The 144,179-nt window shown below is 32.4% G+C and overlaps 6 protein-coding genes, 1 long non-coding RNA gene and 7 other non-coding genes across 16 annotated transcripts in view; 3 read left to right on the top strand and 11 right to left on the bottom strand.

Moving 5' to 3' along the window:
* Window positions 1-9,294: 9,294 nt before the first annotated feature.
* LOC143047292 (uncharacterized) lies at window positions 9,295-14,944 on the bottom strand. Its single transcript, XR_012969481.1, has 3 exons — window positions 14,439-14,944; window positions 13,022-13,091; window positions 9,295-11,225 (listed from the first exon to the last, which is right to left on the bottom strand). It is a non-coding gene; the product is annotated as an uncharacterized LOC143047292 (long non-coding RNA).
* Window positions 14,945-22,526: 7,582 nt separating this feature from the next.
* LOC143048906 (uncharacterized) lies at window positions 22,527-26,393 on the top strand. The gene has a single exon (XM_076222771.1). It carries the CDS (start codon window positions 22,527-22,529, stop codon window positions 26,391-26,393), a length of 3,867 nt encoding a protein of 1,288 aa, XP_076078886.1.
* A 39,628-nt stretch (window positions 26,394-66,021) lies between these two features.
* On the bottom strand, window positions 66,022-69,829 carry LOC143049062 (meiosis-specific protein MEI4-like). The gene is made up of 4 exons (XM_076222851.1): window positions 69,726-69,829; window positions 68,718-68,954; window positions 67,394-67,773; window positions 66,022-66,407 (listed from the first exon to the last, which is right to left on the bottom strand). The coding sequence occupies exons 1-4, from the start codon at window positions 69,748-69,750 to the stop codon at window positions 66,039-66,041; spliced, it is 1,011 nt and encodes a 336-aa protein (XP_076078966.1). The 5' UTR covers window positions 69,751-69,829; the 3' UTR covers window positions 66,022-66,038.
* Window positions 69,830-72,409: 2,580 nt separating this feature from the next.
* Window positions 72,410-84,833, top strand: LOC143047290 (uncharacterized). Of its 2 annotated transcripts, XM_076220331.1 has the most exons (9): window positions 72,414-72,588; window positions 75,031-75,289; window positions 76,380-76,591; window positions 79,561-79,819; window positions 80,795-81,006; window positions 81,539-81,619; window positions 82,286-82,357; window positions 83,191-83,259; window positions 84,102-84,833. In XM_076220331.1, exons 1-9 carry the CDS (start codon window positions 72,558-72,560, stop codon window positions 84,368-84,370), a joined length of 1,464 nt encoding a protein of 487 aa, XP_076076446.1. In that variant the 5' UTR covers window positions 72,414-72,557; the 3' UTR covers window positions 84,371-84,833. The 2 variants fall into 2 exon arrangements, with proteins under 2 accessions (XP_076076447.1, XP_076076446.1); XM_076220332.1 differs by lacking the exons at window positions 79,561-79,819; window positions 80,795-81,006 and having other exon boundaries at window positions 72,410-72,588.
* An 8,675-nt stretch (window positions 84,834-93,508) lies between these two features.
* Window positions 93,509-115,975, bottom strand: LOC143047289 (small ribosomal subunit protein eS4-like). The gene is made up of 7 exons (XM_076220330.1): window positions 115,925-115,975; window positions 115,168-115,248; window positions 106,107-106,287; window positions 100,486-100,583; window positions 99,916-100,087; window positions 94,565-94,694; window positions 93,509-93,665 (listed from the first exon to the last, which is right to left on the bottom strand). Exons 1-7 carry the CDS (start codon window positions 115,925-115,927, stop codon window positions 93,548-93,550), a joined length of 783 nt encoding a protein of 260 aa, XP_076076445.1. The 5' UTR covers window positions 115,928-115,975; the 3' UTR covers window positions 93,509-93,547.
* Window positions 93,902-94,135, bottom strand: LOC143050052 (small nucleolar RNA SNORA73 family). The gene has a single exon (XR_012970438.1). It is a non-coding gene; the product is annotated as a small nucleolar RNA SNORA73 family (small nucleolar RNA).
* On the bottom strand, window positions 94,799-95,019 carry LOC143050054 (small nucleolar RNA SNORA73 family). The gene has a single exon (XR_012970440.1). It is a non-coding gene; the product is annotated as a small nucleolar RNA SNORA73 family (small nucleolar RNA).
* LOC143050055 (small nucleolar RNA SNORA73 family) lies at window positions 97,503-97,722 on the bottom strand. Its single transcript, XR_012970441.1, has one exon. It is a non-coding gene; the product is annotated as a small nucleolar RNA SNORA73 family (small nucleolar RNA).
* LOC143050056 (small nucleolar RNA SNORA73 family) lies at window positions 98,323-98,543 on the bottom strand. Its single transcript, XR_012970442.1, has one exon. It is a non-coding gene; the product is annotated as a small nucleolar RNA SNORA73 family (small nucleolar RNA).
* On the bottom strand, window positions 99,612-99,846 carry LOC143050053 (small nucleolar RNA SNORA73 family). Its single transcript, XR_012970439.1, has one exon. It is a non-coding gene; the product is annotated as a small nucleolar RNA SNORA73 family (small nucleolar RNA).
* Window positions 102,555-102,684, bottom strand: LOC143050059 (small nucleolar RNA SNORA16B/SNORA16A family). The gene has a single exon (XR_012970445.1). It is a non-coding gene; the product is annotated as a small nucleolar RNA SNORA16B/SNORA16A family (small nucleolar RNA).
* On the bottom strand, window positions 103,419-103,547 carry LOC143050060 (small nucleolar RNA SNORA16B/SNORA16A family). Its single transcript, XR_012970446.1, has one exon. It is a non-coding gene; the product is annotated as a small nucleolar RNA SNORA16B/SNORA16A family (small nucleolar RNA).
* A 65-nt stretch (window positions 115,976-116,040) lies between the features above and the next one.
* Window positions 116,041-135,732, top strand: LOC143047288 (uncharacterized). Of its 2 annotated transcripts, XM_076220328.1 has the most exons (10): window positions 116,041-116,363; window positions 118,080-118,220; window positions 120,211-120,290; window positions 122,286-122,436; window positions 123,185-123,316; window positions 126,310-126,383; window positions 127,422-127,525; window positions 128,239-128,305; window positions 129,599-129,664; window positions 130,693-135,732. In XM_076220328.1, exons 1-10 carry the CDS (start codon window positions 116,092-116,094, stop codon window positions 131,760-131,762), a joined length of 2,157 nt encoding a protein of 718 aa, XP_076076443.1. In that variant the 5' UTR covers window positions 116,041-116,091; the 3' UTR covers window positions 131,763-135,732. The 2 variants fall into 2 exon arrangements, with proteins under 2 accessions (XP_076076443.1, XP_076076444.1); XM_076220329.1 differs by lacking the exon at window positions 129,599-129,664 and having other exon boundaries at window positions 116,043-116,363.
* A 3,218-nt stretch (window positions 135,733-138,950) lies between these two features.
* LOC143049061 (uncharacterized) overlaps window positions 138,951-144,179 on the bottom strand; it is a 7,465-nt gene continuing 2,236 nt past the window's right edge. Inside the window, exons 5-6 of the mRNA XM_076222850.1 lie at window positions 139,892-139,984; window positions 138,951-139,056 (exon numbers count right to left, since the gene is read on the bottom strand). Of these exons, the coding sequence (XP_076078965.1) occupies window positions 139,049-139,056; window positions 139,892-139,984 (101 nt within the window). The 3' untranslated portion in view covers window positions 138,951-139,048. The remainder of the gene's footprint in view (window positions 139,057-139,891; window positions 139,985-144,179) is intronic.

Here is a 144,179-nt window from a genome sequence, read left to right as displayed (position 1 = left end):
CATTAGAATATCAGAACCCTTCGATATCGTTGAAAATATGCCGAGGCGATGTGGTCGACAGGCTACCAGAGCCAATCACCCTGCAAACACGCCAAAACAGTATTGGAAAGTCTCATTATTTTTTGAGTATGTTGAAAACAAATGTACGATCAACAATGAACGACGACAGTTACTAGCATTACTGCATATTCATCGGCATTTCAGTGTGAATATTGACAATTAAAGTAATAGAGAAGTTTGTTTCTGCCTAGACCCGAACAGCAGATTTTGGACAATTTTGAGTAAATTCTGTATCACAAATATGTGTTGTTTATGTATTACTCTATTCAGAAGATTTATTAATAGTTTTACATTCATAATTTTTTTATATTATAAGTCCTATCTACATATAGCTCCTCTTTTAACCGTCCTATGACCGAAAACCGGAAAAGAAAACATTTATCTGCATAAAGGGGTCCTAAATTTTTTTCCGGTAGTTGCTTGCACATTGTTTCTTTCTAGCTACGCCCCTGAATCATAATTAACTATGTCCAAAAGTGCCCGTTTAAAATAGATTTTAACACGCCAAGTTTACTTTACAATAAATATATATTTAAAATCTCGAAAGACAATGTTCAGATCCGTGCCAAAGTTTCTTTTCATAAATTGTTTGTTAAAAAAAAAACAAAAAAAAACCGGGTGATATATATAGACGAAACCGGGTGATTGTGTAGTAACAACATTGACGAAACCGGTTTATTTTAATTTGGCATGACCCTTTTCTTTCGTTCCATACACAGAAATACAATTATTGAGATGCTCATAATAACTCAATTTGCAATCTCCGTGTCAATATCTATCTTCCCGTACCTTTCTTTCCGTACAATGTGATCAATTTAACGAGAAATTAAACAATTTCGAGGCAAGGTTCACTCAATTCGTCATTTTGACATGCATTTTTACTCATTTCTCCGTTAATATAGAACGGTTGTAGAAAATATTGCATCTCACAATAGAAAATAGTTGTATATGTATATATATTCTTCGATATCATAAAAAAAAATAAAAAAATAAGGAGAAACCTACCTTTCTTTTGTCTATTGGTGTTCCGTCTTGTGCCGGATGTTAGATACCATCGAGTCCGAGCAAATTTTGCCGGTGTGGTTTAGACACAGTGGTATAGAACAGGTCTACTATATTTGGTGTATGAAATGATTGTAAGGTGTACCAGTCTGGCTGGCAGGTGTCATCTGACCTTGACCTCATTTTCATGGTTCAGTGGTCAAAGTTAAGTTTTTGAGTTGGTTTTTTTTTCCTATTTTTAATTGCAATAGGTCAACTATATTTGGTGTATTAAAATATTTTATGATCTATGTGTCAGTCGACCAGGTTTTATTTGACCTTGACCTCATTTTCACGGTTCATTGCTCAGTGTTATGTTTTTGTTTTTTAGTATGTTTTTCTTAAACTATAAGCAATAGGTCAACTCTATTTGTTCAATGGAAGAATTGTTAGCTGTACATGCCTGTCTGGCATGGTTCATCTGACCTTGACCTCATTTTCATGGTTCATTGGTTAATGTTTAGTTGGGGTTTTTTTTGTTAAGTTTATGTGACAGTTGTCATAAAGCTTCATATTTAGGACTATCAGAATAATATCAATGATTAGTAAAGAAGGCAAGACATTTCAGCGTGTGCACTCTTGTTTTATATTGAGTAGACCGTGAAATGGGATACAATTTCTGATTTGGCGTTAGAATTAGAAAGATCATACCATAGGGAACATGTTTTCTTAGTTTCAAGTTGATTGGACTTCCAACTTCATCAAGAACTACCTCGAACAAAAACTTTAACCTTAAGCTGGACAGACGGACGAACGGACGGACGGACGAACGGACGGACGGACGGACGGACGAGAAGGATAAGGGTACAACAATCGCCCAACAAATAAGATGATCGAGGATGTGAGATAAACATTTATTACAGTTTTTCAAATAAAACAATCAAAGAGTGAAACAACGGATATTAGTAAATACACGTACTGTGATTTTAAGACATAAGAAAATGTATATGCAATCTATGATAATCTGTATGAAAAGAACTTAATGTACAAGTATTATATATTATCTTTTATCATATACTTGTATACAATATTACTAAAATTTTACAGTTCAATAACATTTGGCTATGAAAGGATGTACTAGGTATATTGACCAGATTCCTAAGAACTTCCAAAGCGGGCTGATAAAGGTACCTTTATTGACTGCTTCCGGAATGTTATCACATGCCTTTCCGTTAATTTCCGTGACGTTTATCACATGCAACTTCGTGCATTTCCGGAAATTTGATTAAAATCGATAACAAAACGCGGAAAACGACAAGTGATACGACTTTTCACGAAATGGTTGAGGAGCAAATTTAATTAAGTTAAACATGTTTTAAAGACATAAATGAGGTAACAATATAATCGAAGAACATATGATAATTGTTGTGACAAGATAAATAAAATGCTTGTAATATCAATAAAAACAATTAAAGTTAAATTTTTTTGGCTGTCTGTAAATATTATCTGAGAGTGCAAAGACAAACAAAATTAAACTTAAGTTGTTCTTGTCTGTATTTCTTCTGCTGAAGTATATGATAAAAAGATAAGTACATGTCATTGTTCATATCAGACCCTTTATCGAGGGGGGGGGGGCAAGGGGTTTAACTGTTATGCTGTTATGGGGCAATTTAATTCTTTGTTATCTGTTATTTTGAAAATATATTTGCTGTTAACTGTTATTGTCTTATTCTTTGTTAGCTGTTATTGGGCTATTAGTTTTTTTGTTATCTGTTATTGTGATAATGTATTTGCTGTTAACTGTTATTGAAAATTGGAATGTTAGCATTTTTTTTTTTGACAGTCAATATTCGGTATAAATTGAAGATCATTGGACATTGGGGTCTACCACTACTAATGTGTTTGTCCCGTATTCAGAGAAGGATTCCATTAACATTTACCCATCCCAGAAGTGAGGTCCAGGACAATTCAAGTATATCTTATGATTATACTTTGTAATAAATTCCATTTTTTTATGAATGTGTATTTAGAATTATCTTAATTTTTTGTATGAGAATAATGTTTCTTGTTTCCCGTACGAACATATTAAATTAAAACAATTCTTAAAATGACAAAAAGGAAAACATATGGCCAGGAATATATGACAAGGATCTCAATTAAGGACTAGGTCCTAACAACCAGTTAACCTTTTATATAATATGGTACATAGACTCAGCTCTGTGATTCTTTTCAAACAGAACCAAATGCATTGTACAATGAAAGTTCCAACCATGTACTTGGGTCCGAAGCTGCACATGTACTTGGGTCCAAAGCTGCACATAACTCATTACAAACAAATATTTCTTTTGTTTCAAGCCATTGTTTCCCTTCTAAACTATGTATTCTACTTACCAGTACACTTGGTACAATCAAAAACCTCAGCTGATAAAAAAAATTCAAATAAGGCCTTTGAAAGTAGTGGAATAAATTGCTTTTGGAGTGTCAAAATTCATTCGAAGTACTTGATAAATTGCATGCTTATAATTGGTGCTTTTAATTTTGCTACCTTTATATACCACTTTGCCTCATAGTCTTATTAATAAAAATTCACACAGCTCAAGAAATGGTCATGTAGAAAAAGTCAGAATATTCAAACTCTTTTGGGTCTTTTTTTTATTAGTAACAAAGGGAGCTTCAGTCAATATATATTAACAATACACCAACGAAACATGAGAACTGCTGAAAGCATTTTTCAGTTATTTTTGAAGACTAGAAAATACCAACCTTTTCTAATAAATAATATCCCTTTACTCAATAACATAAAATCTAAAATTAATAAAAATCGAAAGGGATTTTACAACAATAGATATACATTTCAGAAAAGTTTCATGAGAACTGCTGAAAACATTTTTGTGTTAATGTCTGAAAACTGGAAAATCCCCCCTTTTTAATTAATAAAACCGTTAACTCGGAAACGTAAAATCTAAAATTTATAAAAATTGAAAGTGACCTCATGTTAATAGATATAAACAATTCACCAAAATTTCTTGCTTTGTGAAAGCATTTTTGAGATATTATCAGAAAAATGAAAAAACCACCAATTTTATTGAATAAAAACCCATTACCCAGAAACTTAAAATCTAAAACAAAAACAAAAATGGAGCTCACGTCAATAGATATAAACAATTTCCCAAAGTTTAATGCAAATTGGTTAAAGAGTTTTTGAGTTAATGTCCGACATGTTGACAACAGACGGACAACAGTATACCATAATACGTTCTGTAAACGAGCGTATAAAAAATATTATAATATATTGAGTAGTAATTTAAACACAGTCTAGATACATAAATTAATACTAAAAACATAGTCATAGAAAATGAAATGCATTACAAAGGATTATATCCGTAATAAGAAATACCGATTTATCAAAGACCGAATTATTTTAATATTTCATTTACTGTTATCTGTTTTTGTCCATTTTAATTCCTTGTTATCTGTTATGAGCCGAATCAATTTGCTGTTTTGCTGTTATTGGGACCCCCCTTGCCCCCCCTCTTTATCGGCCCTCGTTCATGATATTAGCCCTCGAGCCTTCGGCTCTTGGGCTGATATCATAACCTTGGATCGATAAGGGGTCTGATATGAAAAATGCCATGTAATAATCTATACATATTTATGCGTAATGTTAAAGAAACAGAACGCGTTCTATTACTTTCAAGGCTTTCCATATACGTTATTCTTAATAAAAATTCTAACAGAGCAGATTTTTCTCCATAAATTATTAGAATATGAGTCAATGATTTAAAAAAAAAAACTGTTTTATCTAACAAAAAAAGGTTCAATGACGTCATAATTGGGAAAATAAGCAAAAATACTGAAATTTGGATGGTTTTTCTAAATTTTGACCACCTCACCATGCTTGCACCAATTAGAAATTATAACATTTTGACAAGTTCATACATTTTTCATAACCAAGCAGAGCAATAAAAAGCTGAAATTTGCCGTCCAAATTGGACCTTTTCATCTGACAAAGTTTAGTTTATATATATTCTTATGCCTATAGAAACTTATTTTTTTGTTTATGAATGTAACGTGTATTCCTAATATTATTTCTGTAAGTATATCTAGTTAAATTTCTTTAAAAAAAACGAAAGCAATAAACTTCATGTGTAAAGGAGTCAATAATAACTTGGAGGACATTTTTTTTATTATTATGAAATTTTAGATAGACCTTCAATATAAGAAAATCTGTACATTTCTTATATTTTTGCTAATTATCAATTCAAAATATGGTGTTTGACTGGTGGCAATCTCCTCTCTCTGATATTAGGATCGGATCCAGGATTTATGTTAGGAAAAAGGGGGGGGATTTAAAAGATTATTTTGCTTAAATTTCCATAATTGGCGAGAGACACGAATTTTATTTTGAAAATGAACTACCGGTACCTATATTCCAATTGGATGTGTCTTTGTTGGTAATGAGCATAGAGAACAAGTTCTATAAAATTAGATGGCAAGAGAACGGAAACGCCGGGCATAAGATAGACTATCCATATGTATATATATATGAGAACGTCTGAACTCTACAACAGATTTATCCATAGGATCACCAGCAGTGATGGTGATACATGGTTGTGTACATTATGTATTATACTTGTACGTGTACTTCAATGCTTGATTGATAGGGGTCTAGAGGGGTGGATGGGGTGTACTGCAATACTTAATTGATAGGGGGTGCCACTGTTTTGTTACCTCACCCTGTTTTACATTTTAAAAATATATACATTTTCATATATTGCGTAGGAAAAATTAAAAGTTACCTTTCCCATATTGATTTGATTTCATGCGGTTTTATGTAAAAGAGTAATTATACTTAAGTGTCAAAAGAGAAAAATTGGTTGATAAAGACACAGCGGGAACACCAAACAAGTTGACAGTCAAAGAAGTTATGAGAACTTTATTGTACTTATCATATAATATATCTGATAGTTTTCTTAACTTTTCACTTATTTTAAGCTTTAAAAGGTGAACTATTCCAGAGGCACGTCCTATCACCTTGTAAATAGAGTTGCCCCCTTCAACCTCAACCCCTTCCTGAAGCATAACAACTGTAATGGAAATACACTGACATTTGAAAAAATCCTTAAATGCATGTGTCTGTATCAATTTATTTAAGATAATTGATTTTAAGATTTCTTATGCATTCTTGTCTTTATATTATTATTCTTGTCGCTGATAAGTGAGACCCCACTCAGCACTAGATGCACTATCTGTGTACATCAGCAATACCCGGTGTTTTGTTTTGTTTGTTGATGTTTCAATATTGCTTTCTTCCTTAATATTTACCTTGGAGTTTCTTTCTTTTTACAATTTCCATCTTAAATTGACGTTCTGTTGCAACATATTTAAAATTAAATCTTATAAAATAGAAAACAAATTGCGGTTGCCATGGGCACAGATGTGTTGCTAGGGAGAAACAACAGTGAATTTGGCAAATAGTGTACAAGTGTAAAGTTCACTACATACTAAACAGGTTTAATTTCAAATATAGATATATTAAAGCTGTATAATAATCATATTTGATGAGTTTACCTCCGCCATTATATTGGTTGCTAGGCAACAGAATAAACGAGCTAGACTCAAAATTTAAATATTTTAGAAGGTCTATGGTATAGACTTACAACATGACAAATTAAATGAAATTTAGGGGTGGGCCAAAAATGGCCCTTATAGTCCTTTATAGTCCTTTGTCTTACATCATCTTTTTAATTCAGATTCTTGTTGTATTGTGCAATTACACATACATTTTCGCCCAAATGTGACAACACTGGACCAAATTCAAAGAAAATTGTTGTAAAAGGAAAGATATGTAGTATGAATGCCAATGAGGCAATTATTATAGAACGCCATGACTGCCTTATGTTGATGATCATCATTATATGCAGTGGATAGAGCATTATATGCGGTGGTTAGAACATTATATGCAGTGGTCAGAACATTATACGAGGTGATGATCAGTGATTGATGTCGTGCAATTAATGTAAATCGATTGAAAACTTTATCAGAAAAAAAAACCGCCTGCAATTGTCTGCAAATTGGACAGACATAATGTAAGAGCCGATTATGGCCTCAAATTTCAGGTTCATCTAAAGAAAGATTTTGGACATTTTTTAAACACTTAAGTGTCTATTGCAATTGATTTGATTAGTTTTTGTGAAAGATTTTAACTGATTTAGTCATTAAAAACGCTCCGATTCAAGCTTAAATATGAAACATCTATCTAATATGCAAAACAAATGTCACTTTTCAAATAGTTTTTGTCAAAAATGAAAGTGGCCGCATCCGTGTTCATCCTCAACCTTTATATATGTTATGTATTATCGTCAAATACAACTTACATTTCAGTATTATAAATGATCATTTAGGACGGAAACCATCTAAAATTTAACTAAAATGCTAAAATTGTGAAGATTTCAGTAATTTAGCATGACTTTATGATGCTAGTACCCGATATATGTGCATTATATTGTCAAAAACAGACCATATTTAAGTAGCAGAAGCATTATACTTTCCAATGAATAGCTATAAGATTTCAATTTCACAATTTTGTAAAACTGTAATATTTTGGGGCCAAAAAGGGGTCTTACTGAACATACTCCTTTATGGGAAGTTCATTCCGAACGCATGGCATAATGTAAGTAAAATGGAGATAAATAATAATGAAATATCAAAGGACAATTTGTATACTTCAATCCTCGAGTTCATTTCCTACTGAAGAACTATAGTTATTTATAATCTATATTCAGTTTAAAAAGAATAAAATAAATTTTGAATGAAATAGTCAGCCGTCGATAATTAGGATCTAAGTCCCATATCTCGCTTATATATGTCATGATAGAGCCATTATTTGGGTTCGATTTTCAGAAATACGCATTTTTACATCATTTTTAGTATCTATATAACAGATATGCAGTTTAATTGTAGGTTCCATCCATTTTATCCAACTTTTACAATCTTTTTAGCACGAATAAAGCCTTTTTTTTAATGAGCAGCAGCCTTATATCAAAATACATGTATAAACTTTCATTAAGAGATTTACCCGTTTCCAGACCCATTTCAACATTTTTATTGATAGTTATCATCTCTTTATCAATCCATCGGAAAATGGGAGTTTGGAAGAGGATAAAGTGTTAACTACGTTTGTATGTCAGTCTGTCACAGTTAAGTGTTGCAGTAAGGTCAAGGTCGAAACACACTTTGATTCAAAGAAGAATGATTTACTATTAGTGCAGACATCTTGGATACTAGTAGTAACGAATGTCCATGTAAAGATGGATCATCTCGACCTGATTTAAGTCTGGTTAAGTTTGCGCACATATTTGATAAAAACAAAGGACCTTGATAAAAAGTTGGTCGCCTCGACCTATATTTTACACATGAATGATTAAAATTTGTGTTAAGGTCCAGATGAAAGCAAAACAAGAAATTAAAGGAGAAATAGTGTTTGTTACTGAGCACTCCTTTTAAAATCCGCATACAAATTTTGTCACCTCAACACACAAAAAAAGCACTCGCCACTCGTTATTATGTCTCTTAATGGAGAACTATTGTTTTAATGTGAATTTTCTTGATGTTATTGCTGTTCTAATTCTTCTCTAACACCAGCTTGTCTTGTTGCTATAGTTTTTTTATACTCATATTTTCCGTATCCTATGATAGGATCCATGTTAGAAGTTGAAAATTTCATATCTGAATATTTTTTGTTATCTGGAAACTTTACTTTTGATGGTGGCTTGTGATTGTTTCTGTTGGGCTTCATTCTCCTGTTTAAGTTTCACTGACGGAGTAAAAAGAGGAAAATTGTCGAAACTTTTTGCATTTTTATATATTGCTTAGTCCGAATTATATAGTTACGCTCGATGTTGGTGTCGTTTTCTGATTTCATGTATCTCTGACCAATAATCGGCTTAAAATCAGAAAAATACCGGGAATATCAAATGTTTTTTTGTGTTAAAATCTTCGGAGCACTTAAATGGACATCTATGAGAAAACCATGCAGATGGTGCTCCATGCAAAGTTGTTTGATTTTGATGAAACTTTGCTGACATGTTCAGGTTGACCTCATATGAAAGTCATGCAAGTTTGAAGCCCTTACATTGCTGGTAACCATGGCAACGATATGGATTTAGGGTATTTTCGAGTTTATTTATAGATGCATTTACTGAAATGCATAGATTTCATAAATTTCTCAAATAGAAATAAATACTATAATACTTCTGAGTGTTTAAATACTTTAATAGCACAGATAGGATGTGTATGAAGTATAAATCACACAATTTTATTAAACATAATGATATATATAGAAAATAAGGGTGTGGCAAAACACATAAAATGATAAAAAATATGGCCTTTTCATCAAATAACACTAAAACAGACAATACAGCCCAAAAGTCGCTTTAATTTACCCTAAATTTCAGAAATGCTTTGCATTTTCTTTGGTTCAAAATATTTTGAAGGGATTTCGGTTGCAAATTAATTTTACAGATTTTATTGATAATTTAGATAGCCTCTTCCCCTTTTTTGTATTTTCGCAATAAATTGAGGAAAGTCTCATATTTTAATGAAACCAAGCATTCAAAAATAAATACTTGAATTATACAGATTGTAACATGCAATATAGGTAAATCAAATAGAAAATTCAAAGTGAAATGGATTTTTGTGTCACAAACAATAGTAAGTATAGGCTTAAAAAAAGGGGGGGGGGGGGGAAGCTGCCAAACACAATTTTTTTTGGTATTTTTTTTTATTCCAAATTCCTTTAGTACACTTGTCCCTATTACTTTAAAGAGTAAAATCCATTCATTTCTTCCTAGTAATCCAATTTTTGGTTATTGCAGCTTGCTAATTACAAAAGTTGTATTCTGGTTACTGAAAAATGATATGAAATTCAATGTCAAGTTCATCATATTGAAAAATCTTAAGTATTGACATTCAGAAGTTGTGTCTGACAGGTAAACAAAATTAAGAGACGTTGCAACCTTTTACTTGCATGCTGGTTACCATATAAGTCATTTTGATCATGAGTACCTGAGACAGTGTGGATAAAATCTGAATTTCTATTGTACAAAGGGAGATAATCCAATAAAAATGCTGATTTTTAAAACCTTAAAATTGCATATACATATTAATTTAAACTAACATACACTTCATCAATTTAATAAAATATAAACTAATCTCTCCTTGGTTATCTGGAGAAAGAGTTAATAGTGCATTTGAGCATATACTATTGGTTTGCTTTTGTTGTAGTACTTTCTAAAATTCTCCTAAAAAAATGTCTAAATTTATAAATTCTCTTTTAGCATTGATAAATTTTTAAATATTTTAATCTGTATAAATGATCATAAATGTTATTATTTTTTTATAGCAGTAGTATTATATTTAACAATCAATGAAGATGATACAATAACACTAAATGGTGCTTACATGCAAGAATAAGATTATTATAAACATACATAAAAGTTGATTCGAATTGACTTAAAAGTTAATTTCGAATTGACTTAGCAGCACAAGACAATTATTGCATTAGGTATGGAATTTAGGGAAGTATTAAATTGTTTCCATACTATCTTATAAGAATTTACATACATGTAACTACATGAACTATGAAAGGTAATTTACTAATAATTCAGTCAATAAAACTAGTTAGTCAATCTAAGAAACAATTTCTGACAAATGAAAATATTATTATGTTTATCAAATGGCCAAGTAGATTCGTAATCTTCTTGAGTGTCTTCAATACTGATGACCTTTTATTACAGAAGTAATTTTAGACTTCTTATTCGCTGATGAGAAAGCCTTGCTGATGGTGAGACAGTGAGAACATTCTATTTCCTAGCAAATATCTCTCTCTTCTCATTTGTGTTGCAACTGTGTGTTGACTTGGTGGTTTTCAAGACTTCAGCGAGATTCACATTGCCGTTTTTTTCCTTTTTTCAAAGCATATGAGTTCCATTTCAATTTATTTTTATTTGAGCTTGCAATTTTTTAACAACAACAGGAAAAATCAAAGACAGATCAGAGCCTTATTCAAGTATCAGTAATATTATCTAAGTTTTTCTTTATCATAAACATGTTTATCAACAAAAATGTGTCTCAGTAATCAGTCTTCTTTCATGAACTCCACTTATTTTTGGATCACCAAATGTCTGTAAAAAATAATAAGAAAACAATTGTTATCCATTAAATGATTGAAATTTCCTAAAAAGAAATTACTTATTAACTTTGTCTTAGTGTAAAATGTGTTTCGATTATCACAACTCTGACATTCCAGTACATAGAATAAGAAATAAAGTATACTAGCTAAAAATGGACCTAAATTAGATTTTTTTCTTATTCCAAGCTGCAGCAAACTTAATTTTAATGAAGTTAATTTTACAGATTTCATCTTGTATTTATGACGTTATGACAATACAAAAATAGGGAGATGAGTATTGATTGCAAATGAGACAAATATCCACAAAAGTTCAAATGAAATGAATGCCTCTGTACAACCTTCAACAATGAGAATAAAACAGCTCAAGGGTACATTCTATTACAAATGCAGAGATTGCATCTTCATCAGGTGTGGGGGGGGGAACACTATATAGACACTACATTCAAACTTGATTCACATGATACAGTTCAGAATTTGGATTGTGATGAATTATTAGACACATCATACATGTAGGTTTCTGACACAGAATAAATCTGGTAAAAGAACTGATGATTTTGAAATTGGACTTGTGTCAATATCCAAAATCTAAAGTCTAAAAGACATGATTAGATTTATCATATCAAAGAACCCCATATATGCAATCTTTAAACAAAGTTTAAGTTTGGACCCCAATTTGAATCAACTTGAAAACTGAGCCCAAATCATAAATCTAAACATGCTAAATGCATGATAACATTTAGCATAGAAAAAAAAACTTCAATAATATTTTAATAAACTAACAAAGGTTTTTTTTTTTTTTTTTTTTTATCTTTTTTGCAATTTGAAAACGAATATTAAAAATCTAAACATATAAGAAGTATTTAACCCAAAAAAGTACAATACACCATTTAATTTTGCATAATATCAAAGAACACCAATTATTCAATTGTTTTATGAAATCAAGTTTAACTTTGGACCCTTTTGACCCTATAGCTGATATAGACCAATTTAAAAACAAGCCAAAACATTTGAAATTGGTAAAACAATAAGCATTGGAAACAAATATATAATTAATTTTACAGCTAATTTCCTAAGGCATGTAAATCTAAGACTTCAGTTAGCTTGCATGATTTGTTTGTATATTGTACAATTGCAATTGACAATAACGTCTAATCAAAGTTAAAAGTACTCCATAAAGGTTCCAATATGCCTATATTTATTGTTTGAAGATATCAACCTTAATTACAAAGCTTGAATCAATATTTATACAAACAGAGCAAGCAAACCTACCAAAGTTTTACTCTACACGCATTAGGAAAATAGCTGTAATAATGGTAAAAGTGTTTTTTTCAAAAATGAAAAATACAAATGTAGTCTTCATGTTTACCATAAATGCATGTATACTATAAATGAGGATCTCAGTGTCAAGCTGACAAGAACACATATTTTTTTCTAGGTTTAATTCTCATAAAGAGAACAATTCCAATGTTGAGTAATGAAAATATTGTTGTGTAAATTGTACTGATATGACCCTTAATTGATCATAAAATAATAATTTGAGTGTTCTTAGTGTTAATTTTACTTTTTGTTTACCAGATTGAACTTTTAAAATTGAACGGTTAATCTAATTTATTGATTATTTATCATGTTTTTACAATAATAAATGTAACTGGTCAATTTCCAATTTCTATATATATGATTATATTTCACAAATAATGCCACAACACAGGTCTTATTTGCTGTCTATTTAGTAGTCTCTTGTTATGACTTGTTTGATTCATTTTTTTATCAACTATATCATATATTTACCTATATGATCTCTATCATATCTGCTTTCATTTTAACATTATTTTTGTGCTTTTCCATCTTCAACATTAACCTGTTGATAAGAAATAAAATATTGTATATTTGTACATTTGCATGATCAGTACAGTGAGTTACATCTACATGTACATTGTACATTAAGTTGGCTTAACATAATGCATTGGTTCATTAAAAAAAAAGTTTTGTAGATATGATAATTAATTTGTGTAAATGTCATAAATGCTATGATATCAAGTAATTCATTTCTTCAGTATTGTTATTTTGTATTTGTTTTATCTGAGTAATCTGTAATGTTATAATCTCATGTTGCCCGTTCTGGGCCCTTTAATTTGGAATACATTTGTAAGCATATTCTATTCAGATTCTATTTTATTAACGATAGAAGTAAAGACATGTACAAGTTCTCTAAATTCCATGTTTATAACTGTGATACATGACCTGCACTAAGGAAATGTAAAGAAAAAGTCTCACAGTAACCAATTTTTAGAGAGAAAAAAACCCAGCTCATAGTCTGCAAAACATTTTTTTGAGTTTGAGAACCATATATTGTATCAATCTAGCTGCATTGTACAATGTACATGTAGTAAAGGAATGAATAAAGACAGCAAATTCACAACTCTTTGGGAGCTATATTGTGACTTTAACAGTGCTTAGTCAAAACCTGTCATGTAATTTATACTTGTTTCTGGTTTCTCCTTTTTTTATATAGATTAGACCATTGATTTTCCTGTTCGAAGGGTTTTACACTAGTAATTTAGGGATCCTTTATCATGTTTATAGCTTGTTGTTCCGTGTGAGCCAAGGCTCTGTGTTGAAGGCCATACATTGACCTATAACGGTTTACTTTTATAAATTGTTATTTGGGAGGATAGTTGTCTCATTGGCACTCATACCACATCTTCCTATATCTATCTACTGAATGTTTTCTATTTCAATGGGTTGTATTTTAAAAAAAAAAGGGATTTGAAGCAACCATTATTTTTAAATTAGGAGAGAAAAAAACAGAGTCAATGGACTCTATTGACAATTTGGCAAACAAACTCAGGGCGAACAGACCTGATACCGGAGGGCTTTGTAATAGAATATATATTTTATCATGATTATTATAGATTTCTTGAGAGACTGAGAGAGAAAAAAGTTTTTCTATTAAAATTTAGAAGGTAAACACATAAATCTTTTAGTTTCAGAAGAATTTTAAATCATTATAAATGTATGTCAATGAAAATTAAATCAGTATTTGCTTCAAGAAAATTAAGTAAATTCCCCCCCCCTTTTTTCCCCCAAAGAGAAATGGTCTATGCTCTTCTTCCTATATTTATGTGTTGATGAGATGTTTCTACAGTAGGTCTTTTTATGGTGTCAAATTGCTTTTTCTAACCACAAAAAAAATTAACAAACTTACCAGAACCAACTGAAACTGTAAGTTTTGCATTGGAATTTCCGTTGCTAGATTTGGAAGGGTCATGAAAGGATGGCAGCAACTCATTTTGTCTTCTTGTCTACTGCAATCCAACTCCTGTCCATGTTTGCAGCATATGTATTTTAAAATGTGAGTCTGAAACCTAGACATGATAGTGATAGTCTAGCCTCATGTCATGAGTCATGTCTAGACTATCTGATCAGGATCAGACTTATCCCAGTGGCAGTGAGAATGTCTTTGCCACATGGTTTCCTATGTCTTTGTTAATACACTCTTTCAATAAAAATAAGTTTTTGGCTACACCATATTCATCAAAAATAACATTATTTCCTATCCTTCTGCACATTTGTTGATTTCCCTCCTTCTGTTATTGACACTGAATCTACCTTTTATTGTGAAGAGTTTTACAAAGGGAGATAATTTTAGCTATATTTTTCAGTTTTTCATCTTTTAATCAAATAAGCTTATATCAATTTGCAACCAAAATCCCGTTAAGGAATACTAGTTTGTAGTGAACCATAACATTTAACCAATTTTTTTTTCAATTTGAGTGACTTTTGAGGTTTTATGGACATTTTCAGTATAGGCTGAATTCAAATTTAAAAAAAAAACACAATTATGTCAATAAAAATAAAAACAAAAATAAAGGTTGAAATAAGATCCAAATTACAGTTTATTTTAGTAGAAAGTCTGAATTTTAAGGCGAAACAATTTTTTTTGTCATATAATACTTTGAACTATTCAATAATAAAAAAAAAAAAATGTCCATTTTTTAACAATATTTTCCAGCAAATTTGGTACTAAACTAGAATTGCCCTGTATTCACATAATTTGAGATAAATTGTCATTTTTTAACCATAGAACTATTAGATGTCCTTAATACTTTACTAGGAACCCAAAATCAGCTGAAAATTCCACAACCCCTTTCATAATTTTTTTTTGATTTTGCATGGTTTTCTCGTATACATCCATTTAAAACATTATTTTTACGGTGGCTTATTAGTAATTATTAACTTTTGTCAATAAGCTTTCCAAATACAAACGAGACAAATCATATGTTTTTGCGTGTAGACGGGTAACATACTAATATTGTTGTTGAGGGTTCCTCCAATTTCGGATACCCACAAGTAAATAAAATATAAAAATTGGTAAGCAGGTCACGGTTTGACCAGTGGGTTTGACCCCAAGTTTATCAGCAACAATAGAGTCACGTGACCGTTAAAATTCAGTAAAAAAACGGATGAGACAAACCTCATTTTAACTTACTGAATACTATTGTCGTAATAAAAACTTATTGACCTAACTAATCTTGAGTATCCATAGTTTATTCTCGTCAAAGCTCACACATCAAATCAAAGTCCTTTATTCTTTATTTTATCTCCTGAACGAAAAATCTAAATATTTACGAGGAAACTAAAAATGATGGGCTGAATTTAAATTAAATAAAGCATCTCATTAAGACAAACACTCGATATGAATATCTCGGCAATAGAATGTTGGATACGCAAACGTCAAATTGATTTCAAACCGAAGCGGTGGTTTTTATGCCGATTTGTGCAAGTGGTTATCTCCCCTTAATAGAATAGAATAGAATAGAATAGAATATTTTATTTACCAAATTAGGGCCCCAGGAGGGCATATGATACAGACAATATTATTATAAACAATAACATATGCAATACACACACAGTAAAGATATGTAACAAGTGTTATAAAAATAATAAAATAAAATAATATAACACAGAAAATACACTCAACGAAATAGTAGCAATGTATTATTATTCAATGAATACTATGTTGAAAATGACTCAAGTGCACCCGGTAAGTGTATCTTCACTTTGAGAAGACAAACATGAGGCATTAGTAGTTTGTGCGGAGAAATGTCAATATATAAAAATACAAAAAAATACAAAAAGAACCCAATAAAAAACAAAGCAATTAAGCACTCCCACATTTGACTATGAGGTATACTGCAAATAACAAAGTTTATTTAATAAAGGATATTTAATATGACTTATCTGCAGAAAGCACCAAGAGTCGGTGCTTAAAGGGGAGTCCCTACTTGTACTTAATGCAGATGAGTCAAGCTCCTTAATTATTGAAAATATATTTTTAAAACATATTTCTAAGATTATAGATTCTGTGTCCAGCCAGCAAAGATCATCAAGGGACGGTGCCAAAGAATTTGAAATTCTTCTTATGATCTGTGCAGGCTTAACAGGGTATCCAAATTCATATTAAAGAGTTATAATGAATTAGTTATTGCAGATTAAGTTGTACTTTAATTCTTAAGTATCTTCTATATATTTGTAAAATGCAAATAGTACATTAGGATCCTCATTATTCATTATCCAAATTAATTTGTTATCAATATTTAAATTTTGAAAGTTTGGACATGATTTTAATATATTTTGCATCATTTCCTCTCTTTTTAATAAATGAGTGTCACATTTAAATAAAAAATGAACTTCATCCTCAACCTCACCTGAGGTGCACCTGAGACAAATTCGGTTTTGTCGAAGAGTACCCTGGTATCTACCAGATTCAATTTGCAATTTGTGAGCAGATATTCTTAATCTAGTAATACATTTCCTTTGCTCAAAATGTCGAATTATTGACAAATAATTTTCAAAACCATAGTTGCACTTGAATGTTACATAAGTTCGTAGTTTACCATCTTTATGTTTGTCTAGCTGTTTTTTCCACAATGCAGTATAGTATCCCTTAATATCACCAGTCAAAAATAAAAACCCAGCAAAATGCATAAAAATTAAAAAAGGAGTTTACTTTACAAAAATTAGAAAGAAAATAAACGAAACTCGATTTATAACTATGTTATGATAATATAAAGAAGAGATACTTCCCCCTATTTTTCAGAGAAGGACTAATTAAATGTAAATATTAAAAGACAAAATATTACTGCAGTATTAAAAAAAAAAAACAATTCAGAAATGTGGATAATGACACCTACATGTAAAATTAAAAACCTAGCTATATTGAAAGAAATTAGATCTGGCGGATGAAATATACTACATGCAGAATTTTTTTTAAACACTTCTGATTATATTTAATGCAATAAAACATAGTTTATACAATTTCAATAATCTTTCTGAAAATTGATATAATTATTAAATAAATAGTACTGATCATATATATTTTATATTCTATAAAGTGTGACCAAGAGTCTCAACAAATTTCTTCAAATTAAGAGAGCCTTTAAACTCAAGCCTATGTTTCTTAGTTGAACAGTAAAATACAAAAAAGGGATTTATAAGTTTTATACCAAAAATATTGACAGAAATTCTGTAAAAAAAATATATGCTTTAAATTATAAGTGAAAGTGACACAATTTTGAATTTCAGAATCATTATTATTGTAAAATTAAACTATTAGATTAGCTTGCACAGTAGCCCTTTGTCTTATTTCTCAGGGTATTTTATAGATTATGAAAGTAAACTTTTTGGAAAAAATGGGGCTTCTTCTCTTGAACAGGTTGCTGTATCAGCTTCTTTAAATAATTACATATTTATAAACAAAGTATTGTATATATACTTTACCTGAATACTAGTAATAGGAAATGAAATGAAACTGGTGGGACAAATTTTGTGCATTTACTTCAATAAATGATCAAAGATGCTTAAATTTGACAAGAATTTGCCATTTGAATAAATTCAATTTTGTAAGACGACATCTCTATGAATAAACTTCTTGTTTGGCTGACTTGGCTTGATAAGCTAGTTTTTGCTCTTATTACTATAAAATTGAGAATGGAAATATAGCTTACTAAGTAAAGAGATAATAATATAAGCAAGATTTTATTAACTGACCTTCATTTTCTTTTTTCATATATGTTTTTTTCCTACAGAATTTTCATTGCAATGCATTTTCTATTGCTATTTTTGTGCTTTTGTCCATCCATACAGTAGGCTATCAATAGTTTGTCAAATCTGTCAGAAATTTCCAAGACGTTTAGCTTTAAACGCAATAAAGAAGATCTTTGTTTGTTGTTTCACTTTTCCAATGTGTAAATTTTTACTATGCACATGACCCTGACACATATTTTGTTATAAACGTTACATGACGTATGTTGAAAAAAGAAAACAATGTCACCGTCAATTTGTGTAGGGGATCAAAAGGGGTTTTAGTTACTTTAAAATACAAGTATCGTATGGAATTGTGAAAATCCACAACTTTTAATCAAAATTTTTATTCATGTCTTTAATAAAATCAGTATTTTAGAGCACTTTGAAACAGGTACAATGAAAAGAAGCTAAACTTTACTGTTTTGAAGTAGACACGTAGCTAAAACCAGATAAAAATTGACATGGCTGGTGGTCACTAAAATTGATGTATAAAAGTAAAAAATGATGGCTTCAAAACAGTGCATAAATTTGAAATAGGTTTCCCGGTTTCATTTAAGATTATAACCGTTCTTTTCTGTATTTGGATACGCAAACGTCAAATTAGGAAAAATCGATTTTTTTGGCGAACAAAAAAGATGGCTATTTTTTTTTAGAACTGACAGGATAAAGGAATAGCAATAACAAGCTATTTTTTGTAATGTTTGTATGTCGTAAAGAAATTATATTGGTCACAAAACCTACAAATTTTAAAATTTAATTGAAATAAAAGCATGACAAGTTGCAAAAAATACTTTAAACGTCAATCTTTTAGCCGATTGATTTGGCGGACTTTTTGACGTTACGGACGACTGTAGCGCCACCTAATTAATTCCCCCTGCTATTGTTGCTGATAAAGCTTGACGACAACGGACGTTTCCAAGGACTTGCTTTCCAACTGTACCATTTGGAATAGGAACGTTAGTGCTTTGTGATGTCATATTTGTATGACGCAATCGACACCATTTTCGAATCGAGTAGACCTTGGAAAAAACCATTTCAGTTGGAAAGCAGGTCACGGTTTGACCCCAAGTTTATCAGCAACAATAGAGTCACGTGACCGTGAAAATTCAGTAAAAAAACGGATGAGACAAACCTCATTTTAACTCACTGAATACTATTGTCGCAATAAAAACTTATTGACCTAACTAATCTTGAGTATCCAAAGTTTATTCTCGTCAAAGCTCACACATCAAATCAAAGTCCTTTATTCTTTATTTTATCTGCAAACTTGGAGTTTGGGTGAAAATTGTCAAGTCTCCTGAACGAAAAATCTAAATATTTACGAGGAAACTAAAAATGATGGGCTGAATTTAAATTTAATAAAGCATCTCATTAAGACAAACACTCGATATGAATATCTCGGCAATAGAATGTTGGATACGCAAACGTCAAATTGATTTCAAACCGAAGCGGTGGTTTTTATGCCGATTTGTGCAAGTGGTTATCTCCCCTTAATATCACCAGTCAAAAATAAAAACCCAGCAAAATGCATAAAAATTAAAAAAAGGAGTTTACTTTACAAAAATTAGAAAGAAAATAAACGAAACTCGATTTATAACTATGTTATGATAATATAAAGAAGAGATACTTCCCCCTATTTTTCAGAGAAGGACTAAATGTAAATATTAAAAGACAAAATATTACTAAAAAAAACAATTCAGAAATGTGGATAATGACACCTATACATGTAAAATTAAAAACCTAGCTATATTGAAAGAAATTAGATCAGGCGGATGAAATATACTACATGTAATTTTTATATGTGGGATCATTCCTAGCAGAATTTTTTTATAAACACTTCTGATTATATTTAATGCAATAACACATAGTTTATACAATTTCAATAATCTTTCTGAAAATTGATATATTATAAAAATAGATAGTACTGATCATATATATTTTATATTCTATAAAATGTGACCAAGAGTCACAACAAATTTCTTCAAATTAAGTGAGCCTTTAAACTCAAGCCTATGTTTCTTAGTTGAACAGTAAAATACAAAAAAGGGATTTATAAGTTTTATACCAAAATATTGACAGAAATTCTGTAAATAAATATGCTTTAAATTATAAGTAAAAGTGACACAATTTTGAATTTCAGAATCATTATTATTGTAAAATTAAACTATTAGATTAGCTTGCACAGTAGCCCTTTGTCTTATTTCTCAGGGTATTTTATAGATTATGAAAGTAAACTTTTTGGAAAAAATGGGGCTTCTTCTCTTGAACAGGTTACTGTATCAGCTTCTTTAAATAATTACATATTTATAAACAAAGTTTTGTGTATATATTATACTTTACCTGAATACTAGTAATAGGAAATGAAATGAAACTGGTGTGACAAATTTTGTGCATTTTACTTCAATAATGATCAAAGATGCTTAAATTTGACAAGAATTTGCCATTTGAATAAATTCAATTTTGTAAGAATACATCTCTATGAATAAACTTCTTGTTTGGCTGACTTGGCTTGATAAGCTAGTTATTGACGGTAGGTGGCGCTGCTATCAGTTTGTTGTGAATTTTTACTCTCATAAAAAATAGTGTTTTTGGATGATTCCAGAGCTCAAAAAGGACGGAAAATTGTTGGATTTACCTATTATTCACAACTAATGACACGTTGGATTTTTGTATGGATTGAATTTTATTCTGAGATCGGTATTTACGTTCCATTCAACATTTGATCTAGCGGGGACCCTTGACGACGGAATAACAACAATTTTATCCTATTCTATGAATTCCATCATTATTTTGTAGACATATTTGTGAATTTTGTGTGATTTTATTTTAAGAATCAGATGGTATGAAAATGAAATAGACTTCAAGTTAGTTTTAACGATAAATCAGTGGAAAACTCCACTTGGACGATTTGTTTATATTAGTGACGTCATCAATTTATGTGCTCCTTTAATATGGCTGCCAAAAGACAAAATGTTGAGAAGAAGTAATCGAAATAGGAAAAGTAAGGATAGTTACAGTCCAGAATCTACTAAACAGGTAATACACACCCATAAAAACACAAATCAATGTAAAATATCCCTGTCCAATTCTTTTAATACTACATCAGACAGTGAAGAAGAAAAGTCGTATGCAATTTGCATCGGATGTGGTGAGGAAGAAAGTAAAGGCAAACGAAACTGGATTGAATGTGATAGGTGCCAGACTTGGTGGCATCTTAAATGTGCTGGAATAAATGAAAAAGACTCAATTAAATTTACCAAATATGACATTAGATTTACATGTGCCTTCTGTGTGATCAAAAATCAAAGAGTGATTAAAAGAGCAAAAAACATTATAGAAAATTCACTTGGTACAATATCTGAAAACAATAACAGTTTATGTAATAATTTATCACTTTCTGCATTGAATAGTCAAGACAGTATTTGTGAAAAAAAGGTGGACAAAAGTAAAACAGGTTTAGATGAAAACATAGTTATTATTGATAAAATTGAAAGTCCAAAAGACTTCTCAGATAGTAGAGAAATAAGAAAGGAAATATCAAAATACCCTAATCTTGATAAAAAAGTAAATTTTGCATATAGTCTTTCTAAAGGAGGGATTGCTCTACATTTTAAGGAAGAACACAAAGTAGTACAGGAAAATATCAATCACATTATACCAAATAATATCTTTGGTGGAAAAACAAACAATCACGTACCAGAATCTCATGCCAGAAATAGAGAAACAGTTGGATACATAAGAAACATACCCTTAAATTGTGATATATCTTCAATCAGACAGAAAATAAGTGATTTAACACAAGTTAAAATTGTTAAATTACAACAACTGAGATACTGGGACACAAAAAAGTGTATGCCTATAATTAAAATACAAGTTAATGTGCCAGAAGATTTAGAGACACTTATTAAATTTGGATACTTTAATCTAGCTCATGGGAAAAAAGATTCATTCGTGGAAAGAAGAAGAATCAACAAAGTCACCAGGTGTTTTAATTGTCATCGCTTTGGTCATAGTTCTAATAAGTGTACTTTTCAAAATAGATGCATCAATTGTGGACAAGAAGAATGTTCAAATCATAATAACTGTTCCAGCAAAACATTCTGTGCAAATTGTAAAGGAGACCATAAAGCTTCATCGTCTAAATGCCCAGTGTATTTACAGATTGTCAACAAGACAAAATTTCGCTCAGCTATATAAATATTACAACATGAAATTATTATTTATAAATGCTCAATCTTTTCGGACTGCTTTTGGGATTCATGATGTAATTGAAAAATATAATATAGATATTCTGTGTTTGAATGAAACATTTGAAACTGCTTCAACACCGGTAACTTACAAAGACTGGAAAGTATATTCCACCCCTCGAAAAGGCCAAGCCAGAGGTGGTTCAGCAATTTTAATTAAACCAAATCTAAATTTTGTTTGCAAGAGGAAATCAGAATATGAACTTGATACAATTGAAATGGTCTGTTTGGAAATTCAAGACAGATCTAATAAAATCTTTAATTTGTGGGTGCCGTATGTACCTCCAGAAAAAGCTGTTCTAATGAAAAGTTTATGTGATGCTGTGAAATTATCAAAATTAAAAAACTTGATCTTGCTAGGTGATTTCAATGCAAAGAGCCTTGAATGGAATAATGTCAAAGATAATAGTCATGGGCTAATACTAGAAGAATGCATGACAGAAAATTATTTAATTTGTGTAAATGATGGACAATATACAAGAAGAAACAGTCAAAGTGTAATTGACCTAGCAATTATTTCAGAAAACATATATAATGAAGTTAAAGATTGTATAACATTGACACATGAATCAGTTAAATCTGACCATATTGCTGTATATTTAGATGTAAAATCGGAGGAAAAGATTGAGGACAATCAAACAACAGAAGAAATCTGGAATTTAAAGAAAATTGATTGGAATAAATGGAAAAATACAACAAAGCAAATTTTTTCATCATTTGAATATGTCAATCGTGAAAAAACAGACGACTTATATAGACGGTTTGAAATTGAATTTGAAAAATGTATGGAAGATACAATACCTAAGATTGCTAAAAGAAAACTGATCTCCCATAGACATCCAGTTTGGTGGAATGAGGAAGTTAAGGATTTTAAAAGAAAACTTAATCAAGCCCAAAGACGATTTAAGTCTAGAAGTACCCCGGAAAATTTTCAAATTTTGAAAAATGCTGAATCAGAGTTTCAAGAGATTACAGAAAAGGCCCAAGAAGAATGGGGGGAACATTTAGGTGAAAAATTAACAAATGCTCGTACAGCCAAAGACAGATGGAATGCCTTCAAAAAAATGACAAAGAAAACAACAAATAATATTGTTTTACCCTTTATAGATTGTGATGGAAAGGTGCTGTTCAATGAACAATTGAAATGTGAAGAACTTGAGAAAACATACTTTAAAGGAAATCATCTGAAAACAAGCAGCTTTGATCAAACCCATTATGAAGAGATCATGAAGAAGTATAAGAACATCAGTGAAGAAATGTTTGACCAGGAAATGGAAGAAAAAGAATACAATGAACCAATAGATCCAGATGAACTAATAGGTGCCATTCAACGTTTAAAAAATGACACAGCACCTGGACCTGATCAAATTTTTTCAGAATTATTAATGAAGGCAGATGAAAGCTTATACAATGTGTTGTCATATGTGTTTAACAAATCTTGGGAAGAAGGAAAACTTCCAAAACCTTGGAAACTAGCAAATGTAAAATTTATAAGGAAAATGGGAAAGTCAACATATAATAACCCTTCTTCATATCGTCCAATTAGTCTCACAAGTATACTGGGTAAAGTTATGGAAAGAGTAGTAACATCTAGACTAGAAGGTTATATAGAGACCAACTCCATATTGGATCCAGAACAAGAAGGGTTTCGCCACTATCGCTCTACTGAAAATGCCTTGTTAAGTTTAACTCAAAACATCTTTAATGCCTTCAATAACAACGAATTTATATTAGCAGTCTTTATTGATCTTGAAAAAGCATACGACAGTGTTTGGAGGGAAGGACTTCTCACAAAACTTTATGATAACGGTGTTAAAGGTAACATCTGGAATTGGATTAACAATTTTTTAAAGGAAAGACAAGCAAGGTGTGTGATTAACAACCATAAAGGAAGCTGGTTTGAAACCAAAATAGGTCTCCCACAAGGATCAGTTATAGCTCCACTTCTTTTTAATATCTTTATCAAAGACATTTTTGCTAACCTATCATGTAAAAAGTGTAAATTTGCTGATGATGGTACTGTATGGATAAATGGAAAGAACTTGAATGACATGGAGAAACAGGTACAAAAGGATCTTAACATAATCCAGGATTGGACCAAAAAATGGAGAATTAATTTGAGTATTGAGAAAACAGAATATTGTATCTTTTCAAGGAATGGTCCAATAAAGAAAATGAATTTACAACTAGAAGGTAAATTGTTAAAATATAACTGTAATCCAAAAATATTAGGAGTCACGTTAGATGAAAAACTATCATTTCTCAAACACATCGAAAATGTGGAACAAAAGGCACATAAAGCAATTAGCCTACTTAGAATGATCAAAGGAGTTGCAAAAGTTTCTACAAAAATTCTACTTCAAATTTACCAAAGTATTGTCCTTTCCACCTTAGAATATGCAAGTAGTGTTTGGCAGACCTGTGAAACCAATATAACAGACAAACTGAACAAAATTCAACGAAAGGGATTAGCTATATGCCTTAATGTTACTCCAACATCAAGTGTAGAGACTTTGGAAGTAGTTTCTGGAATCCTACCAATACATCTGCGTAGAGAAGAAATTGCAACTCGTACACTTGCAAAAATTAATTCGTATGATATCTCCATTCCAATAAAACAAATCCTGGATGACTGGAAAACAATTGACATTCCTGAAAAATATGTATCTCCAGTGGGAAAAATGATTCTTCAGGCAGAAGACATGAAGGTATGTACAGGTGTTGATGTAAATGGTATAGAAGCAGAATTTGAGTTTAATGGGATACGAAGATATAAATCTCCTCCAGATTATTGGAAAAACCTTGGAAATTCCAAATCAAGATCAACAGACCAAAAAAATGTTGGAAAACTCATTATAATGGAAAAACTAAGTCATCTTCCTGCAAATTCATGTATAGCATTTACTGATGGGTCCTGTCTTGGTAGTCCTGGCCCTGTAGGAGCAGGTGCTGTCATCTTTCCATCAAATAATCAACCACAAATTGAAATTAGTAAAGCTGTATCCAAGAAAGGATCAATACTACTCGGAGAACTGATCGCCATTAAACTTGTTGTTGACCACTTTTTAATATCAGAAAACAGACAAAACACAGACTCAATTACACTTTTTTCAGATAGTCAGACCTCAATTGGAATTTTAACTTTAAACTGGAAATCAGAGAATTACATCAAAGTCATAAGAGAAATTAAGAAAAACATGAAAGTATTAAAGATGAATGGAATTCCATTAAATTTTGAATGGACACCTGGTCATGCTGATATCCAAGGAAATGACATTGCTGATTCACTGGCCAAAAAAGGAGCTAAAGAAGCTGAAAAAATAGAAGAACCATCAGAAGTAACCAGGCAGGATATAAAACGTGCAGCAAGAGAAAGTGTTTTAAGAAAATGGCAGAACCAATGGGAATCAAGTCAACGTGGCAGAAATTATTACAATTATCATCAAAATGTCTGTCAGAAAATACCAAAAGATTTACCATCCAAATGGTCGTTTTCAATTACTACTAGTTTGAGAACAGGTTATTGTGATCTAAATGATTATAAATCCAAAATTATACCATCATCAGACAAAAACTGTTCCTGTGGAGAGCCAGAAACTGTAGAACACTATCTTTTACATTGTTCTAACTATGAGGAGGCTAGAGAGAGAATGAGAACATCTATTTACTTTTTTACAGGAAATATACACATGGATTTAGACACCTTATTAGGAATCGATGAAGAAGACATTAATAGAGACAATCGAAATGAGATATTGTGCCATCTGGAAAATTATTTAACGGAGTCTGGTAGATTCAAAAACACTATACAGCAAAAAACACTATAAATCTATATCAAAATTAAGTCAAAATTTTTTAAGCAGCAGCCACAATTTCAATTAAGTACATGAGTGAACATTACATATATGTGAAGAAACTACAAAAGAGGAAACGTACACAAGTGTTTACAGTGTCATTTGGGACACTTACTAAAGACTAAAGTCTTATTACCATAAAATTGAGAATAGAAATATAGCTTACTATGTAAAGAGATAATAATATAAGCAAGATTTTATTAACTGACCTTCATTTTCTTTTTTCATATGTTTTTTTCCTACAGAATTTTCTTTGCAATGCATTTTCTATTGCTATTTTTGTGCTTTTGTCCATCCATACAGTAGGCTATCAATAATTTGTCAGATCTGTCAGAATTTTCCAAGACGTTTAGCTTTAAACGCAATAAAGAAGATCTTTGTTTGTTGTTTCACTTTTCCAATGTGTAAATTTTTACTATGCACATGACCCTGACACATATTTTGTTATAAACGTTACATGACGTATGTTGAAAAAAGAAAACAATGTCACCGTCAATTTGTGTAGGGGATCAAAAGGGGTTTTAGTTACTTTAAAATACAAGTATCGTATGGAATTGTGAAAATCCACAACTTTTAATCAAAATTTCATTCATGTCTTTAATAAAATCAGTATTTTAGAGCACTTTGAAACAGGTACAATGGAAAGAAGCTAAACTTTACTGTTTTGAAGTAGAAACGTAGATAAAACCAGATAAAAATTGACATGGCTGGTGGTCACTAAAATTGATGTATAAAAGTAAAAAATGATGGCTTCAAAACAGTGTATAAATTTGAAATAGGTTTCCCGGTTTCATTTAAGATTATAACCGTTCTTTTCTGTATTTGGATACGCAAACGTCAAATTAGGAAAAATCGATTTTTTTGGCGAACAAAAAAGATGGCTATATTTTTTTTAGAACGGACAGGATAAAGGAATAGCAATAACAAGCTATTTTTTGTAATGTTTTTATGTCGTAAAGAAATTATATTGGTCACAAAACCTACAAATTTTAAAATTTAATTGTAATAAAAGCATGACAAGTTGCAAAAAATACTTTAAACGTCAATCTTTTAGCCGATTGATTTGGCGGACTTTTTGACGTTACGGACGACTGTAGCGCCACCTAATTAATTCCCCCTGCTATTGTTGCTGATAAAGCTTGACGACAACGGACGTTTCCAAGGACTTGCTTTCCAACTGATTTCAGCTTGTAGACACTGAAGGAAAAATATAAGCCCCTTGCGGCATAACAAGTGAGAATCGATCGATAGCGAGATTATTTGTCATCAAAGTCTTTATATCAAATATCATTATGTAAAACAAACTTGGAAAATGCTTTAAAAACATTAATTCCCAATTTAAAAGAACGAATTCAATGAGAACTTCGACATCATAATCAAAATCAAAGCCCCGAAAAACACTGTCACAACAACTTTTAAAAAAACATGCTGTACTTGAAATTATCAATACCGAGTAAAAATATGTAAAGCATGTTATCTGGTCAGAAAATACTACATGTCCGGTAATCTACAACATCTGAACGGCTTTTATTCATATCGCAGTCTCTTTTTTAGCATTACATAAAATCATATTTTGTATACGAGTCCCCACAGGGCTCCCGTCACAAAACTTTTAACTAACGTTTAACGTTAGTAATTTCGATGGTTTTTAAAGAAAACGAAGGAAAAAAAAGGATTGTGCATTTTAAAACGGAGAAATGAAGCCAAAATGATAAATTCCTAATAAAAAAAGAAACGGTTGTATGCATTCGTTTATATTTTTGTCAATTTATTTCGATTACTAATGCGTTGGAAGGGTGTCTACCAAAATGTCACAAAAATGGCATCTTCATTTTTTTTCTTAAATACTAAAAACAAGTTGTTACAATAGAAATAAGTGAAAACTGTATAATTAAGAAAAAATTAAGCGATAATCGGAAATTCTCAAACCGAAGGAACATTTCAATATAAATAGGATGAATATTAATGTACAAATAATCAAAATACAGTGGTCACATGGTGGTCTACCGAAATGTCACAGCGTCGCTTATTTGACGTTTTTGACGTTCACCAATGTTACATGCAACCGTTTTTTGCATTATGGCGTTTTTGAAACGTATTTATTTGGTTATAAAAACATCTAAAACTTAAATTCGGAATATAAATTTTCTTTCAAATGTTTTTTTCTTTCATGTCAGTTTTTTTTTAAAGCTAATGAAACAGAAACCCAACAACAACTAAATTATACATGATTATACAAAATTAATATCTTCAGTGAAGAACATTATTATCGTCTCAAATACAACTAGCATATCATACATAATGGATATTCGTATCAATTAAAGTATTGAATAAGAAAGTTGAATGTTGTGTATACATTATTGTGCTGTTACATACATGTATACGAATACGGACACATATTGATATGTATACAACCAAATACGGAGATATGTTATACGTACAGCTAATTGGATATTAATATCTGCAAACATAGGTGGAAATGTTTCCGTTTTTAATATGATTAATATTTTAAAAGTATATATGTATCAAATAAAAATCATCGATACTTTATGTTGCCTTACATAGATATTTACAAAGAAAGTTTTGGACATTAAAAATCAACATGTTGGATATTTAGGTTGGCATGTCAAATATTCACCTCAACATGTCTGATATTTTTAATTTGACTTGTTAGATAATTATAATGACTTGTCAGATGTTAGGTCGACGTGTTAGATATTGAAGTCGATATAGTACATTAGATAATTGTGTCACCATACTAAACAATGTAACCGCAACGCAAGTTCTTTAACGCCATATACTTAATAGTAGAACAAAAATGCTACTGGAAATAATCTGTATACTGTCAAAATGTATAAATAAGGAGATGTGGTGTGGTTGCCAATGAGACATCTATCCACCAGTAAGACTTAAATTCTAATGACGAAGACAAATTCAATTATAATAGGTCATTGCATTGGTAGCCTAGTAGAATCTGTAGCCGAATTTGAATATAAACAAATAATTATGAATTATTTTGAAAGTTGTCATAGAAATGGTCCACAGTATGTCACAGGTGGACTTTTGAAAAATCAAGCAGATATTGCCGTTTAATTACGCGGACAATTTTAGATATGTTCGGCTGTATCACGCAGTCACGATTAACAACACCATGGTCATATGCTTGCAAACGAAGAATTTCAAAATATGTAGAAGAAATTTCTAGAGATAGAAAATCGTTTAAACCAATAAAGGGTATACGGACCATACATCGAATTGAAACAAAAAATCTACAAACGGTACTAGTTCGAACCGTGTCGTGTTATTGCGACGGGTGCCTTGAGCGTGACTATTGTTTGTTTGCTGAGTCTAGTTGGCATTTCGTTGGAAGTCAAAGTAGACCGGTCAAATTTTTGCAGTTTTATGTGATGATGAGGAAAATTGTCTCTTCCTCCTTAAAGCTACATCGGGGAGTCATAATTATGTTATCAAGAGAAGAAACTGATTAGTTGGGGTCAAATTTCACCCTTCTGTTACTTTAGAGGTCCCAGCATTTATAGAGCATTACGTACCTATTTTAAACCCCAAATCTTTCCTTAACCCATACCTAACCGTAACACTCGCCCAGTAACTATAAAACCTAACCCTAACCTAAAACATCCTGTTACCTAACAATTACCATGAATGAACCCTACCTCTAAAGTATAGGGACCCTTAAAGTAAAAGAAGGCCCAACTTTCCCTGAAGGAACATCTGTAATTAATAGACATTATTTCATAAAGAATAAACATCACGGTTTACAGGACAGTCTTTTGAAAAATCAAAAAGCAATTGTCCCAAGCGCTTCCGTGTTGTACATGTATGTATGCCAAGACAATATTTTGAAAAGAAACACTCGTTTTAACCGAAGAAGAGAATAAAAATATTTTGGAATGTGTTAATTTATGTTAACTGCTTCATTGATTTACATTGTGTCACGGCTTCATAATGTGTCACGGCACAGGATGAGAGCACTACATAGAACTTTCTCAATATTGATCCAATATTGTCCAAAGCAATAATATCTATTACATTTAAGAATTTTTTTTATTTTTTTTTTTTATTTCTCCAATTGATATTAAAAGAAGTGATTTAGAAATGCATGACGCGTAATTTATCTTTTTCTCGCGTTAGATACATCTTGTATTAAACAATGAGTACTTTGTTTGTGATATTTTTAAGAAATGCAAAATTGAAAACTTTACTCGGGAGAAAATCACATGACACTAAAGTACATCTTTACTTAAATTGTATTCTAAGGAACAAAAAATCATTTCGTTGAGAATAAAGAATGCGCCAAATGAGAACATTTAAAATAAGATACCATCAACGACAAATGACAGGTAAATGAGAGAGAGAAAAAATAACAGCAAAACAAATACAGAACAAAGTAAAGCATAAAATATAAAATTGAGAATGGAAACGGGAAATATGTCAAAGAGACAACAACCCGACCAAATTAAGGAGCAGACAGTAGCCGAAGTCCACCAATGCAGCGAGAAATTCCTGCAACCGGAGTCGAGCCTTTTATAACCACCCCATTCCCCAAAAAATCAAACTTGACAATCAAATACTGTTATCGTAGAATTTTGACAGACATTAAAGTCTTACAATCATTGAAAATATGCAAAAGTTAATTTGTTGAACTACTTTAAGGTTGATATAAAAAAAAAATATATACCGGGCCTCCCTACAACCATATTTTTAGTTAAAACAAAAAGATCAAATATTAAAAAAACTGAAATTGTAAAGCGTTTCTCCTCTTCAGCACGATTTTCATAATAAAAAAAAATCTTGTTTTTTTAACCGGGAAACATTATTTTAAAACAAATTGTGCATGAAAGCCGCATACGCGTGGATTTGAATGTAGCGTAAATCCCACAATTTCCGTCCTTTTCACAAAACACCATACGCATTTATCTTATATTTCCTTTGTCTAGAGGTCACCTGGCATACACCCATATCTCCTTTCATTAACAGAAAACCACTTGTTTAACGACTAGACTGGACGTCAATATTACTAAACGTCTATATAATATGATTTTGAACATACGACGTTACCAAAAGTGACACCAACATCGAGCGTAACGTTATAAAAAAAAAAATCGTTAATCAGTTATTTTGCACTAAAAATTCCTGTTCCATGCCTTTATAATCATATTGCACATCGTTTATTATGGAACGCCACGACTGCCTTATGTTAATAATCAGCATTATACGCAGTGTTCACAGCATTATATGAAGTGGTCACAGCATTATATGTAGTGCTCACAACATTATATGAAGTGATCACAGCATTATATGCAGTGCTCGCAGCATTATATGCAGTGTTCACAACATTATATGAAGTGCTCACAACATTATATTAAGTGCTCACAACATTATATTAAGTGCTCACAACATTATATTAAGTGTTCACAACATTATACGTTTTTTGTTGTATGATGAGATTGATGTATGATGAGATTTATGAATGATGAGATCATTCGGTAAACTTCGTTTTTTTTAGCGGAAATTACCGAAAACATAATTGGTAAATTACGGTAAATTAATGCCCAGCAAACAAAGTAAAACAGTTATTATTATATATGTGATCATTAAGGCAGTATACAATATTTAAAACGGATTGAAATAAGTAAATTAAGAAGTATGATCAATTTAACCCAAGTTTATTCCACACCATGCACACTGTGTATCATCGGCACCGGAAATTGGGTACTAACGAAGCGGAGAGAAATAGAAAAAAAGTAAACAAGTTAAGAATTCATTCAAATTAAAGCATTTCCACTCATTTGATGAGGGTGCCGCTTAAGAAATGGTTTTCGAATATATAATTCTTTAAATTATTAGGCCGATTAGTACAAAATTAATACAAGATTTTGTGTAATACTCCAAAACTTGCCTCTTAGTACCGGAAAATTTCGAGGTCGATCGTCCTCTATCGCCCCATTCTCAAGATATTGAACTGTTTTTCATTATTTTTCTAGACACGTTTTTAGATTATTATAGTGTGGCATCATATTTACTGAAATTTGTTGTCAAAAAGATGTATTTTAAAGAATATAGACCATAAAAATTAAAGTCTAGGGTACGGCAACTTGCTCGTGTTGACTAATTTACTGTATGGCAACTTGTTTTCAACTGTATGGCAACTTTCTAATTTTAGAATATTCATTTACCGTCCTTTCAAAGAAAATAAAGTATTAAGTTCAAATATCTAAGGTGGGGGGTGTACCTTTTTATGTTAAACTGTTTTTGTCCTTTTCAAGGTTTTGTGTAAAACTGTTATTTGAGATAAATTTAAACGTACTGTTAACTGTTTTCGACCCACTGTCTGTAATTTGTTCTGTTAAAATTTGCAATGTTGTTAACTGTTTATTTGAAATTGGGGTTCCTGTTATCTGTTGCTTAATACCTAAAGTGTTCACTGTTTTTGACATCATTTTCTCTGTAAACTGATCTTAACTGTTATTTACAAGAATCACATTAAAATTTGCTGTCCATCTTTTTCTTTACGTTGCTTCCGCAAAGGAAAGACATAAACAGCATATATGTAACTGTCTTTAAAAGTCTTTGAGTATAGTAAATCCTTGATAAAAATGAGAATGGAAATGAGGAAAATGTTAAAGAATCAGAAGCCCGACCAAATAGAAGAAAACAACCCAACGCAGAGAGAAAATTGTGCACTATGGTAGGGTGGCAATACACAGATAGGAAAAAAAACCTTAAAATTGACACTCATAATCTTTAAACACCCTCCTTCCCTTCCTTCCTAACAAATAATGCTTAATATTTGAGTTATGCATGTGTATATTTATGGAAAGAGAATCGTCCATAGATTTGATTTCCAATAGTTATAATGGTGAAATATAATCTCTTTTTTTGTGTGTAACCATGGCAACAATCAGCATTTATTTAATACCAAATATTGCAAAATAGGGGGTTGAACATGTCACACAAAGGTCTCAAAAATTTGGTCCAAAGGAAAATTTCAATGTAGTTATTTCGGGCTTCTATTTGTAATGTATCCAAAACTTTAAAAGGAAGGGCCACTTCTTACCCAGCTAAAACCCTGGTCAGTCCTATGATGAAAATAATTCAGATGTATATGGAATGTTTGATAAGTTACATTGACCCAGAGTACCTGAATGGAATGGTGAAAAATGAAGTACCTTTTCAATTTTCAATCCGTAAAATAACTGAACAGTGTTGCCTGGTAGAAGAGGCCGAAAAATGAGGACTTGGTTCTCAAATTGATGTCAAATTTGCTAGTCTAAGACTTCGGAAATGTAAAGATGGACCAAGGCTTTTTTTATATCACCTCAATAAATAAAATCATGTAAGCAAAGAGTCGTATGAATACCCTGAGATGTTACCACAAATTATGAGAGCCCCCGCCATAAAAAAAATAATGTTCGCGCCCTATAGTATTCACTTATTCTATCTGTTTGTTACACTTTCCTACGTCATGACGATAACCCAAGTTTGCTACGACTGATTGACATAAAACATTTACTCAACAATATACATAACCAGAAGAAGCCTCCCTTTTGCTGTTTGAAGCATTTTCAATTCTTCATGATAAAGTCATTTTTCTTGGAGTCAATCACTCCGTCTGCTTTTCCATCCGTTCAATTGTCTGTCCATGTGTCAATAAAAAAAATATGGTACCTGCGTGTGTATTCTGAAAATAAGTCAGCTTTATAAAAGATTCCTTATAAAGCTTGGCATTTCTGCGACTTTGTACAGTGGTTTTCAAACTTTTGAATACATTGAAGATATGCACTTCAGAGGCGGATTTAGGGGGGCAGGGGGCCCGGCCCCCCCCTTTTTGGGAAAAAAATTGGTTGCTTATATAGGGAATCACTGAAGCGTGACTGGAGCGGGCCCCCTCTTAGGCAGTCAGTGGGCCCTCACTTATGAAAATTTCTGGATCCGCCAGTGCACTTCCCCTTTTCATTGCTTTTGGGTTCGTTTGGAAAAAAGGGTAAATTAAAGTTGCTGTTAACTGTTATCAGTATTTAAAATTTGTTGTTAACTGTTTTTGCCAAAATCGAGGTGTTGTTAACATGTTAACGGACCCCCTATTGCGCCCCGCAATCCCCCCATATAATTATGCATTAGATAAAATGCATTAGATAGAAATATCGTTCGCTTGACAGCATTTAAGATGTATACACATTATATATTTTCAAAAAGAAACTGACAAGAAAATTAATTCGAAATGCATTTCACGATTTATTTTTCCTTACTTTTACAAATGAATCATTTCAGAAATTAAATAATCAAACAGTATATTTAACCCAGCATAATACTTTATGTGTCTGTCCAAATTCTCGATCCTGTGGTTCGGTGCACGTTGTCGTTGGTTCATCTTTATCATATTTGTTGTTTTTCATAAATTGTTTTGTTATGAGTTAGGCCGTTAGTTTTCTTGTTGAATCCTTCCACATTTTTCGGTCGGTGCTTTTTAAAGCCGACTATAAGGTACGAGTTTTCGTTGTTGAAGGCCGTACGATAGCATATAATTGCTTACATACACTTTATTTGATCCTGATGGATAGTTATCTTATTTGCTATCATACCACATCTCCACTGCCTGGTTTTATCTAAAAAAAAACAACTAGCACCAACAAAAGATGAATGGGCGGTTTATTTTATTGAACTTACAAAATTTCACCCTAACAACAAATAAGACAACAGTCGTTAGTAGTATAACGATATATGAATGTATTTAGGATAATATGGTTGAAAAAAAACCTTTTTGTACAAAGTCGAATAGCGGGACGCAACGACGACTTATGAACGGTTAACGGCATATATTTAATAATGTTTGATAAGTAAGTCATTTAAAATTTGTATATTTGTAAGCCTGTAAATCTTTGATATCAACAAAATATCGTCACTCGATATTATCTAAACAGTGATTAATTTCCTCTTAAAATTATAATATATTGCAAGACGCCGTACAGACAAAAGTTGTTATTTTGCAATTCGCCGTACAACGGCCTGCAATTCGCCGTACAATAAACAAACAATGTTTTTGTCCGTATTCTTTAAAAAACATCTTTTTGACAACAAATTTCAGTAAATATGATGCCAAACTATTATAATAATAATCTAAAAACGTGTCTGGAAAAATAATGAATAACAGTTCAATATCGTGAGAATAGGGCGACAGAGGACGATCGACCTCAAAATTTTCCGGTACTAAGTGGCAAGTTTTGGAGTATAACACAAAATCTTGTACTAATTTTGTACTAATCGGCCTAATAATCTAAAGAATTATATATCAGAAAATCAATTCTTATGCGGCACCCTCATCAAATGAGTGGAAGAGCTTTAAATTGAATGAATTCTTAACTTGTTTACTTTTTTTTCTATTTCTCTCCGCTTCGTTAGTACCCAATTTCCGGTGGCGATGATACACAGTGATGCAGGGCATTTTAAACTTATTTTGAGGATTAGTTTCACCATATTCACAACTTAATATGTATATATATTTACTAGAACACATCCGTGATATCGCGGGTCTGTGACTGAATTAAAGAATATAACTATGCGTAAGCCTTATTTTAGTATTGGTATTGTCATCTGATAAAGTCATGCCGATTATAAGATGAAGTTTTCTCTGCTTTTAACATCTTTCTGTTTGAACCCGTCGACCTGGAACTTGTCAATTTAATATTGGTATTATTGATTTTGTTTGGAAAACAAAAGTCTCTGGAAAGGAGTATTTTTTAATCAACAGTTTTGTCCTTTATGAGTTATGAATAAAATTGAATCTTTGATTCGCTGTTTTACGTCTAACAAATTGAAAACTGTACATGCTGTACCTATACGCCTTATTTTAAGTCCAGATTTTTATTATTCGTATTGCCATCTTAGAAAGTCATACTGATTAAAGTACTACAATCGGGAACAATGTGAAAATGATTGAATTAAGTAGTTTCAACCCTGTGATTACGACCCGTGTCTATAGCAAAATCTTAAATACAGCATTTCGTGGTACTCCTGTCAGATGCGGAACGTACAGATAATGTAATAGTTAACAGGTGAATATATTATTGGTATCGATTCGACCCGGAACTTCTTAATTATTGGCAATATTAATTATGTGGAAAACAAAAGGGTCTGGAGTGATGTAATTTTTAATCAACAGCATGGTACTATATTAGTTATATATACTCTCAGATCAGTACTTATAGTGTCTTTTTATTGTTGGGATATACAAGTACCCGCCCACATGCACGTTCACTATATTTTCTTGTTAGATCATATGTATTTATATTTGTACCCATCTAATGAGTTAATATAAAAAAGAAGATGTGGTATGATTGCCAATGAGACAACTATCCACAAAATACCAAAATGACACACACATTAACAACTATAGGTCACCGTACGGCCTTCAACAATGAGCAAAGCCCATACCGCATAGTCAGCTATAAAAGGCCCCGATACGACCATGTAAAACAATTCAAATGAGAAAACTAACAAGCCTTTTACAACTGATTTTCATAGTTCGTTCTTATGTTGTTCTGTTACGCCACTGTCCCAGGTTAGAGGGAGGATACCAACATCCCGCTAACATGTTAAAACCCGCCACATTTTGCATATATGTGGCCGTCCCAAGTCAGGAGGAGCCTTTATTTCAGTGGTTGCCGTTTGTTAATTAATGTGTTATATACATGTTAATTTTTCGATCGTTTGTTTGTACATAAATTAGGAATATTTTTCGTTTATCATTTCGGGGCCTTCTATAGCTGACTATCCGGTATGGGCTTTCCTCATTGTTGAAGGTCGTACTGTGGCCGTTTAACTGTTTAAAATTTCTGTGATGTCATTTTGTCTCTTGTGGAAAGTTGTTTCATTGGCAAGCACACCACTTTTATATATATATGTACCGTGCAAACTGACGAACAAACGTAGTAAACGTTTTATTCATCCCCACAAACTCAATTTTCATAAGAGATGATAACTTTAAATGAAAATGTTAAACAGGGTCTTGAAAGGGTAAATTTTTCTATGAAAGTTTAAATTTCTATATAAGACTGCTGATCATATTTAGAAGACAATCTTAGTACTTGCCGTGCTAAAAAGCTTGTAAAAAAATGGAATAATTGATGTAAAGTTATGTTTAACACCTACAGTGAAATGCTTTAAACTGCATTTTCCATATCTGTTAGATACTTATTCATGTAAAAATGCCAAATTCTGAAAATCGATGCCAAAAATGACTCTATCATGACATATATAAGCTAGCGTAATATGGCACCTATGTGTTATAGAAAGCTGACTGTTTTATTTAAAAGGTTATTAAGCTTTTTAAAACTGAGTACGGACTATAAAGTGGCACCTTGCTAAATTTCTTCAGTAGGAAATGAACTCGAGAATATATCATACAAATTTTCCTACGATATTTCATTAAATAAACTTTTTATTATTTAACTTACATTTTGCCATTCGTATTTCTTACGACGAACAGAACTACTTCAATCATTCACCTCTCAGTTTCATCTTTTCCTTACTTATTTCAATCAGTTTTAAATATTGTATGCTACCTTATGATAACATGATTTTAATAACTTTTTAAATTTGTTTGCTGGGCATTACCGTAATTTACCAATTATGGATTCGGTAATTTCCGCTAAAAAACGAAGTTTACCGAATGATCTCATCATTCATAAATCTCATCATACATCAATCTCATCATACAACAAAAAACGTATAATGTTGTGAACACTTAATATAATGTTGTGAGCACTTAATATAATGTTGTGAGCACTTAATATAATGTTGTGAGCACTTCATATAATGTTGTGAACACTGCATATAATGCTGTGAACACTGCACATAATGCTGTGAGCACTGCATATAATGCTGTGATCACTTCATATAATGTTGTGAGCACTACATATAATGCTGTGATCACTTCATATAATGCTGTGAACACTGCGTATAATGCTGATTATTAACATAAGGCAGTCGTGGCGTTCCATAGTTTATGTTTCAGTAAAATTGTATTCCCAATGACATCGCTGACCAACATAAATTAATTTATTTCAAAAATGCAATAACATTGAGAATGGAAAATCATCTTTTTGGTAGCATTTGCAAACGGAGTTCATTATGATGGAAAGAATGACATTTAAAGTATAAAATTGTTTTTATGGTCCTGGATTATAAATAGATGTAATTTGTTCACGTTAAAATCTGAAATTGTAAAGATGTGTTCATTGCGGGAAATTTTCTGTATCATTTCCTTAAAAAAATGTTTTTAACTTTTTATACATTGTGACTTGGATGTGTCTCATTACCATATCTTCTAATCTATATTATCATACAATTATAGCCTTTGTATGAGGTCGATACAAGGATATATTGATCTGAAAGACGTATATTGACTGAGGACGAAGTCCAAGGTCGATATACTTCTTTGGGTCGATATATTCTGTATTGACCTAATACATAGGCTATTATGTTCTAATTCGTAACCTCAACCGAACATAAAACATTTATCAATTAAATACAAAACTCTCATATGGGAGTAGCCACTTGCAAAAGTCAAGTGCATTTTCGACTGTAAATATTTTCATTCTAGCCAAGCGGCCACCTGTAAATATTGTCATTCTAGCCAAGCGGCAACCTGTAAATATTTCCATTCTAGCCAAGCGGCAATCTGTAATATTGTTCTAGCCAAGCGGCTATATATCTGTAATGTTATTTTGACCAAGCGACAATCTATATTGTTATTTTAGCCAAGCGGCCAACCGTAAATATTGTCATTCCAGCCAAGCGGCATGTTTATATTGTTATTCTAGCCAAGCGGCATATCTTACGCGTTACTCTAGCCAAGCGGCATATCTATAATGTTATACTAGACAATAATGTTGAGTAGAAAATACATAAACCATAACAAACTACACAAATTTAAGAAGATTTATCATTATTCAAAACCAATCAATTATATCAATATTAGATCACAATGGGTACACCAATTACAGTGCTTTCAAATCATTTGAACCAGACAGTGATTTATTTTAAGAACCATGAATAAAAATGTCTTTAGTATCATTGAATTCAAGCATCAATGTCACACAATGTTGGCATAACAAATTATTCTAATATAACAAGGCCTAAAATGGCGAATATAATGTTTAATAACTATACATACTAAATGTATAGGGGGGAACAACCAAGTGTTGTCATCCTTTCAGTTGAAGCAAAACGCAATCACACCTGATGAACCTGGTGTATAACATCTAGAATAAAATAATTCAATTTTCTTGTCATCACTGTCAGCAAATCTATCAACTGAATGAGGTCCATACATATAATCTATAAATTCAAAAAGAAAACTAAACACTGACGCCCCAATCGTCAAAATCAAAAACCTTGCTTATAGCATCTGCTTTATCATTTTTATCTCTTGGTATCCATTCAATATCTAAATTACACAGGCACTTGTCTCAGAAAAAAATTTCCTCTATACCTTAATATAACATTATATTAAGGTATATAGGAAATTTATTTTCTGAGACAAGTGCCTGTGCTAAATTAATAGAATTCTTTGCACAACTAGAAAATACTGACATCACCAACTATGTAGTTGTGTTTTTACCACTACCTGACTCCACTTTACCCACACAATTCTGACTGTCCGTAAACCACTTCAAAACATTCCCGCATGGATAACTGACCTTGAATAGTATCTATACATAATTCTATAGCCTTCTTTTCTCTCCATATCAAACTTAATCCTGTCCCTCAACCAGTCCACATTTTATAAAAAAAAATTAAAAAAAAATCTGATTCAATAAGATCCTTAAGCAAAACTGCTAGCATCCGAATACACAATTATAGTTGGAACCTTATACTAGAAAAATTATCTCCCCTTGACCACTGACCCTTTCCTCATGCATTTGAACTATTATTTTATATTTCTTTAATCACTCTGTAATGTTTATGTGATGACGTTATTAATGATATGCTCTTATTGGGCCCTTTAGTTTTAAAATAAAATATTGTATTGTATACTCTGAAAAACATTTCGAATTTAAAGCAAAATTTTATGTTTCCAAAACTGTAACTCACATATGACCTCTTGTACCCTCAGTCAAGATAAAACTATAGTCCCATGAAACACGTGACTCAATCAATCTATCTATACAAATTTCTGGTTATCAATCTGGTTACATTACCTATGACAAGCGACATAGTAATTACTCAGGCTAAAAGCATGCACTAATAAAAGGGAAAGCTTATATCGAAATTGTTAACGGATTTATAACATGAGGTCTGGTTTTAACTTCTTCAATACAATCATTAACCAAAAGATCGTCAATAGATCGTGATCATGACAATAATGATTTTTTGCATTATCAATAGCAGATTTATTGTTTTTACTAAAAGGAATAGCATATCCGTTTAAAATAATGTCTAACACATATGAATTTGCTTCTGACGTTGCGCACGATATTGGTGTCACTTTGGAAATATGGGTTAGAAGGCGGGTTATTCAAATTCAAGCTCTTATCCTATACAATAAATATCCATGTTATGCATATCATTCGAAAGGAAATAAACCACAGAAATCAATAACATAGATGATTTTGTGCTTATCTATTTTTTAATGAAAAACTTTGCTCATTTCGATGCCTATAACGTCATTTCAAGGGTGTCCCGCTGTTACAATTTTGTTTTATGTGAGTCTTTAAAATCCCAGAGCGGATTCATTAGTAAGTAGAATGGTTAAAAATTTTGCAATTGTTTTGTATACATTTAACCTAAAATGAAGTAACAGACGTTTTTAACTTTAAGAGAAGGAAGATCGTCAAAAGAGTTTAAATAAAAAAGAGAAAAAATGTCCCAATTAGCTGCTCAACCCGTAAATTTTTTTTCTGTCTTCACTTTCATAAGATATAACGGACGAAAATGGATTTTAATAATATCAGAAAAATTATACATGTCCCGAAGAAGCTATCTGAAGTTATCATTAAGTAACTGCGGTCTTATTTTAAAAACATCGTCATTTTTCCCGTGTCCAATAAAATGTCCCGATGGACAAAATAACACAAAGAATAATTCAGAGGCTTTTTATCAAACGAAATTCTGCTATATCTCAATTTTTTAACACCTGCTAACTGATATGAATGGAAAATACATTTAATTTCCTTTAAAATGATATGATATGTATTTTTGTTTGAGTTGCAGTTAGAAAATCCGAAACGATCTAAGATGTCCAATGAAATGTCCCCGTAACCGTAATTTGACGTTCGCGTTATAATAACGTTAAACTGTATACGAATTTTCTTGCATATTTGGCATAACATAATTTCATGATATGGTCTGATCTATATAAAATAAAGTTCTCGTTTAATATGCATTAAAATACAGTTCTGCATTAATTCATGCATATAAGATGTCGAAATATTTAACTCGGATATTTCATAAAGACAAGGCCACGGAGGTATAACAAATAGATAACTTACTAATAACCACACTCCCACTTTATAAAAGCAAGATACATTGAAAGAGAAAATACGATCAAAAGTGAGATCTTCTTAATTATCCTCCTAAGCCAGATAGTATCTGTAATTCCTAGCGTTGCTATTAAAAGATTCGAAGCTATACACATGAATAAAAATTCTCACAAAAAAATTATGAGAAAAAGTACACCTTAGTCGTGAACATTTCAGTAACACGTGCAATCATATTTTTTGCCACATCGACTCATTTAACAAAACGTTTTATGAGAGAAATATGTATGTCATAAACATTTCAGTATAGCTAACGATCATTTTTTATCTTCTGTGAGTAGAACAATTCCTAGTCATGCATCTACCTAGCAATATGTGTTTGAAAAATAAGGTTAATAATTACATTTAGAAGTAGTGTGGCAGAATGAAGATTATTTTCTCGAATCTCCAACAGAATTGCATGGTACATAGGCATGTGATGAAACTAGTATATTGAAATTGAAACTTTTCTTTTACCATAGTTTGAAAAAGAACGAAAGAGAGAGAGTGAGAGAGTAGTTATCCGACATATATGATGGATGGCACACAAACATGTAGCAGCTAGCTCCAAGGTATTAATTTACAGACACTCCCAACTCATTCTAGAAAAAAAATCAACCAATCAATCTGCGGCGTAAAGTAGATCTTTTTTTTTTATCTTCGCAGAACGCCACAAAACATAGCTTGATTTTAATTTTTACATCGCGATGACCGTGAGGGCATTCCGATGTATTGTTGCCATAGAGATTTGACTTTCGTTTTTGACTGGTAACCGATCGTATAAATACGCGGATATCATCGAGTGCAAAATAACATTTCTTATCGCTTGTTATAAATTCACTTCTTCAATGAATACTCATAAGAACAGAAATTTATAATACGAAAATATTATGTCGTTACAAATACATGTATTTATATGCATTAAAAAATGCACACGTACAAAAAAATTTGTTAACGCATGCGGAAGAATATCACAAGAAAGTTTTTTTGGGGAAAATATGAATGTCTACTCAAATCCAATCTATTGGAAAAATCGAATTGTTATAGAAGAGTGTCCACCATGCACTTGTACTGCACTTTTATTAGAATCGTAGAATAGAATGATATACAATTGGATGAAAATTATACATACATGTAACTGCTATATACAATTATAAATATAATATATAACAACAAACTAGAGTATACGTATTTGTATCACCACAATATAATAGATATTAAAGCAGTGAAGTTGAATTCCTTGTCATTTATTCATCATCCACGCACGAACTTGTCTCAGAAAAAATATATCTCTGTACATAAACCTCAGTTTTCCGGTATAAAATGTGATTTTTTTTTCTGAGACAAGTGCTTGTGACCATCCACAAGAACTTGCGGTCATCCGAGGTTCAGTACTTCAGTACTTTGATTATACTTTGAAAACAATGTAAAAAGGAAAGCAAAAAGATTGAAACCGATTGAAAAACATAAAAATAATCAGATGAATGTCAAAGAAGATTTTGTGTAAACCGATACTCAGTTATATGTTGAAAATGGAAGCGCGGAACCAAAAATATTGTATAGTATAAAAAATGCATGAAATGCATTCCTGACGGTCCATAGTTGTTCGCTTTAGAAACACTGAACTATGTAAACATGCACATATATAGCAGTTACTTAAAAAAATCACATCTAGTAAAAAAAAAAGTTGTATTATTCAAAATCGGATTTTCGACCTGCTGGTAATCTGTGATGTAGGTATTGGTCTGTGTAAAAGTTTTCCATGTGATGTTCCGAATGGACGTTGTATAGCAGCACGAAGTTTTTGCACAGATCACAGATCCAAATACGGAGAGTTTATAAGTCTTTATTTGCACTTGTTTCCTCACATTTAAATCTTATAGGTCACTATACCTTGTTTAGATAATTATTTCAGGCATTTTTGTATATTGCACGGTGTTTTTGAACTAATATAATTTGCTGGCCTTGCTGGACGGCCATCAAAATTTTCAGCGCCATTTTTGAATTCTGAATTTTGAGTAATAAATTTTATTTTTTCATACAGTAAGTCAAAGTCTTTCCGTGACTTATAAATAAATAGATTAAATAAATTCATACTTTTGTACAATCATCTTGATTATTTAAATAAACTTTTCCATTCCATATTCGACAACTTTGACCCCTCCTCCTTTATTTTCTAAATAAATTGTTCATACTTTTGGATAATCATTTCGATTATTTAAATAAATTTTTGCTTTCCATTTTCTACCTTAAATTTCGCCAATAAAGTCTTTTGTTTAAGACCCCTCCCCCTTTTATCTTTAAATTTTTTGTACTGCATAGATAAATACTTAAAATAGTTAAAATTAAATTTTTTTCTTAAACACACTGTACTTGTGTTTCAACTAATATCCTGTTTTGAGCTGATAGAAAACCTAGTATTCTGTTCCTCAAAAGATTGATACATGTCTGAGAATAAAATTATAAAGTCAAGCAGATACTTCAGAGTAAATAAGAGAGATATTCAGGATAAAACAGCCCAAAGCCAACCCATTATTATATCGGATAGTAAAGGAAACTACATAAAAAGAGCTATAACAACTGAAGATTTCCTAAACATCAAATTCATCACAAAAAAAGGACAAAAAGTACAGCAAGCTATTGATTGGGCTGAAAAAGAATTACCATCAATCTGCCATCAACACAAAAACATCACTTTTTATATTTGGCTAGGAACTTGTAATTTAACCGAACTTAACAGAACTACCAGATACATCTCTCTTGTGAACCAAAACGATTCAAACGTCAGATATCTAAGAAGAAAATTCATCGAACTTAAGGAACTCATCACCAAAATAAAACCAAATTCAAAAATCATCTTCTTAGAAATTCCGCCATACTCTATTCAGCGTTGGAACAGATCTCAAGGCCACAAAAACCCGGACATTTTCAGTGACGACGACCAAACACTTCAAAACCAGTTATATCTCTTAAATACCTTCATCCAAGAAATAAATCAATCTACAGAAAAATCACCTAAATTTGATCTTGACATTCGAAAAACATCTAAAAGAAAAGGCGGTACTGACGAATACTACAACTTTAATCTATACAGAACTGACGGCGTACATCCAAATTCATTACTAGCAAAGCTCTGGATGAGAAGAATAGCAACCAAAATTCTCCATCAATGTTATAGATAGAGTAGAATAGAACACTATACATATATAAACTTCATATCAACCATATTTATCCATTCCATATACAATAACATTCATATATAGAAATATAAGCAGCTTTTATATAACACCAGTCTATATTGTATAACCTGCAAATATAGAGATATCTATCTACATACTCATTAAACCCGGATATCGGAAGATATAAAAGTTAACTGGAAAATTCTAATCTAAGCTAGCTTTCAGTGGGGACGCCCCGCTGATTGCACATTAACTTACATAGAACTTCTTTGTTAAAAGAAAACAACAATATATATAAAGTGAAAAATGAGTATCCAGACTAGAACATCAGCAAGAACCAAGAGCAAACCTCAGCCCTATACACCAGCTAAATATGAAAACTTTAGTATCAATAAAACCAGGGCCCTGGACAAAAAACTAGAAGCATGTAATAGAGCAATGGACATGAAAATTGAGCAGAAACATCAAAACTACATCCTAGAGCTATCAGCAGCTGCTTATGAAGTCTTAAAGGGGGAAATAGACATATACTTCGAACAACACTCTACATACAAGCTCTTGCCCAAACACCAGCATGATAATCAAGGGCTATGCATCAGAACTTCACATTCGGTCAGAAATAGAAGTAATAACAGACAACTCTATCGCATCAATCTATTCCATACTACATCAAAGGTAGAGGTTAATGGCCAAGGTATGGAACTCTTCTTGACACACATTGAAGATATAAAAGAAAGAATGAAATCAAGAGGGAACTATAAGATTTACAACAAACAGATAGAGGAACAAATAAACATAATCAAGAGAAATGAAGTTGATATAGAAATAAGAGGAACAGTGAATGAATCATTCACAACAAATAATCAACCTAAAATCAACCACATAAATAGAATACAAGTATCCAAAGGGACAGAATGTATACAAAATACAGACACAGAATTATTAAGTGACTGGAATAGAGCCATTGAATGGTCAGAAGATGAAACAACACCCAGTCAGGACACAAGTACAGTCAACATGTCTACTATACATAACTACTGTGCCATATGCAATCAGACAGCACAACCAGAAACATCCATAGATTGTATTGCATGCAGTCAACTGTTTCACTATGCATGTGAAAACATTGATCCTGCAAGAATAAGCCAAACTGAAGAAGAACAATATTCATGTAGGAGTTGCTCTATCATGGACATGGACGTGGTAAATATATCAACAAGAAGCAATAACTCAATTATAGATACAGAAGAAACAATACCAAAGTTACTTCTAGATGAACAAAGCGTGACAGAGGATTATAGCGAAATAGGCCATATAGTTAAAAATATGCCAGAATATACATCTAAAAACAGTCCAACTAGAACGCAGATCACGAAGGAAGAAACAAGAAATTCTAACACAGAAGTACCAGACATGGTAGAAATGAACAAAACGGCTTCATACAAACAACAAAACCAAATGGTTAAGCACAGCAGGAATGAACAAATAGAAAATGTAGATGAGACAAAAAACATCAAGGCAAAACCGAAAAGGCAATATAAGTGCAAAAATGTAAATGAAACTACCCAACAGCTTGAAGATCAATTAGCACAATGCAGAGCAAGACTAGTCATAATGGAAGATACCAATAGAGACTATAGAAACACAATCAATCTACTTAGGATGCAATCAGAAGAAAGCACTATTGACAAAAGTAACTTAAATACCTACCAGCCAAAGTGTGACTGTAGCAACAACTTGCAGGAACAGACTATAAACAAAGTCGATATGATGCTGAACAACTTCAGGTTAGAAATGGAAAATAGAGACCTAAGAATAAAACATCAAATGGAGATGAACGAATTAAGAAACAAACTGCAAATAATGGAATTACAGAAAGAAGTAGGAATGTGGCAAAGAACAGGAAGTCATGAATATTATCCTTATAATCAGAATATTGACAATACTAGGAACTCAAACCAACATCAAATGAGTGATCAGCACTCTGGTGCACAGCTTATAAATCAGCAATCCAGGATTCCTAACCAAGCCAATCCACTATTCATGACACCTATGGCACCTCCACACTATAGCCAAATACCAACAGAGCAGAGCAGAATAAATCCTGGCCATATTCAAGCGCCAATGTACTATAATAACAGAATACAGGCTATACCTGTAAATAGCCAAAGTAGCCACCATTATCCTGGCTATAGAAGTATACATGTACCAACTGGCAGTATCAACACTAACATGATACAAAATGCACATTTATACAGACAGCAATATAGGATGACTCCACAACCTATACCACAAAATATAGATCAACACCAAGGATATAGTCAGCAACAGACAAACAGAAAGGAACAAAGTCAAAGAAACATCAATAAAAGAGTTTATGACCAAAGAACAAGCATGCCAGTAATAGCTAAACAAAGTCATGCAGAAGAACTTGAAAGACAAAATCAATTGCAACAACTAACAAATCAGGATGATAATACTAACCAAATAGACAAAGAACCAACAAAAGAAGCTAGAATGACCATCAATCTGACAAATTCAGCTGCCGCCAAAAATAATGAAGCCAAAGCACATACAGAAGTAAGCCATCAAGTAGATGTCATGCCCAGAACTGGTCTTATAACAACGGCTTCTAGTGGGGACGCCCCGCTGGAAGCGGACTGCCATCAGAAGTTCCCCTCTCAAAGGGGGGCCAATGTTGGTGGTCCTAAGCATCTAAAGGGACTAGTTCAGGCGGACAATCTAGAAGCAAAAGAAGATGGGAATAGAAAGAAACCAAACCATTTTTTAGGCAGTGGCCGATCAAACAAGATAAAAGGGAGGATATCATTATAGGTACACTCAATGTACAAAATGTGAAATCAAATGCCCTCTATATCAAAAACTTGTTAAGGGATGTACATGTGCTATGCATTCAAGAACACTGGCTTTTCAATGCGGAAAAGAAAATCATAGCTGAAATTACTGAAAATAGCGGATACATAGCTAAAAGTGTTGATGATAATGATGATCCTGATTTCAACATATCAATGAAAAGGGGATATGGTGGAGTAGCCATAATCTGGAAAAAAGAAATTAATGAAAATATAAAGGAACTGATAGACGGTGGAAATAGAATACAAGCCATACATATTCAACAAGGAGACAAACCAATATGTCTTATAAATGTATATATGCCATCAGATAGCAAAAATGCAGACATCGAATACAAAGACACATTGGCTCAAATTGATGAAATGATAGAGAAATATAAAGACACACACGAAATTATAGTATGTGGAGACATGAACGGGTCCCTGGATAGAAGCTCGACACCTCATGATAAAATCCTAAAGACTTTCTGCAAGGAAAAATGTATAGGAAATACTGAGAAATGCCCAGTAAAAGAGACATTTTATCACCAGAATGGTATGTCGAAAGGACAAATTGATTACTTCCTCTTCAAAAGTAACTCAGAAATTATTAACAAAATCAGACAAATTGATGTCCTTGATACTGACCCAGAGAATACCTCGGACCATGTACCTGTTATCTTGACACTGAACAGCCAACTGAAAAAAAGTCAGGGAAAAAGCAACAACTATCATAGCAAAACCTAAATGGACTGACTGCGACCATCAAATTTATAAGGAAGTCATCAATAAAGAACTACCAAAACTCATGCAAAAATCAAAAGGAATTATTGAGAAAGATATAAAAAATCTAGAAAAACTGCTACATAAAGCCGGAGAAGCAGCAATCCCAAAGTATAGAAGAAAAATCAAAATCAAATCAAAGGGAAAGGCGATATGGAATGAACAAATAGATAAGGCATCAAAGCAATCAAAAAATGCATTTAAAGTTTGGAGGCAACATGGAGCACCTCAAGAAAGAAGTAATGAGCTCAAAATCAAAATGACAGCTGCAAAGAGAATACTTCGAAAAGCACAAAGACAAGCTTATGCCTCGCAGAGAGAATCAACAGCGGGAAAAATTATGAAAGCTTCAAACTCAGATACAAAACTTTTTTACAAGCTTATCAACATGCAAAGAAAAACACCACTTATTAATACCAAGATACTGAAACTAAACGAAAAGACTGCAGAAGATGGACCAAGCATAATGAACATCTGGCAAGAACATTTCCAACAACTAGCTACTCCAACAATAGAGGAAAATTTTGACACTGAAAAACTAGAGCTAGTAGAGATACAAAACAATATAATAGAATCCATAGAAAGGGAAAAAGGTCAAGGCATAGATCTTGTTAATGTAAAGGAAGTAAATAAAGCTATAGAAAAACTTAAAGCAGGAAAAGCACCCGATGAAGATGGAATTTCGGCAGAACACTACAAACATGGGATGGAAGAGTTAACTCCCTTTATAGTACATTTGCTAAATTTAATCTTAACCTATTTGGATGTACCAATCTTCCTAAAGACAGGGATTCTAACACCAATCTTAAAGAAAGAAAAAGACAAAACATTACCATCTAGTTATAGAGGAATAACTGTAACTAAAACCTTTGCAAAAATATTACAAAGTATATTGAAGGATAGAGTTGACTCTGTATTTAACAACATACAAAACTCCCTGCAAAGAGGCTTTACAGAAGGAGTATCATCACTATGTGCAGCATTCCTCACATCAGAAGCAATCGAAGAAAGTAAGAAATTAAAGATACTGCTGATCTTAGTAACTCTTGACGCAGAAAAGGCATTTGACAAGCTAAACCATGAAATACTATTCAACAAACTGTACCATTATGGAATAAAAGGAAAACTATGGATATTACTGAGAAACTTGTATAAAGGAATGAGCATCAAGGTTAAATGGGAAGGGCAATGTACAGAAGATGTCATGGTTCTACAAGGAATTCAACAAGGTGCAAAACTATCTACGACGCTATATAAATGCTACAACAACGTCATACTTGATAGCATATTAAAAAGTGGACTTGGAGCATGTATTGGTGATATACAAGTCCCTGCGCCAACATGTGCCGATGACATTGCTGTCCTGGCAAATAGTACTGCAGATGCACAAGGAATATTAGACATCGTACAACACCATACGAGCAGAGATCTAGTCAAAATCAATCCAACTAAATCTGAAGCGGTTCTATACAATGCAAAAGGCTCAAACATATCAACGTTGAAATTTGAAGACAATGACATCAATATAACCAATGAAACCAAACATCTAGGTATCAAAAGAAACGAGCAAAACCGTGCAAATATCTCAGAAAGAATAAGAACCGGAAGGGCAACAATATACAGCCTTCTTGGAGCTGGGTTACATGTCAGAAGGGGATTCTCACCCATGGTTGCATACAAGCTATGGAGAACATATGCAGTACCAAGAAGCATATACGGACTTGAGGTGATGAACTTACTTGCAAAAGAAAAGGATATGCTAGAACTGGCAGAGAGAAAAATCCTCCGACAAATTCAAGGACTTCCAAATAATACAGTAAATATGGCTGTATATACCCTGGTAGGAGCAGAACCTATTGCCATCACATTAGACAAAAATGTACTTACCTTCTTCATGAATATTGTTCGAAATCCAGGAACCATAGAATGTGAAATTCTGCGCCGACAAATAGTATTCTCAGACCAAAGAGGAAAAGACTTTATCAACAGAGTAGAAAAAACTCTATCAAAATACAATTTGAAATCCAGTAGCTACTACATAGAAAATCCACTGAATAAAATGGAATGGAAAAGACTAGTAGGAATAAAGATCAAGGAATACTGGAAAAATGAATGTCATAATGAAAAAATGGAAAAAACATCACTTAAATACATAGAGATACAGAACAATCCATTAAATGAAGCTCACAATATATGGAAAAGTGTAAAAAACAATAGTAAAGATGTAAAGGCAGGAGAAATAAAAGCAAGAATAAGTACTCAAACGTACATATTCCAAGCCAAAAGAGCTAAGTTCGATCCAAAAGTTAACCCTTTGTGTACAATTTGCGAACAGGAAAATGAAGATCTAGAACATTTTATTCTACACTGCAAAGAACTAGAGCAAATAAGATCTAAATACTGCTCAAAAATCGAACAGACAATGGATGAAATTGATACGTCAACATACAAGAAGATCAAACAACAAGGGAATTTACTGCAGCTCATAATAGACTGTACTAGCAAGGACATAAACTGTTACCCAACTGTGTATGAAAACATTGAAACTCTGGCTAGAAATATGTGTTATGAGATGCACTTGCTGCGCACAAAAAGGATAAAAAACCTGATCACAAGTACAGTATAAGTAAACTTCTTAAAATTGTTACTTACAAATAGTATACCATCCAACTATTTTACGGCTTATAAGTTTTTAAAAATAAATCTTCCCTTTAAAATTGTAAGATATCAGGTATAATTTAAAAAGAGTAATGACAAGATCTCCATATAGAAATGAAACTGTAAAGAAAATTTCTGTATATATTATACCTTAAATTTATGTCCAAACCCCAACAACTTTACATAAGTCTTACAGGAAATTTTCATTATTATTCCTGATATATGTATAGCACCCTCAGCTATGATTACAAGTAATTTTAAACTTTTGACAATTTTAATTCTTGTAAATACATGTATATGCAGTTGTTTTTTAACATTTTCCTACACCCTAGCACATATAAATCATTATATATTTTTTAAAAACTTTATGATGACAATCCTATGAATTAATTATGATATCTATTATTTAGTGATCATTATAACCAAATTCAGTCATCTGTATATAATATAATAAATTGTTTCCCTATGTTTTAAGGTGTAAATAGTTGCTCAAACTATACCCTTTGGGTAGTGCTCCACATTTAATGGAGGAATATACAAGAAACTGAACTGAACTGAACCATACTTTGCCAAATTCTATAATTTCAAATATTTAAAAAAAAAAAAGTATTGATTGCCGACCCTTTTTTGAAGCTTGAGTTTGTGAAAAAATATCAGATGAAAGGATAGCTTGCAAAATATGTTTTCGAAAGCAAAAACAAAACAATACAGAATCACGGTTCTCATTTTCACAATAAAGTAGAAGATGCGGCCGTATAAGACCAATTAATAATTTCTATATGCAAAACAACAATGAGCAAAACCCTTACCTTATATTCAGCTATGAAAAGCCCCGAAATGACAAATGTAAAACAATTCAAACGAGAAAACTAACGGCCTGATTTATGTGCAAAATATGTAAATTCCTACATAACATGAATTTTCTTAATTATTTGCCTGGTAAAACAATCATGATTTATAAAAAAATTAATCAATGAAAACGTTTTCTTTTAAAAAAAATAATTTAGACCCCGACCAACTTTAAATTATTGAAAGTTGGCAACGGCAGCATAAGAGCACGTATTTATACTGCCTACATCTTTCACATAATCAAAGACAAATCAAGAAGCATTTAAATATTAATTGAGGGAGCGAAATTACCAAATTACAACAAACATATATAAACGTGTAATTGGGGAAAAGAGACAGAAACAAGAAACGAAATATTTACAATTTCACTAGCAAAGATAGGAAACGTCTTCTGGCAGAGAGAGCATTGCTCAATTTTAAGAAATAGAACAAACTGATTGTTGAAGGCCGTACAGTGACCTATAGTTGTTAATTTCTGTGTCATTTTAATCTCTTGTGGAGAGTTGTCTCATTGGCAATCATACCACATCTTCTTTTTATATATTTAAATCATTGTACAAGACATCAAATTGTCATTTTGTGCTATTGTTGCAGACAATTCTTCGCAAAAATTAAAAATTGTTCATGTATCTAAAATTTTGTTTTAACTCAATGGAATTTTGCATTTGCACCGGCTTGAAAAAAATAAAACCATATAAAGAAGCAACTTCGAACATCTCTTTACTTTAAGCGGCATTTTCACATGAGTAGAATATAAGGTCAACGTTTGAAACTTTCCGTGGAACAACGTCAGGAACGTCGTGTAACACTGAGTGGCACCAATACCGTGCGTAACGTCTCTATCATTTTCAATAATCGAGATATTTTTTCCGTCTACCTTTAACAGATTGTAGTACACTAAATGATTGCTCATATTCATACGAATCCAGTTGTAAAGTATTTAACTGCTCTTTTAAATGACGTTTATCACTGACAACAAAATCAAAAATAATACTTATCATTTATATCTTCGTCCGCAACTTGTTGGGTTGTTAAACTTTGAACAGTTTCGTCTCCAGTGACCCATCGTCTGGCAACCAAAGCAGATTTCTGTGGATTCAGGTCCAGTGTTGTTTTTCTAGTAGACACAAAAACTACGATCAGTAACAATAGTAACAGTTCAATTGGTATTCTCTACGGGTATTAGGAATAGTCTCTTCATTTTCAGTATTTCCCATACTTAGTTGAATGTATCAAATTGTAAGAATTCGAAAAAAGCATCTAGAGCACTTGACTACAATGACTCGAATGACTTAACTACTATCAAACCACCCGTGCATGAAATTCTTCCCGCATACTTTATATATCAAATCAAACAGACCTTTCTATAAATAGCATAAACAAATGTTCCTTACCAAACAAAACAAACTAGCATCGATATATGTAAAACTTTGATAAATATAATAATTGTTATATTATTAATTTCCGACCATACTGGTATCAAAATCGTGATTTTGTTGGAATTTTATAGATATCATATTGTCTCTAAGACAATAACACCATATTAGTTGTTATTTCATTTACTTTTTTTTTCATGTTATGTATATAAAGATTTGTTTTCTTCAAATAATCTATCATAGATATTTTTTATAAAACTTTTGACAATATCATGAAATTCATTACATGACGTCACAGAGTATATCGGTTTTTAGATATTCTAAAAATAACCGTGCAATATGCTTTTTGCTATCCGCCGTTTTTACTCTACCTTCGGAAATTAAGTTTAACATGTGACTATCCCTGAACGAATGAAATTAGTTAAAATATACGAATTAATAATATCAAGGAAGATCAAACAGTTTTAACTTCTACCAAATGGGAAGTACATGGTGGCGTTGCGTTTTTTATTGCCACTCACTGAAACTGAAAGGAACAATACTGGAAAAACTATATGAGGGGGAGGATAGGGGGGTACCCTTCTCCCTTCTCCCACCTGTCTTCTCCTTTCTCCTACCCCCGTTCTCCTTTCTCCCATTAGAATAAAACATCTCCATTTGAGATATTTTTTCTTGAAATATTAGAAAAAAATTTAAAAGGAGAGATATTTTATTTTTTCTCCTTTCTCCAACTTTTTCTCCTTTTTCCCAGCCTTCCCCTTTTTTCTCCTACCCCCTTTCTCCTTTCTCCCACCCCCTTTCTCCTTTCTCCTACCCCCTTTCTCCCTGTCTCCCTTACCCCTGTCCTCCCCCTCCTATATGATACGGGTTATTCTCGTATATCTTTTGATGGTATGATACAAAACCCCCAACGGGAGGGATTGTCCTTGATTTTCAATTGATGAAAAAAATATCTTTCACTCAGTTTAATTGAGGTCTGGAGCTGGCATGTCAGTAACTGATAGTAGTCCTTTGTTAATTTATGTATCATTGTCATTTTGCTTAGTTTATATTGTTACCTATTCTGACAAAGGACTCTGACTACTTTTAAATTGAGTTTTACTGTGCATATTGCTGTGTGTTTCTTTAATCTACATTGGCTAGAGGTATAGAGAGAAGGTTGAATTAATATCACAAAACATGCTTTACCCCGCCGCATTTTTGCTCCTGTTCCAAGTTCTGTAACCTTTGTTAGTCCTGTATGTATTTTTATTTTTACTTCATTTATATGTTTTGGAGTTCAGTATGAATTCCATTTTCCCTGTCATACTAGTACATATTATTTTAGGGCCAGCTTAGGCCAACCTCCGGGGGCGGGATGGTCTCGCTGCGTTGAAGTGCCGTTGGTGGCCTTCGGCTGTTATCTTCTCTTTTGTCGGGTTGTTGTCTCTTTGACATATTTCCCATTTCCATTCTCAATTGTATTAGACTAATCTATTTTCCGAATATTTTCCAAAACTCGTTAAACCTCCTCGTGTAGTTTGAAAAGTATATCAAACTACGATCAGAACTTTTGATTTGTTTTGAAACAACTTTGAAACCCAACAATGGAAAAACCGATATAATGATCGAATTAAAATGGTTTGACTGCTACAAATGTATTGCTCTAAATTGATCTTAAAAATTTACTCAAAACAGTCACATGTATAGATTTTAATTACTTTAAACATAATTTCTTAACACATTCTTAATAAGCGAATAAGAGGATCTTATATGATTATCATAAGCACTACTGCTTTGTGATACTAGCCCTGGTATACCTTAAAAAAACAAAACCCAAAGCATATGAAATATCTATCAATGACACAAAGTGAGGGCCCTCATGGGGTTTTTGATTATGTGATTACTTGGCCGTTTTTTTAATGATTATTTGATTATTAAGCCAAATATTTCATGATTATTTGATTACCTAGGACTGTATTTTTAGTTTATGATTATTTGATTACTAAAGATAAGCAAATATTTAATGATTATGTGATTATATTGGCAAAAAAATGGTGATTATGTGATTACTAGGACCCCCCATGAGGGGCCTCCAAAGTCAGTACATGCACAACAAAAACACACAAAAAGCACAGGAACAGCGCTTGTAATGCAGTTCTTCATCTCAAAGTCATAATGCGGCCTTCAAAATGGAACAAAAATTATCTTGTCTCTTGCAAGTTTAAGACGACCCTAGCACAAGCTTGAATGGAATTCTTTGCACAAATAATTTGGATAGACTTTGTAAGATGCAACACCACACAAATCGCACCGGATCAAAAAAATGCATTCTTACTAGAAAGAAGTACATATTAAACAAAATAGTTCCTACGCATATGTGTAAATATAAAACTATGTAGAATTTATTATAGTAATGTGAAGGTATCACTTTCAAGGTGAAGGACTGGCAGTCCTGTTAGAACACATATTGACTGATAGTTTTGAATAATGCAGAATGTACGCATGAATTCTAGAATTGAGGGCATGTATATTTTGTCCGTTTCTTATATATGAGGTACCTGCTTCCTGTAACCAGTACACTCTAATTTATAAATAACTGTAGTTTAGTTTTATTTTCAAGACGATAACTTTGTATAAATGTTGTCTGAAATTTTAGGTTGAAGTTTATTTTGTCAGGTATAACACGTGTTAAGTAGTACAAAATCATATTGTAATAGTATTTGAATTCATGAGTTTTTTAAATTCGATACTTAAATTCGGTTAAGACAAACTAAATTTAGAATGCGAAACGAAAATTGGACGAACGGAAATCCAGACGGACGGAAGGACGATCGGACGGTCAAGGGTTACACCTAATGGCCTCCTACCAGTTATTAGTCCTTCCTCGATAAATTTGCATGCGAGATTGGGCCCCTGCGCCTAAGGCGGGGACATAAAAATAGTCAAGCGGTCAGGAACGGACTAAATCGGCTAAGAATAAGAGAAATATAAATAAATACTACGTATGACTGAAAATGTATTTCAATTTGATAAATACGGGCATATACGGTATATGGCAGTCATTAATAATCAACAATATAGTTTGAACGGGGTGCTTAAAAGATTCTTATCACAATCAGCTTCGGTGCAACTAAATAAGTTGTAATATGTTTGTTCTCAAAAATTGATATAGTATGACGGCATCATATGGATCATTCAGTTTTTCTAAAGAACTTTCCTCCATTAGTACATTGCATAATTTGAAGACTTCGCGGTTGCAAGGTTCGACAGGCACATTAATTTCTTCTTCACAAACTGACACATCTACTGGGTCTGCATCACACAATTTGTCTTCGTATCCATACAAATGAGGAAGTGAATACAAAACAGCAGGTTTTCCGCTAGGAAGTGGTGCGTTTGATGATTTTCTTATCCTATGCTTGTTCCAAACAGATACAACACTGTCAAGATCAGCCTGGAAATATAAATGTGGTTTTTTTTCATAATAAATGGTCGTTTTATCTACTTTTATATTTAAACGTCCGTGGCTTGTACTTGTTTTACATTTGTCGTTAAGGGTTCTTTCTAACTGACTTTAAATTTTTGATATGGGAGTTTAATTAAAGATTAAAATAATTTAAGAAATATTGTGTGGAATAAAGCAGGCCGCATATGGTAACGGTTTTGCTCATTATTGAAGGTTGTACGGTTACCTTTAGATGCTAATACCAACGTTGTTTTACAGCTGAGTTGTCTCATAGGCAATCATTCCGCAACTCCTAATACTAAATAATTCAAGAAATCTTATGTGGAATCAAATCGGCCGCAGGAAAAAAAACAGTAAACGAGGCCTGGCAAGACGATACAAACCGCCGGCATTTTTAATATTGGCAAGTAGGTGTTCTTCTGGTAACAGAAGTAACAAAAGTTCCTCTAAGCAAAATTAGAGTGAACGAGGAGCACGACCCCACACTGACGCTAGGCCAATACTTGAATAACGCTTCCTCGGTACTCGGAGGATAAAATTCAAAACTGGTAACAGTGATGAACCGGCCGCTCTGGTAAACAAGAGAAAGCCGTTTATAAAAAAACACAACTTCCCTGTGGTACCACAGTAGAATATTTTAGCATATGGTCTAACGTAGAATTATAGGGTCATGACCCCCCTGTCATCTTGCCAGATCCCGCCAAAATGAGAAGGTCTATACACTCTCATCCCCAACGAAACGAGTTTACTACACCGTACTGAAATATAGTTTATAGTCTCGTCAATTAGGAAATACTCGACGGTCCGAACTTGCAAACAACTCTAAAGCTCCCTGAACATTATTTAAGAAAACATCATTACGGTCAACTGACAAGTGCACTCCGTCAAGCCTGAAATAAACCTCTATCTTGAGTTTTTATATTTGTATGGCAAATTACAAGGCCATGATTTAATTCTTCTTAAATATATTGAACAATTGCCTTCACTCGTTTACGAGTCGAATTGATAGCCACCTGATTGTCTGACAAGTGTCAGTATCTACGAGGCAAAATTTCACTCCACACCAAGGAGAGATTTTGCAATAACACATGTGATTGCACAATGTCCAACTTTATTTGCTCAATAAGCTTTTTTCTTTTGATTAAACCCAAAACTTAGAACCCAAATGGATGATCAAAATTTGTGGAGGTGGATAACATCTCCACTTCTGATCGCCCAATATACAAAAGATGATCCCATGACCAAAACTTGACGGGATTTTACAATGACAAAATTCTTAATGTTCTGTTAAAACCTTTACAAAACATATTAAAATACACTTCGAAGATCTTCGTATCTATAAATCTATCAAATCCAAATGTAACTAGTGTATGCATCAACCTAAACCAAACTTCCCGTCCCCACTTCTTAATTTCTGAATCCGAAGCCCCCATTCTGCTATACTGGGATGCTCCGCCTATTCTAAACAATTTTGAATGAATGCGGTCTTTAACGCCACAAAATAAAGAGGGTTTCTTAAGTATAGAAATAATCTGAAAACGAGTCAATGGAGACCAATTAAAATGTTAAAACAAGGGTTTGTCAGAAACAGGGTATATTATTCCCCAAAAGGCACGCAACAGCTCACAGGACAAAGATTTGCTTCCCTTTGAGGAATAACCAAAGTCGTTGAAGTACCTCTCTGATCAGCTTTCGAACTGCAAATCTTCAAATGCAATTCATATTTATTATTTGAAAATTTCAATGACAGATTATTAAAGAAAATTGGTGGGCTCCGATATATGTACTCGTATCGGCCGTGATCTCACCTATTCTAAATAAAGCAAAAAATGCAAGACTAAATGCAGAAGCGAACAGACAAGATTCATGATAGGAGCAAACGAATGGTAGTGATCGTATAATTTTGTGCAAAATTTCTAAAGTAACAGGAGCGCGAATACCTGATAATTTGGGACTCTTCCTTCGAACTCCCTCTGACATTTAGAAACTATGAAAGTACATGTAATGTCAGTTATTATTAATACCTAAAAAATTTATGATTTATGGCTAATCCCGGATAAGTATCATGTATGTATTGATTGTAGATGATGTTAATCCAGAATACGATAAGTAAGCTATAAAACATGTGAACACAACAATTTGTATAGGCCATGATATATTTAAGTCATATTCCTTGCTGATTGGTAATTCGAGGAGGGATGAGAATTATTGCTCATGACTACAGACGATTACTGATTGACATTCCCCGTCACCACGCACAAAACCCACAATTCCTGATCAATGACTCCCCAGGAAGATGATGGAAAGCGCTCTTTTTTTGGTCGGTACTGATCATCGTACACGGCCCAACCATGATTGGTACCAATAGACGACGCTAATCGAATGCTTTGCATATATATATTTCCAATACTCTTGGGCTTTCATAGGCCATTTTTCTAATAGAATTGCCATATAAATCATAAAGACCGAAGATGCGCTTACAGGGTTTTTTTTCACCTCAGAGAACACATAATTACCGCAAGAGACATGAAAACACTCGATAATCAATTTATTTCAAGGTGTAACGTATACCACGCGTATTATAAGCGAATAAGGAACGAATAAGTAGCAGGGTATCAGTGTAGCGCTGAAACGGGTACATATGCGCTAATAGGTTTTTTTCACCTCAGAGAACACATAATTACCGCAAGAGACATGAAAACACTCGATAATCAATTTATTTTAAGGTGCAACGTATACCACGCGTATTATAAGCGAATAAGGAACGAATAAGTAACAGGGTATCAGTGTAGCGCTGAAACGGGTACATATGCGCTAATAGGTTTTTTTCACCTCAGAGAACACATTATTACCGCCAGAGACATGAAAAAAAATGATAATCGATTTATTTCAAGGTGCAACGTTTGACACGCGTATAAAAAATGAATAAGGAACGAATAAGTAACAGGGTATCAGCGTAGCGGTGAAACGGGTACAAATGCGCTAATAGTTTTTTTTCACCTCATAGAACACATACTTACCGCGAGAGACATGAAAACACTCGATAATCGATTTATTTCAAGTTGCAACGTATACCACGCGAATTATAAGGGAATAAGGAACGAATAAGTAACAGGGTATTAGTCGAGCGCTGAAACGGGTACATATGTTCTATTAGGGTTATTTCACCTCTAAGAACCGACAGTTACCACCAGAGACACAAAAATATTCCTTTTTTAAAGTGCAACACATAACACACGTTTTATAAGCGAATAAGGAACGAATAAGTAACAGGGTATCAGTGTAGCGCTGAAATGGGTACATATGCGCTAATAGGGTTTTTTCAACTCAGAGAACATATAATTACCGCCAGAGACATGAAAACAATTGATTATCGATTTATTTCAAGGTGCAACATATACCACGCGTATTATAAGCGAATAAGGAACGAATAAGTAACAGGGTATCAGTCGAGCGCTGAAACGGGTACATATGTTCTATTAGGGTTATTTCACCTCTAAGAACCGACAGTTACCACCAGAGACACAAAAATATTTCTTTTTTAAAGTGCAACACATAACACACGTTTTATAAGCGAATAAGGAACGAATAAGTAACAGGGTATCAGTGTAGCGCTGAAACGGGTACATATGCGCTAATAGGGTTTTTTCAACTCAGAGAACATATGATTACCGCCAGAGACATGAAAACAAGTGATTATCGATTTATTTCAAGGTGCAACATATACCACGCGTACTATAAGCGAATAAGGAACGAATAAGTAACAGGGTATCAGTCGAGCGCTGAAACGGGTACATGTGTTCTATTAGGGTTATTTCACCTCTAAGAACCGACAGTTACCGCCAGAGACACAAAAATATTTATTTTTTAAAGTGCAACGCATAACACACGTTTTATAAGCGAATAAGGAACGAATAAGTAACAGGGTATCAGTGTAGCGCTGAAATGGGTACATATGCGCTAATAGGGTTTTTCAACTCAGAGAACATATGATTACCGCCAGAGACATGAAAACAATTGATTATCGATTTATTTCAAGGTGCAACATATACCACGCGTACTATAGGCGAATAAGGAACGAATAAGTAACAGGGTTTCAGTCGAGCGCTGAAACGGGTACATGTGTTCTATTAGGGTTATTTCACCTCTAAGAACCGACAGTTACCGCCAGAGACACAAAAATATTAATTTTTTAAAGTGCAACGCATAACACACGTTTTATAAGCGAATAAGGAACGAATAAGTAACAGTGTATCAGTGTAGCGCTGAAATGGGTACATATGCGCTAATAGGGTTTTTCAACTCAGAGAACATATAATTACCGCCAGAGACATGAAAACAATTGATTATCGATTTGTTTCAAGGTGCAACATATACCACGCGTATTATAAGCGAATAAGGAACGAATAAGTAACAGGGTATCAGTCGAGCGCTGAAACGGGTACATATATTCTATTAGGGTTATTTCACCTCTAAGAACCGACAGTTACCACCAGAGACACAAAAATATTTCTTTTTTAAAGTGCAACACATAACACACGTTTTATTAGCGAATAAGGAACGAATAAGTAACAGGGTATCAATGTAGCGCTGAAACGGGTACATATGCGCTAATAGGGTTTTTTTCAACTCAGAGAACACATAATTACCGCCAGAGACATGAAAACAATTGATTATCGATTTATTTCAAGGCGCAACGAACACCACGCGTATTAAAAGCGAAAAAGGAACGAATAAGTAACAGGGTATCAGTGTAGCGGTGAAACGGGTACATATTTGCTGATAGGATATTTTCACCTCAGAGAACACATAATTACCACCAGAGATATGAAAACAATCGATAATCGATTTTTTTCAAGGTGCAACGTATACCACGCGTATTAAAAGTGAATAAGGAACGAATAAGTAACAGGGTATCAGTCGAGCGCTGAAACGGGTACATATGTTCTATTAGGGTTATTTATCCTCTAAGAACCGGCAGTAACCACCAAAATATTTCTTTTTAAAAATGGAACGTATAACACACGTTTTATAAGCGAATAAGGAACGAATAAGTAACAGGATAATAGTGTAGCGTTGAAACGGGTACATATGCGCTAATAGGTTTTTTTCCCCTCTTAGAACACATAGGTACCACCAGAGACAAGAAAACAATTGAAAATCATTTTCTAAAAGGTGCAACGTATAACAAACGAGTAAGTTACAGGGTAACAGTCGAAACGGGTACATACGCGCTTATAGGGTTAAATCACCTCTTAGAACCCAAATTTACCACCATTGACAAGACAACAATTGAAAATCATTTTTTTTTAATGTGCAAAGTATTACACACGTATTATACGCGAATCAGGAACGAATAAGTAAGGCAGCAACCATTTGATTTTCTGGGGGGGGGCTATGGTTTTTTTTGGAAAAAAAAGTTTGTTTCCAGTTTTTGGAGAAAAAAATAATTTGTTTTTGATTCTGAGAAAAAAAAATTGTTTGTTTCACCCCCAGCTGCCACTATATGTAATGCTAAAATTGAAAGAAAAAAATTGTTTTCGATTTGTCGTGAAAAAAATAGATTGTTTTTCGCCGCAGGCGAAAAAAAAAGTTTGTACAGAAAAAAAAACCATAGCCCCCCCAGAAAATCAAATGGTTGCTGCCTAACAGGGTATCAGTCGAGCGCTGAAACTGCTACATACGGGCAGATAGGGTTATATCACCTCTTAGAAACGCACTACTGAGAAACAGGAAAACAATTTAAAATCTTTTTTTAAAAGATGCAACGTATACCACGCGTATTAAAAACGATTAAACAACGAATAAGTAACAGGTTATAAACCGAGCGCAAGAACGGGTACATACGCGCTAATAGGGTGATTTCATCTCTAAGAACACATAGTTACCGCCAGGGACAAGAACACAATTGAAAATCATTTTCTAAAAGGTGCAACGTATAATACGCGTGTTATAAACAAGGTATTAGTCAAGCTCCGAAACGATGTACACCCCGCTAGCATGTTTTATAGCTGACCATGCGGTATGGGCTTTGCTTATTGTTGAAGGCCGTATCGTGACCTGTAGTTGTTAATTTCTGTGTCATTTTGGTCTATTGTGGGGAGTTATCTCATTGGCGATCATACCACATCTTCATTTTTATACAAGCGCTAAAAGGTGAGTTCACCTCTTCGAACCAAGAACCAGATCTTCAAACAAACGAAATATAAAACATTTAAAAGGTAGAACGCAAACAAATCAAATAAGAAACAAATAAGTATCGAACATAAAGCAACAGGATCGGTTGAGCACAAACACTTATAAATAGGTCATAAAAAGTTCATTTTACCTCAACAAATTTAGAACTATAACTAGTAACGAATAGGTAACGAATAGGTAATAAGGAATAAGTAACGAATAGGTAACAAATAGGGAATAAGGAATAAGTAACGAATAAGGAATAGGGAATAAGTAACGAATAAGTAACGAATATGTAGGGAATAGGGAATAATTAAGTAACGAATAAGGAATAGGGAATAAGTAACGAATAAGGAATAAGGAATAAGTAACCAACTTGACGTCCATGGTTTATGCTTATCCCCCTTTTTATATGCTGGTGCGACTCTAGCGTGTTTCCAGTCGTTAGGAATGCCTCATGATACGAACTTTCCGTCGGTCACATGTCCAATGCCCTTGACCTCATTTTCATGGTTCAGCGACTACTTGAAAAAAAAGTTCAGATTTTTTGTAATGTTAAATTCTCTCTTCTTTCAAGTAATAGGATAATTATATTTGGTATGTGCGTACCTTGCTATGTCCTCATGCCCGTCAGACAGTTTTCATGGCACCTCGACCTCATTTCATGGATCAGTGAACAAAGTTAGGTTTTGGTGATCAAGTCCATATCTCAGATACTATAAGCAGTAGGTCTAGTATATTCGGTGTATGGAAGGACTGATAGGTGTACATATCCAACTGGCAGGTGTCATCTGACCTTGGCCTCATTTTCATGGTTCAGTGGTTATAGCAAGGATTTACTATACAAATCCTTGGTTATAGTTAAGTTTTTGTGTTTTGGTCTGTTTTTCTTATACTATATGCAATAGGTCTACTATATTTGGTGTATGCAATGATTGTAAGGTGTAGAGTGGGGTGCTCATTTTCGCCACATCTTTCCATGTTTTCTACAGTTTATGTTCAGGTCTAAATGTTTTTGAAGTATACTGATATTTCTATATGAAGATAACTTCAAATGCAAAATATACTTAAGCTTGAAAACCGGTTTGTTTTAAGAAAATCATCTGAAAAGTTAGATTAAAGGGTGTTTGAAATTTCCCGATGTTTTGTCAATGGCGGACATATATTCGCCGTTGTTACACATCTATTTAAAACCAAATAACCGCAGCTTTGACAATTTTTATCAAATCAATTGCATTAAAGATGAATAGCAGACATGTCAAAGGTATAAAGAATTCAAAATTAGGGCATTCAGTCAAAAATTTACTTAGAAATACTTCTTTGAAAACGTGTCTAGCTGACAGGTATCATCTGACCTTGACCTCATTTTCATGGTTCAGTGGTCAAAGTTAAGTTTTTGAGTTTTGGTCCTTTTTCTTAAACTATATATGCAATAGTTCAACTATATTTGGTGTATGGAAATATTTTATAATCTATATGTCAGTCGCGCATATTTTATTTGACCTTGACCTCATTTTGACGGTTCATTGCAAAGTGCGTAAAGTATTTGTGTTTTGGTCTGATTTTGTAAATTATAAGCAATAGATCAACTTTATTTGTTGTATGGAAGAATTGTTAGCTGTACATGTCTGCCTAGCATGGTTCATCTGACCTTGACCTCATTTTCATGGTTCATTGATCAATATTTTTTTTTCTTGGTTAATGTTGAGTTTATGTGACAGTTATAATAAAGCTTTATATTTAGGACTATCAACATGATATCAATGATAAGCAAAGAAGGCGAGACATTTCAGCGTGTGCACTCTTGTTATTAGTTGTTATTGGCTTTGAACCAGCTGTCCATAACTGTAAATAGTCTCAGATCTGTACTTTGTGTTTTTGTTGTTGTGAGGGATGTGTCACGTAAGTGTTAAATATTTGTGTGATTCGCATCGATCTGATGAGTTTAATAAGACCTTTTAGAATAATTTTTAACCCCGCCACATTTTTAATGTGCCTGTCCAAAGTCAGTAGCTGGTATTTTAGTGGTTAATTGTCGTTGGTTCGTGTTTGATATTTGATTTACGTATATAGATTTGTGGTAATTCATCAGCTTGCCCCTCTCGAACCATCATGAAAGAGGCCTAATTTTCTAGATTTTAAAATAAGCTCAGGATATAAAATCAGTACTTATTCAAATATATTGAGTGTCATCTCTCAGACTATATGTCTGATCAATCGTTATTGGGAGTGCTGTGTATTTCTTTGTGTTTCATGGATTCATATGAATTCCAAAACATGATATTCATAAAATCACACAGGTGGATGTCTTGGTAGAAGTTGGAATTACTCATCTTTTCGGGGCACATATTTCATCTACTTGTTATCTTATTTTTTGGCTGTCGGATTAAATGGGCTGTCGGAATATTGGGCTGTCGGAATAATGGTTGTCGGACTAATGGGATATCACCCCCCCCCCCCACTCAGCCCCTTGTTACAGACTTATTTTCTGTATATTTGTATGACACTGATTTTATTGCACAACATATGTTCCATGTACTAGTATTAATTTTCACAAATTTGCTCAGGATGAAAAGGTCAAAAGTCAAATGTATGAAATATCTGGGAGAATCATAACCACCAAAACCTTACAGAACCAACAAACAACTAATATAGGTTTATACAAAAACCCAAAATAAAATTCAGTCCAGACAAAAAAACACTTGATAATATTATAACAGATGACAAAAACACAAAAACACAAAATCATAAAAGATTTTATGGTTGACTTTCTGAAACAATTTGATTTAAAATTCCTTGAATTTTCCACACAGCATGCGCAAACAGAGGAAAAGGGTCTGTCAAATGAAGCAATGTCTCGTCAAGTCTTTCATTTATCTTGTCCACGAAATCTGATGACATCATTAAACTATGTTCTCTATGCTTGTGAAAAATATTTTCCAGAATTTTGAAGACGTTGTATAAATTCCAGTATTTCAAAAGATCAATATCTTCCTTCTTTTGTTGTACATTTCGTAGGTGATTTGAAAATTCTTCAATTACTGTTAGTGTCATTTTTACTATTCTTTCAAATAATTTGACATGACAAAAGGACGTAACAAGTGTCACTAGACATTCTGCTTCCTCCTGAAAAAATACAAATAATTAGACCTTTTTATGATACATTATCATGTTAAATTATATTTATCATTGTTACAAACAATGACCATAACATAAATACCATAGTAGCAACTTCATTAGCTTGTAATTCAGTGGTTGTTGTTTTTTGTTGTGTAACATGCTTTTATTTCATTTTATTTTACATTAAGGATGTTCTTAGGTGAGGTTAGGTGAAAATTAATAAATTAAGGAGTTAAAATTGATACTATAAGCTGGTAGAGGTTCAATTAAGGATAAAAATAAGCTAAAAATATTGATAGGTCATGGACCTCCTTTTTCGAGATATTTGAGATTCAAAATATGGCGGGAAAAGGCTGACTCGGACTTTTACCTTATATTTGCATTGACATTATTAGGTCTCAAAACAAAAGAAAGAAAATTAAGAATCTTCTAAAATTTTGGTAAATGACTTTTCATGAGCTATTATTAAAGTCTTGTATGAAAAAATAAATGGGTGTTATGGGGCAAAATATTTTACATTGTATTGTATGGAAAAACACCAAGGAGTCTGAATATTTGACACAAATTCCCAAACTTCACCTAAGTACATCCTTAATTAGACTGTTAGTTTTCTTGTTTAAATTGTTTTATTCTATCATTTTGTGCCTTTTATAGCAGACTATGTTGTGTGGGCCCTTGTACATTGTTGAAGGCCATATAGTGACCTATAGATGTTAATTTCTGTATCATTTGGTCACTTTTTGTGGAGAGTTGTCTCATTTGCAATCATACCACATCTTTTTTTTTATATTGCATGCTTTTTGTGTGTAAAATGAAATCATGCTTTTTAAACTGTTTACATGTAATTTTCCTTTCACTTGTTGTAATCATGCGTTCAACATCTTCATACAAAATAGATTTTTACGGAAAATGTTTTAGTAACTACTGAGCAGCTATGAATATTTCAATATTTTTAAAGCATTTAAACTGTTCGTAAATTATATATTACCTACCATACTTTCAAGTTCTTTAAACAGCAACATATTCAGTATACACATCACAATATCTATAATACAGTCAACAACTTGTACCAAGTCAACAATCTTTTCTGAGTCCAACACTCCCATAATAACCTGCACATTTTTCTGGATTGACGATAGAGGAATATTAGCCTCATTTTCAATACAGTATTTAACCATGGTCAAACTGTTCTTGAGTGTTGTATAAGTAACTGAGGTTAATTGAGGTGTTCTGGTGATCGATTGTAGGTTCAAAATGCTCTGTAAAAAGGCAGTGTTTTGAATTAGTTTGCTGTTGTCTGTTGTGGATTGTACTGTACATGTTGTCGTCCCAGATGACGGCGGTGTCAGGCATTGTGGTTCTTCTGCTTGTACTGAAACAAATTATAAGATAAAAATATATAAATCTATAAATGAGGGGATAAAAAACTATCTTTGAATGTGATACTAAGTAAAAAGAATAAAAATGACATAGAACAATTTTTTTTTTAACATGTACTAAAATTTTCATTAGATCAAATTTAGATATATCGGTAATTAAATTTTTTAAAGCTTAAACAAACAAACACATATTTGTGAGCACACACCCCACAAAACAAAAGCTCTTTTTCTGGGTTTTTTTTCATACCTAAGTCTTTGAGGATGAGTTATACAGACCTATAATTTGTAATTTTGGGTGTTTTTATTTGTAAAACATTCTAGTTTAAATCCATTGATTCCAAACCAACTGAGCAATATTTAATTTCAAACTTTAATTTCTTAAGTTGCATTTTAAGATTTTTTTATTGCTAAGTATGAAAATTATTGATTACAAAAAATATGTCATTGATTTCATGAAATTGATTTTTGACTTATGTTTGTATACTTTAAACTGCTAAAATTTCATAACATCCAGTTTTATCATCACATCCATGTGACAATTACTCCACATGGATTTTGATAAATTGGAAATCAATTATATTAAACCATTTTGAAACTAGGCCTCATGAATAAGATAAACAAAAGATATAGAAATTACAGCTATTATGTCACCGATATGTATGATGTATCTATATACATGCATATCAAAAGCTATTACAACTTTACCTGTTAATTGAAACTAGTGCTTGTGATGAGATAAGTTAAAGCTTATGTGAAAAAAAACCATCACCTGAAATATGCAAAATATTTGGTGTTCAGGAAGTTTTTGAGTATCAATTGTTCCCTACAGAGCTCCTCTTAATGATCAACATGATATAAACTCAAAATGTCATTCATAATACACTTTACAAATAAATTAGCCAAATTTATATATGTAAATTTTTAAATTGACAAATACCTGTGTTTCTCAAAGGTAAAAATGCATTTTGTCCAAGTGTAGACTGTAGAACTAATTGCTGTCGCAGCTGAAGGATTTCATTTTCTGCTGATTTCAGTTTATCCTGGCATTCTTGCTGTTTCTGTAAATAGTTCTGACAAAGTTGTTCTGTGTATTCTTTAGCAGTCAAGCCTTCTGGTTTACTTCTTATACAGGCCATTGCTATTGCCATTTTCATGGTTTTTATATAGGTTTCATCTAATAAATTAAAAGAAATCTTCTTTTGATTATGAACCAAATACTTTATCGGTATGTCATCTTTATGAACATTATAATTTATTAAAAACACTTGTTTGGAGAGTGTCAAGTTATCTGCATGCAATATTTAATTTCATCCTATTATAGTACCAGCCTTCAACACTCGAGCTTCAACCTTAACTTTTGAGTCCACAATTTGATTCTGTTGCCAGTGTTGGTTTGTAGAGAAGAAATATATAATATTCAATCCTGAAATCAATTTTACAAGCCAATGATGTAGCCTTGTAGTTAAGCGTGAAGATTTTAAAACTGAAAGTTGCACATATACCATGTATACCTTAAATAGAAAATGACTGTCTTTCAAATAGAACTGCTTGCACTCTTTATTATGACTTGAAGTCGACTTCAATGAACCTTATTCACTGGCGGATATAGAAATTTTCATAAGTGAGGGCCCACTGACTGCGCTAAGAGGGGGCCCGCTCCAGTCACGCTTCAGTGATTCCCTATATAAGCAACCAATTTTTTTTCCCAAAAAGGGGGGGGGCCCGGGCCCCCTGGCCCCCCTCTAAATCCGCCTCTGTTATTTTCTTATTATAGTCGAGTTAAATTTTTAGAATAAGATAAGTTTCCAAATGGAAAAATTTACAAAACCATGCAAGTATTTTCGGCTTGTCACGTTAGTGAATTATCACAGATGTGCATGTTAATATAATATTCCTATTCATATGAATTGTTTGTGAATGCATAAGATCATAAAATGAAATTTACCAGTTTCAGTTGTTGCCATTTTCATTTATAAAGTTGAAAGGCGGGATGGATTTGAAAAAGTTATCCGGAAATTTCGAGTTATCTCCCATTTCGTAACAGGTGTGCTGTACAAGTGTAAGTCCATCACCGATTTTCAAAAGTTAGAGAATAGAAGACACACGTTGGCGTGTTTCTCAATCCCACCAGTTTGGACTGTGCAAGGCAATCATTTTTTTTATAAATAATAAATAAATATAAGCTATACATAAGCTAAGCTGCTTTATTTAGAGTCAAACTGCATAGTATACAAACAAGGAAACATAAGCTCTAAATGAGCTTTTAAACGACATAATACTTATCTTTGATTAATATTGTCTTTGAACAAAATATTGACTATAACTTAATAGCTTTACACCCTGAAACATCATGTATAATCTGGGCCTTTTACACATAATAGACCCCCTTATATATTATACGTCTAGTTCTAGATATAATACATTTTTATTGTTAATGGTTAATCATACATGTTGTAAATAAAAAATACCCTGAAAAACAACTCCACCGTCAGCACTAGAGATATATTTCAACTAACAAACACAAAACCCCAAACAAATCGCGGCAAGTTAAACAAATGGGCGGATTTATAAACTGGTTTGTTTTGTTTTTGTTATTTGTTTGGTCAGTTCTTTTGGGTTTTTTTGGGGGGAAGGAGGGGGTCTCCTCCTTCCCATTTTATCTCAGTCAATGGATTTACAGGCTGGCCTGACATATATAGATAACAAAAAGAAGATGTGGTATGATAGTCAATGAGACGGCAACTCTCCACAAGAGACCAATTCAAATGACACAGAAATTAACCTCTTTATGTCACCGTACGGCCTTCAACAGTGAGCAAAGCCCAACCCGCATAGTCAGCTATAAAAGGCCTCGAAATGACAAATGTATCAAAACAATTCGAATAAGAAAATTAAGGGCCTTATTTATGCACAAAAAATGAATAAAAAACAAACGACATCCACTGAATTACAGGCTTCTTGTCTTGGGACATGCACATATATACAGAATGGCGGGGTTAAAAATATATGTTAGCGGGATCCCAATCCTTCCCCTAACCTGGAACAGTGGTGTAACAGTACAACATATGAACGAATTATAAAAATCAGTTGAAAAAGGCTGAACTCATCAGAAGGATTCAAATAGAAATACATCTTACAAAAACACAGAGTGGGCGCATGTTTTTGACTCGGGGGGGCCACTTGCTATATAATAAGTGGTAGGGATGAGCCGCTGGAATAGGTCACTTTTTCATGCTCTATGATATATGAAAAGGGTGAGAAATTCAGATTAAATATATCAATAGGTTGGTATTATCACTTGCTTGATTATATCATAAGTATCTGAAACTAATCAGATGTCCGTATTTATTCTTGATGCGGTTAAACCACAGTCGTAAATGCTTCAGTTATTTGTCAAACCAATTATACTCTATTTATTCTGATGTGGTATTTCCACTGATGCCAGTGATAGATGCAATAAATCCAACTATTTTGACATTTGCACCTAATTAACATTCAAGGGTTTGTATACATAAAACATGATAACAATTATTTAAAGAAATTCCATTGTGACAGCGTCCTTTAAGAGGGAACGGCAATGACACTTTTTATCAGTTTTTAATTAATATTTAAACATGTTAAAATCAGTGAAGGTGTTACACTCTGGGGTGATATTACATTTATCTGACCACAGATGTAATACCATCTATGATCTGACCAAACGTCTTTTATATGTATTGTATTTTGGAATTGAAATATCTTCATAATGAAAGATGTAAAATGGGCAATAAGAAAAAAGTGTTTAAGATGTGACGAATTTATTGGAAAAGAAGGTGATATTATTGCGACTATTTTGCTTCTTAACAAGATGATGAGCGGGGAAAATATTGAAATATATCTATGGGTCTGTTTTTTGTTGATTAATATATGACAAGGTATATATTTTTGATTAACAAAATATATGAAAAGGGTGGGGTACTTGATGTCTCAGCTGCTCACCCCTACCAAAAAAAGTTTGAAGTGGCCCCCCCCCCCCGAGGTTTTTGAACAAGCCTTGTTCAAGACCAGAGACATATATGATATATTATAACCGTCAGTAGATATAAGAAGATGTGGTATGAGTTCTAATGAGACAACTCTCGTAAAAGACTCCATCCAAGTAACAATTTATAAAAGTAAATCATTATATGATAAGGTACGGCCTTCAACACCGAGCTTTAGCTTACACCGAACAGCAAACTTTAAAGCCCCCCCCCCCCTAAATTACTACTGTAAAACCATTCCAAGCCTGTAATATGACCTTTGTTGTCTTTGGTTAATTATTTGTTGCTAAATAAGAAATCAGCAGTTGTATGGCACATCATCTACTAGTTTTCTTCATCATAGATTCGATACGGCAAAATTGCAAAATTTACGGTACACGATATTGCAATTCCTCCGAACATAAAATTTAATTTTTCTAAATTTCTAGAACAACGATTGGACAGCATCATAACTAATTATAACCTTTTTGATATCAGTAAGTCTAGGAAGCATGTATGTAAGTATTAAATCAATTTTACCTAATCAAAATTATTCGATTGTTTCTTTATAGTCAAAAACTAATACTGTGTCATGACAGTTTTATTTAACGACCAGGGAATTTTACTTCCTGAATTTAAATGCCTTGGTCTTCAGAGTTTTATATCTGTTTTTGAAAAATACTTCGATTGGCAAAGGTCCATGTAGCTCATAAAAATTTGTCCTACTTCGGAATTGCTGTGTAAAATGGTTATCCGATGAAATTTATATATACGAGATGAGGAGTTTATTGCACTACTATCTTTTCTGTAGGTATCATTTTTTTACCCAAATTTACTAGTTTTCACATTTAAATCTATTTTGTTTATTTATTAATTTTTATTTATTATATGTTTTTTTTACTATCATTGGTATATTTCATCATCATCATTATTTTTTTATACCTGATTTTTTTAAATTACATATTTTGTTTTTTCTATTCCCAATATACCTTGTATATTTGATCGGATATTTGAGTATCATAATACCAAATTGGTGCTTAGTTGCTTTTTAAATTACTGCTTCGGTTGTGTACAATGAATGGAAAAAGATTTCCGCGCATCAAACCACAAGTGTATCTTTGAAATCATCTTGTATGTCCGGCTAGATTTCATTTCTGTTGTTTTTTTCTACATACACGTCAATCCGATAACTCTTTTTTTTTTATTATAATACACAAAAGAAAGAAGAAAAATGAAGTTAAGAAAGTACTTGTATATTAAGTAATGATCTTGTAAAAGTACTATATTTGTTTAGGGGCCAACTGAAGGACGCCTCCGGGTGCGGGAATTTCTCGCTGCATTGAAGACCTGTTGGTGACCTTCTGCTGTTGTCTGTTGTTGTCTCTTTATACATTCCCCATTTCCATTTTCAATTTTATGTTTGAAGCCTCATCAACATATAATAACTACCCTACAAAGAGTCATGAAATACTTCTGATCATAAATATCAAAGGAAATCGTTCGTATTTAGAAAATATTAAGAAATTAAGATTCCAACTTCCTTAACTTACAGTGTTTACAGACAATAATGGGCATACAGAACACAAAACATACAAAAATAATAAACAGAGGGGGGAAATGTTATTATTAAAGAATAATTGGGGTGGGGTGGGGGTTGCTTATATATAAATGAAAGTCTAAAACATTTTTTTTTAAAGAAATGAAGGAACCCTCTCTATCCAGACCCCAGATATATGATTTGTCCTATATGAAAACAAATTTTAAACGCAATTCATGTAAAGATCATTTTTATTTATCTATTCAAAATATGTTTTACTGCATAATTTGAAATGAAAGCTGGCGAGAAATAAACTTTCAGCATATTTCCCATCAAATTTTTAACCTGCTTAACTATACCTACTGAAAAAATAAAATGTTCTCGTCCTGAATATGCCTGAAATATTTGCCACTGGATGTTAGACTGCAACAAACAAACACAATACGATTTAAAGAATTTATTACAATTCATTTATATTACCTAGGCAGAACACAATTTCAAAACAATATGCTAAGTCATCTTAAACTTTGGTTATGCCATTGATTTATAGCTGTATCATTTGTAAAGATTTGTAACTATGGTTTGATGTAATGTTGAAAAGAGGTATAGACGAGTTCCACTGAATTTATTTCTCATTATAGCTGTTCTTAATAAATTTAACCTATAGACTATATATCATTCATAGCAACATAGCTTATATTAATACGTTTATAAGATATACCAATGTTTGTTGTTGTGTTTTTCTTAAAATCAATCAAATTCTAATTAATAATAAATATAATGTAAACTTTCAGCTAATTATTGGAAAGTAGAATACTTCTGTTACATAAATATGGGCTGTTTTTGACAATATAATGCACATATAACAGGAACTAGGGTCATTAAGTCATGCTGAATTACTGAAATCTTCACAATTTTAGCATTTGAGTTACATTTTAGACGGTTTTCGTCTTAAATGGAAGTGGCCGCATTCGTGTTCATTCTTAATATTTAAATGTAAATTGTATCTGATAATAATACATAACATATATAAAGGTTGAGGGTGAACACGGATGCGGCAACTTTCATTTTTGACAAAAACTATCTGAAAAGTGACATACTATGGCATAATTGATAGATTTTTCATATTTAAGCTTGAATATGAGCGTCTTAAATGAATAAATCAGTTCAAATCTTTCACAACTTAATCGACCGAAGTAGTGTGTCCCTTAAGTGTTTAAAACGTGTACAAAATCTTTCTTCAGATGAACCTGAAATTTTGGGTCAAAATAGGCCCTTACCGGACCTGCTGCTTTGAGTATCTATAAATGAAAATGAGAATTTTCCAAATTAAAACCAATATTCTATAGAAAGCATAGCTTATAATGGCTCTCAGATAATAAATAATTCCGAGTAAAACATTCTTTCGATTTCGAATTCGAATTGATACAAAACAGTAAATAAATATGAAATGCGCTATATATAAAATTAGTCACACGTCTGTATTTTTTTCAACAAAATCAAAGGCATTATTTAGGAGATAGAGGAAAGAAAATGGTTGTTCTCGTATTTTGAAATATGATATCCGAAATACAAATTGTATAAAGTAATAACAGATATTTTATTTAAGAAACGGGAGGGACTAACAAGTGATAATCATTACAGATCATTACACATGTTTTTCATTTTTAATAAATCCCATCCATTTATCTTACTTCCATCGTTTTATTTAGTTGCAGGTTTTATTGAGCAATTCTACCAGTATCAGACGACGGTTGTTAAGTTAGAAGTCTTGTTAACTTTGGACATCCATAATAGGACTGCTAGCATTGATATTTACAATGATACGCACGCAGGTCGACAGATCCAAACAAAACTCTTGGACAGATTCTTAAATGGCAGTTGTATTCTAGACATGAAATATAAACCAGATATACGTAATGAAACTGTCGTACTGAAAGTGACAAGATTTGTAGATATACCATGCAGTCCGTAAGTTTTAATTTTCTCTTGGTAAATAAAAGTGATAAGGGTCGGAATTTTTAACATCCAGTGTTGGAAAAGTACAGGGGTAGTTTATATAAAAAAAGAATACAGAAATGAAGGGATCCATCTAGACCCTCTTCTGTGCATAGTAACAAAGGCTATGTATTCTTTTTTGGAACGCTTTGGAAAATTTTAACCAGAATACAAATATAGCCTTTACATATATGTGTGAAGCCTAGGTGGGCGAGTGGTCTAGCGTGTCGGATACAGTGCAAGGTGATTTGGTGTCACGATACTTCAGTAGCATGAGTTCGAATCCCGGCGAGGGAAGAACAAAAAATTTGCAAAAGCAAATTTCGCAAATTTACAGATCTAACATTTTTGGGCTGATGTGTATGAAAATCTAATTAAAAAAGTTGAAATAAACGACAAAAAATGTCAATATAGCTTTTGTTTTACAACATTTTTAGATATAACTAAGAAATCTGTTATGCGATATTAATCAATTATGTATTATCAATTACAAACGAAAGTGAACCTACGCCTGGTGAAACTGTAGTACGGTATAGTCCATAAAGTGGATACCTCGGGTATGCAGGGTCGTTATGATAAAAAAAAAAACATAAAATGTAGAGAGTCTTATAACAACAACACTTTAGGGACTGCTGCAGAAATGTATTGATCGACATGTTTGATGTCCTTCGTATAATAGAAAAGCACCACCGTATAAAAGAAAACCACCATCGTATAATAGAAAACCTCCTTCGGATAATAGAAAACCACCATCGTATAAAAGAAAACCACCTTCGTATAATAGAAAACCACCATCGTATAATAGAAAAGCACCTTCGTATAATAGAAAAGCACCTTCGTATAATAAAAAAGACACATAAGACAGCTATGGTGTTCCATATTTATATAAAATCAACCAATTAAATAGAAAGGCTTACGCATAACAGCCTCAAAGATGTCACAAAATGCATAAACTTACATATGGTATCATGGTATCCTATAAATACGGGTAAATCTACAATTTATTATGGGCAGATGGGGTTTTTCCCTAATTCTACAGCATTTGTATACTCATTTTCTTTAGATCCAATAATAGTGGTACTGACATTGTGACCGAAGGTTTAGGTCAAATACATAATGCATTAAGTCATCTAGATACAAACCATATTCTCAAATCTGTTATAAATGGAACTTTTCATATTTTTTGTGGAGCTGAGATGATCAACAATTGTGCTGATGTAAGAAAATGTGAAAAACACAAACAATACGAACATGTAAAATGTATGGAACGAGGAGGTAAATTAACTTAAGTTTCATTTAAAACTAGTAATAACAAAACCTAGCTGTAATTTCAACAGGCATGCACAAAAATCTTTTTCACTCTTAAAAGTTATACACATTTTATCTATATCTAAATATGACTGAATACGACATGACATTCTTACCTTCATTTTTACTTACCTATAGGAACAATTCTATTTGACCTAATATTTACTCACGGTAAGAGAAAGTTACCATAGCACGAAAACCCATGAAGTTCTCACGAGGTCCGTTATATTATATCAAATTGAACAAGCGCTGACACATTGCTGTTGAAGAACAGCAATGTGACAGCGCTTGTTGAATTTTATTTAATATAACGGACCTCGTGAGACCTTCATAGGTTTTCGTGCTAAAACAGCCGGTAAAATTTTGCATCGAAGGACAGTTAAAATGAAAAGTATAAAAAAAAGTTTTAAACTTAATATCATAATTGTAAAACAAAATTGTGTCATCATTGTAAATCTGAATGGTGTCATCATTGTGAAATTAAACGGTGTCATCATTGTGAAATTAAAGGTGTCATAGTTGTGAAATTAAATGTAGTCATCATTATAAACTAAATGGTGTCATCATTGTAAACAAAATGGTGTCATATATTGTAGGAACCACAGAAAGTCATAAAATTATATGGTGTCATTTATTGAAAGAATGTGATTAAAACGATGTCTTCGGAGAAACAAGAGAACGACCGGAGCCAGAATTTCGTCCCTATACCTTGTTGCATTTAGGTTACCATCAATAATTTGAAATCGGTGCGTTCTTGTTCGGTTATTCCGCCCCATACCATCATTATCAAGTTTAGAAAATACTTGTTTATTAAGTAATGATCTTGAAAAAGTACTTTATTTGTTTAGGGGCCAGTTGAAGGACGCCTCCGGGTGCGGGAATTTCTCGCTGCATTGAAGACCTGTTGGTGACCTTCTGCTGTTGTCTGTTCTATGAGTGGGTTGTTGTCTCTTTGACACATTCCCCATTTCCATTCTCAATTTTATGTTTGAAGCCTCATCAACATATAATAACTACCCTACAAAGAGTCATGAAATACTTCTGATCATAAATATCAAAGGTAATATTTTCGTTCGTATTTAGAAAATATTAAGAAATTAAGATTCCAACTTCCTTATCTTTATACAGTGTTTACAGACAATAATGGGCATACAGAACACAATATACAAAAATAATAAACAGAGGGGGAAAATGTTATTAATAAAGAATAATTGGGGTGGGGTGGGGGTTGCTTGTATATAAATAATAGTCCAAAACATGTTTTTAAAAAGAAATGAAGGAACCCTCTCTATCCAGACCCCAGATATATGATTTGTCCTATATGAAAACAAATTTTAAACGCAATTCATGTAAAGATCATTTTTATTTATCTATTCAAAATATTTTTTTACTGCATAATCTGAAATGAAAGCTGGCGAGAAATAAACTTTCAGCATATTTCCCATCAAATTTCTAACCTGCTTAACTATACCTACTGTAAAAAAAAATGTTCTCGTCCTGAATATGCCTGAAATATTTGCCATGGATGTTAGACTGCAACAAACAAACACAATACGATTTAAAGAATTTAATTACATTTCATTTATATTACCTGTCAGAACACAATTTCAAAACAATGTTAAGTCGTCTTAAACTTTAGTTATGCCATTGATTTATAGCTATATCATTTGTAAAGATTTGTAACTATGATTTGATATAATGTTGAAAAGAGGTATAGGCGAGTTCCACTGAATTTATTTCTCATTATAGCTGTTCTTAATAAACCTATAGACTATATATCATTCATAGCAACATAGCTTATATTAATACGTTTAAGATATACCAATGTTTATTGTTGTGTTTTAGTTTTCTTAACATCAATCAAATTCTAATTAGTATTTAGACCAGCGTCGTTTATTAATTCAAGCAAAAGGAGTAGGTTCAGTAAGACCCCTTTTTGGCCTCAAAATATATCAGTTTTGCAAATTTTTTAAAATGTAAACTTCCAGCTATTTATTGGAAATTAGAATACTTCTGTTACATAAATATGGGCTTTTTTGACAATATAATGCACATATATCAGGTACTAGCATCATTAAGTCATGCTAAATTACTGAAATCTTCACAATTTTAGCATTTGAGTTACATTTTAGACGGTTTTCGTCTTAAATGGAAGTGGCCGCATTCGTGTTCATTCTTAATATTTAAATGTAAATTGTATCTGATAATAATACATAACATATATAAAGGTTGAGGGTGAACACGGATGCGGCAACTTTCATTTTTGACAAAAACTTATCTGAAAAGTGACATATTATGGCATAATTGATAGATTTTTGCATATTTAAGCTTGAATATGAGCGTCTTAAATGAATAAGTCAGTTCAAATCTTTCACAACTGAATCGACCGAAGTAGTGTGACACGACACTTAAGTGTTTAAAACGTGTACAAAATCTTTCTTCAGATGAACCTGAAATTTTGAGTCAAAATAGGCCCTTACCGGACCTGCTCCTTTGAGTATCTATAAATGAAAATGAGAATTTTTGCAAATTAAAACCAATATGCTATAGAAAGCATAGCCTATAATGTCTCTCAGATAATAAATAATTCCGAGTAAAACATTCTTTCGATTTCGAACTCGAATTCATACAAAACAGTAAAATAAATATGAAATGCATTAGTTAAAACTTAAAACGCTATATTATAAAACTAGTCACACGTCTGTATTTTTTTCAACAAAGTCAAAGGCATTATTTAGGAGATAGAGGAAAGAAAATGGTTGTTCTCGTATTTTGAAATATGATATCCGAAATACAAATTGTATAAAGTAATAACAGATATTTTATTTAAGAAACGGGAGGGACTAACAAGTGATAACCATTACAGATCATTACACATGTTTTTCATTTTTAATAAATCACATCCATTTATATCTTACTTCCATCGTTTTATTTAGTTGCAGGTTTTATTGAGCAATTCTACCAGTATCAGACGACGGTTGTCAAGTTAGAAGTCTTGTTCACTTTGGACATCCATAATAGGACTGCTAGCATTGATATTTACAATGATACGCACGCAGGCCGACAGATCCAAACAAAACTCTTGGACAGATTCTTAAATGGCAGTTGTATTCTAGACATGAAATATAAACCAGATATACGTAATGAAACTGTCGTACTGAAAGTGACAAGATTTGTAGATATACCATGCAGTCCGTAAGTTTTAATTTTCTCTTGGTAAATAAAAGTGATAAGGGTTGGAATTTTTAACTTTAAGTGTTGGAAAAGTACAGGGGTAGTTTATATAAAAAAAAGAATACAGAAATGAAGGGGTCCATCTAGACCCTCTTCTGTGCATAGTAACAAAGGCAATGTATTCTTTTTTGGAACGCTTTGGAAAATTTTAACCAGAATACAAATATAGCCTTTACATATATATTTGTGAAGCCTAGGTGGGCGAGTTGTCTAGCGTGTCGGATACAGTGCAAGGTTATTTGGTGTCACGATACTTCAGTAGCATGAGTTCGAATCCCGGCGAGGGAAGAACAAAAAATTTGCAAAAGCAAATTTCGCAAATTTACAGATCTAACATTGTTGGGCTGATGTGTATGAAAATCTAATTAAAAAAGTTGAAATAAACGACAAAAAATGTCAATATAGCTTTTGTTTTACAACATTTTTAGATATAACTAAGAAATCTGTTATGCGAAAGTGAACCAACGCCTTGTGAAACTGTAGTACGGTAGAGTCAATAAGGTGGATACCTCGGGTATGCAGGGTCGTTATGATAAAAAAAAAAACACAAAATGTAGAGAGTCTTATAACAACAACACTTTAGGGACTGCTGCAGAAATTTATTGATCGACATGTTTGATGTCCTTCGTATAATAGAAAAGCACCATCGTATAATAGAAAACCACCTTCGTATAATAGAAAACCACCTTCGTATAATAGAAAACCACCTTCGTATAATAAAAAAGACACATAAGACAGCTATGGCGTTCCATATTTATATAATACCAACCAATTAAATAGAAAGGCTTACGTATTACAGCCTCAAAGATGTCACAAAATGCCTAAACTTACATATGGCATCATGGTATCCTATAGATTCGGGTAAATCTACAATTTATTATGGGCAGGTGTTTTTTTTCCCAATTCTACAGCATTTGTATTCTCATTTCTTTTTAGATCTAATAATAGTGGTACTGACATTGTGACCGAAGGTTTAGGTCAAATACATAATGCATTAAATCATCTAGATACAAACCATATTCTCAAATTTGTTACAAATGGAACTTTTCATATTTTTTGTGGAGCTGAGATGATCAACAATTGTGCTGATGTAAAAAAATGTGAAAAACACAAACAATACGAACATGTGAAATGTATGGAACGAGGAGGTAAATTAACTTAAGTTTCATTTAAAACTAGTAATAACAAAAAACCTATAATTTCAAAGGCATGCACAAAAATCATAGCTATTCCTGTCTTTTTCTCTCTATAAAATATCAACATATTTTATCTATATCGAAATATGACTGCATATGACAAGATTCTTACCTACATTTTTACTTACCTTTACGACCAATTATATTTGACATAATACTTACTCACGGTAAGAGAAAGTTACCCTAGCAAGAAAACTCATGAAGCTCTCACGAGGTCGGTTATATTAAATCAAAATCAACAACCGCTGACACAATGATGTTGAAGACACGCTTGCCATTTTAACATGTTTTAGCCAGTAAATTTTTGCATCGAAGGACATTTGGTTAAAATGTAACGGATAAAAAAAATGATGTCATATATGTTAAACAAAATTGTATCATCAATGTGAAATTTAACGGTGTCATCATTGTGAAATTAAAGGTGTCATCATTGTAAATTTAAATGGTTTCATCATTGTAAACTTAATGTTGTCATATATTGTAGGAACCACAGCAAGTTATTCATCAGAAGCTGTAACAATTGGGTCCGTGGTTGGTAGTCACCGTACAGATGCTGCGCTGTCTGGTAAATTAAATCAAAATTAAAAGACAAGATTGCCGGTAAAATGTTCATCGAAGGACATGTGGTTTAAATGGAACGGATAAAACAAGTTTAAAACTTAATGTAATAATTGTAAAACTGATTGGTGTCATCACCGTGAAATAAACGGTGTCATTGTTGAATTAAACGATGCCATTTAAATTGTTTCATCATTGTAACATTAACCATGGAAGTTCGTTTGTCATGTTTTGGAATTTTGGTCAGATTTTCGGAATCCTCTGATTTTATCCATTATTCTGAATGCCTTAAAAAATTTTGCCCGGTGACCCCCATTTTTCTTTTTATAATTCTTTTACATGTATAATGATAAGCTGTCTGTATAAGTCTTATAAAATTTTAATTATATTTTAATACTTTTTGAGGACTTTTTAAACTTGTCAATGATAAAGCTATGAAAAGTCAAGAGAGAAAAATTTCCCGGCAAAATTTCAATGGCTAATATTTCGAAAACAAGCACGGTAACCTATGTATTGTTTTGCTCTTTTTGATTCCTTTATTAATGCCCTATCAATATATGCTAGAGTTTTGAAAAGTTAATTACTTTGAAACTGAGAAGCCAACTCCCTTAAACGGTTTCATCAATGTAAACTAAATGGTTTCATCATTGTAAACTAAATGGTGTCATTGTAGGAAACACAGGAAGTTATTCATCAGAAGCTGTAACCATTGGGTCCTTGGTTGGTAAAGATACTGCGCTGTCTGGTAAATTAAATCAAAATCAAAAGACACGCTTACCATTTCATCTTGTATTAGCCGGTAAAATTTTGCATGGAAGGACATATTACAAAAATGCAATACTGTGTGAACATAAATAATCTTTCGATAAGATTATGATTTTTGTTAAGATTGTCGTTATACTTTATTGCTAGATAATAACAGTTTGACAAAATCATTCAATACTTAGATTGGAACAAATCTAGTCAAGATCGAAGGGCTGTTTACTGAGATAAATTACAAATATTTCTCATGCATGTCATGTCATTAACCCAAGATATCGACAGCCAAAACATGTATCAGTGGTATCCAAAGTGCAAAACGAGTTGCAGTGGAACCGATTTTCAGAGATCACTTAAGGGAGAGCAAAACAGTGGTCTCTTAAAAGACAGGTGGTCTTTAAATACAGGTTCAACTTATATGAAATGTACTACAGAGGAACTAAAATTAATGGTATTACAACACATGCAGGTTGTTGCTTAATACAGATGGTCTTTTGAGCAGGTTTGACTGTATATGTACATTGCATGAAGTTACACTTCCTGCTATTGTGGTCTGCTCGGTGGTAGTAAATCAATAAAACGATGGAAGTATGCTTCTTTTTTTTTTTTTATAAATGTCACTTTGAATAATTTGAATTTCCCTTCGATATTTACTTGTCACTTTACTATCAATTTTTGGGGTTAGAATTTAAAACTTAATGTCATAATTGTAAAACAAAATTGTATCATCATTGTAAAACTGATTGGTGTCATCATTGATCATTATTGTGAAATTAAACGGTATCATCATTGTGAACTAAATGTTGTCATATATTGTAGGAAACACAGGAAGTCATTCATCAGAATCTGTAACAATTGGGTCCATGGTTGGTACAGAACAGCTGTCTGGTAAATTTAATCAAAATCAAAATCAAAAGACACGCTTACCATTTCATCTTGTATTAGCCGGTAAAAATATGCATGGAAGGACATATTACAAAATTGCAATACCGCGTGAACATAGAACTTCTTTCGATAAAATTATGATTTTTTGTTAAGATTGTCGTTATACTTTATTGCTAGATAATACCAGTTTGACAAAATCATTCAAAACTTCGATTAGAACAACTCTAGTCAAGATCGAAGGACTGTTTACTGAGATTATCGAAGAAGAAAAAATACAAATATTTCTCATGCATGTCATGTCATCAACCCAAGATATCGACAGCCAGAACATGTATCAGTGGTATCCAAAGTGCAAAACCAGTTGCAGTGGAACCTGTTTTCAGAGATCACTTAAGGGAGAGCAAAACAGTGGTCTCTTAAAAGACCGGTGGTATTTAAATACAGGTTCAACTTATATGAAATGTACTACAGAGGATGTAAAATTAATGGTATTACAACACAGGTTGTTGCTTAAGATAAGTGGTCTCTTGAGCAGGTTTGGCTGTATATGTACATTGCACAAATACTTCCTGATATTGTGGTCTAGTCGGTGCGCGGTAGTAGATCAATAAAACGATGGAAGTATTTTTTTTTTTTATAAATTTGAATACTTTAAATTTCCCTTCGATATTGAACAGCTAGGCATTTACCCGTAATTTTACAATCAATTTTTTGGGATAGAATGTAACGGATAAACGAAAAGTTTTAAACTTTAATAATGTCATATTGTAAAACAAAATGGTATCATTATTGTAAAACTAAATGGTGTCATCATTGGAAAAAATCTATGGTGTCATATATTGTAGGTCTTTCATCAGCAAATAGAGAAACAGAAAGCGACTCATCAAAAGCTGTCACTATTGGGGCCGTCGTTGGTACAGTGGCTGCGCTGTCTGGATTGGTGGCAGCTGCCACGTTTCTGCGTCGCAAATGCAAGAAAAACGCTAGTGTATCTGATGATACTTCAGATATTTCTAGTAATGTTAGCAGTGATCAGGATGACAAACTCTTTTTTCCAAGAATGTTTGAGACAAATGTGGCGTCCAGCAGACCGCCTCAGAAGACAGCCGTTTGAATTCCAAGATATCTAAGAAAAGGATATAATCGAACTTTCATTTTCAATGTTAATTCTTCGATTCCATTTTCAAACAGTCTCTGTATCTGTTATCTCAACGGAACGACAAACTTTTATTTGAAGTGTGAGATCCAATAATAAAACCAAAAATACATCCGGAATAGTGTAAATATCCTTAAAGAAATTTATAATGCGAACTGTCATAAACCAATGATAAGAAAAATAAAAGTTTGCATGTATGTTCCTCTGACTTTCTAGACTTGAACTTGAAGTATCCGGCTTTCTCGAAAAACTGTATGAAAAACATGTATAATGCAATTCTTATGGTAGTGAAAGAATCGTTTGCGGATTATGAATTTCAATATATCAATTTGTGTCTATCTCTAGTGTGTGACATGTGTAGTTATAGAAAAAAGTCTATTATTGACTTCACTTTGTTAAAATGTTCTGTATATTCTTTTTACATACGAGTTGTATTTTGAATAATGCCATCATTGAACAAGAGAACCAGTGCACATGCTGAAATGTCTCGCCTTCTCTACTAATCATTGATATTATGTTGATAGTCCTAGATATAAAGCTTTGCTACAACTATCACATAAACTTAAAATGATCCAAGAAAAATACGTCAAGGTCATATAAACCAATTAAGAAATACATGTATACCTTACAATCATTCAATACAATAAATATAGTTGATCTAATGCTTATAATTTCTAATAAACAGACTTATCCAAGAAAACTAAACATTGACCTATGAACCATGAAAATGAGGTCAAGGTCAGATGAACCACGCAAGGCAGTCAAGTGCAGCTTACTATCCTTCCATACAAAAAACACAGTTGACATTTTTTTTTATACTTTTAGAACCAGATGCTCCGCAGAGCGCCGCTTTATACGACCGCAGAGGTCGAACCCTAGACGGTTGGGGCAAGTAGGGACACAACATTCAAGCTGGATTCAGCTCTGAATTTGGATTGTGATTAAATAGTTGACACAGCATAGGTTTCTGAAACAGAATGAATGTGGACTAATGAACATAAAACATTTTTTTTTGGCTTTGAGCAATTCACTTTGCTGTTGAATATTAATCCTCTCAAAAAAATGTTTGAAGAAATTTTCTTTAAATTTCTGAAATCTGAAATGAGAAAAATTGACCCCTCCTTTTTTTCACCTCCCCTTTCCCTTATTCCAAAACTGATCTTAATTCAAATTCCTAGTGGAGTTTGCAACTCTAACTACTCATCTAAATACATCATAAAATATTAAAATATAAAAAAAGTACTTGTAATCACTGAATGGTAAAGATTGTTTTAATTTATTAGTTGGTAGTAAAAGTGAATATTGCATTGTATATTGTATATAGCATTGATTTGTGTTGATTCAACTACTATTATGGACAAAGAAAGATAACTGCAATTTTCAAAGAATATTTCATAAAGCATTGGTTTAAGGTGATTCAACAACCATTCTGGAAAAAGACAGATAACTCCAATTTATTGTCTTGAAACTACGAAAATACTTTGGTCCCTTTTTGGCCCTTTACTCCTAGACTGTTTGCCCCATAACCCTTAAAATATATCCCAACCCTCTACTTATGGTATTTAACATTGTGGTACAATTTCAGAACAATTGAAATACTTATACACAACTTATTGTCCTGACACCAGATAAATGCTTGTTTTTGGACCTTCGGGCCCCTAATTCCTAAACCTTAAGGACCATAACCCCAGTTGTTGTATATATATATATATATATATATATACAACTCGTCTAAACATCAACCCAACAATGTTAGATCTGTAAATTTGCTTTCGCAAATTTTTGGTTCTTCCCTCGCCGGGATTCGAACCCATGCTACTGTGATATCGTGACACCAAATCGCCCGCTAGACCACACGACCACCTGGGCTCTATATACAACTCGTCTAAACATCGGCCAAACAATTTTAGATCTGTAAATTTGCAAAAATTTGGTTCTTCCCTCGCCGGGATTAGAACTCATGCAACCGAGATATCGCGACATCAAATCGCCTGCACTGTACCCGACGCTTTTTTTTTCTCTTGATAAAGTTGTATTCAAATATGTACAATGAAAATTCACCAGACAGTACCTTGTATCACAAACAGACAGTTACATACCTATTAGTTTAATTATATATACAACTCGTCTAAACACCAGCCCTACGATGCTAGATCTGTAAATTTGCTTTCGCATTATTTTTTTTGTTCTTCCCTCACTAGGATTCGAACTCATGCTACTGAGATATTATGACACCAAATCGCCTGCACTGTATCCGACGCGCTAGACCACTCGACCACATTGGCTTCACAATAATATAGCTTTCGTTGGCCGGGTGTTACCTTTCGTTGTCAGTTTTAATCTAGTGTCTGTGATCCGATGGATAGATATGTTGTAGAGTTGTCACTGGTTCAGACGTACTTTTATGTTCTAATTCGTAACCTCAACCGAACATAAAACATTTATCAATATAATACAAAACTCTCAATTGGGAGTAGCCACTTGCAAAAGTCAAGTGCATTTTATTCAGATAATAAATACACGTAATTCATTTAATACCAATGAGTATTGTGATAAATTAATTGTCTGTCTCTGACTAGCACATCAATGTTTGCGACCCATCCTGGACTATCAACCTGTAAATAAATATTTTTTTATAATTATTTATTTAGAAAAAAGCCTCTGGAACACTTGACTGCAATGACTCGAATGACTTGAACTACCTTAAAACCACCCGTGCATGAAATGTTACCCGCATTCCTTATATATCCAATCATACAGACCTATCTATAAATAGCATACACACGTGTACCTTACCAAACAAAACAAACTTGCATCGATATATGTACAACTTTGATAAATATAAATATATACACATGGAAAAAAGTATTGCAACACCAAATTGAAATTGAAATTAAAAAAACACTTTTTATTTTTTTGTGATATAATTTGGTAAAATAGAACTACTTAAACATTATTCAAGTATCACCTGAGTTTAATCAATAAATATCGACTCGGTAAGTTTTATCTGCACATGCAGCTACTGTACCCGTAAACAGCAAAACAGGTGTTTTCATCCTCATTGTTTTCAACACTTTAAATAACCAAAATTTTAAAGTTATGTGATTGACACCTTGTAATGGGTCATCGACAACTCTTAACTGCAGCAAGATGACAGATTATCAGCATGAGTGAAGCAGGAGGTCGCTGTAATAACTGCACGTATTGTTGGTCATCACCATTCCACTAGAAGTCGTTTTGAGAATTAAAAATGGCACTAAACGATGTTAAAGACCTTCCGAAATAAAGAAGACCCTCTATACCATTTGCTAGGGAAAATCAAGCATAAAAAAGGTTGGTCAGAAGGAAACCCCTTGCATACAATACAATCCAAAAAAGAGAGTGTTTGGCATACAGGGACCTTTTAACAAGAACTGTTCGAGATTGACTCACCGCTACTGGTTATCGTGCGATAAGACCATTTCGGAGACCTTTGTTCACGAACAGACACACAGTTTTCCGTATCCAATGTAGTGCAGAGCTCGCTAAAATTGAAAATTAGCATCATGGAGGAAGATTCATTGTTCCAATGGAATTCGGGTCATCTTCCGTGGACGGATCGTAGCCCAGATTTGAACCATATCGAGCATATATGGGACACTTTTGGGCGGGAAGTGCGCGAAAGGACACCCCAGTTCAAACACATCATGAAATAAACAATGCCCTTCATCAGAAATGGTTGCTGCTACCTTAGCAACAAATTAGTCGATTTTTGGCAGGAATCAGAAGACGTTAAGATGCGGTTATCCGTTTGAATGGAGGCTGCGCACAAAGTACTAATTCTTTGGCGTATAACGATCAACCATGATGTGAACAGTCATCTGAAGATTAATTTTGAAATGTCTGACATTGTAAAGTTCGACTACAGTCAAAGTTGTAAAATGCATTTTTTTGTACAAAAAACGCTTCATTTTGTTATTAAAATTGTGGTTATATAAATCATTTTTTTTTAAACATTTTTTGTTCGTTTCAATGCCAATGTTATCATAAACTATGTTTCAATAATATTATACAAATATCTTATTATATATCATCCAAAAAAAGAGGCTGATTTTTCAATATTTGAAAAATCAAGGTGTTGCAATACTTTTTGCCATGTGTATATATTACATTAATTTGTAGGATCCTTTACTATAGAGAATTTAGCTGATCTGTAACAATAACATCTTCATGCCTTATATATCATGTACTGTAGTACGCCGCTAGATTAAAACTGACGAGGAAAGGTAACACACGGCCAGCGAAAGCTCTTTTTTTGAGAGCCCAAGGTGGTTGTGTGGTCTCGCTGGACGGCTGCAGTGCAGGCGATTTGGTGTAACGATATCACAGTAGCATGGGTTCGAATCCCGGCGAGGGAAGAACCAAAAAATTTGCGTAAGCAAATTTACAGATCTAACAATGTTGGGTTGATGTTTAGACGAGTTGTATATATATATATATGAAAAACAGACCAAAACATAAAAACTTAAATATAACCACTGAACCATAAAAATGCGGTCAAGGTAGATGACACTTGCCATGCAGCTAGACATGTACACCTTACAATTATTCTATACACCAAATATAATAGATTTATAAGAATAAGCCAATACAATGCTTCGATGAGCGCAGCCTGATACGACCGCAGAGGTTGAACCCTGAATAGTTGTGGCAAATTTGGACAATATTCAGACTATTCAAGCTTGATTGTGATCACATTTTTTGACAAAGTATAGGTTTTCTGACACAAAATAAATGTCAAGATCTTACAAATATTTTGCACAATACTGTTCAATTAATGATTCTTCTTGAAAATTGAAAAAAAAATTGAACTCCGTCCTTGGGGCAATTACCACACACTCAAACCCAGCCTTTCCTTTGTAGTGCGATTTCAGAATGATCCATATTCTTAAGCACGAGTTATTGTCAAGAAACTAGAAAAATGCTTGTTTTTTGGCCCCCCAATTCCCGCATAAATTAGGCAATTACCCCCCGAACTCAATCCCAGACTTCCTTATGTGAATAGAACCTTGTGGTACAATGCAAGAGAAATCCATACACTTACACACAAGATATTGTCCAGAAACTACAAAAATGCTAGTTTTTTTGGCACCATAACCCCAAACAGGAATCCAAACCTTCTATTTGTGGTACAATTGAAATACTTATACACAAGTTAATATACTGAAAGTAGAAAAATGTTTGTTTGGGCCTTTAATTCCAAAACGGTTGGGACCATCATCCCCAAAAGTAATCCCAACCTTCCTTTTGTGGTATTGAACCTTCTTATTAAATTTCATAAAGATCCATTCACTTAAATTAAAATAATTGTCTGGACAAAATCATGCCATTATACGATCCCAAATTTTTTTTTGCGGTCGTATAACGGACCAAAACACAACCAGATGCTCTGCAGGGCGCAGCTTTATACGACCGCAGAGTTCGAACCCTGAACAGTTGGGGCAAGTATGGACACAACATTCAAGCTTGATACAGCTCTGAATTTGGATTGTGATTAAATAGTTGACACAACATAGGTTTCTGACACAGAATGAATGTGGTCTAAGAACTTAAAATTAACACTTAAATTTTTTTTAAATTGGACATTTTCCTATTATGGTCCAATGTCCAAAATCTAAATACATGGTTAGATTCAGCATATCAAAGAACCCAAAGGAATCAGGTTTTGATGAAATCAAATAAAGTTTAATTTTGGACCCTTTAGACCTTAATGTGGACCAATTTGATAACCGGGCCCAAATATCAAAAATCTAAATACATGGTTAGATTCAGCATATATCAAAGAACCCCATATATTCATTTTTTGTTGAAATCAAACAAAGTTTAATTTCGACCAACTTGCTCCCCAAGGGTGACTGGGGAATAGAAATATGGTCACTTGATCTTCTCCCGACCGGCAGTAAAACGCTTGCTGAAGTGGGGCGTCCGTTTGGCTGTGCGGGATGTATCAAGTTCGCAGTCACGTCCGGTCGGAATGGGGACGTTAAATCCGATGTCTCGTGTAAAGAGAGTGCCACGCTCTTTGCACGTTAAGAACCCTTGCAACAACTCTTTGAGGGGTCCGTAGGTGGCCTGTTGCAAGGCAAAATTTCTGTCCCTATTCAATATACCTTCATTTTCCAGTGGCAGTCCAAATTTCCCCGACCATCATCCCAGATGACCTCTATTGTGACAAGACCTACCTATTGTATTTATTGTGAACTTGTTCTCGTCCTGAATATGCATGAAATATTTGCCACTGGACGTTAAGCAACCAACAAACAATCAATCAATCAATCAATCGACCAACTTGAAAACTGGGCCTATAATCAAAAATCTAAATACACATGTTTAGATTTAGTATATCAAAGAACCGCAGGGATTCAATTTTTGTTGATATCAAACAAAGTTTAATTTTGGGACCACGATTTGGACCAACTTGAAAACTAGCCCAATAAGCAAAAATCTTAATACATGTTTAGATTCAGCATATCAAAGAACCCCAATGATTCAAATTTTGTTGAAATCAAACAAAGATTAATTTTGGACCCCGATTTGGACAAACTTGAAAACTGGGCCCATAATCAAAAATCTAAGTACATGTTAAGTTTCAGCATATCAAAGAACCCCAAGATTTCAATTTTTGTTAATATCAAACTTAGTTTAGTTTTGGACCCTTTGGAACTTAATGTAGACCAATTTGAAAACAGGACCAAAAATTAAGAATCCACAGTAAAACTCCAATTATTCAATTTTTGATGAAATCAAACAAAGTTTAATGTTGGACCCTTTGGGCCCCCAATTCCTAAACTGTTGGGACCAAAACTCCCAAAATCAATCACAACCTTCCTTTTATGGTCATAAACCTAGTGTTTTAATTTCATAGATTCTATTTAATTATACTAAGGTAATGGTGCGAAAACCAAAAAAAAATGCTTATTTGGGACCCTTTTTCCTAAACTGTTGGGACCAAAACTCCCAACCTTCCTTTTGTGTTCATAAACCTTGTGTTTAAATTTCATAGATTTCTATTAACTTATACTAAAGTTATTGTGCGAAAACCAAGAAAAATGCTTATTTGGCCCCTAATTCCTAAACTGTTGGGGCAAAAACTCCCAAAATCAATCCCAACCTTCTGTTTGTGGTCATAAATAAACCTTGTGTTTAAATTTTATAGATTTATATTTACTAAAGTTGTAGTGCGAAAACTAATGTGTCTTCGGATGATGACGACGATATATGACTGCAAAAAAATTATGCAGTCGTATATAAACTGAACTATAACAATTGAACCATGAAAAGGAGGTCAAAGTCAGGTGAGACCTGCACACATTATCCTTCCATACACCAAATAAACTAGACCATTTTGCATATAGTATCTGAGATGTGGACTTAACCTCGACTGATCCATGAAATGAGGTAGAGGTTCAAACACATACCAAATATCATTATCTAGAGAAAAATTAGCATTACAAAAAATATAAACCTTTTTTCAAGTACTGTAATACTGAACCATGAAAATAAGGTCAAGGGACTATGGATATGCCACCGACAGAAACTTCGTAACATAAGGCAATATATACAAAGTATGAACCATCCAGAGCTTGAACCTCCTAATATATAAAGCTTTTTTGCCCACACTGCCGGATGACCATCCCTATGTCCAGCTTTCTGGTGACAAAAGTTGACTTGATAATAAAACCATTAAATTAATTTCTCATTTTCTTGGAGATTGTTGTACATGCAATTTAAATTGGATACAAAAATGTGTGCAAAGCACCTTTCTTGAGTATACAAGTACGTTCATAACAGTAATTTAAATAAAAAGAACCTACTGTTATACATTTTTTTTAATTGTCAATTCAAACAAGCTAAAAGTGACACCACCCAAATTGAAACTTAATTGGTGTAATGGTAATAAATATATGTTAGAATTCCTTTTCCATTTGGTGGAAGTAAACTAAAGTGAGATTAGAAACCAATTTTGGGAAGTTTGTACATACCAAGGTAAAATTAAATGCTCCCTCCTCTACAGCATACAAAATCCATCACATTGACCAATAAACCATAGAAATGAGGTCAAACAAACAAGACCTGCCAATGTAATATTTTCACACAAAATAAGACTGAACTCAATACATTATTTCAGACTCCAAATATTTTATTGTTGAAACCATGATTTCATCATCCTGTTTATAGACCATTGTTGGAATTTTTACAAGTGTAGCAGGAACTCTACATTCTTCCTCTTCAGTAGTATAAATACAGTCTGCACGGTTTGCCACTATTCCTTTGCCCCAGACAAGTAAAATTTCATTTGGACTAGCAAGTTGTTGCAAAATTTTGTTTGGACCAAAAAGAAAAATGTCAAATTACTGGTCTTCAGACTTGTTGAAAAAGTTTTTGCTGCAGACTGCAAATACCCTACCAAGCAGCTTATTTTGCCATGGGTTAATGTTTTGTTTGCTTAGTGGTTTTCATTCTCCCTTGATGTTCAATATTTGAGAATTTAGTTCTCACAGAATGGTATAAATGCATTTAAAGGATGACAATGTGACTGCTTATTTGGTTTGGATGCTGTCAATCTGATCTGCAGAAAAGTTCAGTTGCAGACATTTTTATTATCAAGTTTTCTGTATATTGATACTATTGAATATCAGCTGGAAGTCAATAAATAGAGATTTTTGTTAAATGACCACAGTGATCAAATTCATATATTAAATAAGATAAAATCTGTGTTTTTATGTGTGGCATAAACAACCGTTTTCTTTTTTAAACAGCAAACTTGAAGAGAAATTGTTCTAATCAAACATATCCAACATCACAAAGCAGTGATAAATAATTTCTAATTTTTGGAAAGAGCTCAATACTCTATATAAAAGCAAGGACAAGTAAAAAGATATGTAGGCAACAAGTATGATCTAATTGTGGACTTAAAAATATTCTATCAAAAACCTTAACCAATTCTTTTGTATCTCGTTCTACACAAGTTGTGTTCTATTTACACAGACATAATCATGTGCAATGTAGATTTTGTAATTGTAACTTGATATACATTTTTAAAATATAAGATACAAATTCTTCCATTTTTTTTTATTTGATGCAGTCTCTAACAGTTTATTTGGCTGCCATTCTGCGATCTCTCTCTTCAGCAATACTCAATTTGACACCTTTACCACGTGGAAGTGACACATATGGTTTGTTTCCTTTTCCGATGATGAAAACGTAACTTAATCTGAAAATATATAGCATACATGTGTAGTGTAAATTGAAAAACATCAAATAACAAATTCCAATACTTTTTTATACAGCAAACAGTAATTGTAAACTTCTACATGTCATTTGATCTCTGGTGGTGTGTTGCATCATAAGCAATCTTACCAAATCTGATTTTTTTTAAATACAGGGTGGTTCTGATTATGCATCAATTACTTTTAAAGAACATATATTGCAGCAACAAAAAATAAGAAGAATTGTTCCCCATATGGTCTTCTTCCTCAGTAACTGCCACATAGTAGCTATGAGAAAGTGATGGAATATATGGGGTTCAGACCTGTACAGAGCAGTCCAAGCCTGGGTTTATATCCAATGTTGTGGAACGGGAATATGCATCAAGTCCTTGTGAGACATTCAGCTCCCATATGCCACAAAGACAGAGCCTAGCATGGTTTGACAGAAATCAATATGCCAGGATATCAACATTGGGAAATACAAATAATTCACGAAGTTTTATAATAGTAACATTGTACAATGTTGTATCTGTTCATATCTAGAATTTTACATTCTTGTGTGCATAAATTGTATTTCACAAACAAATTATTAACATTAGAACTCTTGTTAGACACACTGATATTGATGTGTTCCATTACCATTGTTTTGAATATTCAATTGAAATACCGAGTTTTTAAGATATCTCACTCTTTTTTATTCCCCTTAAACTTGACAAACATAATGTGTATTCTTTCTTGTGATAGAACATACAAAAGAAACAATTAAATCCTTTAAACTTCGGTATTGATTCTATTGATTTACTTTAAATATTTCTTTTTATTTCAATACCATTAATTTACACATTTAAGATATGAATATTTAAATAATGTTACTTTATTATTATTGTCAAAACAGTTATCTTACCTGGTAGCAAAACTATGTCCTAAAGAATCTTTAATGTGAACAATGTCGAATGATCCTGGATGTCTTTCTCTGTGCTGAATAACTCCAACTCTTCCCAAATTATGGCCTCCAGTTATCATACAGAGATTTCCTGTAAAGAAATATTCATTACTCACTAGCAGATATTTGAGTTAGAAACACTACCTTAAAAGACCATGTTTACTTTCTGAATAGACAATATTCAAACAATGCAAATATTGTTCCCCATATGGTCTTCTTCCTCGGTAACTGCCACATAGTAGCTATGAGAAAGTGATGGAATATATGGGGTTCAGGTTAAAACCTGGGTTTATATCCAATGTTGTGGAACGGGAATATGCATCAAGTCCTTGAGAGACATTCAGCTCCCATACGCCACAAAGACAGAGCCAAGCATATTCTGACAAAAGCCAGACACGCAAGGATGTCAACATTGGGGTTAATCTAAAGCTCTGAAGGGTTCAAACTTGCAAGACCTATAATTTTTTTTATACCTTTAAAACCAGATGCTCCGCAGGGCGTAGCTTTATACGACCGCAGAGGTTGAACCCTGAACGGTTGGGGCAAGTATGGACACAACATTCAAGCTGGATTCAGCTCTAAATTTGGATTGTGATTAAATAGTTGACACAGCATAGGTTTCTGACACAGAATGAATGTGTTCTAATGAACTTTAAATTTTTGTTTTCTCTGAGAGCAATTCACTATGCTGTTGAATATTAATCCTCTCAAAAAAATGTTTGAAGAAATTTTCTTTTTATTTATGAAATTTCAAATGAGAAAAATTGAACGCAATTTTTTTAATCACATCCCCCTTTCCCTTATTCCAAAACTAATCTCAATTAAAATTTCTAATGGAGTTTGCAACAATAACTACTCATTTAAATACATCATAAAATATTAAGATGTAAAAAAACTGCTTGTTATCACTGAATGGTAAAGATTATTTTAATTTATCAGTTGGTAGTAAAAAGTGAATATACATTGTATATTGTATATAACAAAGATTTAAGTTGATTCTGGACAAAGAAAGATAACTCCAATTGAAAAAATTCTTGCTATTGCACAATATAGTGAAATTAGATATTTCTTGCTTACTATTCTGGACAAAGAAAGATAACTCTAATTAAAAAAAATAATTTGCTATTTCACAATATTGTGCAATTAAATATTTCTTGCCATTGCGCAATACTGTGCAATTGAAAAGACTTGCTATTGCACAATACTTAATACAATAATTTAAGGTCCTGATTCGGACCAACTGGAAAACTGGGCCCATGATAAAAAATCTAAGTACATGTTTGGATTCAGCATAACAAAAAACCCCAAGATTTCAATTTTTGTTAAAATCAAACTAAGTTTAATTTTGGACCCTTTGGACTTTAATGAAGACCAATTTGAAAACAGGACCAAAAATGAAGAATCTACATACACAGTTAGATTTGGCATATCAAAGAACCCCATTTATTCAATTTTTGATGAAATCAAACAAAGTTTAATTTTGGACCCCGATTTAGACCAACTTGAAAACTGGGCCAATAATCAAGAATCTAAGTACATTTTTAGATTCAGCAAATCAAAGAACCTAACCGATTCATTTTTTGTCAAAATCAAACTAAGTTTAATTTTGGACCCTTTGGACCTTAATGTAGACCAATATGAAAACGGGACCAAAAGTTAAGAATCTACATACACAGTTAGATTCAGCATATCAAAGAACCCCAATTATTCAATTTTGATGAAATCAAACAAAGTTTAATTTTGGACCCTTTGGGCCCCTTATTCCTAAACTGTTGGGACCAAAACTCCCAAAATCAATACCAACCTTCCTTTCATGGTCATAAACCTTGTGTTTAAATTTCATAGATTTCTATTTACTTATACTAATGTTATGGTGCAAAAACCAAGAAAAATGCTTATTTGGGTCCCTTTTTGGCCCCTTATTCCTAAACTCTTGGGACCTAAACTCCCAAAATCAATACCAACCTTCCTTTTGTGGTCATAAACATTGTGTTTAAATTTCATTGATTTCTATTTACTTAAACTAAAGTTATTGTGCGAAAACCAAGAATAATGCTTATTTGGGCCCTTTTTTGGCCCCTTATTCCTAAACTGTTGAAACCAAAACTCCCAAAATCAATCCCAACCTTTCTTTTGTAGTCATAAACCTTGTGTCAAAATTTCATAGATTTCTATTAACTTAAACTAAAGTTATAGTGCGAAAACCAAGAAAATGCTTATTTGGGCCCTTTTTGGCCCCTAATTCCTAAAATGTTGGGACCAAAACTCCCAAAATCAATACCAACCTTCCTTTTGTGGTCAAAAACCTTGTGTTAAAATTTCATAGATTTCTATTCACTTTTACTAAAGTTAGAGTGCGAAAACTAAAAGTATTCGGACGACGACGACGCCGACGTGATAGCAATATACGACGAAAAAATTTTCAAATTTTGCGGTCGTATAAAAATGATGGTTCATGGCAACATTGCGCTAAATAAATAAGGTTACCACATATGATTTTGTCTGCTTATTTGGTGTCTCTAATAACTGCAGTACAACAAGGTTTAAGAAAATTTACATTTTGTCCAACCATTCTCAATCATAAATACAATATAAAAGAATAAACCACACAACTAACACAAAACTTGAGGCAATAACAAAATCATTTCTGTTTGCTAATCAATATAAAGCACAATACTAGCAAGAAAAATATTTGCAAACGAGGACAGAGATACAAGAAATATTAAATGTATTCTTTTTTGGAAATCACACTTTTCACCAGATGCTAAGAAATATCTCTCATCAGTTAGGTTGTGATTTAAAGCGCCTTTCAAGGTGGGACAAAGATATAATTATGTAATTGATTGTTTTGAACATTATGGTACATAATGTGCAAATATTTTGATATATATATTTTGTTGCTTGTTCCCCATATGGTCTTCTTCCTCGGTAACTGCCACATAGTAGCTATGAGAAAGTGATGGAATATATGGGGTTCAGGTTAAAACCGGAGTTAATTTCCAATGTTGTGGAACGGGAATATGCATCAAGTCCTTGTGAGACATTCAGCTCCCATATGCCACAAAGACAGAGCCTAGCATGGTTTGACAGAAATCAATATGCCAGGATATCAACATTGGGAAATACAAATAATTCACGAAGTTGCATTGCATATTATATCTATCGGAGTTTGCCATCCCTTAAGGATTTCTATTAATATTAAAGAATAATCCAACCCAAACTTGAAGCACAAAAGCCAATCAAAATAAAACTTGCCCATCCGCTAACCCTACCTACCATAATTTTTAAGTATATCCAAATGTGTGTGTTTTTTTTTTTAAAGTCATTTTTGAACCTCTTTACAAAAGTCAAAAACATTTAAAGAAGTTTATTTGCTCACCTACTTTATCAAATTTTGTTCATATAAATTTATTTCAGTTTGCTCTATGAAAAGACCTATGAGATGTAATAGTAAGCAAACAACCAAATGTTCTTTTGTGCGTCTTCTTAATATATTTCATGAGCACTTTTCAACATTGTGGACTAGACCATTATTAATTCAACTTGTATTGGTGTCACCCCATGATCATTTTTAATTTTAAATATTATGGGTAAGAATGGTCTTATGTCAGGTTCTACGACTTTCAACATCTCTAAAATGATGCATAACTATAACTTTGCCATACATTGTTTTGAACATGACATACTGATGTGCAAATATTCTGATATATATTGAAGTTGTTTGTTCCCCATATGGTCTTCTTCCTCAGTAACTGCCACATAGTAGCTATGAGAAAGTGATGGAATATATGGGGTTCAGGTTAAAACCGGAGTTAATTTCCAATGTTGTGGAACGGGAATATGCATCAAGTCCTTGTGAGACATTCAGCTCCCATATGCCACAAAGACAATGCCTAGCATATTCTGACAAAAGCCAGAAACACCAGGATGTCAACATTGTGAAAAAAATCTAAAGAACTGAAATTAAAAACATGCAAGTGCCGAAATTTTATAAACTTTAAGCAAGTCTGATGCTGCATGGTTTTAATAAATCATATTTACATATATATGTCTATATTTGTCTGTATTGTGTAGACTAGTAAAAATTAATAAGAAAACTAAACATTCTTAATGAATCTGCATGTACAAGTAAGACCCTTACAACTGAATCCAACCTTGAATCAATAGGGCCTTAAACAGAAATTCTTGCATTTCTGCTTACCATACCTACCCTAATACAAGCACTATCAGTTGGGAAGGTTCCACCTGTTTATAGAAGTTAATAACTTTGCAATAAAAAAAACCAACAACATTAGCCTGCCAACCTACCCTTATTTTTTTCATGATGAGGCCATAAAAAAGAATAGGTTTGTTTGCCCAAACCCTACCTACCCAGAAAAAAGCTGCCTACTCAAATTCTTTTATTGTCCGGATTTGAAGAAGTTTTTTTTTTAATCAGATAGGCATGTAGACTAATAAACATCCAATACCTTAATTTCTTAAAAAAAAAAAAAAAAAAAAATGCCTACCTACCTACCCACTGTCTTAACCTTGGGTAGGGTTTGGGCAAACCAAAATATTTTTAATTGTGGCCTGAAAGAGGTTTCTTTATTAAATTTTTGATGGACCTATACAAAAATCATTTTGGTTTCCTCTACCAAAGTCATGAAGAAATGAAAGGGTAGCAAATATGATACAAATGTACAGAATTAAGGAATCTTGACCAGAATCTTTCTTTAATTTTTCATGTGCAACATGATTCAAAATTTAAATTTTCAGATAGAGAACTAATTCATGTACATGTTGACTAATAGGTCACAATTGCAAGGTACAACCGAAACAAATCAATATTTGATGTAATGTTTTCAATCAATTTATTATTTGCCTCACAAGGTGTGAAGAAACAACACCAAATCTTCAAGTTGTGGAACTAATCATCTCTGAAAGGATGATTAACATATACAATGATTATGTGGAAGACGGTTTTAATTGTGATGTGTGCAAATATTTTGACAATGTATTTTTAGTTGTTTGTTCCCCATATGGTCTTCTTCCTCAGTAACTGCCACATAGTAGCTATGAGAAAGTGATGGAATATATGGGGTCCAGACCTGTACAGAGCAGTCCAAGTCTGGGTTTATATCCAATGTTGTGGAACGGGAATATGCATCAAGTCCTTGCGAGACATTCAGCTCCCATACGCCACAAAGACAGAGCCTAGCATATTCTGACAAAAGCCAGAAACGCCAGAATGTCAACATTGGGAATTTTCTTTCCTCAATTTATCAGCATTTTTTTCTTCTAACAAGTTTTATAAGTGTGTGATCATATACCTGAATCAAACTTGATGAAATCTTTAATCTTTCCAGTTGCAATGTCAACCATTATTGTGTCGTTGACTTTGACCAATGGATCTGGATAACGAATTGTACGTCCGTCATGTGTGACAACATAGCAAACTCCCTTCAAAGCTACTCCAACTTTCTTTACACGGCACAGTTTGTACTGAAATACAAGATATATTATATAATGAATAATGTGCAAATATTTCATGCATTTTAAAAATACAGAAAGACCTAAAAAAAAGTTGCATCAATGGATGTCCAAAATACCTGATTTAGCAAGAAGCTGAAAATATGTTTAGAAATTGAATGTTCTCTTTCAGTTTTATTTGGGAATAAAGATTCAACTGTCAGATTAACCTTTTTTTGTGCATTATTTTCAAAGGTGCACATTATCAGTCCTTGTCCATCCCATACCTTGTAAAAATATTTGTATTTTTCTTTAATTACAATCAATTTCTTGCTTGCTAATCTGATTTTCTAATGATATTTTTAGACATCAAGCCTATCTTCATTCAATCAATTGTTATGAAATCAGCTAGATACTGGCCAAGAAATTACCTTTGCTTCTTCAGACTTGATGCGGTGGACAGCAAATCTACCTTTTACATCATACAGAAGACGGAAGTTTTCCTGTGTTTTATCAATGGTAACAACATCTGTAAAATAAGAATAAAACAATTATAAAATCACAATCTCAATTGAGAGAATATAACTGCCTCTTGTTTTGGTTTTATTTATTCCTGGTTTTGTTCAAGCCTTTGGTAATGCTTATTCAGACACAAGTCAGTAAGCGACCGTAGACTGGTATTGATTTTGGCCTCATTTTGACTGAACAAGACAAATTCATTCTTTTCCAGCTTCGATAGGGCCTGGTGTTATAATCAGCTGTTAATATCTTAATTGTCATTGTCATTTGGTTTTGGATGACAATAATTTTTGGGAAAGGATATTGAGATGAACATTTATATCTTAAATTAGGTAATTGTTGAAGACATAACTTAATGGTCCAAGTCTTATAATTTCCTTATAATTAAAAGAGAGGCAAAAGATACCAAAGGAACACTCAAACACATAGTCATAAGTCAATAACAAACTGAAATTTGTATGTAAAGGAAAAGATAAACAAAAGTACAGAATGCACAACTTAGAAAACTAAAGACTGAGCAGCATGAACGGAACCCCAACAACAAGTGAAACTGCGAGCTACTGCTCACTGATGATACCCCTGCCGCAAGTGGATAATATTAATAGTGTAAAAATATGCAAGTGTTCGGTAAACAGGAAGTTGTCGAGTGATAAATCTGAAAACGCATCACACGGTATAGCTGACTTATAAAAATCCTGAAACAAAATTTCAGACATCCTTGTATTGTAGTTCCTGAGAAAAATGTGACGAAAATTTTAAACTTGGTTATCATGTGTAAAACCATACAAGTGTTCGGTAAATAGGAAGTTGTCGAGTGATGAATCTGAAAACGCATCACACGGTATAGCTGACTTATATAAATCCTGAAACCAAATTTCAGAAATCCTTGTATTGTAGTTCCTGAGAAAAATGTGACGAAAATTTTCAACTTGGCTATCATGTGTAAAATCATACAAGTGTTCGGTAAACAGGAAGTTGTCGAGTGATGAATCTGAAAACGCATCACACGGTATAGCTGACTTATATAAATCCTGAAACCAAATTTCAGAAATCCTTGTATTGTAGTTCCTGAGAAAAATGTGATGAAAATTTTCAACTTGGCTTTCTTGTGTAAAATCAGACAAGTGTTCGGTAAACAGGAAGTTGTCAAGTGATGAATCTGAAAACGCATCACACGGTATGGCTGACATATATAAATGTTGATACCAAATTACAGAAAGGGTGGATGTGTAGTTCCTGATAAAAATGTGACGAAAGTTTCATGGGACGGACTGACTGACAGACAGAGGTAAAACAGTATACCCCCCCTTTTTTAAAGCGGGGGTATAATAATAAATAGGGTGTTCTCATAAACCCAAATCTGCTGCACATGTGGCATCCATCTTATAACAAATCAAGTGACAATTCTAAATTTTGGAGAGGGGGATGGGATTGTAGTAATCCCATCTCCCTTTCCAAAAATTAGACTTGTCACTGGATTTGAAATTTGCAGGGGCTCACAGGCCAATGGCCCCTAAAATTGGTGTGGGCTACCATTGCAAAAGTCTTAAGTTCTACCCCTGCGGCACTAGTTGTGACAATTTGAACATATTTGTTGTCTTCTGCGAGACAGATATTCCTCAAGTCTTCCAACTTGCAATTGGGTATGTAACATTTACAATAGGATGATTTCATCTTCACCACTTGGAACTCTTAAACTAATAGCTACACACTAAAAATAAAATCATGATAGATAATACAAGCACTGGATTATTCTATCAAATGGGAGATTAAGAAATGTATGTTCGTTATTAAAACTTTAAACAGCTAGGAAAAGGAAAGTGACCTACAATACTGCCATTCTTTATCAAGCTCATGTATGTAAGGAATCAATAAAACAAGTGGTACAGGTACTATTGGTTTTTTCCGAACATGTATAATAAAAGAATTTAAAATTGAAACATTGACATTTAACCAAAGGATTTTGGTTTGATCCAATTGCTTTTGTTCAAGCCTTTGGTAATGCTTATTCAGACACAAGTCAGTAAGCGACCGTAGACTGGTATTGATTTTGGCCTCATTTTGACTGAACAAGACAAAATAATTCTTTTCCAGCTTCGATAGGGCCTAGTGTACCAATTGTTTATGAAAATTCAATGATAACAGCAATTTATAATCAACTCAAAATGTTCATCAATTCCATTAGAAGACACTATTTTGTTCTTAATAATTTAACCTTTCATTTAGCATACAAGACAAATTATAACTGTTGCAACTTTGCAAACAAACTAATATGCAATTACATGTATTGTGTAAATCTTGGGATTGCTTAACAGTGAAAAGTCATCATCAATTGAAAAATATTTGTCTGATGGAGAAATAGTATATATGTAGAAAAAGTATTCATCTTTCCCAAATTTAACGGACAAATTTCAGAACCATGCAAGTTTATCCTTCTCACCAACTGAAAAAAATATACATTCAATTGTCAAACAAAATGAATGAAGTTACAGGCAATTGCATTGAGTGTGTAGGTAAAGGTAACATATTTGGTTATCTTGCTTTGCTAGCTAACCTGTGAAGTCATTATTAGGTTAGGTAAACTATCCTATACGAGTCAACTAGTCCGACAGATAACCAATCGATCTGTCTGTAGGATAAGACTACTTTGCAAGGAGGGTAGTATACCTTACTTAATAATGACTTCGCGGTTCAGCTCACAAGCAAGCTTACCAAAGATATTCCTTTTATCTGCACACCCAATGTAATCTGCTATAACAGTAAAAATAAATGTGTTATTCTCAGTTAATGAACCCAACATGCTAAAGTACTTAAAAACATGTTACAATGATGTTGCATATAGGTAGTTTGTTCAAGCCTTTGGTAATGCTTATGCAGACACAAGTCAGCAAGCGACCGTAGACTGGTATTGTTTTTGGCCTCATATTGACTGAACAAGACATTATAATCTTTTCCAGCTTCGATAGGGCCTAAATAGCTAGTGTTTGTTTTAATACAGCACTTCATCAATGCAAATTTGTTGATTTCAGGGTTCTCACTAAGGACTTTTGAACCAGTCCGCGGATTTGTCATTTTTGTCAATGGTGTCACAGTATAACAGTAAGAAGATGATATTGTATTGCAATATAACTGATCATTTAAGCCTCCATGACCTGATAGAGCAATAAAGTGACAAGAAATGCAGATTGACATTAAACTGTTGCTATAAAATGTTATGTGTGTTCAGTTTGTACAAAATATTTCAAACTTGATGCACCTTTGGACTCGCCAGTTTTGAAAATGAGGAGTCCAGGACTCTTGGACTGGTCTTAGCGATACCTTTAGCTTATATTTATTTATGAAGGTAAATCCAGAAAAGTGCTTTGTATGTAGGAAATTTATTCATGTTATCTATCTCCTCTTTGTTGCTGGTGTCAGATTTAAATAAATTTTCATGTCTCTGCAATATGGTGCTGGTACTGAATCAGGAAACAGACAACTAATATAATAATTTTACCGAATCCATGACAAGTCGCCCCACTTTTTCACCAACTCGCCCCACTTTAAAAAAAAACGGCCCAACCTGGATCACCAACTCGCCCCACTTGTGAAATGTGTTAAATCCCGTTAATATTACTCCTGAAATCAGAAAACTCGCCCCACTGAATGGAAAACGATAAAATCTAGATTAACATATTATTAACCAGGATGAATGTATTAATGCCAACTCGCCCCACTTATGGAAAAAGATGTTATTCCGTGAATATTACTCCTGCCAACTCGCCCCACTTGAAAGAAAACGATAATATCTAGATTTATATTATATTATTAACCAGGATGAATATAGTAATGCCAACTCGCCCCACTTATGGAAAAAGATGTTATCCCATTGTATATAAGTTAAATTCCGTAAATACTAGATATCATTGAGATGGGAGCCATCTCTGTGGGCCCCGCTGTGAATAATGTGCATTAAAAAATTGTATCTTTACCATAGGACATGGGTTTGTCAACTGAAACCAAAGTTTTTGACCTTGACCTTTGACCTAGGAAGTTGCACATAAATTATGACACACCCTTTGGTGTTGGTTTATATACATGTCAAGTATAAACTTTGAAATGATAACGGTTCTCAAGATATAGTGCGGACACGATCTTTACCATAGGACATGGGGTTGTCAACTGAAACCAAAGTTTTTGACCTTGACCTTTGACCTAGGAAGTTGTACATAATTATGACATACCCTCTGATATTGGTTTATATACATTTCAGGTATAAACTTCAAAATGATAACGGTTCTCAAGATATAGAGTGGACACAATCTTTACCATAGGACATGGGGTTGTCAACTGAAACCAAAGTTTTTGACCTTGACCTTTGACCTAGGAAGTTTTACATACATCATGACACACCCTCTGGTGTTGGTTAAAATGGATGTCAAGTATAAACTTTGAAATCTTAACGGTTCTCAAGATATAGAGCGGACACGATCTTCACCACAGGACACAGGGTTGTCAACTGAAATCAAAGTTTTTGACCTTGACCTTTGACCTAGGAAGTTTTACATACATCATGACACACCCTCTGGTGTTGGTTAAAATGGATGTCAAGTATAAACTTTGAAATCATAACGGTTCTCAAGATATAGAGCGGACACAAAGTTAAAGTGTTACGGACGGACGGACAGACGGACGGACGGACGGACAGACTGATCACTATAGGGCGACCCGCCTTAGTCGGCGGGGCCCTAATTACTCCTGCCAACTCGCCCCACTTATGGAAAAAGATGTTATCCCGTTGTATATAAGTTAAATTCCGTAAATATTACTCCTGCCAACTCGCCCCACTTATGGAAAAAGATGTTATCCCGTTGTATATAAGTTAAATTCCGTAAATATTACTCCTGCCAACTCGCCCCACTTATGGAAAAAGATGTTATCCCGTTGTATATAAGTTAAATTCCGTAAATATTACTCCTGCCAACTCGCCCCACTTATTTGCTATCCCATTGAAAACCTTATAGAAACTTCTTATATTATTCCTTTTTTTTAATATAGCAATAAGAAGTGAGTATTAATATTTCGGTAACGTGAATGTCAACTATTATGATATATTGCATTATGATACAATTAACAGGTTTCATTTCAATTGTTATGCAAATAACTAATCTTAAAAAAATACAGTTATTCTTCAATAATACGAAAATTATTTTTAAGTGGGGCGAGTTTTTATATTTTAATTTTATATCTAAATATTACCGTTTTCCATTAAGTGGGGCGAGTTGGCAGGAGTAATATTAAACATGATTTAACCAATTTCACATGTGGGGCGATTTTTTAAAAAGTGGGGCGAGTTGGTGATCCAGGTTGGGGCGTTTTTTTTTAAAGTGGGGCGAGTTGGTGAAAAAGTGGGGCGACTTGTCCTGCTTCCCTTTTACCACTGTTGATTGACACCTGCAATAATTGAGATATATGTATAACCCAATTAAAAGTGAAGATTTTCATGAATTTGTTAACCTAAATGTCAGACTGTATTTTAAGTTTAACAATTTACCCATAAATCCTGCTGGAAATGTCATATCTGTTCTGACTTTGCCGTCAACTTTGATCAATCTCTGGTGTACGATCTTCTTTACTTCATCGTATGTCAAAGCATACTTTAGTCTGTTTCTAAGAAATACAATCAAGGGCAGTGACTCCCTTAGTTTGTGAGGACCTGTGCTCGGTCGTGGAGCCTGTATAATGATAAAAAGAACACACAAATATTGAGACATTTTTGTTTTTTTATTTCATAAGCAGTTTTTACCCCTTTGAAAAGAATTTCACTTGTCATAGCATACAGACATCAGGTTATAAGTCTTTTTTTAAGTTTTTTATTAAGCTTTTAGAACAACTTTCACTTTTCCAGTTGATCAAGGTTAGATTGAATTCCGTTGTTTACATTCCTTTTTTTTTAATAAAACTTTTGTAAACAAGTACAACTGAAACAAGTTAAGCACATTGAATTTGGAATCCAGGCTCTTATTCATTTAGTTGTAAAAGCTGAACATTGTTTACTTTAACTAATTATTAATAGTAATTTCTAGATACCTTTCCCTAATTAAAATTGCCATCAGCTGAAGCTGCTCCAGATGATCTGAAAAGTACCTGGTGCATGTGTAGTGTAACGTTCAGTTAGACGTCACGATTTTTGCATAATGTCTAAGATTTTAAAACGCTATTTTAGTTATTTTCCTCTTTAAATATGTTTACGAAAATTATACCAATCGAAAGAGAATCATTTGTAGATTAATTTCATCTGTTTTTTATTCAACATTTGTACATTAACACTTACCCTCCGAATGTTAAAACTCGGCGACGTTTCCGATATTTATACGCGGTATGATAGTTGGACAGCGTAAATTTAGAGCGATCTTGAGTTCTGACTAAATTTGCCACCTTCGCCCGTTTGTTTACACATTTAAAATTAACATAAAATGAAAGCGCGTATTTTAAGCTTTATTTTCGTATAACTTTCTTGAAGATATTATAGCTGTATCAAAATTTTAAATTTAAAAAACAATTTCGTTTAAAATTTTCAATATTAATTTTATAAAAGTAATTGATAAAAGTTATACGTGTAAAAAATTTAAAACTAGCTCTTTCCAAACAGTAACTAGTCAAAAGATGCGAAACAAAAGCGATACTGACTTTACTTCGTTGAAAAAAGGTCACGACCGTCAAAATTTTCTGAAAGTCGATAACGTTCCAGATAAAAATGAATTCGATTTCTGTAGCCGCAGCGCAAATAAATGGCGTGTTTAAATCAGTAGAAGACGCGTGTAAACGTGAAAACATAGGTAATTTAGCACAGTAATATACGGATAAATGTTTCTTTGCTAAAATAAAGAACTTACGGATAACGGTAACATGAATGAACTACGTGAACTATTGATAAACAATACGAAAATCAAGTTTCACTTTCGATTTTACGCAATCCTCTTATGAAGAACTTGTATAAAATAAATATAGTTTCCTAACATCAAATAAACTAGATATTTGTAATGAAACTTGATTAATTATTCGAAAAAAAAACTTCCCACACTGTCGCATAAATTCAAGAAAAAAAGTGATCTAATTTTTATATAATAATGAAATAAAAGGCAATAGAGGGGGATGCATTTTTTTTTTTCAATAACTGTAGGTTCCTTTTCATTGTTTTTCAGATACGTATAATGCTTTCCTGATAAGATATTTAAAATAAAAAAAAGATATTCGAGAGAGAAAAATGAAATTTAATGACAATTTAATATCCTAGCAAGAGGGGTAGGGGATTTTTTTTCACAAAAATGTAGGTTACCTTTTTTTTATTTTTCAGACATAAATTATGCGTTCGTGATTCAGTTACGAGATATTCTTCGGTACGAACAACAAAATATACAAGAAAAGTTACCGAGTCTTCTTAAGAAAGTAAACTCAAGAGTAAAGATACCAAGTAAAATAAGTGATTTGATAAGGAAGATAGAAAACAAGTTTGATAAAGCAAATACAGAAGAATTAAAAGAAAAAGTTTTAAGAGAAGTTCTATTGTTGTCAGAAGATTCAACCGTCATAGGAATTCATTGTTCAAAATTCAGAATTTTTTCAAATAATTTGTATAATTTTGTTTGTGGTCAAGTCACGAATGGTGTTGTATATGAACTTGAAAAGTTTCGTAGCTCAAATAATTATACTTTCACAGAATTAACAAAGTGGGTTCATCATATAGTGGGGCTTAAAAGCGAAACTTTTTCAGAACATGCCATGCGTTACTCCGTTAAATCTTTATTAAAGAATCGTTTAGATATGAGTAGAAAAGGCTATAGCTTTTCGGAACAGTTTTTGAATGAAACCTATACATACCCAACCAGGTGCTCCGCAGGGCGCAGCTTTATACGACCGCAGAGGTCGAACCCTGAACAGTTGGGGCAAGTATGGACAAAACATTCAAGCATGATACAGCTCTGAATTTGGATTGTGATCAAATTTTTGACATTACATGGGTTTTTTTTACACAAAACAAATGCCAAGATTTTACAAATCAATTAAAGATTTCTTCTTCGAACTTTTTAAATCTAAAATTAAATAGTTGACACAGCATAGGTTTCTGACACAGAATGAATGTGGTCTAATGAACTTAAAAGGTTTTTTTTGCCTTTGAGCAAATCACTATGCTGTTGAATATTAATCCTCTCAAAAAAATGTTTGAAGAAATTTTCTTTTTATTTATGAAATCTGAAATGAGAAAAATTTAACCCCCCCCCTTTTTTTTCACATCCCCGTTTCCCTTTTTCAAAACTGATATCAATTCAAATTTCTAATGGAGTTTGCAACAATAACTACTCATTTAAATACATCATAAAATATTAAGATGTAAAAAAACTGCTTGTTATCACTGAATGGTAAAGATTATTTAAATTTATCAGTTGGTAGTAAAAAGTGTATATACATTGTATATTGTATATAACAAAGATTTAAGTTGATTCTGGACAAAGAAAGATAACTCCAATAAAAAAAAATTCTTGCTATTGCACAAATAGGATATTTCTTGCTTACTATTCTGGACAAAGAAAGATAACTCTAATTAAAAAAAAATTTGCTATTTCACAATATTGTGCAATTAGATATTTCTTGCCATTGCACAATACTGTGCAATTGAAAAGACTTGCTATTGCACAATACTTAATATAATAATTTTAGATCCTGATTTGGACCAACTTGAAAACTGGGCCCATAATCAAAAATCTAAGTACATGTTTAGATTCAGCATATCAAAGAGGCCCAAGAATTCAATTTTTGTTAAAATCAAACTTAGTTTAATTTTGGACCCTTTGGACTTTAATGTAGAATTTGAAATTTGAAAACAGGACCAAAAATGAAGAATCTACATACACAGTTAGATTTGGCATATCAAAGAACCCCAAGGATTCAATTTTTGATGAAATCAAACAAAGTTTAATTTTGGACCCTTTGGACCTTAATGTAGACCAATTTGAAAACTGGACCAAAAAAACTTCAATAATCAAGAATCTAAGTACATTTTTAGATTCAACATATCAAAGAACCCAACCGATTCATTTTTTGTCAAAATCAAACTAAGTTTAATTTTGGACCCTTTGGACCTTAATGTAGACCAATTTGAAAACGGGACCAAAAGTTGAGAATCTACATATACAGTTAGATTCGGCATATCAAAGAACCCCAATTATTCAATTTTGATGAAATCAAACAAAGTTTAATTTTGGACCCTTTGGGCCCCTTTTTCCTAAACTGTTGGGACCAAAACTCCCAAAATCAATACCAACCTTCCTTTTATGGTCATAAGCCTTGTGTTTAAATTTCATAGATTTGTATTTACTTATACTAACATTATAGTGCGAAAACCAAGAAAAATGCTTATTTGGGTCCCTTTTTGGCCCCTAATTCCTAATCTGTTGGGTCCTAAACTCCCAAAATAAATACCAACCTTCCTTTTGTGGTCATAAACATTGTGTTTAAATTTCATAGATTTCCATTTACTTAACCTAAGGTTATTGTGCAAAAACCAAGAAAAATGCTTATTTGGGCCCTTTATTGGCCCCTTATTCCTAAACTATTGAAACCAAAACTCCCAAAATCAATCCCAATCTTTCTTTTGTGGTCATAAACCTTGCGTCAAAATTTCATAGATTTCTATTAACTTAAACTAAAGTTATGGTGCGAAAACCAAGAAAATGCTTATTTGGGCCCTTTTTGGCCCCTTATTCCTAAAATGTTGGGACCAAAACTCCCAAAATCAATACCAACCTTCCTTTTATGGTCATAAACCTTGTGTTAAAATTTCATAGATTTCTATTCACTTTTACTAAAGTTAGAGTGCGAAAACTAAAAGTATTCGGACGCCGGACGACGACGACGACGCAGACGCCAACGTGATAGCAATATACGACGAAAATCTTTTCAAAATTTGCGGTCGTATAAAAATGGGTACTAATAAAGCAAGCTCAACAGACAACTTGGCAGAGGGTTGTGAAAATCCTAAGTGTTCGAAACAGAAATTAAAAACAATAAAGTGCTGTCAACAAATTCAAAATTTAAATTACCAACTTCAACATGAAAAAGAAGAAGTTGAAGAAGAACTTACACAAGAATATAAGGAAAATCAGCAATTATCTGATCAACTAAATAAAATCATAAAAGATAAAACAATATCAGACAAAGAACTTTCAGACTTGAAACAAAAATATGAAACTGTTATTAACAAACTTCAAAAGTATAATACTAGGAACATTAACAAAAAAATTCAGAGAAGAGACACTAAATTAGAGACAATAAACAAAACTTTAACAAATGAAAAAGAAAAATCTTCCTTTATGGAAGAAAGCATAACGCAAAGTGAAAAAGAAATCTTAGTCTTAAAAGAGGATAAAAGAAATTTACAAAAAAGAATATCATATCTTAAGTCAAAACCAGAACTTTTTGAAAATAAACAGAATGAAAATATTTCTAAATTGCGCGATGAAAACAAGGAACTTCAAGAATCGAATGCCATCCTACAGGAAATAATTGAAGAATGCACAAAAATACCTATTTTTAAAACGAGAAAAGATGGGTCGCGAGTTTTTTGTGATGAAATGAAAAAAACATATATGGAATTAATATCATTAGGTGTAAGCTGTAACATGTGCAGCAATGTAATTAAATCAGTCATAAAAAATATGACTGGTCAAGAACTGAATGATATGCCAGAAGTTACATTTGCTAAAAGAATGGCTCTGCAAGCTAATTTGATGGCAAAATTTCAATTGGCAGATACTATTTTAAGCAAGGACTCTGCAAACACGTTGCAGTTTGATGGCACAAGCAAGTGGGGGGAACATTTTTTTACTTTTGACATAACAACTTCAGAAAAAACATATTCAGCAAGTTTGATGGACTTAGCAACAGAAAACAGTGCAACACAATTAAATGCAACAAAAGCATTGTTTAACGAATTAGGTGAAATTTATGTATCATTGACTAATGAAAAAAATCCTGAAATATTAACAAAAGTCATTAGCAAAATGGTAAAAACTATTCATAATACTATGAGCGATAGAGGTCCAACAAACAAACCGTATGTTAAGCTATTTGAAGAATGGCGTAAATCATTATTACCCAAAGCTTTAGAAAACTGGGAAACTTTAAATGAAGAATGTCAGCAATCAATTATAGATATTCATGATTTTTATTGTGGTTTACATTTACTGACAAATTTTGCTGATTATTCTAACAAATGGTTGAAAAAATTTGAAGAAATTAGTACAGCAGAAAAAATTGGTATGAAAACTTTGTCACAATTTAGTAATTGGGGTACAAGGAGTGAGTCTGCTGCGCAAAGATTAATACGCTCGTGTTGTAACTTATTGCAAATACATGGTTGTGAAACTGCCGGTAGGCCACAGCAATTTAATGCCTATTTATTTGAAAATGGTTTAAAAAATTATCTTGTACCTTTCCGTGGGAATAGGTTTAACATTTTATTTCAAAATGCAAGAGCAGTATATGGTCATTTGACACATATCCAAGATTTTATTGAAATGTATGGTACAGGTAACAATCTGTTACTATCTGTGAATGCTGACATTGAATCCAAAATTGCCCTTGCTGGTGTTAGAGCTCTTGGTTTAGTTGATGTCCATATCAATCGTCCACTATGGAAACTTCTTGATTGTAATGATGTATCTATAACTGACATGTCACAATATTACCAAAAGTTACATGATAGTATTTCAAATTTAGTACAAGATTCTTCTCCGATGTTTGATGAAAATTATCAAATGTTTGAAAATTACCCTCCTGAAAAAGATTTGTTTGGTTTCTTTGCTTTACATGCTGTGGAAGAAAATAATGAAGAATTGGATGTTTTAACAACACAGGCTTTAGAACTTATATTGGCCAGTATTTTAAGCGTTATTAAAAGGCAGTTAGTCGATCACTTAACTGGAGGGAAGCATTCTGATCCCAATGAGGATTTGATGCTGATTAGTCAATCTGTTCCTAAAACAAACCAATCAAATGAATCAAATTTTGGTCAGTTAGACAGAATTAAAAGATTCAAACCTAATGCAACCACGGCTCATATTGAAGGAATGGTTTTATATGTTAATAATAAAACTTCTGATTGGCTTGACACGCAATGTAATGAGGCTGATATTATGCAAAAGGTATCTAAATTGTTGCCAAAATTTATAGAAAAGTGGCGACAAAGATCCAAAGATATAAAAAAAAAAAACGAATTGAAATGTTACAAATAAGAGCCGATGAAATCAAAAGAAAGAAAATGAAAAAAATTGCAGAGAAACAAAAGATAATAGATAACATATTAAGATATGGACAATGCAAAACTGAAGCGGATGTAAAGAAACTTCTATCAAAATTTAAAACTTCTCATATGAAATTAGTTGCTTTAAAATTTCAGTTAAAGTATTATAAATGCGTTTTAAGTTTTGAAGGAAATAATGTGTTTTACAAATTTTCATCTGAAGGAAAGGCATTTAGTGTAGAAATGTTAAAAAACAATTTTATCAAAATTATTCAAAAATATTCTTCTAATATACATATTGGTGTAGAAATTGACTTAGATGTCCCTAGGAAAGAAGAACATTTAAGACCATTAACAGAAAGAAATGAATTATTAAAGTCGGAAAAGGACAATTTAAAAAATGTCAGGGTTGTAAAAAAACAAAGCGCAGTTTAAAGCAAAAACGGTATACATAATTCCAACAAAACAAGGAAACGTAAGCTTGAAAATGAAAAGGAAGTAACTTCAGCGGTTAAACATGTTAAAAAACATAAGAGAAGCCATGATGTAAAAATCAATACAATTATGACTTTTATTAGTAATTATAAAGATTTTAAAGTAAATCAGTGGATTGCTGTCGCAGGTCTTTCAGATTGGTATATAGGTCAGGTTGAAGACATTTTATCGGAAGAAACTGCTACTGTTAATTTTATGGAACGATCTAATACAAATGCATGTACATTTAAGTGGTGTTCACCACCAGCAGTGGAAACTACTTTTATTAAAACTGTTATTCATTTTGATTTTGATAATGAAATTGGACCAAATGATTCTTCTCTTCGATCATGGAAGCTGGAAAAAAAATGTTTGCAATCAATCACTACCAAATATAGTAATTACTGCTCTAGTTCTAACTAAATGTGAAAGGTTTTTTTTGTTGATAGTGTTGTGAAGTTATTACTTACAGGTCTTATTTATTATTAATTATTAATAAATGTGTGGCAATTCAATTTTCTGATTTTATATGCATTTTTTTTTTGGAGGTTTTGCATTGAAAAGAATATCTGAAAAAAGGTGACAATTGACAGTACATGCATAATCACAAAAACAAATATATACTAACCAACTACATGTACATGTGTTTTGAGAATATACTTTAACAATGTTAAATGAAAAGAAAAACTCAAAAAGTCATTATAAACAAAAAAAAATTAAGGATGATATATATTAGCAAATGAGACAACCATCCACCATCTACCAGAGTCAGTGACCGAGATTTATCCGCATACTGATACAGCCTTCAACAATAAGTAAACTCAATACTACAATAATTGTATCAATAAATGTCACTCAGTCAGTGTTTCTTATATTCAAGCTGTTCAGATTCATTAAAGATGTATGAAGATTTGTTCGTAACAACTTGATATTTTTTAAAATTTTTTTACAATTTCAGAATTTATTCTGTTGCTATGGAAACAAAAATACATATATTATTATATTTTGTAAGCATTTTTAACTCTAAAATTGTCATAAAAATAAACCTCATCTTTTGTAGTTACAGAAAAGTTTCAATATTTTGAATTTTTATCATTTGAGAAGAAATTTCACGAAAAATACGAAATAATGCTTTCTGTTGCCATGGTAACTGAAAATTTTATAATCAAATATCAGAAAACAACAGCAGAAATTGAACCCCTAAACTTGTTTTATCAATAAACTAACAATTCCTATAAAAAAGCTGACTTATGTAGATACTATTGCAAGTAAAAAGCCCTCAAAGCAGTTATTTTCATTTTTTTCTGTTTCGTTACCATGGTTACTATTGATTTTTTTTCAATTTCCAACACAAAAAAAATTCAATTCTTATACTCATTTAAGGGTTCTTATATTTCTTTATATGTATTTAAAATTTTACATCAAAAGGTTGAGGCATTAAAAAGTTCTGTTATTTTCATTATTTGATTTTTGCTTTTTTAACTGTTTTCGGTGCCATATTACTGTATTAAAGTTATCATAGAAACGGTCTAAAAATATAACATATTCAACACATTCAAAATGTCGTACCTCAAAAACTATACATCCAATCTCCATGAAATAAAATGTAGTTTCTTTCTTTTTAAAAGATCTTTCAAATGCATTAAAGATAACTTAAATATGACTAATGAAATATTTGGCTGCACCAGGCTACAAAGGCTTGAAAATTTAAGTATTCAGTCTTAGATTATTCATGTTCAAGTCATCATCATCAGGTACACATAGGTTACCATAGTAGAAATTAAACATGATAAAGGTGGGAGACTACAAGTACACACTGTACTGTTACAATTTTACTTACGAACACTCCACTCATTTTGTCCAGCATCCATGATTTTGGTGCAGTTAGACGTTTAAGACACTTTCTACGCCCTCGATAACCCTGAAAAAGAAAATACAAGGTTATAACAGAAATGCCACTTAAGATGAACATTTGTTAAAACTTATAATTGGATAATGTGTCAGTGATATTCTTTTTCTTCCAAATACGGGAGTAGACTCCTAGGTAGGAGTGTAAAACTTCAAATATATTCAACCCGACAGTCATATTGACAAGATCTAACCTAAACTGAACATTGAAGTCTTAATTGGGGTCATATATATTTGCAGATTTATATAATGGATGTTAGGACTGCAGTAGACAAGAACTGTCAAGTACCTTGTTATTAACTCTTTGGTTATTAACTTCTATAACGTGCTAAATTTTCGTGTCATCACTCGTGCATAATTTTAATACACATCATAATTCACGAACAAGAGTTTTAATGAATCCTTGAGCTAGACGATTTTATGCTTTTCATAACTGTTCTCAATAGTTCGACAATGTTATCGATACCATTTAACGGATGTCAAGTTCCATCAATATATTTATAAATTTCAGGTATGGATCATTTACCCAAACTTCTTCTGTAATGTAAGGCTCATATTGAAATAATTGAGTTACACGTTTGATCTTATATATGTTAACTTAATGTTTAAGCTGTTATTTTGTAAATGTGTAGTCGGATCACTTAGGATGCAATGGATTTATATCACGCTTTAGATAATTTTGAACCCACCATGTTGGTTACCTTACAAAAAAGGAAGTTCCCAGAATGCAATGGAAGAGAAAATGGACGTCCCAATGATCTGTTGTTATATCCTTTTTAATTGGTCAAAGGATGAATCTTCAGCCAATGATTACGGTCATAACAATTCCGTGCATCTCCTACATTTACATGTCAAAATGGACCTAACTTCTTCAGACTTAGAACAAGATTTCGATTATTCAACAGGCGTTTGCTTCGATTCTGACGATTCAGATGAATTTACAAACAATAACTCTCTCGGTGATGACAACACTCCAAACGAAAATTACACAACGTCAACAACTAACGTTGAATTAAACGACAGAGATGAAAAGGGGGAAGAAAGTTCACATGTTTCAAAATTAAATGAAAACAATATCCAATACAACTTCAATGATAGTGAAACAGAAAATGACAGGGAAAATAATGGGTAAATTTTCTTTAAAGAATCAGTACTTCACACAACAACATGAATTTATTAATTTTCAACTGGCACGGTGACTATGGTGTTGCAACTTGCAAGCCTTATATACTGATATATAGTTGACATAACGCAAACAAGTCCAAATAATTATGAAGTCTAGGAGGGCTATTTTAAATTTTAGCTTTGACGCCTTTCTGCGTAAATGGTGGATAAAAAAAGTCAATTGAAAAATGCCCACACCAGCATGATCCATTAATATTATCTGGACTTTACGCTACCTTTACGCTGCCTTTAAATAACATGCACAAACTCTCCCAACCATTATTTGTAAATGGATATAAAGTGATGAAACACTGCCTATAACTAACATGCACAAACTCTCAACCATTATTTATAAATGGATATAAAGTGATGAAACACTGCCTAAATGTTTTGTAGATTTTGTTTTCTGTTGTGTTTTTTTTTTTTTTTTTTTTAAGTTTTGTACAAATTTACAACATTGTCCATGCTACATATGCATGGAGTCCAACAATTGAGGGGTGCTGTATATATATCAAACAATGCGTTCCCCTTCATTGCACAAATATATTTTGACAAGCCAATTCAAATGGTTACATTTCTTATACATCGTACATTTGAAATGCTTTTGTGTGACTATTGATATAAGAAAATGTGGTGTAAGTGCCAATATCTGTCAGTGGTGAATGAATCTAGCAAAAAGTTTATGTAATAATGATAGAGTAGTAATTTTTTTTATATATGGAGTTGCTTCCCGTATAAGGAAAGAATTGTGGATTTACAACTTTTGTTTATAAAAGTTTGGTTGATTGGAACAAAAAACTTACAAGACATACAGTTTTTTAGTATGTTTAAAATATATGCTTAAGCTTTATATACATTTTGTTTGTATCTACAATATTTTCAGACTGCTTTAAAATTGTCGAAATTGATTTAAAAAGTTCCAAATATCTTTGCTCAGGCCAAATAAAAAAAAATGTGTTTCCTATTACCCTACCCTCCCTATTTTTTAAAGCTCAAAAATAGCCTACCCTAAAGTTTTTTGTCATTTTGCAATAGGTACTGTACATGTTAAAACTTAAAGTAAGCATGTCCCTCCCATAGACTCAATGTAAAAAAAATATTTTTTAGCAAAATCCCTACCTACCTACATTTTGTACCCTATCTTTTTCAAACATGTCAAACATGTAAACAGGAAACACATATTATTTGTTTTCCTCAGCTGTACAGCAATACATTCCATCAACATACATGTATAATTTTTGAAAAACATGAAAATGAATTGTCATCTCACCGAAGAAAAGAAAAGAACAGACGCGCTTTGCATTTTTTAGCACTTAACTTGCACCTGAGAAAATTAATTAAATTTTACTTGTCTGGTAAAAACTGTCCATGAATTTCCAAATAGATATATATATATATATATATATAGTACGTGTTTTAGGGACGACATCAAAAGTTCAATGTAGGATAAAAAACTTGATTCATATAGTTTTTTCACTGACCCCCCCCCTCTTAACTTAATTTGGGAAAAGTTGATTGACCAATAAGGGTATATGTAAAATCGATGTCAATTAAACAAAACTTGCAGCAATTTTGCCCCCTACCCCAAACTATTTGAATTAAGTTTTTTATCCTTCATTGATTTTTTGATGTTGCCCCTTACTGTTTTTAATAAAAAAAGATTTATACTATCTATTTCAGATATATACAACACACAGTATCTGAAGATCAGATATGTATGCAGATAAACCCAGGAGACAGATCTATGCCCAGTAATCCATCACATGCTACTGTGACTGTGGAAAGTAGAAATCCAGAGACTAAACTAAAAGAAATTAAAAGGTAGATTTTCTATGTTATGTTTTATGTATTAGTGTTAGTCTGTCTGTCTTTTTATTTTTTAGCAATGGCATGGTAATTTTCGTTTCGACCTGTGAGTTTGAATGTTCCTTTGGTCTTTTCTTGAACTCAAAAATGGTGGAAATTATGTAGAAAACAAAATGGAAAAAGAAATTAAACTCTATGACAACAAACCTCACAGAATGGATTTGGCACGGTTGAATTACATGAAGCACTTTTTTATAGATATAAAAATATATAGACAATAACTTTAGTGTCTTAAGATATCAGCTGTATTTGTATGAGACTAACTAAGAAACATGTGTAAATCAAGCTTCAATTAGTTATTACTCCTATTTCAAGCCGAATACAGCTGATATTTAAGACAGCTTAAGACCCTAAACAGTTATTGTTCTTATCCTGCAATTAATTTTGCACATTGATTGATTGATTGTTGGTTGCTTTACGCCGCATTAGCACAACATTTTGCACATACTTTTTTTCCATCCCAATCGTTAAAATTACAATTAACGGTGACTGTAACATGCTGTAAGCTTGGTTCTTTACGGCAGGGGGTCTGGGGGCCGCTCAAGGCATAAATAGAGCAAACTCCTACATTCTCGCAATCTCCTGGCACCTAATTTCATCTTTCAAATGACCATTTTTTATGTATAAAATTAAATTAAAGAAAGAAATTTTTTTTTTTAAAATGGTTTGTTTTTTTATTTTCTTTACATTATGCTTAAAATTCATTTACTTTTTAAGGAGTTTTATTTCTATAATAATCCGATTTGTTAGAAATACTGATCAATTTATTTTGCATTACTACATGCATCAGTAAACAAATGACCCCCCTTTTTTCTCCAAAGACTGTTTGGGGTATTTAAATCATACAATTATTTCTCAAGCTTTGACAGAAAATTGATATATCCTCTGATTTTCTCTTGTTTTGTAAACTGTTCAATAAGTTGGATACATAAATCATTTGGAAATGTTATTTATTTGTGGTCGAGTCGACAATATTCTACTTTCGTTTTTGACCTTGATTCTCTGAACACCTAGTGGGCTTTGAAAGATGAACTTCAAAAGATACTGTTTTCCAGATTCAGAACAACATGATCTACTACACTTTCTTTTATATGACTGATATTATTTCATAACATAAAATGATTGTCGTCACGTTCTAAAAGCCAAAACCAATGAGTTAATGACCATCGGAATGTCTCTATTGTTATCGTTAAATGACCACCAGAACGTCTCTCTTGTTATCTTTGAAAAGAAACGCTGCAGTCTGACTTTAAATGTTTAAATAGACAACCAATCAGTGACCTGAATTCATGTGAACTATATTTAGACCAATGTAAACACTGACTTTTCATCCTTGTTTATCGTGACTGTGACTTTGCGACAATACGTCTCTCGGCTGCCTGTAAACATTTGATAAAGATATTTTTTATTTTTCGAATTTATATTTTTGTCAGTGAAGTAGCCGGCACTTGAAGCCTAGGTAAATGGCGGAAATCCGCTGTCTACCGGCTACTTTGGAAAACCAGGCGTTGAATTTGTTTTGAAAGAAATTGACATAAGTTAAATGAAGCTGCATTGAGAACCCTAAATTAAACTGTGACATAAAAGTGATTTGACATAACTGCTCTCAACAGAAGGATACCAGGAGACTAAATATGTATTTGCTTTGTATTACCTGTACACCTGTAATAGTACATGTATATAGAAGAAAGGTCAAATGCAATGGAGGATCAAAAAAATTATGCCAATTTTGTATTGGAGCTAGCATATATTTAGTAATTGAAAACCTTTATCATCATTGAAGAGCTGAAAATAGAAACTAGTACATATAAATTGGCGATTGTATAGCCAATTCTCTCATGAGAATTAAATGTGCATCAGATGCTTTGTAATTTTGAAATGAGTTTCTAAAAAGTTTTAACCACAAAATAATTTCAATAATCAATGAATTATGTTATTTTTATAGATACCAATGTGATTACACAGACTGTTCTAGAACTTACAGTACTGCTGGAAACCTCAGAACTCATAAGAAGACACACAAAGGTAAAGCCTGTACCACAAGTTTATATACTGCTAGGTTATTTGGTTAAAAATCACCTTTGATGAATGTTCACACTGATTAATGATGATTCATTATGATTTACCTCCCTTAGCAATAGCATTCAACAGGGATGTTAACTTGAGTCTTCTCTCTTTCATTCAATACCCTTCACAATGAATAAAAGTCAGCAATGATTAGCGACTGTTCACTTTGTTTAAAGTACTAGGTTGATCAATAACATAAAAACATATGATCTTAATTAAGGGGAGGTAACTCTGGATAAGTGATCCATGTGACTTTTGTCTGCATTTCTATTCTATTTAATTTGCAAACATTAAGACACAATCCTGTATTAATTATCTTCATCATGGTATAAGATATATATAAAAACATGCATGCAATATAAAGGCTTTTGGATAAATCATATAAAATGTGATTTGGCCAGGGGAGATAATTCAGACATAATATATTTTTATACGCCCGTCAAAATTTTGACGGGACGTATTATGGTATACAAATGTCCGGTGTCCGTCCGTCAGTCTGTCCATCTGTCCGTCTGTCCGGCGTAAACATGTCGCACCGTAACTTGAGAACGACTTATCCAAATTTCATGAAACTTAATATAGTTGTTTCTTATGATGGTCAAATGATCTGTATACTTTTTGGTGAAAATAAGATTTAAACTTTTTGAGTTACGGCACTTTGTAACTAAAACAGGGGTGTGTTTTTTTTCACATGTCGCACCGTATCTCAAAAACCTTTCTTGATTATTGCTTAAAACTTTACACACTTCTTAGTTATATTAATCTTAATATCTGTATATTTTTTGGTGATGATTCAAAATTTCATTTTTGAGTTTTTGAGTATTTTATAAAAAAGGGGGAGGGTTTTTTTAAATGTCGCGCCGTATCTCAAAAACGATTTATGATTATTGCTTAAAACTTTACACACTTCTTTGTTATATTAATCTAAAGATCTGTATACTTTTTGGTGATGATTGAAAATTTCATTTTTGAGTTATTGAGTATTTTGTAAAAAAGGGGGAGGGTTTTTTTACATGTCGTGCTGTATCTCAAAAACGATTTATGATTATTGCTTAAAACTTCCTCAGAAACTATTTATGATTATTGCATAAAACTTCCACACAAGACGTCGGGCGTATCATGCGCTCATGGCGCAGCTGTTTATTTATGTCTAAAATCATGACTGATTGCATTGCAACATACATATGCATCAACTGATTATTAAAAAAGAACTGTTATATGTTGTCACAATAACTTTTTAGCCTGAAGTATCCCTATAGATGTATGTGAGGGGAGGCCTAACATATTGTCAAGATAAAATTGAGAATGGAAATGGGGAATGTGTCAAAGAGACAACAACCCGACCAAATAAAAAACAACAGCAGAGGGTCACCAACAGGTCTTCAATATAGCGAGAAATTCCCGCACCCGGAGGCGTCCTTCAGCTGGCCTCTAAACAAATATATACTAGTCCAGTGATAATGAACGCCATACTAATTTCCAAATTGTACACAAGAAACTAAAATTAAAATAATTCAAGACTAACAAAGGCCAGAGGCTCCTGACTTGGGACAGGCGCAAAAATGCGGCGGGGTTAAACATGTTTGTGAGATCTCAACCCTCCCCCTATACCTCTAACCAATGTAGAAAAGTAAATTCATAACAATACGCACATTAAAATTCAGTTCAAGAGAAGTCCGAGTCTGATGTCAGAAGATGTAACCAAAGAAAATAAACAAAATGACAATAATACATAAATAACAACAGACTACTAGCAGTTAACTGACATGCCAGCTCCAGACTTCAATTAAACTGACTGAAAGATTATGATTTCATCATATGAACAAGAATCTACCAAAATTGATAAAAACATTTCAGAGTAGGCATTGAGAATAGCACAGAAATTGGACCAAAATGGTAACAATTCAAAAAATGAAAATTTGGATTTTAATGTATCTTAACTTTTCCTTACAGGAGAATTTACTTTTGTATGCAATGAAGGAGGCTGTGGCAAAGCTTTCCTTACTTCCTACAGCCTGAAAATCCATGTACGAGTTCATACAAAAGAAAAACCATACAACTGTGATTTACCTGAATGTGAAAAGGCTTTCACCACACTATACAGGTATGATGAATTATGTACTACCATTTATCCCGAAAGTTCTTTGAATTTCAAAAGTCTGAAACTTGTGTGAATTTGTAAAAAGTCAAATATTCACTTGAAAATTTTAGCTTCAAATTTTGAAGTCACAGTCAGTCTCAGAACCAGGTTCCTATTTGGGCTATTCCAGAAAAAAATGTATGGGGGGGTTGGAAGGCACATTATATTAATAATACATGGGTGATGGGTATCAGAGCAACTTTTCACACTATAATGCACTATAATTCTCAATTACAATTGTCTGGGTGGCGGGTGCTGACAAAAACTGCCTTCCAACCCCCCCCATACATTTTTTTCTGGAATAGCCCTTTGTAAATTTTTTTTATGCCATGTTGTTTTCGGGAGAACATTGTTTAAGGTTCTGTCCATTTCAAATATCTATAAAGCAAGAAATTAAATAACCTTTAGGAATGGATCAAACAACAGAATACATTCTTTATACCGTGTGTAGTGCACATGATTTATTTATTTTTCACACAGAATTTTGGGCTTTACTATAACAAATCAAATATTTTCCTCTTCTATCTTTATGGAAAAAAATAAGCTTTAGAAAATTTAATTGGATATATAGTTTTGCTTATGTAGATGTTAATTTCAAAAGTTTTCTAGCTATAAAACTGTTTAAAATTACTGCCTTTCTCAAATTTAAATGGACGGGACTTAATGTGTTATTTATTCAAAAATGAATGATAATTTCTTATTTATTTTTTAGATTAAGAGCACACCAGAGGATCCATACAGGAAAGACATTTAACTGTGGAGAGGGAGAATGCAGGAAATTCTTCACTACCCTTAGTGACCTCAAAAAACATAAAAGAACACATACTGGTGAAAGACCTTACCAGTAAATACATTATACCTCTTTGGTCCTTATATCAGTATATATTTGTCCTGTAAACCAACTTCCAAATAAGAAGGTGGTATAAACAATACTCTCTTAAAATTGAAAAATACCGACATTCTTCAATAGATTGAAAGTACATGTATGTTAGTCCTATTGATTAAAATATCCACACAATCAGAATTCTTAGTATGGAAATGGCTATGTTTATATACTATTTATATTGAATGTGGATTCATTTATTTTTCGTGGGTACCAAAATTCATGGATTAAGGAAAACTTACATGTTCATGGATATTTAATTTTTCAGTTTTGCTGAAATGAAATCTGCATACAAGCTTAAGCCTATAGAAAATTTGCTTTTTGATGAACATTATCCATGTACTGCCATTTGGCCACCTTTAGGTAGAGCAATTATCTTCATTAAAGGAATATTAAGAGAAATTAAATGTTGTTCTAGTTGATTTAATCTGCTAAGTTCATTTCATGGTTAACCTGTTTCCACAAAAATTGATAACCAATGAATAATAATGAATCCACAGTAACCAAGGTCTTATTTTAAGTGAGCAAGTCAATATATTTAGATGAAAAGCTGTCATGTGCATTTTGTACATGATATTTATGAGAAAGAGGAAACACTGGTCTGCTTGTAGTCAGAATATAAAGTTGAATAGGGTAGACATATCTTCCTATGAAATGTTAATCTACTAGCAACAAGTTAAAACATTGAATAGGAAAAAAGCACTGTGAATATTACTCATATCACATATAGAAATAAGGATGCATGTAGGTGGTATAATTGATTAAAGTGACAAGTATCTACTTAAGATTAAGTAGAAAAAGCACAATTCATGTTATTCATATCACATATAAAGATAAAGATACATATATGTGGTATGATTAAACGATGATATAATCTTATTAGACAAGGATGTAAATTATCTGTTGAAGTAGATCATTTTAAGTTTATTTTAAAACTTGTTAACTTCAGTAAAAGTGGAAATTTTGTGTGGGTTTATTTTTTGCTTATTTCAAAATCATATAGAATGTGCAAAAATATTGTTGCATCTACACTTTGCTGAAAGCAACAATACTATTAAGAAACTTCGAATTTGACCCAGTATTGTATGGTTTTTGCATTGAAATTTTGAACAATTAACAACCTACTAAAATATCTATGTAGGTGACACATCAAAAGCCATAGGGCCAGACATGATACAAACTAGAATCTTAAAAGAGGCAGCCAACCAAATATCACCATTTTTAACATACATATTTAACCAGACTTCGACATCTGGGACAGTACCATCAGACTGGAAGCTAGCAAACATCACAGCTATATAGATATAAGGAATCCATGATATCTCGGCCTATAACAAAATCGGACTATAACAAAATCGGACTATAACAAACTCGGCCTCCCAAAATCGGACTATAACAAACTCGGACTATACCAAACTCGGACTACTAGAAGAATAATGTTGGTTGTTGTTGTTATTGGAAATTAATTTTCAATTCTTAATTCAAAATGAATTTTTATTTTCAATTTATTAAATAATTTATTTTTGAACATTTTTGAAGGTGATAAAAAAAATACGTTAACAAGATATATTTAAAAATGAAAACACAAAAAAAAATCTTTTTGATATTCATAGATTGAAAATTTACCACTGATTTGTCTTTGTAGTATTAATTGTAATAATGTCCCTCTCAGAATAAATTGTTATTATATGCATATCTTAATTGATTATGACACCATGTGTATAGTTGACACCTTTTTAATCCCCATAGGTTAAACAAACAACTGGCACATGTACTGTTGACACCTATCTAATCACCCAAGTACCTGTTATTACACGAAATTGGGAACTAAATATCCAATTAAAAGTGTCTTGTCTTGTATTGTCTATAACTGGACTTCAGTTTTTTTTGTTATTATTACAAATCTTGTGTTAATTATTGTAAGACAATTCAGTGAATTGTAGCATTTCTGGTTTCTGTTCATATTTTGTATGGTGGTCTCTTGGTGTGATTTATCTGTACAATGTAATACTATTTTTAGCTATTTTTGAAAATGATATTGGATTTTTTTTTCATGTTATTTTATAGAAGTATTTGGTAAGATCAAAGAAATCTCTGTTGTTTTTTCAATTTTACTCCAAATCTATTTTTGGATACATGTATAATAAATGTTTGCCTCGGCTTGCCTTTCTAAAAACATTGTATCTGTTTGATGTGACCATTTGAATATAATTACTTTTCAATTGCTGAATCAATTACAGATTAGTGAAATTGTCAAGAAGCCATTCACTGTCAATCAAATTTGTCTTTGTTTATTTACTAATCATAAACACCAAGGATTAAACACAATAAAAACACGAACACACGCCAATCATTAGCATTTCTTTTGTCAATAAACATCATAAATCACAATAAGATTTCTTCAAATATAAGTTAATTACCCTCATTTAAACATATCTAATTCAACTCATATAACAAATATTAATCATTTCTATATACGATCTTTTTTATTCAAAAATATTCATTATAATCTCATAAATTCGTATATGATTTTAATATATAAGAATTTTTTTATTACAGTAAAAAAACCAATCTTCTAATCGTAGTCCGAATTGGTTCAATATATTTCTGCATATGAATATTGGTAGGCCGAGTTTGCTATAGTCCGAGTTAGTTATAGTCCGATTTTGTTATAGTCCGACTTTGTTTTAGTCCGAGTTATCCAGCAGCGGATATAAGTAGATGGGATATGAGTTCAAATGAGACAACTCTTTTTTTCAATTTGTGAATGTACACCATTTTAGGTCAAAGTATTGTTGTCAATATTGGGTATTCAAAAGTGAAGATGTTATTATCAACATGCATGTCGAATTGTTCTCATCCTGAGTATTGTTTAAATGTTGGCTGCTGGATAATAAACCTGTACTTACCTATATATAGCTAACCCTAATAACAATGTTTATTTCTGTTCACAGGTGTGATGAGAATGGATGTGGCAAGGCTTTTGTAGCCAGTCATCATTTAAAAACACATATTAGAAGTCATACAGGTACTGGTACATTTCTCTTATTATAAATTTAGCAATCACCACAGAGTATTTAAAGGTGACTCTTCTAGACACTTAAATTTCCAGTGCCACTCTCAATTTTCTCAAATTGAGATTTTGAGATTATAGGAGAAAATTATTCTTAATCAGTGTGATTTGGAAGACTACAATTAACTTTTGTCATAAAATTATATACATCAATTTTTGTACAATTATATACTTCCCTTAACAAGGAAGCAAAAGATACAAGAGTGACATTCAACTCATAGGTCACATGGCTAAAAAAGAAAAAAATGCCAACAGAGATACAATAGTACACAAAACACAACATAGAAAACTTAAGACTGCACAACTAAAACACCACCAAAAATTGGAGGTGCACCGTGGTCACATGTGTTCCAGAAGGGTAAGCAGATAAAGAATATCAGAATATGTTAAATGATTCCTGGTTCTACATTCTATTTATAAATAATTTAATTTTTGGATGTAACACATCTTCTGATTGGCTGACGTTATTTTGTTATGAGCCCATAGACATAATTTAGTCATGTGACCGTGACGTCATCAACATTTTTTCATGGTTTTCTACGGTTTAAAATGGAATTTAGAATTAAATTATAAGAAATGACTGTAATTTTTTTTCTGTCTTTTGAAATAACATAAAAAATGTGGTGCACACTGTTAAATAACCCGCTACGCGCGTTATTCAGTGTGCACCAAATTTTTTATGTTATTTCTTCATAGACAGAAAAAATATTACAGTCATTCCTTAAGAATCAAATAATCTGTTACTTGCCTATAGTCATTTGGTAAATCTTAGCACCCAATTTTCCTTCATCACTCAATTTGAAAATACACTAAAAGATAGGCTGATTAATACTATGATACAATAATGACTGAAATTTGAAAATTCAAAAATTTGAAAAAAACATACATATTACAATATTATTTTAAATGTAAATCGATAACAAGTTAAAAGTAATAAACAAGTCAGGAAATAAAGATATTTATTTCTACAATTTGTAAATTGATTTATTACAGGTGAAAAGCCATTTTCCTGTGATGGATGCCCAAGAGCATTTACTACAAATTATAGTCTAAAAATTCATAAAAAGAATCATGAAAGAGATATAGATTCTGAACGGGTAAGTATAGCGAAGAACTATTCCATTTAAACAAACATAAAAGCATAGGAAAGGAATTTTTATTTTTTGTACATGTATGTATTCTGTATTTTTTGGTTGTGTGTCCATTTGTTGTATGCAAAATTGCCAAAAGCTGTCTTAATGGAACAGCCTTGATATGTTAACTCCTTTGTTTCTATCACATATTCAATGTATCTTATTTTTTGTCATTGGCAAAAGGGGTTTAGTTGGCACAGGAAAAAAATAAGAAATGATATGAATCTGCAAAAATATAAAGTGAGCAGACCCATGCGTAAATTTGGGTTATTTTCCAATGTACAAATGGTCTTTATTTAAACATTTTATCATGTTGCATTAGAGAAAAGTTATCAGAAATTTTATCAGCATTGACAGAGTCATTTTTGATTTGAGGGTCACAATAATTAATTTTACCAACTTCTCTAAAATAAAACTTCCCTTGTAGCTGTCATGTCTGAAATTGTCACTTGTGCAACTTCCAACAAAATCCTGCCATTTCTTAATTAAAGGAATGGGGCTGAAACTTCTGCTAATTATGACCAAATTTTCTACAAGATCAAAATTCTCCTTACAGCAATATCAGTTCATCTTTCAGCCTTGACTGAAGCAGTACTCTTATTTTATTTGCTGAACAATGGAAAAGGGGAGATAACTTATAGTTTTAATAACAAGTGCTTTTTTTCCCCGTTTTTCAGGTGATACAGTCATATGCTGATCAGTTATTAATGCTTTGTGATCCAGTTGAAGAAAATCAATTGCAAAGTAAGATAATTTCATGTTATTGTACAGATGCATGCTTCCTTTGAGTAATGGAGGTCTTTGGTTCATTATGTCAAACCAAAGACTTGCAAATTAGTGTTTTCTGTCTTTAGCATGCAGTATTTAGGAGTAACAGAAAAGAGTTAAGGATGTACTTAGGTGAGGTTAGGTTAAAATAAATAAATTAAGAAGTTAAAATTGATACTGTAAGCTTGTAGATCATCAAGTAAGGATAAAAATAAGCTTAAAATATTGATAGGTCATGTACCTCCTTTTCGAGATATTTGAGATTTAAAATATGACGGGAAAAGGCTGACTCTGATTTTTACCTTATATTTGCATTGGCATTATTAGGTCTCAAAACAAAAGAAAGAAAATTAAGAATCTTCTAAAATTTTGGTAAACGACATTTCATGAGCTATTAAGTCTAATATGAAAAAATAAATGGGTGTTATGGGGCAAAATATTTTACATTGTTTTGTATGGAAAAACACAAAGGAAACCGAACATTTGACACAAATTCCAAAACTTCACCTAAGACTGGTCAACCTTATGCCAGGATTCAGTGTAATGTGTTCCATAAGGTTGATATTTTATCGCATGAAATTACCTTGCATACTAGCACATTCGAAATTGAGATTATAGAAAGCAGCGGTCATAGTCATATCATATCCTAAGTTTATATTTTATTTGCCACTGGCCATCTTTATCACCATGAAATGTTGTATTGTCCATTGTTCCTTTTGTCCATCATATGTTTCCTTCACACATTTCTTAGGTGCAACTTAACAGAATGACTTCATATTAGGTTAGCAACTTAGCATTGCTGAGTTGAAATATTTTTTCATATCTGTCACATACCTACTTCCTGTTTTCCTATAATTAAAGAACACTAGTGGAGGTATTCTATGTACCATCTCATGTGCAACTTCTTGTTTTTATTGTTAAAGTCAAAAATATTTATTCATTTAGATCGCATGTCAAGATTATAGACAAAGATATTTTCCACAATTTGAAATATTACTTTAATATTTTTCATCGATCAATAGACTGCCATGTTCAATTTTAAGTTTATAATGTACATTGAAAGTGACCTACCCCATCAGTACTAACAAGCACTTTGATTAAACTTCTTTTCTAAAAACAATAAAACCAAATTATTTCAAAGTAGATAGAAAGGATGAAAGAGGCTCATACAAAAAAATGCTCTTTTCATATTGATTAGGTGGTTTTCATGTGGTACATAAGTTCAATGATCATCTAATGACAAATCACATTTTTTTTATTTTTTCTTAGAACTACTTAGCCTTACAGAACAAAACTGTGCAGGAATAAGATATGAACACATTTGTAAAATACCAGGCAAGCATTTCAAAAGTTGTGTTAAATTTTAGCACATTGTGTCAATAATGTTTTATAATTTTGGCATGATTGAATTCAATTTCAAATAGTCATCAGTGACAGATTAATGAAAATTGTTTTGAGACCTGATTTTAGATAGTATTCAGAAACTTAAACATTTTGGATAGCAAATTGAAATAATTATATAGATAAAAAAAATTGTAATAATTATAAAGATCAAATAAATTGTAATAATTTGACACAAGAAAGTCATTTGCTGAACTTGTCCTACTGATTTAAATTGAAATATATATTGCCTATATAGCCCTAATAAAACAGATATTGTATAATTTCATCACCTACACAACCACAACAAGTTATCAATGTAGAAAAACAATCTGTATTTGTCTTTCTGATTTATGTTTTATATTTGTTTTTTTTTGCTTTTGCACTTTCATCTCGGTCAACAAAGTATAAATACCTATGCTACAGCCAAATTTATTTAATACTGTGGATTAATTTATTTTTGTGGGTACCAATTTTCGTGGATTAAGGAAAGCTTGCATGTTCGTGGATATTTGATTTCATGGTTTTGCCGAAGTCTGCATATAAGTCTGTAGAAAATTTGTTCTTCATTGTACATTTAATTTTGTCGTTTACCTGTTCCCATGAAATCCACGAAAAATTGGTATCCAACGAATAGTAACGAAACCACATGTACAGTTATTGAAATTCAAGCAAGCAGAATTGTGATTTGTCTTCTCACATACATTTGTTCATTTATAATATATTGGTAAAGTTTTCCAGTCTATAAATTAATTCTAATATAAAGAAAAGAGGAATATCAGGGTTTATAAGCAAATTCTTAATTATTTTCTGTAACAAATGTGAACAGTTCAAAATGATTCTTCAGTGTGTTTAAAAGTTTAATAAAACCAAAAAAAATAAATTTACAACCCGCAATGTAAAAAATGATGTGGCTGAGTTAAAAAATAAGGTTAACCTGAAACAACAAATATTTCTTATGTTTGCCCTTGTTCTAATTTTAGATTACAGTCCAGGAAGTTTACAGGAAATCACTCCTGCAATGTTACAATCATCTCCGTCAGTTCAGAACACGGCTGAAGATGGGTCCAACATTCCTCAAGTGATCAGTCAAATACAGATTGTTCCATCGTCAGAAGGAGCTTGCACATTAATAAATCTACCTCCAGTACTACAACAAAATATAGCAGTTATTGACGAAAATCAAACAAACACGATCATCAATCAGAATCCCTCCGATATGTCTCAAAACCAAGTTGATGGTAGTAGCAGTTTTACAAATATAATGGATCAAGGAAAATGCATTTGTTCAACAATAGCTCCGGTAGACAGCATACAGGTTCAGATCCCTAGCAATACTCAGGAGACTGGTTATGACTTGTTGAGTAGTTTGGAAGCAATGACTAGAGGCAGTGGAGGGGCTGCCACAATTCAGCCTACTGTGGCCACAGTACAGCCTAGCATAGGACCTATACCTGTGTCAGGCATTGAAGCGATACCTCTGTCAAGTCCTCAACTTAAACAATGTGATGGAAAACCAACTGTCAAAGTTCAACACTTTCTGATTACAAAGGTAGTGACCGACACACCAAATGGTGAACGTTTTGAAACTGAAAGCACAGTGGAGTTGCCAAACTTGAGTTCTGCCACATTAGCTAATAGCCAAACTAATCTAGGTGACAATGTTTTAGTTTATCCACAGTTAGTTAACCTGACACAAGGTGCTGTACAGGCGGCGGCAACAGCGGTGACGGAAAAAGTTGATACATCCAAAAACAATCTGACATCCACAGACGTGACACTTTCACAAACGTATCCAGCTGTCAGTAGTTGTGAAACTCCCATCGTTCTTGATTTAACACAACAGTCTGCACAGATGATGGCTGGCTGTACAACTATTGATTATTCAGATAACAAAACACTCCTAGCTGATCTTGCTGTCAACAAGGATGCTGATACTTCCCAGAATGCATTAGGGGCTGATAATACCCAGAATGCACTGGATACAGATTCTGTCTTCCTTGATGAGGGAACTTGTGTAAAATGTTGTATAAATGTACCTGTTACAAGTTAATAACTTCAGGAAGAAAAATTGGAAAGTGATATTTTTGCATGATGTTTTTTTCAAGTTTGATATGATATATAATAAGATTTGTTTGATTATATACTGAGTGTCAATCTTACAACACATAAATTTCCAAGCCTCTATTTGTCAATTGTTTAATAAAAGTTCAAAAACATTTGTGTAAACCTTTTTCTGAATCATGTGAATGTATATTTACATGTATCTTGTTTGATTTAGTCTATGATCAATTTTTACCTGTTCTAAACTTAGAAAAGATCAAAAGCAAAACATATACAAAAGTCACAGATTTCATCTAATTTTGAATTTGAATTGAATTTTTATCAACTGGAAAATTCATGTTTTGTATCTGTTTGCACTCAGTTTATATTTGAAAGTTTATAAGCAATGTGATAATTTGGATTTGCCGTTTTTGTATTGTGTTTATATGTAATTATGGTGTAAAAATTGTCTGCTTAAAAGGATTTATCCTGAAAAAAATATGAAAGTTTATGCATAATAAAAAAAAAAATTTTGTAGCTTCAAATTCATATCGGGAATTTTGTTGACAATGGACATATTTCAGTATTATGTGAAACTTTTCATGAAACATAATCTTTTATATTCTTATATTAATATTCTGAAGTAATCTTTCATAATCTTTAACAGAATGTAGCAAACTGTCAAAAAGTAAATTTTGTAGGCATTTTTTTCAAAATTCATTTATAAATTTGTATAATCATGATAATCATGATAATGTTGAATATTCATGTGAATTAAAACTTTAATCAGTTGTCTTCACTTAGCAAATAGTCTCCCTTTGGTTCAAAGAACTATTGAAAGTCTGCATCTTAAATTCATTTATAATCATGGATATATATTTCAAGAAAGTACAAACTAACTGATCGACTGATTATTGGCTTTTTGTCAGTTTTAACTTTTATATTTTTATACATCACATTAGCATATATAACATTTGTAAGGGCATAACATGGCAATATATGATTAACATACTGTAAATTCAGAAATTATTGTAAGGTTTTTATTCTTAAGAATAATGCCACTAAGTGAGTATCTCAATAAAAAAAACTCTGATATTGTATACTGTGGATTCATTAATATTCGTTGGATACCAATTTTCGTGGATTTCGTTGGTACAAGAGAACCACGAATTCAAATGTTCAACGAATGACAAATTTTCTAAAGGAATGAGTGTAGACTTTGCCAAAACCACGAAATTAGATATCCACGAATATGTAAATTTTCCTCAAACCACGAAAATTGGTACCCACGAAAATAAATGAATCCACAGTACATCATTGTACATATCTGTATGCAGATTTTCTTGAAATTGCAATAAAAAATCTCAGGATTTTGTCCATTCTATAAAAATTGCATTAATAAATGCACACAATAATTTCTGAATTAACAGTACGTCAAATTAGATAAAATATTTTGTAACTTATTTGAATAATTGAAAAACTTGGTATTTATTTTTTATAACTATGACCTTGAACTTGCTTTATGAACAGTGATGTTGATACTAAACTTATTCTTCTTAATTCAATTAATTGTGATAGTGAACTTTCCATTCTTACTTTATTGAATGTGATCATTGACTCATTAGGATTATTCCATTAGAATTAATGTGGGAGAATAGGAATATTCCATTAAAATGAATGTGAGAGGGTAGGAAGATTCCATCAAAACTGATGTGGGAGGGAAGAAAGATTCCATTAAAATGAATTTAGGAGGGAAGCAAGGTTCCATTAAAATGAATGGGGGAGGGTAAGAAGTAAGGATATATTTTTTACGACATAGGTTGTGGCCCATTTATGAATGCATGTTCATTTGATGTGTGCATTCCCATTTTTTCAGGTATATAGATGGATGGCCATTTGATGTATACAAGTTTATTAAAAAAAAGTATGTTTTTGGTGGACTATGCTAGTTCCTTTGTACGTACCCACTTTCACCCATTTAGGAACAGTCTTAACATTTTAAAATCAAATCATGTATGGACTTATTTAATTAAATATAGGTTGTAATTGTGAATACTTAATCATGTTTATACTAACAAATATATAAGTGCCATGTAGATGTCTTTTCTCTTTATAGAACAATATCAAGTACATATAAATATTAAAATGGTGCTGTTGTTTATTGCATACAGTGTGTAGCATTCTTGTCTACAAAAGCAGATTTATGCATTTTTTCCCTTCATTAAGTCAAATGAAATATTTACATGTTGGATATGACAAATGAAAAGAATCGATGACAAGTATCTATATTTTAAGTTTCTCTCTAAAAACAGATTGAAGGAAATTTACCATATTTTATTTAGCCTGAGATGTTTCTAGTTTCTAATTGCTGTAACTACTAGGTATCATGACTTATTAAGGTGATCTTTTTCTTTTCCAAGTTTTTTTTTATGAATGGCTGTTTGGTTTTCAAGCCCATCAAATTTCCTAAGTCTTATGATTCTATGAAATGTAAATTGTGCCAAAAATCAAGTAATATTATCAAAAGTTATGTTCAACAACATTTGTTCATCCCAAATTTATGTAAAAGCAGCGATCATTTCTCATTTGAAATCCATTTAGTTGACCTTGCAGTTTATAGTTTGCAAGAGTTGTCTCTCTTTCTGGAAGGTAACTTGTAATGTGTGGCAAATATAAGTTAATTTTAGGACAAAGAATGATACATGTACGTAAGGAAAGCTTAAAATAATAAAATTAAATATTGTACTAAAATATTGTTTCCACTTGTAAATTGTAGAAATATTTTCAATGAAGTAAGAATATTTTTTTTCAAAGGGATATAACTACAAATTGACTTGAGGGAGGTTACATTGTTCCTACATTGTTGAAATTTGGACATAGGGAAAATGTTATTAGCAGTATGCACCAAAATCTTTTCCAAAGATCAATATTCAAGCATTTGCCTTGTGTGTCTTAACAAAGTTTTGCCAAAACTTACCAGTTGGAATCAAATTTTGTAAGTCTAGGGCATTGGAATAGTGACTAACAGTGCAAACTGTTAAAAAAAGATTGGCTCTTTTCAAGTAGGTTGTTATCAAGTGTAGTAAATAAAAGGGAGGTAACATTTTTCTGAAATTTTTTTTTGGAGCTTTTGGATCTACCAAGGGTAAATAATATACTTTTTTGTGAGAAATTTTGATAACAATTTCTTGCATTCAAATATAATCATAACAGTGATGCATGGTGTTGGTTACAGTTATGTATTCTCTGTAGAGCTTCAAATGGGAGTTAATATACCTGAACTCCTGGGAGGTAACGTTTGCTGGATAGGTTGGTCAGGTATTATCTCTTTAATCAAGTTCACTTAGGCACCAACTGTTGCCTATATGGGGCGAATAGTTTAAAAATTCAGTTTAGATTGAGAAATGTTGGCTATTTATGTTCCCTTATTCATGATTCCAAAGGGGAAATTATAATGCCAGTTTTCAACAGTTATGGTGCTTTATTCATTGTTTTCTTCTGGTAAGATAATTGTTGGTTTTAACTTAAATATCAACTTAAGCGTCATTCCAATAATATGAATCTGATGGTAGGAAAGGAATTTTCATTTATGGTTGTACGTCTATTGAATGTATCCAAAATTATTAGAGAAAGCATTAGGATTGTGGAGGCATTTTATAAGCCTTTCCTACCCTTCTTCCATTTTTAATGTAATATCATTAACAAAAAGAACTTCTTTTGCTGGTAGAAAATTGAAAGGTGGATTATTCTTCATTATTCTATCATGACAATGTAATAAATTTCTTAAAGGAAAAAGCAAGTTGTAATATATATCAAGAATGTGTTTTATTTATTTGTTATGTTGATGTATTGTTATTTATTTTAAAAGCTTTAATACTATTTTATTTCTGTTGATGTATAGGCTGACTAAACTTACATTTGATCTATGGAAGTTTTATTACTACTCAGTCTGTAAATAAAATCTTTCTATACTATATTTATTACTGTTTTGACTTTGTTAAGTTATATAGTTGCTTGAATGGCCTTTTATATACCTGTTTGCCGATTTTTGAGCTGTAACTTTTCCGAAAATGTCTAGGAGTATTATATGACCAATAAACTTTTTTTCTCTCGTTTCTTGGACCACAAAGGGGGTGTGCATTATACACAATTGCGCACTATACATACCAAAAGACGGTAAACATATGAGCTGCATAGGATTGAAATCGACTTTATGCAAGTACACATATACATGTACATGTAGTACACATATACACACATGTAGTACACATAATTTTATACATGTACATGTGTTTGTCTTTGATTGATTTTTGGAACATTCAAATACTAAGAAAACAGATGAATTTTGGTCTTTTTTGTAGGTAGATATAAGATGATGTGGTATGATCATAAGTGCCAATCAGATAACTCTCCATCCAAGTCACAATTTGTAAAAGCAAATCTTTATAGGTCTAAGTACAGCCTTCAACACGGAGCCTAATATCTATATGAAGAATGTATGATTTGGCATGAAGGATTCAGCAGAGTATAATGACGGTGATAAAAGCATACTTTCAATGATAAGCAAAATCTAAACCTTAATATTGTCAGCTTCAAAAGCCCAATCATCTCTAAGTGTGAAACAAGTCAACAAGAAAACCAAAAGTATGGTTGATTACAAAGCAACTAACAAAATACAATATAACAGACATAACCAACAACAACCACTGAATTACAAACTCCTGACTTGGGACCGGCACAACCAGAATGTGGCTGGGTTAATGTTTTTGAGCACTTAACCATCCCATGAAGCTTGAAAAGAAAACTAAAAATAAGTTATAAATTCATGACTTTACTCAATAGATTGGTACCAAGCACACAAAAAACTAACATATTTTAAGAGAAGATTGGAATGTTGAATATAGGGTTCATCCAAAATACGTTAGCTATATTGAAACACAGTGTAACACTATGAAATGAACCATCAAAGATGTCTGACAGGAGTTGTTGGCCTTAAGTTAAGCCTTTTTATTATGCCCCACCTACGATAGTAGAGGGGCATTATGTTTTCTGGTCTGTGCTCCGTTCGTTTGTCCGTCCGTCTGTTCAGGTTAAAGTTTTTGGTCAAGGTAGTTTTTGATGAAGCTGAAGTCCAATCAACTTGAAACTTAGTACACTTGTTGCTTATGAAATGATCTTTCTAATTTTAAAGCCAAATTAGACTTTTGACCCCAATTTCACGGTCCACTGAACATAGAAAATGAAAGTGGGAGTTTCAGGTTAAAGTTTTTGGTCAATGTAGTTTTTGATGAAGCTGTAGTCCAATCAACTTGAAACTTAGTACACTTGTTGCTTATGATATGATCTTTCTAATTTTAAAGCCAAATTAGACTTTTGACCCCAATTTCACGGTCCACTGAACATAGAAAATGAAAGTGGGAGTTTCAGGTTAAAGTTTTTGGTCAAGGTAGTTTTTGATGAATCTGAAGTGCAATCAACTTGAAACTTAGTACACTTGTTGCTTATGATATGATCTTTCTAATTTAAATGCCAAATTAGATTATTACCCAATTTCACGGTCCATGGAACATGTAAAAAGATAGTGCAAGTGGGGCATCTGTGTACTTTGGACACATTCTTGTTTTACCAAATTTAGCATTTTTGCATATTATATATCTTGAAAACTGTAATAGATACACAGAAACGAAATAGCGAAAAATTATCAACAATATAAATTCATAAAAATGCCAATAAAACAGACCATATATTGACGCCTTATAGGAGTTGTGTTCTTTTACTGATGTTTGTGACCAATTCTATCAATATTGCTTATTATTTTGAAAAGTAGTATAGATGCGCAGAAATTGTGCATTTACCGCATAAATAGTGAGCCTTAAAAAATATACCTAAATGTTGATATTTCTGTAAACGGATTTTGGCATTTAAATGACAATGTTTTACAAACCTAAGCATCCATGTCTACTATATTAAAATATGGCATTGATAGAGAATAAAAGCAAAATATACCAGCATTGTTAGATTTACCAAAAATCATTTAATAGGATTATCAACATTCGACTAACTTCTGCCAATAAATGCACACCTCCATTAGTAATGAATTTCATAAGCGCTAGCCTCCACCGATTTGTAAGAAAATCAAGTATTGACCAGGAAGTCTTTTAATTGATTGGTTGGTCCATTATTGATTCACTTACAAATTTAAAATTTTGACATTTGTGCAATTCAAGCTCTTTCTGCACCTAGTCAGATACGTAATGTTGGTTTATATTTACCACAATACGTTTTATGTCATGAACATTATCAATTCTGCCAAGTAGAATCTTTGTGTTGAATTTAATAGCTAAGCTGTGTCAACAAAGGGTAGAAGTTAAAAGATACCAATTGGACTGTTGTGTTACATTTCCATGATTTAGTCTGTTCTCCAATATTTACACTTTTGTGTATGCAATTATTTGAGGAAGAAAAAAATTGTCCAAATGTCTTTGACCCCTTAAGTTGTCTGTCAAGATAAGTTTTCAAGATGTCAGTTCCTACAAAACTATGCATGACAAGTCAAAAATATTTAGTGTGTTGATTTTTTTTACAGGTATAGGTATCCATCTGACATTGTCATTTGATATCACGGTTTGATTCCATTTATACGCCCCAACGACCAGTCTTGACCAGTCGCTATGCAATACATCGGAAATATAAATGCGTTTATTTAAATTAGTACTGGTCTTATGTCACATATGGGTTTGATCTCATTTTGATCAATTTACGACTTGAATTAAGCCTTTTGCTTAGTAATGATTCATGCTTATTAAATAATGTCCTGGATTTGGGTAAGTTATAAGGAGAATATGGTTGTTTAGTACATACATAATCTTAATGACGTTTTCAGTATTCAGGATAAGGTTGAACTGTTTTTGAAAATCGGTTAAAAAGACTCGATTGCGCTGATGATTCCAAATAATTTTGAAGTACAGTGACCAATATTAGAGTCAAATTCAAAATGATGTCATATGTTTATGTAGAACAGGTTTATTTGTAATTTTGTCTCACTTGCAGATGTTTTCGGCATTTGTAGTGTAGGTTTTGTAGTGTGGCTGTCATTTTTATTCTGGTTTAATTGAGTTCAGTGGTTTTTTTAGTTGGTCTCTATTGAGCAGTGCTAATATTTTACCGTTTTCTTGGCGTGAAAAAGTTCAAGACCTAATTATGTCATACAGAGTTTATTATCGAATCATAAAAAAAACCAAATACACAAAGAAGAAACAAGATGAAAATCATCACTGTCATATACAGCCATCTTCGTCATTGGTCTGAAAGAATAAAAACAAAAAATATATTCAATGCCAAATATATATTACAACGCAGAAAATAAATGCAACAAAAAACAGTATTCACAATGTGTTTGGAGGGATAGATTCTTATCAAATTTATGTTTTTGAAAAAGCAGATTTCAACAGATTTTTATAGTTCGTTCTTATGTTGTACCGTTACACAACTGTCACGGGTTATAAGGGGAGGGTTGTGATCCCGCTAACATGTTTAATCACGCCAAATTGTTATGTATGTGCCTGTCCCAAGTTAGGAGCCTGTATTACACTGGTTGTCGTTTTTCGCTGTGTTACTTTTTTTCGTTCATATTGTTGTACATTAGTTTTCTCCATTGAATTGTTTTACATTTGTCATTTAGGGGCCTCAATAGCTGAATATGCGGTATGGGCTTTGCTCCATGTTGAAGGTCGTACGGTGACCTATAGCTGTTAATGACTGTGTCATTTGGTTTCTTGTGTAGAATTGTCTCGTTGGCAATCATACTGCATCTTCTTTTTTATTTTCATTGAAATGTTTACACTTGTTCATTTTATCATTTTGGTTTCGCAAAACATTAGTTTTTGGTTGATTGATCACTGCTTGCTGAACGTCCGGTGGTAAATGTTTCATGTATATATTCAGGATGAGTAAAAGTTGTTTAAAAAGGTAGATGAAGGGATTCTTGACGGGAATGTTGGACTGCCACTTGACAATGAAGGTAAGTTGAAAAGGGGCTGATGGTCTGAGAAAAGGCCATGCAGTTATTGTGATATGTTGGTTTAATAAGAGAAATAATATACCCATATACAAGTCCAATTTTCAATTAAATCAACCTACCATAGCTTTTTATAAGCATCTGAATATTTCCCATAATATCATCCCAGTTTTCTTCTTGAAGGTAAAAGAAGCTTGTTACATATCCTTCTAACTCTAAAAGTAGAAATATAAAATTTAAGCAAAAATGATAGCTTTTAAATGTACATGCACACGGCCGACACTCGGCTAACCGAGAGATAGGTCGGTTAATCTATATTGAGTATGCGGCTATATCGGCGGTTGGTCTGTTAATCGGGTTGGTTATACGTCTGTTAAGAGTAAAACGCACAATTTTAATATTAAAATCTATTTAATATACAGATTTTAGGTACATTATAAGAATCAAATCAAAAAAAGAAAAGTGTCTGACAAAATGATATATATCATAGAACATTTTCCAACTGTAAAAATATTTCATAGTCTGCGCAGTTTTCAGTAAAACTAAAAGGCGTCGCGCAAGTATGTAGTATTTATGCTTATACGCATAGCAATTTTTGTAATGAAAGGCGAAAAAAACAATTTTAGATATCATTTAAAGGACACAAAATCGTACTTTGGTTCTAAAATATCAATTGAAATTAGTAAATATTTCATAATTGTAATATAACGTGAGTAATACCACGTTTTAGTGAACATTATGGGAATAAAGTCTGTTAATGGGTTGGACAATTGAAATTGTGTCAGTTAAGAGTTATTTAGCCACGACAATAGTTGTGCTACCTTTATATTTTCCCTTTAAAACAGATAAGAATGAGATGATCTTGAGTAAAAAAAAATGACAATACGCTGCAACAGTATCCTTCTAGTAAGAACATCTTTATTTTGACTTCCTTTGCATTTTATTAAGGGGTGTGTCACTTCAATATATGGATATGGATTGCCTGCTGGAATATGCATGAATCTATTGTTAACGTTTTCTTCAGCCTTAAGGTAGATAGGGTGTCTTCCTCCATCTTGGATTTTGAAATACCAGAAAACAAGGTCTAGAACTTTAATCAAATTTTCAAATTTTGAGATTGGAAGGTAATTCATGTGTAAGAATTTTCATTTTGATATAGAAAATGTCATGTTTTATTATATTTATGGTTGTATTTTTCAAAAAAACGAATGCTTTTGTTTGATTCAATTTTTTCCAACTTTGCCAAATAAGGGGAGACAACTCAAATGCAAGGGCAGATAATTCAGATAGTGTTACTTTTACAATAGAATGTGTTAGGAATTTACCAATTTTACTATGTAGCAAGAAAACAAGTCCGATGACCCCATTTTTTCTTTTTCTTATCTGAAAGCATAATATTGGAGCTATCTTCTCATATTTTATCTCAAAATTCTATGGAGTAGTTTTCGTTTTATGACGCAAAATTGGGTTTTCCATGCATAATCTATACAAAATCGGACAATTTTGCACAACCTGTAGTGTGAAAAGAAGTCCGGTGACCCATTCTTTTTATTAATGTTTTTAAACAAGCAGAATATAAACTACATTTTGGCAAATTATTAAAAAATTCTATGGATTATAATTTAGACACCCCATCTACCTTAATTTTTGTGTCTGTTCAAAATAGCATGTTCTCAAATCCGTCCGAAAGTGTCTTTCTAATACAACACAGGGTACATATAACGTGTTGTCGTTCTCATATGCACATGATATTTGTCACTGGACGTACGTTAAACTCTAAATCGTCAACATCATCCGATTGGTTCTTTTCCAAGTTCTATTACTAAATCATCTGTTGTTTACAAATCAGTCTAAAGAAGTAAATGGAAAGGAGCGAATGCAGCTACATTTGGTTATCTTAAGTTTTAATTCATTTTATTCCGTTTAGTTCCTTTCTACATAAGTGCAGAGGAGAACTGCAGTTGTCCGCATGTAAACGTTTAGCATTTATTACCAATATGAGTACATAGCAATCCGTTACTGTTTAGTCCCTAGTGTTGACAGTGGGTTACTTGCCATTAATTTTTATACCCCTTCCAAATTTAATTCTCCATGTTTAATGCCTCAAATCGCAAGAACGGGGGTGAAATTACACTGTAAAAAAATTTGGGACCAGAATTTTAAAGGAAAGTAGTGATTTGGTCCAGCTGAAAAAGGTTGAAAATTAGCACTTCGGAAGCTGTCATTAGATTTCAAGACGCCCTAAACATAAAATTGTCCATATTTTGAGTTAGAGCCGATGAAGTTTTCTATAATTTTGATATAATTTGTCCCAAAAGTAGTACAACACACTGTAAAAGTTTCTCTGAGAAAGCGCAGGTGGGATTTTTTTTATTTTCATTTATGTTCTAAAAGAAATGCACTACGAAATAATTGTGTTCTCGGACCTGTTTCATGTCTTTATTCTCAAACAGTTATTATTTTTTTCTATCTTTTTTTTATTAATGCATCACTTCCTACTGTCCTTATCTATTATTCTATATATTCTGTGTTTCCATCCAGATTCTCGTGTATACAATGAGGGTCCGGATTGGGGGTGTTGTTTATTTCTATATTCTTTAAATTGTCTGTTACTTTTCTCTACATTTTATTTTATCTTACTCATTATTATTTCTTTATTCTTTATATATTCTAGCATCCCAATATATTTTACTTACTGATGTTTGGTTACATTACGACGTGTATCTCTGATTTATATACTGGTTAATACCAATTTAGATACAAATTAGTGTCATTCATGACAACCTAAACAGAATCCACATGATATATGCGACCATTCTTGGATGAAATCAATGGATGTATAGATTATAACATGCCCTTTTCTATATTAGCCCTGGTATCATCCCGAGACTCCCATATCGGCCTCGAGGCTTTAGCCGAGGGCCGATATGGGTCGAGGGATGATACCAGGGCAAATATGGAAAAACATGTTATAATCTTTAAGCTATTTATCACATATTTAAGTGTTGCAGAAAAGAGGGAAAAAAAGTTCAATTATAACAATTTAATGAAACATAACAGGTAAATCTTAAAAATTTATCCGTATCCGTAACAAATATGTGATAAGATATAAATAACACATAGCTGAGAGGGTGATAGAGAAGACTGGGTCCCGAGAAAACATTGTCAACCGCGGCGAAGGGATCGATACCGATCTGCTCTATCAACCTCTCAGCTATGTGATATTTGATTTATTATAATGAATGTCCTATCATCATTTTCTTTAACAGATGAGTTTTATTATAAAGTATTTTCTATGTAGTCGCGTACTTGACAGCGTAACGGGTATTTGAAAAATCATCAGAAGTGAAGTAAATAGACAATAGTAGTGCATTGACTTGACATATAAACGATACAAGGAATAGGCCCGAAACAGGAAAAAACTCTGCTATCAAGAAAAAATTGAAATATTTTTAATTGTTGTTATTTTGTTATTGTTATTTATTTTATTTAAATTTTGGGAAAATACCCCTTTCAAAAGGCCTCATATCTGGCTGAGAAATATACATCACAATGAACATGATGAAATGTACATCACCAGTTGAAGCCCATCGATGGTGAACGAATGCGTTTAATATCAACAATAAGCATAACACACAATGATTTATAGGTTTTAAAGTAAAAATATTAACAAGTGAAATACGTTTTTCCAACAATTGTAAAAGAAATAAGTTTGAGTCGATCCACGCTTCGTTGTATAGTAAATTAGAACTTTAAGCATTGTCTATAAAATAACTTGATGTAGATTCACTGATTCATTGTCGTTTAAACTGCCGATTTTTGATTGGTCTAGCCGAGAGGGTGACATTCCAAAAAATTGTCACCCGCTCAGCCATGTGATAGAGTAAATTAACACCTTCGTATTAGGCAATCAAAATATGGCATTTTAACATGATGTATAACTGAGACTACTGTGTTAAAGTAGTCTCAGTGTATAATAATAATTTAATATTACACTTTTTTATATCAGTTTTCAATATTCATGGCCTAAATTCATTGTTCATGTCAGTGTTTCCGTATATATTATGTTTCATTGCTCATGTGTTGTTTCCGTTTATTTTAGCTACTCGTCTTGAGCCTACCCATTTGATCCGATAACACCCCATACAGCAATAAAATTATACTTTTATTGCCATTCATAACTCTTAACAGACCAATTAACAGACCGGGTTTTATACATCCGACCCATTAACAGACCAGGTTTTAAATAAAGATTGATTTATGTCACCAAAATACCGATTTGTGTGTAGATTTTTCACACAATGATATCAATTTGGTTGACAAACATAATGCCTGTCTTTGTTCGATGTTCAAAATATCGCATGCAAGTAAATTCAACCAACGTGTCTTTTTGTGTACATTTTGTGTGTG

This window comes from Mytilus galloprovincialis, chromosome 10, assembly GCF_965363235.1.
Source record: "Mytilus galloprovincialis chromosome 10, xbMytGall1.hap1.1, whole genome shotgun sequence".
Taxonomy (NCBI): Eukaryota; Metazoa; Mollusca; class Bivalvia; order Mytilida; family Mytilidae; genus Mytilus; species Mytilus galloprovincialis.
Note: the sequence above shows the minus strand (reverse complement) of the source record. Positions and strands in the feature narration are given on the sequence as shown.

Excerpts from the sequence above, each read along its gene's own strand:
- LOC143048906 (XM_076222771.1), top strand. The coding sequence starts at position 22,527 with ATGAAATTATTATTTATAAATGCTCAATCTTTTCGGACTGCTTTTGGG.
- LOC143049062 (XM_076222851.1), bottom strand. The coding sequence starts at position 69,750 with ATGAAAATGGCAACAACTGAAACTG. Across the intron at positions 67,774-68,717 it reads TTTACCTTTGAGAAACACAG|TACAAGCAGAAGAACCACAA; the intron begins GTATTTGTCAAT and ends AATTTGTTTCAG. Across the intron at positions 66,408-67,393 it reads TTAAAGAACTTGAAAGTATG|GAGGAAGCAGAATGTCTAGT; the intron begins GTAGGTAATATA and ends GTATTTTTTCAG.
- LOC143047290 (XM_076220331.1), top strand. The coding sequence starts at position 72,558 with ATGAGGAGTTTATTGCACTACTATCTTTTCT. Across the intron at positions 75,290-76,379 it reads GTAGATATACCATGCAGTCC|ATCCAATAATAGTGGTACTG; the intron begins GTAAGTTTTAAT and ends CATTTTCTTTAG. Across the intron at positions 82,358-83,190 it reads TAAAGATACTGCGCTGTCTG|GAAACACAGGAAGTCATTCA; the intron begins GTAAATTAAATC and ends CATATATTGTAG.
- LOC143047289 (XM_076220330.1), bottom strand. Across the intron at positions 106,288-115,167 it reads ACAAAATGAGTGGAGTGTTC|GCTCCACGACCGAGCACAGG; the intron begins GTAAGTAAAATT and ends ATCATTATACAG. Across the intron at positions 100,088-100,485 it reads TCAAGTCTGAAGAAGCAAAG|TACAAACTGTGCCGTGTAAA; the intron begins GTAATTTCTTGG and ends CTTGTATTTCAG.
- LOC143047288 (XM_076220328.1), top strand. The coding sequence starts at position 116,092 with ATGGACCTAACTTCTTCAGACTTAGAACAAGATTTCGATTATTCAACA. Across the intron at positions 122,437-123,184 it reads GCTTTCACCACACTATACAG|ATTAAGAGCACACCAGAGGA; the intron begins GTATGATGAATT and ends TTTATTTTTTAG. Across the intron at positions 129,665-130,692 it reads ACACATTTGTAAAATACCAG|ATTACAGTCCAGGAAGTTTA; the intron begins GCAAGCATTTCA and ends TTCTAATTTTAG.